The sequence below is a fragment of the Onychostruthus taczanowskii genome, unplaced genomic scaffold, assembly GCF_017590055.1.
Source record: "Onychostruthus taczanowskii isolate IOZ18803 unplaced genomic scaffold, ASM1759005v1 scaffold42, whole genome shotgun sequence".
NCBI lineage: Eukaryota > Metazoa > Chordata > Aves > Passeriformes > Passeridae > Onychostruthus > Onychostruthus taczanowskii.
Window position 1 is genome coordinate 1,246,499 of NW_024501682.1, and position 128,619 is coordinate 1,375,117.

The following is a 128,619-nucleotide window of genomic DNA, read 5'->3' on the forward strand; positions in this document are numbered from 1 at the left end:
ACTTATTCTGATTAAGGAAATCAGGAAAAGACAAAACCAATAATAACCAAAGGTGTGAGTGGTTAGCTTACATGACCAGGCACAATTTCTCCAAAAATCAATAGCACAGCATCATCTCATGCCAGCTAAGCATCTCATTACCCATCACCCAGCTGCAAAAATCTCTGAAATACCAGCCAGCAAACTGCAAGAGACCATTGGCACCAGCCATAGTTCACGAGGGAAAATACTGTACTTGAAATAGAAGGCAGTGAGGGGATGGTAGAAGGATGTTGTGGGATCCCTCTGAGCTTGCTGAGCACAACTGTGGCAGCTACAGGTGAGTATCATGGAGGAGAGAAGACCACCAGCTACTGACAGTCCATCATCCTCCTCTGCAAGGATCTGAGCCTCTAGTGGTTTCAGGAGGCAGACACAGACCCCCATACAGAAGGATGAGCCTAGTGGGATATTCCACAGGGAAAGCACCACTGCAGGAGGTAGCTGTAAATGGACTGACCTTGAGCAGACAGACCATTTATTGTCTTGCTGCAATCCCAGTATGACAGAATAAATGCTCTCCACAGTAAACTGGAGAGTGATGCTAGATTAATTCAGAAGAATTACTAGCTATAGAAGATGAGTTACTTTTCAAATTCAGTATCTCTCTGTTTTGGGGTTTTTGTTGGTGTTTGGGGTTTTCTGCTCGTGCATACTTCTGAGTGTACACACACCACCCATCTATGGCTCCTCCTCCCACAACCTGCATTCCTCAGCAAGGGGAACTTGAGCAATAAAATAAATAAAAATAACTTTGAGAAGTTAAAACATTTGCCTTCCTGGCCTTTCAGCTGGAGCTGGTGAAAAAGCTTTGCATACTCTGCACCACTTCTGCAAAGCCAAAGAACTGAAACTCCACTTTCCCCAGGGTGTACTCCCTTCCTGGCAGTGATTTGAAGACTAGAGAGAACAACAATAGGCCAACTACAGCTCCAAAGACAATTGCTTTCACCTGATTATTACCCTGGAGTTTTATCTAACCTTCCACACCTGACCCAAGGCCCCTTGGAAAGCCTCTGACCCAGCATAGTAAACTTAGTTTGGTCTTAGAGCCACAGCTGCTTTGCTTCACGCTGTTTGAAGCCCAGAAAGTGAAGGTCTCCCCCTAACACCCCTCAGCCCCAGGGCTGGTTCATGTTCAGCCCCCAGAGTGGACTGGCTGGCTGGGTGCTCCTCGTTTTAGCAGCCTTAAGCTGAGCAGGATTAGCTGCTGCAAAGGCACTCGGCACCCAGCCAGGGCTGTGTTTACATTAGAGAAAATGGACCTCACAGAGACAGTTTGCAAACACCACAAGACGAACTTTTGTAAACTCCCTTGGTTTAGTCATCTTTCCCCATCTGTCAGAGAAGTTTAAGTGAGATTGAAAAAACACAGGAAATTACTGTGTATTCCAAGTAGTTGTGACTGAGCGGCTTGGCTGTTATATGGGATGTGGAAGATTCGCATCTCCTAACATTTCCAGCAGGATCCTTTGAAACACTTTCCTGGCTATGGTATTTTAACAGGCTCTGCACACCCTGCCAGGAAAAGCCTCTGGGGTGCTTCGTGCAGCTGTAGAAAAGCTCATACCAGTACTGAGGAGCCCAAATGGTGACCTCCAGAAAGCGAGGGCAGCCCCTGTCTTAGAGGTTGCAAAGCAAGGGATGGACAATGTAAAAGGTCAGGTCCCTTTGGGAGGCCTCCATGTGAGAGTTGCATTCATTGAGTACAACACCAGATGAAATCCTTTACCTCACAGCAGTTTAAACCTTTCCCTGATGTGATTGACTCGTTTGGTTTTGGGGTTTTTTTGTGATAAAACTTAAGAAACTTCTTTTGTTGAGGTTCCTGGCATGAGTAAGCAGCCATTGCACTTGCTACACCTCTCGCTACGCCTTTAGCTCAAGAAGGCAATGAAAGGACACAAGTCAAATGCAGGCTAGAAATCACCTTCACCTCTTTCTTTGCTCCAGCCATAACTCTCTTATCACCAGATCACTCCATAGTGGCAATCTGAGCTACAGGCAGCTGGAGAAGTCATTTAGGTGAGGGGGGTCACAACTGGCACAAGGCTCCAGAGGGACCACAGAGCAGCCACCTGGTTCCTTTGTTTAAATCCCGCCTTAGCTCATGCTGTGGCTCTGGACCAGCTCCCTGCTTCCCCTGCACAAATCCGAAGGGTGGTGGCACACACCGTAGCACCCTGGCAGTGTGTCATGGTCAGCATGATGGTAGGACACAAAAGGACAGATGGTAGATGAGGGGTGTAAAAGGAGGATGGAGGGCATGCAGGAAGATGAAATGTGAAAAAAGTCCCTGCCACAATTTTGCTTAGGGGCGTAACACCTTCAGGACTGAAAGAAGCACTTCATTTCTGTGGCTCAGGCTGTGGCTGTTTTCCCTGCAGAACCAGCTGCTCTGCTGGCACTGCACATCACTGCCAGCTGAGGCTGTCTGAGTGCTGAGGATGCTTCAGTACCCATGTTAAGCTGTTTCAACAGATTAGCTAATACAGTAAAAATAGTAAAATTTTACCAAAAGTAGCGAGTATACAAGAAGCACAATGATATTATGCCACGCTTTGAAAAAGAAACATGATTTTTTAAACCCAAATGAACTTCGCATTTCCAAGTGAAATGTATTACCTAGATCCTGAAGATAAAATGACACTTCTTTTTTCCTAGCGACAGCAAAATTGATGTGACAACAGAAACATTTTTTTCTGTTGCTGTTTGGCATGTGCTGAAAGGCACAGTGGTACATTCCAGGAGCAAAGTGTCTTATGATAGAGAGAAAAACAATCTTCCTAGAGAGAAACGCTTCTGTCCACCTCTTCTGGGCAGGCAGGCCAGGATCAAGTTCAGGAGCATTCATTCAACAATTATGTGGGGGACATATGGATGAAAAGCACTCAAATAATCTTGTAAAGGAACTATTTCTTGAAAATTGTTGATACTAGCAAAATATCCTTAACACTGGATTGTGCAGTGGGGAAAAGGCCTATCAGGCTTACAGTCTTCACATGCCATAAATGAAACTGAATTTAAGTCCATTCAGTCTAGCCCAGGATGGAGATCCTATCAAGGTCTATTGCTTTTCTGGGGATGGGACAAGGGTGTTTCCACCTCCCTTTTCTGTGTGGAATACCTCTGTCTCTTGTAAGTGGACTCCTGACTCCAATACATCAGTTTCGGTATTTGCTATTATTTTGTGAGGCAAGTCCAGAGAAAAGCATAAAGCCCCACTTATCTGTAGGCCAATTTTCATTAGATGGCATTTCCTCCCTTACAGACCCTGACGACAATAAGATTGTCTAGAGCTGTAACAGGTTAATTTTCAGATTAACCTGTTAATCTTTAGTCTCTGGAACTAAAGAAGCCATTATAGAGGCCAGAGTAGACAAAGATCTGCTGATCCATCACTTCAGCTTGTGCAAATTGAACTGAGAAGCCTCTGCAATAGGTTATGTGTGCAGGCTTGTTCTGGAAGACCAAGGAGCCCTTTAGGGTCAAAAAGCTTTCAGCCTCCCCAGAAGTGTTAGCTGATTTGTGGTTTGGGCAGCATTTGGCCAGGTGTTTTCCTTGGCTGTATGTGCAAGCCTACAGAGAATCTGTTGCTTCTCAGTGCACCTTCAGACTGTCCTAAATGCTCCTGAAACCCTGGCAAGGCTGTGCTGCCTCACAGAGCCAGCCTGAAGTGCACAGTCAACTGCTGTGCAATCTCTAGAGCAGGGAGCAGTTTGATTAAACGGCGCTTTCTTTGGTGAGGGAGGGGAACATAGGGGAAAGGACTCAGTAGCCATTGGAGATGTAAAATTAAAATGAATTTTGGTCATTTTAATAAATATATATCAAGGAAATTTCACTTTACTACAACAACACATTAGTATACAAGCATCTAATATTTAAGCTTAAAACATCAAGCGTTTATCAAATATTGGAAAAGAGCAGACATTACTAGACTATCTGGATATAACACAAGAAAAATCAGTTTTTTTAAAAAATTGGTCCTTGTGGACAAATGTCTAAATGATGATCCTACTCATACACTGTATGAATGAGATCTATATTTAATAATATTATTATTAATAAAAAAGCTTCTGTCTTGGAGAAATCAGGTGGGACTTGTACTTTCTTTATTTGTTATTTTTCCCAATGATAATCCTTACAAACTTATTGGTTTACACTCACCTGACTTCATAAAGGTTATCATTGATTTATATCCTGCTGTGTTTGTGGTCACCTTGGCTGGGTAGATTTTTCCTGTGACCACTGGGCTTTCTGAAAAAGACCATACAGTCTGAAAATGTATTTTGCTACCCAAAATAACCATGGCTCAGGACTCCTCCAGCTGAACCCATGAAACCCAAAGCAGAAGGTCTCAGTCCCAGAGACCTGTCTGACTCCAGTGCCAAGCACGGGGCTGTTTCCCCTTGGGGACACTCATGCCCTGCACTGAGCTGGCTGCTCCCCCAGCACAGAGGTGATTTTCCCCCTTTGGGCAAGAAGCAAGTGGAGATGTCACTTGAGTGCAAGATGCTGTGGGAACAGGCAGCTATTTATGAGTCAGCTGTGGCCTGGATGTGGCTATTTTGCTGAGCACATCCTGCCAGTTGTTATGGGGAGTGTGGGAACTAATTAATTTGGTGAATCTAAGACTCACTCTTGGTCCAACCCCAACTAATGTCTTCTGGGCATTTTACACAGCACACATTTGCAATCAATCTACCTTGGGATAACTAATGTTGTTCTCAGCCACTGAAATCTCCAAAATGTTCTTTTTTAAAATTAAACCCCTTACATTCATTCAGATAAAACTGCGTTTATCGCCACATTATTAATAAACATTGTGCTTTTTGCCTTCTTGTCTTTTTTTAAATCAACGGCAAAAGTCATAGAAAACTCCCGCATGCTTTTGCAATCTAAAATATAGAAATTATGTGAAACAGAATAAAGTATAAAACATGCCACTGGGTCATGAACTTCATTATACGAAGAAGAAAAAAAAAGAGCCCCAGCAACAGACAGTTGCCATAGAAACACTCAAGCATCGAATGCTTGTTTACAAGAGACATCTCTCTATTGTTTCTTAAATCCCTTCCTAAGGATGGCAAATCAAAAAGCAATTGAGCATCAAAAAGGAAGAACAGAGATGTTTGAATAGGAAGTTGAACTCAGTACTTCAAAGGTTAAAGGTTTCTAATAATATTGATCCACCCTGTGGGTTTCTTTTTAATCTCTGTTTAGGTTAAATCCCTGCTGTATCAGATTCATACTTAATTTTCACACTGGCAAAAATTAAGACAAAAAGTAAGGCACCAAAAAAAAACCTGTCCTCTGTAACAACAAACCTCATTAGTTATTACAGCCGAGGTGAAAACATGCAGGTACTTGAGCTGCATGTTTGATTCTGATTAAGATTCCATAAACAGGTTATTTCTTTATGCTATGTCCTATTTTGTCAGTTGAACAAGATGCTGAATACAGGAATTCAAGAGTATCACTACAAAACGTAAGGATGGTTTATTCCCAATCCATGAAGACAGTCCTTTATCAGAATGAATACTGAGTTACAAGGAGCATATCCTCCTTGCTGGTAGCATCAATTTGTTTACCAGACTTCTAATTCCTTGGTAAACATAATGGAAGTTCTTCTTAATTAATGGCAGACTTCTTGGGGGTGGGGATATGTAAAACGATATGTTTTCCCCATCTGGCTGATTGGCATTTTCAGCAACGAAAGCTCCACCATAGCTGCATAGACTACAGTGCTCAGCAGTAATGCAACTGTGTTCTTTCTGAAGTCTCCACATTTATAAACAGCTCCTGATGCGGATGGCAGAGACACTTTATGCAATCTGCTCTACACGTCACGTTTGTGGCATGATTGTACCATTCGTAGAAAACTATAAAAAATTCGTTCAAAATAAAAATTTGGTAGAGAAGGAACATGCTGTGCATGCTTCAATAGAGCAAGAAAGATGCCTCATATTTTACTTCCTTTGTTGCAGCAGATTTTATTACTTGGTAAAGATTCCTTTTTCCTTAAGGATTTTTTCCAAGATTCACTTACGTTGCTCTTGTCATTACATCCAGTCTCAAAACAGTCATAAAATTTGCCTTTACATTCAAGAGCATGGGTGCCTCTTACAGGTTCACAGTTTAGGGTGATGCTTTCTCTCTCAGGTTCATTACCTCCATTCTTGTCATTAAATTTTGCCTTTTCCTGATTACTATGAGACCTGCCATTCGTGAAGAATATTTCATTAGCAGGTATCTGGTCATCATTTCTGTAAGAAGGTGCGCTGCCAACTTCATAATCCACCTGCTGGGAACAGCTTGGCAAAGAGATGGGAGGGGAGGAGGAGGAGGAAGAGGAGGAAGAAGGGGAATTACTTTCTGTACTAGCATTAACAGAGTAGGGTAGATTTAAATAGTGACTGCCACATTCTTGATAGAAGCAGCACATGTGGAGCTTCTCGTACTCCTCCTTTGCCATGCGAAGGCGTTTTCTGTATGGACAGTCCTGAGGCACAAACCACTCTTGTGGGGAGGTGCCACTGAAGGAGCAGGTGGAGAAGCACCAGTTGTTCTGCATGATGATCTCTCCATGGATTCTCTTCATGAGATTGTTGATGAGGACGGATCTGCGCAGGTAGACTTCAGGATCGTCAATGAATTTCAGCTTTTCCAAAGACATGTAGAGAATATGGGCCCGCTCCTCAAACACAGAGATTGTCTGAAAATGCAAAAAACACATTATATGGAACTGAAGGCAACCAGTTTTGTTCCAGACAAGGAGAAAGGAAATTAAGCAAAGTATTCCCTCTGTGTCACTACTTTCCTGTTCTTTTTCTGAGGCATCTAAAACTTTTTTTTATTTTGAACATCCTTGCAGCTGGGGACCTGCTTTTTCTTGGCCACAGCATTCCCCCATGTTTAGGGGGTAAGCAGCTGATCTTAGGAGGTAAGTAGCTGAGCATTACACCACAGAGGCAATTGCAGGGCAGAAATCCAAGGTGGGAGAGTGAAATCCAGGTGCACACATCTGGCTCTTTAATTACATTTGGGATTAGAACATAAACTTGTTGTGCAGTTTTGCTCCAGTGATAGCTAGGGGGGCCTTTTGTTGTAAATGGACCCAATTCCATCATCCCCTGTGGGGCTTCTGCAAAGCTCTGAAGCCAAGCAAGGGTCCTTCCTGCAGCGCCAAGGTTTGCAAGAGGCAGCCAGCAGCCATCACCTCACACAGCAAGTGTTGGAGCATTTAATCTGCTGCCAGTGGAAGAGGCCCTCCAGCGAGGAGGTCTCCATTTGCCAGGCTCTTACACTGCTCTTGTGCACAGAAGTGCATGCAGGGAGGGAGGCAGGAAGAAACCCATCTCAAAGCATCTCAGCATCTGGAGAGCAGCTGTTGGCCTGCATACTATGCCCTGTGCTCTACAGGACCGGTGGGAATGCAGATAGGCAGGGATAAGGTCAGGAAAAGAAGAGGATAGGGATTTGCAGAAATCCTGGCTCTACGCCCACAGATTTGTTCTCCCTTCCATGGTCCTTCCAGGACTCCCTTTCTCAGCACTGGCAGCGTGAGCAGGTTACTGCCCCTGGGAGGCCCCGAATCCTGCACTGTAATCGCTACCCTGGGAATCAAAATAAGAGAGGGGGCAATGCATGCTACTGTAAGCACTAGTAACTAATTTTCATTTTTAGTAAGAATTTGGTTGGCGTAGGAGGAGAGCAGCACAGCACAAAGAGAGACTGCTCTAAATCCCCCCATCTGTGGCTTGATCATTCTTCCCCTTTCCACATGGTTACAGCATTTTTGCAGAGTGGAAGTCGTAGCTATGAGGACTGAAAGAGCTTAAAGCACAGCTGCTTTTCACATCCATTCATCTCTCCTCAGCCCTCTAGCTCTTTCCACAGCCTGGTCATGTCTGCGAGGCTTAGAAGCAGCACAGTGTCTCATAAAAACAAAAATTGGCCATAATTTCATATGAGTTCACAGCTGAAGCTCTTTGTTAGAGAGAGTAATTTTCTATAATAAATGACTCATTTTAAATTATATTAAGACTATAGGTTCATTTGTGTCCTTTGTACCTGATGCAGCAACAGTCAGTGAAGCCATTAAAGTCTGGAGCAAACCAGTAAGCCTTGAACTGGGATTCTCCTGGAGATATGTACTGGAGGGATACCAGTAAGAACAAAGTAGTCAAAGGCTTTCTTCTACATGTTTGCCAGCAGCCCTCTGGAGAGAGGCTCCAGGCCCTACCATCATACCCTCTATGAGACAAATAATCTCAGAACATAACTACTGGGTGGCAGAGGTATAAACATGTAAGAAATTCAAGGAAACCTGGTGGGCATCTGGCTCTGCCAGAGCTCAGTGCTGCAAAGAAGAAAACGTATTTGGGCTCAACAGAAGAAATTGGTGACCCAGAGTTTCTGACAGGTTACACCTCTGCACACAGCACAAAACAGTGGCTAGGTCTAGCTTACCAATGCCTCTACAACTGCTTTTTATTGCTATGAGAAAAGACTAAATAACTATTCCTCCTCTCTCTCTTTGTAAGGAAATTAATCACTGATACAAAAATCCAACAATCTTGTAAAAAAAAAATCTGGCTGAAAACTGGGAGAGTGATGTGACATCTGTGAGACATTCACTAACCAGAGCATTTTTTTCAACACCCTTTGTGCTGTTTATTCACTGCTCTGGCAGCAGACCAGACATCTTCTGAAATTAACAACAGGACAATTTTTCACCTTTCTGGTCCAGGTACTTGTTTCCAGCCAACTCTACTTGTACCTGAAAATTCCTTCACCTACTCTAAGGTCTTTGGGAACTGAGCTCAGCATTAATGCTTGCTTCTCCTCTACAGAAATCCCTCCCCTATTGCCAAGATAACATGGGTAGCACTGGGCTTCCATGGGCCAGGTAGGAGTCAACAAGGCAAGGATGGTGTCTCAAGACATGAGCTATCCTTAAGTACTTCACCCCTTCATCCCAGGCATTCAGTTCCACACGGAACTGAGCCCTTAATGAAGAGGAGCATAAAATCTCGCAAAAAAAGTCAGATTTCAATTTATGTATTCACTGGCCTGGGAAACGTTTGCTCTAATCTCTCCCCTGGCAACCTTCACAAAAAAAAAAAATTATTTCATTTATTAATCTGTTCTTTGGGAGTTATTAGCTTTTTAATAAACACGATTAAATACTGAGGGAACCTGTATTTGCTTTCCAAGTCATTCTGGTTTTTTAGAGGATCTGCAACCAGTGTGGGGTATATGGAACCCCTTACTATTTCCCCCTCTGGAAAGAAAGTTTTATATGAGTGGGAAATCTTTTACTTATGTTCTTCCTTTCTGTTGTTTAAATGCTGTTACAGATCTGTTTCTGTAAGCATGGCATGAACTAGCTAACAATGAAATAATCTGAAAAGAAAAGTTATTCTCAGCATCTCCATTTGCAGTGGTTGTTAATGCAGAAATGCCTTTGCTTTTTTTGCAGTTGATGACAATACAACAATAAATGTGAAGAAGTGACAACTGTTTGTTTCTGAGCAAACAGCTGGATCATTCTCCTAATTTCAGCAGAGCATTTCAGCATTCTGGAAATGGGTCAATCGAGTGTTACTAAGCATCTGAAACTCAGAGTAAAAATAATGACTATTAGAAAACATACTTTATGTGTACAGCTGCTGAGTGGTGGATGAAAATCCTCTTCTTCCACATATTTCCTTTTAAAGTATGTGATCTTGGATGTTGTTACAGGATTTGAAATTCCCCTGTAATGTGATCCTGTGGGTAATAAATCAGATATGACAAATGACATGCGGTTTGCCGGAGGTTCTCCAAACAAAATACTTTTCATTTCCCTTCGCGCTACAGGAGAACGCCGCCGCATATTTTCGCATCTATTCGCGGCGATCAGAAATAAACCCTCTCCTGACGAGCGCCCGACCCGGGGGGCCGGTGTGAGCGGCGGCGCGGGGAGCCGGGGCCGCCGCAGGGCGCTCGGCCGCCGGACAACTTTGCCCCTCGGCCGCTCCGCCGCCAGGGCGGCTCCCAGAGGGCGCGGTAGGCGGCGAGGTCGGCGGCTCCCTCGGCGGCGATGGGGCGGCCCAGCCGCTGCATGGGCAGCACCAGGGTCATCGCGGGCGCCGGCACCTGGAAGCGAAGCAGCGCGGTGAGCGCCCGCCGCCCTCACCTGCCCCCCGCCCCGCCGCGTTCCGCCCCCCGCGGCCCCCAGCAGCCAGACCTCTGCGCACACGTATATTAAAAACATACGCATATCGATCTCACATAGACACACGTTTGGGGTTTTCCCCCCCCACTCCTTACGGCAAGAGAAAGAGCGGAGCCCTCTCCCACAAAGGGCGCGGGGTCCCCGGCACCGGGAGTTGCTGCGCGCTCCCCCCGGGTCGCCCCCGGCCCCGCTCCCGCCGCCCCCGCCCGCCGCCCCTTCCCGGCCCCTGCGGCGCTCACACACCGGCACGGATCCGCTCACAGGCTTCCCATTTCTTCCCGGCGGCGGTGGCACGGCGCGCTCGGCACCGGCGGGGTGCGAGTCTGCCTGTCTGGGTGCGTGTGTCTGCGGTGCGTGTGTGTGTGTGTGTGTGTGTGTCAGAGAGAGAGAGAGAGAGCGCGCCCAGCTGTCCGGGATCGCGTTCCTTTCTTCTTTCTTCCCTCCCAAACGATACAGACAGCCGAGACTTAGGTAGTTGTTTCCACTAGCCCCGATCGGACTGAACTGGATCTGCCTCCAGTCAAAACACTGCGAGACTAAGACAGAAAATTGGCTCCGGTTTCACGCCGTGAGTTGCGGTCCCACCGGAGCCAAGCACAACATCGGCGGAGCGGGCGGAATATTAAGCAGGAGCGGGGACTCCAGGGCCAGCGCCGGGCTGCGAGCTGCCTCCTGCCGCGCCAGCGGGCGGGAGGGGAGGGGAGCAGGGGGGGAAGGCGGCAAACTTTCTGCGAGGAGCGAGGGATGAGTTCATAGTCACCTACTTCTTGGCAGAGGAGCGCGGAACAATGCGCCCAGACACGGCCCGGCCCCTCCCTCTTCTTCCTCCTCCTCTCTCCAAGAAAGCGGGATGTAGTTTCCCCTCGGCGCAGCCCTCCCGGAGGAAGGCGACGGCCCGAGCAGGCGGCGGGAAGGAGGGGCTGCAGGTGGGCAGGTGGAATTTCAGCAATTGTTTGTGTTAGCAGCTGAGCGCTCTCGAACAAGAGGAAAAAATAAACCGCAGCAGAAGAGGGAGGAAAAATAAATCGTTCACATCTGCCAGTTGTTTTCTTAAATCCTAGCACAAGGCTGCTACTTTATTAAGAAACGGCTTCCAGCGTGTGCTGTTTGTATCTTGGATGCCTGCGTGCATGGATCTGCCATGCCTCCTCACCGGGGCAAAAACGGGAGCTGAAGGCACAGGCAGCTGAGGTCCCCAAGCAGTTTGCCTCAGTAAAGGCCACCAGCCTCGCTGCAGCCAGACTGACAGGTGCCTAAACCCCTTCCTCAGAGCCAATTTACTGCTAATGCACTGCATATAGCCCTCAGTCATTTTACTTGCCATCTTGCTTTTCTTGGACCAAGAAACAGCACAGGGAATGGCAAGCCACTGGACTGGCCCATTGAAAGTTATCCCTGACATGGACAATATATGTGATTTGTTTCCCACACCTTTTCTTACCAGCTGAGTAGCAACACATGGAAGGAGTGGTCAAAACAAGTGAGTCAGTCTGCTGATGTGACAGCAGGGCCAAGAAGTGACCCAAGAACTAGCTGAAAAGTAAGATATTTTGTATCTGAAAAGATTACGCCGTCATTAGAAAGCAGCAATGGACTCTTCTCATGAATCCAGATGGAGGAATCATTCACAGGGGCACATCAATCTTCTCACATTGGCAAGACGTCAACACTCAGTGTTTGTCCTGAGAGAATAAAGGTTGGAAGAAACTCACTGCTACTTCTGGAAGTCAGGATTCCTTTGCTCGTAATGAATTCAGCACCTCTTTGTGAATTTACTTTTTTAAATGAGAATCGGCGATTTCAAGTCTGCGTCTTACTGTGTTTCCTCACAAATAGGTCTTTCTGAGCTCAAGCAGAAACATGCAGGAAGGAAGGAAGGAAGTGTTGGGATGCCTTCTGCACAGTGCTGCTGATTTATCTTGAAAAACTGAGTTTTCTGGACAGCCACAAAAGTAAATGAACTGTTTCTGCTATTCATAACGTGCAAAATTAATAGAGGCAGGCCAGTTCACTTCCATAAACAGCTACTCTCCGTGTACATTCTCCATGCTTCCAAACTGTATAAAAACAAGGCATAAATAATATCGCTTCCCTGGGAGAAAGAAACACAACCACCAGAAAACCAAAGCCCCAAACAAAGCTTGTAGGTCTCAGTATGTAGTATAAAGATTTAGAGGTGGCTCTCAGCTGCAAAATAAGTCCTATTTTGCGGCAGAGGAGTTGCTTCAGCATGCAGAAGCTGAGAATCAGTCCTTTTGAAAGGCCTCGTGGCTCTGGGTGTGCTATTTGTTCCCTTTGGATGTTCAGAAGCACGGATTTCCAGCTGCTGAAAATGAGTGGGAAGAGAGCTGCAAGCACCCAGCACATGGGAAAAGTCGGCCTCCTTGAAGGTAGAGCAGAACTGTGAGCCAGTGTTTACTGAGGAAGCGCTACCTCTCTGCAAACAGGACCTCTGGCACAGCTCCCCAAGAGCCAGCCTACTGCTTTTCCCCATTAAGGGTGGCAAAATCCATTCCTGAGTATTTTGCCAGAAGTCACATAGCAAATCAGTGTCAGAGCCAGAAATAGAACCAGATCTCATCCTCCAGCTGTAAGCCCAACCCATTTCTATTACATTATCTTATGCAATGGAGGGATTTCATCCAAAATCCAGTTGGTTGCAATGAGACTTTGCAGAACAGCACACACATTGTTACACTTCCATTAGCGCCTCTGGAAAGAAAGGATGAAAGATGTACATTTGAACATACAATACATTTACTATATAAAATTACAGCAAAAGGTTGACACTTAGGGCTGGATTCAATTTTGAAAAATCCATTTGGGAGCCTTGTGTGGGCTTTAGTGGCATGGAAGCCAGGCACAGTTTTTTATTGAACCCAGTCCTCCATCCTTAGGCTACCAGAATTTTTCCATTTTGTCAGCCAAATGCATTCAGTGTGAGGACACCCCGAGGCATCTGCAGCAGCCTGAAGGTTAAAATGTCAAACTTTTTCCGTGTTCAGTTTCACACAGTAAGAGGACTATACATTGCCACGCTACTCCATTTGCTGGGGTTTTCACTCCCTATTCCTCCAGAGCCATTATGATGTTAATGAGAGAACTGTAATGATGCCATTCACATTACAAAAAGCCTGATGCGATGTCAGAGAAAGGGGCTTTTTATACAGTTCCAGAATGCCTCTAAAAACCCAAACTTAAATATAAAATGTCCATGACTATGAAGCTGCAAGTCTCACTGAGACCAATAAAAACAAGGGAATAGACTTAAGATGGCTATCCCTTGTTTAGCCCTGGGTTTGTACCCAGGTACTGCAGCAGGTTCAGTTTTTATCACATAGTGTGGAGCTTTCCATTGCATAACAACATGGCTTGAGGAGAGAATAGCATTTCTGAGCTGTGCTGTATCATTGGTAACATCTGGATTGCAGTGCTTAGAAAACAAAATTGCCATAGTTTTGGTAGCTGTTACCTTTCTGGCGTTTCAGAAAATTTTCAATGTAGAAGCAATAAGGAATCCCACTGCACACAGGCTGTGCAGACCCACTGTCTCAGGAAGCAACGACAGCTGGCAAAAGGAAGTGGAAAGGCACAAACACATACCCAGACTGATGTACCTCCCCTAAAAAAGACCCCGACTGTATCACCTGTAAACTAGTCCAGGCTAACCTTATTGTAAACTACCTGCTCTTTATGGTTGATGCAACAAACTTTGGTGTGGCCAACCTAGCTGAGGGAGGCAGGACATCCTGTGGACAAGAGCGTCATGGAAAAGGGCATAAAGGCTCCCCTGGGAGCAGCAGATAAAGGCATCAGGACGCCAGCATCACTGGCAAAGAGAGCAGAGCCATGCTGTAGAGACAATGGTAGAGTGACGACAGCTATGGCAGAACTGTGACACTCTCACATGGGAAAATAAAAGACTAGATGGAGGCAAATAAGGAGGACTAGCAGGAGGTGGCTTGGCTCTGACCACAGCAGCGGACAGGGAAGAGGATGTTGGGAGCTTGTGTTTAAATAGATCAAACTGGCTGATATGTCACAGGTTCAAGGAGGAGGAAGTTACAAACAGAGATAGGAGATAATGAGGGCCTTGACTAAAATGTTTATTCTTTGGACAGATATGTATGTAGCTGTAGTAATGTTATGAATGAAGCAGTGGAAATGCAAGGGACACCAAATCACAGCACTCTGGGGCAGCCCAGTAGTCACAGGAAATGAAAGCAAAGGATCAAAGACAATCCCTGCACTCAGGGCTTTGGAGGCAAGCTGAGCAGCAAGGCTGCAAGAAGTGGAAAAGCCTCTGGAGTTGGCCATGATGGCTTTAAACTGAAAACTGGACTTCCAAGAGACAGCCCATGGTTGGGAGATTTCTTCCTTCTCTTACTGGCATAAGATAGCTGAGGAGAACTGCATCATGCCAGTGCAGAGCAGTCCCTGCTCTGTGGAGAGGGAGAGTCATCAAAGAGGCAGCAGGGTGAAGAGGGGAGTGAGGACAGGTGCAGCAAGATGGTGTGGGCCCGAGGACATGATGATTGTCTGTTTCTTCAGCTGTACCTCTACCAGAAATGTGTATAACACCATCTGGAAGCAGGACCCAAGGGGGAAATGAAAGGGTTAAGGCTGGTTGCAATACCTAGACTGGTAGAACAACAGGTCTGTGTGCCAACAGGGTCAATTCAGCTTTTCATCCTTTGGAGGTATAGATAAACTACAGACCTGCCAAGTCTAGTGTTTTCCCCTGTATTTCTTGGCCCTTACTTCAGGGAATTTCAAGGAATCCACTGGGTTTTTTTTCCTTTTGCTTTCTTTTTCTAGAGGTGGACTTACTCTTTGGTGGAAAAGGAATTAACTTGAAATCAGAAATTGATTTCAGTGTCAAGATACAACCCTTTCATGGAAGTTTTTCAAAGGTATCTTCACTTAATTTCTACCCTAAGTTAGATTATGTAGCTCCAGATGCTTAAGTGTGTCTTTCTCCAGACAGCATTTAAAGCAAATATTTCTCTAATTTTTCCAATTCCCATATTCTAATTTTTTTTTCTTTACATACTTTTCAGTTGAATTGTTCCCAGAAAGACTTTATGGAGTTACTCTGTCAGAGTCCCATGGGTTTCAGTGAAAAAAAAAAATATTTAAAAGAAAATGTCCTTTTGGATTCTTAACACTTGTACTTTCTCCTGCTTTTGGTTTCTGTGAGGCAGAACAAGAGAAAGTTTCTGTTCTGACAGAAAAGATGTTTCCTCTCTTATTTCTTTGTAGGTGTATGTCACCTATCAGAACTCTTGGTAGCCAATATGCAATGATCTCTTAAATGCTGGTTCTAACAGTTAAAGTTTTCCCCGGAATGTATGCAAATATATGACAATGCAAGCAAAATTGCAATTTATTTTGCCACAGGGCTCTGGCAGATATGAGAAAAGGTGCCATCACATTTACTGCAGCCATCTCCCTGAGGCTGCTTTGCCTGCCTGGTCTGGGAGAACAATAAAGCCCCATGGTATTCATTTCAGTAAGCATAAATATTTTTTCCAGTGTTCTTAGCCAAAATGTCTCATATGCTCTCTGCCTCCACCCCGCTGGTGGCTGCGTGGCCTTGCTCGACATAAAAAAACTCTGTCCAGGATCCGCTTAGCTCAGTGGGGGTTTAGTTTTCAAAACACTCCAGTATCCTGAGGGCAAAAGGCGCAAACTGTAACCCACAGCATTTCAGATTTGTTAACCTTTGTGAGGGGTTTAACACTGAATAGGTGCTCCCAGTGTTATTATTGGGACTGAAGTCGGAGAGAAAAAGGAGTCCCGGTAGTCAGGCGGGGCTGAGAAAAAGCAAAGCCCTGCTGTTACATCAGGAGACTTCCCAAATCACCCGGCAGTTCCCATCACTTGCTCTGGAAGAGAGGTACCAATTAAAACCGCTTCCCCGCTTAACTTTCACTCCGGTGCACAGCGCATGCATGTCACTGGCACCGTAAATGAGATGGTTTATGGAGTTAATTATATTGCATTCCTCACTTTTTGTCTGCTCAAGAAAGTAAACACAACAAACACAAAAGTGTTTTGGAACAAAGAGCGAGTTGTCTCCCACTTTGCTCTGTGCTACTTTCCACGAAGAATGAGAGCTATTGTTATTCTTTTACAAGTTTCCTTCTAAGGGAAATAAACACCAAAGGTAGGATTCCAAGGAAATGACTCACAAATATTGGCAACAGGCTCTGAAAATTGGATCCAGTCTTTGCAAAAGCCTTTAGCAGAATACTAAACCCTCTTATTGCAAAATAAACTTTTCGCAGATGAGCTCCACATCAGCTCTGCGAGTGTGTGAGTGTGTGTGTGTGTGAGTGTGTGTGTGTGTTAGCACTCGTAGACAGGAACAGAACCCATTTCTCCCCTTCTTCCCTCTGGGGCACCGCTGCTGATGCCATTTTTAGCTGGAAGCTGGAAATCTTTAATAACCGACTGAGTCATCCTCGGGAGAGGGAGGGAAAGGGATGTGCCTCACCTTGCCGAACAGCAGGCTGCCCGCCGGCCGTCCCCACCCAGAGACCCCCGGCAGAGAGGGCCGGGCAGACGATCTCCTACAAGCCGATCTACAAGAACTGGCAGGAACATTTATCCTACAGCGGTAAAAATGAAGGGCAGAGCAGAGAAGGGATTTTTTTTTTCAATCCCCTGACGTTGAATCGAATTCAGCAGGGCAAGATCAGCCTCTAATAATCTGTTTTCAGTCACTGAGTTAGCCTTTCAGATGCGCAGAAGGTAACCATGCACCATGACTCATATTTTATTTCTTAATCAGGAATCCCAGGAACCAGGAATGCAGACACTGAAAAATCAGACAGCTGAGCAAAATCAGTGCGGCAGGATTACCATCTGCAAACAGAACAATCTACTTTGCATATTTATTTCTCAGCTGTTTAAAATTTTGAATCATAAATGCATATTCTGTATCACTTGTAATGCATACAGTCTAAATCGCTCGCACTTGCTCATGTTGGTTTGGGGGGTTTGTTTGTTTGTTTTGTTTTTGACGATTTAAATCTGGTTAGACAAGAGCAACAGAAATTGCAAACCTTACACAGAATTCCTTTGTTGCTGGGTTCTACTTAGACAAGCCTATTAAATGAAAGAAGCTGGTCCCCTCATTCATTTCCTTTGCAAATTCCTATTTAACCACTCCAAATCGAGATGAAACAAACTGTGATGCTGGTCCAGAGTCAGATTTTTTTTCTTTTTTTTTCAGAAAGTCCCTTTACAGTGTGCCTGAAAGCAACTGGCAGCCAAGTGCCTACTTAAGACTCTAAAGGTTGCATTAGTGGAAGTTTTGCGTCTGGTTCAAGGCATTGCCAGGTAGTTTCTAAAGCCTGTAATTCACTAAGTGTCCAACAGAAACAGCTTCCAACAGGACCTCTAAGTAAGGAACGATGTTTATATAGACTGTCTGAGACATTTGAATTGTGCTGAACTCCAGCCATCGCTCAGCCAGTTATAACCAGCTGTCAGGGTTGGGAAGGAAACCAGGATAAACCAGTGTGGTGTTGCCTTCCCGAATCTGCTGGCAGGGTGGCACAGCAGGCTGGGAGGTAGGAGCTGCTCAGACCCCACCTCATTGCAGTGTTGGTGGGTGAATTTTAATATTCATCATTCCAAGGCTGCTCATTTTAGTGACAGAAAGGAGGGATCAGCTGGGAAGTGGTGGCCGCTGCAGGGAAGGCAATGCAGAAGGATAAAGCCAAGCACATGATAGAAAACATTTAGAGACCCACAAGTCAAAAATCACTGTAATCACTTTGGCTGCCCCCTTTCTCAGCCTTTTATTGTGCTCAGCTTTTTCCACTTTCCGGAATCCTTCTGAAGCAGCCAGAGCAGCCACAGCCACAAGAGGCCAGCCAGGATCCAATCCTGCTCAGGCACCACTGCTTCTACCCCTCTATGTTCTGTTTTTATCTGGACTACAGAAAATATCTCTGATCGTCTGCCTGGGTTGAGGCACCTTCCAGGAATGACTCCCACATGTTTTGTAAAGATTAGGCACAAAAAGTTTAGTTACAGGATAAAAATCTCCCAGCCACAACAATGTGGCACAACTGCAGTGAGGAGCTGGAAAGAGAATGGAGAGAGCCCACCTTGCTATGGGACAAGGGGGTTTGATTTAAAAGCATATTTTAAAATGTTTTCATTCCATAGTAAGTACTTGCAATGCCCAGGAAACATCTTAGAAAAAGAGAAATGTCTAAGTAATGACAAGATTATAAAATTATGATATCTGTGCTGTTGAGTATCCATTTCTCATGCACAAAGTAGCTCATGAGGCAACCAGGCAGCACGTGTGACCTGTAATCAGCAGGAGATGCTTTTGGCAGGGATGGATTAGTCATTCACCCCTGTGCTCTGGTGACATCTCCTCTGGGAAAGGTTTTCTGGGGTAGCCTCACAAGCTGCAGTGCTAAGAGAACATACACAATTTTGATGCAGAACTTCATATTTGACTGAATTAATTTTTTTTCAGAATTTCAGCATTTGGGTAGATTCTTTCTTACATGACTTTGCCTATTTATTTCTCAGTCTCCTTGCCAGTCTTCCTGTTTTCAGACTTCAACTTTTACAACCCATAAGAGCAAGCAAAGAAAAAGATCAATTTAATCACAATATAACAGGCTTTTTTAAATTTTCAATTTACACTGCAGACCCAAAAATACTAGGTTTTTTTTTTAAAATCAAGCATTTTAAATTCATGTTTTGATTTTAAGTTTAATCTATTGATTTAATTGCTAAGGGAAAAGTAATCTCTAAATATTTATATCATATGAAATAATTATGCAACCACTGTCCTTGGACAGATAATATTCTGCTAAGATCTGCATTCAATTATTTAACTGGTGCTACAGAAAGTGATTATTCCTTTTACTTGAGCAGTAGCTTAAAAAAACTTGAAGTTGTTGAGAATTAATTTTCAACTAGAGAATTGTTTTGAGACGTGTGTCCTCGTGGAGGCTGGGAATTGCAGCTCTCTGATCCACACCAGTGGTTCTTTCTCCAGCACTCACAGTTGGTTTTATTTAACACTTCATATTTTAGAGCACTTTTACTGCCATGAGCAGAGTCTGTTTATAAGGACAGTGCAGTCCAGTGTGGATGACACTCCCAGGGACCAGGAAGGACCAGGTGTCCTGGCAGAGTCTCCAGTGCTGTGGGCAGGAAGTGCAGATCCAGGTGTGTGTGGAGAAGGGGAACACATGGGTGTGCTCCAGCTGGAGCAACCCAGATCCCTGCAGGATATTCCCCCTGCTCTACACAAGTGAAAGGGGTGGAGGAAACCAAGTGCTGGGCCCCACAGTGATGATGAGAATTTACTTTCCTCTGTCCCAGGCCAGGGTAGTCTCCAGTGTCCAGAAAGGGAGACAGCGTTATGCGTGGGAGGGACAGCATTTCCAGAGTAGGATCTGGTGCAATGGCAATTACCCAAAGCTGTTCCTGCTTGTCTGCTCCAAAACCTCCTCACAGCTCCTGCACAGCTGTGTCAACCCTCTTGTTTATCCACATGGTGTGTCCTGGACTATATCTAAGCTCCAGGGACTGGGAGATGCCTAAGCTAAGTCCTGTGAAGTTTTCTCACTGCTATGAGTAATGGTTAGGGACAGGCAATTGCTTTGGTTTACACAAACCTGTGCAGCAATACTCATAGTTTCAATTAAATGCACTACTCTCCAAATTTAACAAAAAACCAAAGAAAAAAAAAAAAGAAAAACCAAACAAAAAACCAAAACAAAAACAAAGGAAAAACCAAAAAAAAACCCCCACAGAAAAAAAACAAACCAAAACCAAACAAACCAACCCAAAAAAAAAAAAAAAAAAAACAAAAAAACAAAAAAACAAAAAAAAACCACAAAAAAAAAAAAAACCAGAAAAAAGATGATATGGAGAAGCAGTTGTGTATTCCTTTATATTTTCAAGGTTTTACAGTATATTGATACTCACTCCAGTGTCCATATCCACATTCACCTACATCTGCAGTAGCAAAGACACTGTATATCCAGTCCTTCTCAAGCATGGACTCTGGAGCAGAAGAGTGACTCTTTTTTTTTTTGCTAAAAGGAGAGAGATTTTTAAACTTCAATATCAGTTCATCCATCAAACCACCAAGAACAACAAAACAATTATCAGCTTCAGTTCAATTATTCAGTTGAATCATTTTTGTCATTGCAATGAAATTGCAGAATGAACTCTAAAATAAAATTTAGGTCTCATGTTAAATCTCTCAAGTATTTTTTGGCTCCAGCTTAGCTGCTGTTCCATGATAATGAATGAAAGATTCATTTCCCTCGCATGTCTACTTCTTCTTGACACATTCCTGCTCACCATCCCTCTCAGTTACACATGCTCTCTGCTTTTCACAAAAGGAGGAAAAGACTTTCCTCTCTCTGCTTCCAAGGGCCAGACGGTGCCAGCCCAGCTCCCACTGAGCAGCTCCTCAAGCTCACCTCGCTCCATGGATAGTTTCACTGAGCACAGTGGGACCGCTCAGCCCGAATGCAGCTGGCACAGCCTGGCCTCCAGAAGGAAGATCCACTTAGTCCAAAGACAAAAACAAGCTCGCAGCAATGGTGCAGGGCACAGCTCTGAGAGGCACCAGCCCAACTTGGGGACAGCCAGAAGAAGGTGCCAAGTTTCTGTTACATCCCAGGAGAAGTTTGCACAAGGTTACTGGAGGATTACAAAAACTCTAAGGGAGATTCTTTGGCAGTTCTGTGCTCAGGCAATTTATTATTATGAGCTTGGGAAATATATCCTAGCTGTCTTCTAATAGGAATGCATGGCAACCTCTGAAGGATTTATCATCTTAAAAGAGAAATTACAACAGCTAAAAATCTGGATGCTGAGAAATGTACCATTCAATTACAAAGCAAATTATATGGGTCTCCTGTGTGTGGTTCTGTTCTCAAAAATCATCAGCAGCTTCCTACTACTTTACAGCCATGTAATTCCTTTCCTTAGAGAAGCACACAGTAAATCAGAAATAAGAGGTCCTCAAGAAAAATATCTCGGCAGCAATTCCAGATCTGAGGGGCACAAAAGGAGATAAAACCCAGCAGAGCATAGCCAACAGTTGAGAAATAAGTCAGTAGAAGTTATTCTGGGAGCCAGTGGGTCGCAGTAAGTTAAACTGTGTACTATGTTTGTTGTCTGAAATTATTCCAAAAGCAAAATTATTCCAAGAAAGAAGGATAAATAGAATAATCCAAACCAAAAATCAAATATAAAAGGAAGAATAATATTTCACTGGATTCCAAGTCCATGTCATCTTGAAGGAATTAATTTCTCCTCCTTTTGCAATATCTGTGAGGTTAGTTTTGGCATATTTTGGCCCTTTGCACTGCACCTCATTGCCCAGGTTTTGCTGTCGATTTGTTTCTAAGGACTGAGACTGAAGGGGAAAGCATTGGGGGAATGCAGGGAATCTCAGACAGGGCACTAAAATTGAGTTACTCAGTTTACATACTGTGTATGCTTTTTAATAAAGTTGATTTCACTTCCAAAATCTAATCCCAGCAATACAGAGCACATACTGTGTTTCAAAGTATTCTTGGACAAAGGCAGTACTCTCTTTAATAGAAGCCCAAAGTTAAATATATAAATTTTAATGCAGATTTTGAAAAGGAGGTTCACTCTCAGGCCCACTATATTCTGTAGCAGGGCACTTGTTGGCCTAAGCATGATTCACCCAGTACCACGTGAGCCATTACACACACACAGGTGTAAATGTTACAGCTTGTAATAATTCCAGAGTTTCTGGAGATTCTTGGTATGTCAGGTCCTTCTCTGTCAGTGTGCTAGGAACTACACATCCACTGTGAGCTTTAAATGAAGAGTAAATGCATACTTAGAGAAGGTACAAATAAACCATTACCTCTGCTAGTTTAGCAAGAATTTAGCTTCAACAGGTAGCATTACAAAATCACTGCTGCTCTGGGGGGCTGTCCTGATGCAAGGCAGCACATTGTATCTGGAATTTTAAGTCCCATATTGAAAAATTTAAGCACCCACATAAAGCTTGACTTGCATATTTTTTTAATCTCTGAAGTGAACACTTTCATAGGCATTTTTAAGTCTGCTTCTTTTAAAGGGACTTCTCTGATGCAGTTGATAAAGTATCCCACACTAAATGTGGTTTAAAACAACAAAATGCAACCCCCTCTGAGCACACAGTAACTTATATTTGGGCTTCAGCTGGCTGACACAATTCTTTTTACTTGGACAACTTCAAAGGCAAACAATTCTAGTATATGTAAGGCATCAATTTTCCCTCATGCTTAGGCTGCCAAGGACTTTCCCAGTCATGCCCCTTTTCCCAACCTTTAGCTATCTTTAGAAATAAATAATCAGAAGAACTGATGGATATGGATATACCTATGTATGGAAAACAGCAAGTCTGGAGACCTTCTTCTCATCCAGCCTAACTGAAGGGCTTAAAAAATTTGTTTGGAATTATTCTGCAAACCATCAGTTTTTTTGAGACTAAAAACAGGCAAGAAATCCCCAACTTAATCCAGTGTAAGTCAATTCAAGTTAGTTAAGGATTTCTTTTCTTGCTTAGTGGTTATTTCCCTGTACTGATGTGAGGGTTACTACTAAAATACATGGGCCAGCTACTCCTCCTACAGGTCAACACACTGAGATCTCCATTGGTAAGAAAATGGTTCTGGTGCTTCAGAAGGTGGCATATTTTTTTTTTCAATGCCCCAGCCCAATTACCGGCACCAAATTATTTCTGGAGGCAAAGCAGCATTTTCTGCTACCCCTTGCAATAGAGAAGAAACCACGATTTCAACTGTTTGTATTCATTAAAGATCCTTTAGCACATTTCATAACAGTAGGTTCTTTAACCCCAAGGCTTTGGCCAAATTCCAACTCAATTACTGTCTACCTGAAAATTTTCCCATTAAAGTAGGATTGATGGATTTGTCTCCTCCCTTAAACTGGTGAGCAGCCATGGCTGCAAAGAGCTTTCTAGGCTTCATCTTCAAACTGGCTGATTTCAGGGTTAGGTTAGGAACATCAGTACACTCACATGACCCAGGACTACACACCAAAATTAGTACTTGTTAACATTTCAAAAGGACATTATTAATTAATTAATTAATGTGAAAAGCACAACTCCACACTGTATCAAGAAAAAAAAACCCAGAAAAGATCACATGCAATAAACTTGCTGAGAAATCCACTGGCAAATGGAGTTAGTGGATACAAGTGAAGGCTGAAGATCTAACTGCAGACCAACACGATGTGTTAACATTGTTTCAGATCCATCCCTCGGATAAACAACAACATTCCTAGTTTTAGTAGAAGGCAGAAATGCTTGTCATCCAGTGGCTACATGGGCTATAAATTAATTGAATCACTTTACAGCTTTTGTTCTTTGATGGCAACATATTCTGGGGATGCTTGATTTGGTTTGTCCAGAATGACAATGAACAGTTGAAGGCATGTCTGCCTACTGAGAAAGCTTTCAGTGAAATGTTCTGCATAATTACAGAGGGTAGGATATACACTCGGAGAATAATTCCTTGAAATATTTCTGGCAGTGAAAGGTTTGCCTAAGGGTGGATCACCCCACTCCATGGAAAAACCAAGAAGGGAGCAGTGCAGCAGGTCTGTGAGATGTGCAGTGGTTTGGATACCAGCATCCTTGGATCTTTACAGGTTGTCTGGAAACACCTGTTTCTGATTTACCTTCAGTAACTGCTCTCCTTCAGCTTCCTAGCAGGGCTGATGCTCCCACGTGGTCGCACACAGCCACCCTTCCTCCCAAAGGGCTCCCCGGGGTCCGAGCACCAGCAGCAGCAATCCTTCTGCTCTTGTGTCAGATGGCAAGGGTAACTGAGGACCTTGAAGGGGGTCCTGCTGTAGGACAAGTATTCTGGGAGTGGAAGATGGGGGAAAAAAAAGAGGGAATGTTGTTGGAGGCTTAGAAAAATCCCAAAAATAACATCAACTGTATTTAAAGGACAGAATTTTAAAATATGACATTGCTATACATTCTCTAATTGATTTTTTAAAAGGATGAATTATTATACTAGAAACAAGTAGCCCATCAAAATGGCTCTCTGGTGTTCCAAAAGTATTTAAATCTGCTTCTGCCTGCACCTATGGATTTAACTTTTAACAACTTTTACATGACTTTTTTTCAAAATAAGATGAGAAGTGCTTGGTTATATTCCAATAGGCAACAGTCAGCAGTGTAAAATGCCTCCATGCTAGAACAGCTTCCTCAGGTAGTGATTTCCATGTCATATTTAGCTGAGATAAGCAGGGATTGCGGGGAAGGACGGCTCAGCTCCAGCTGTGCGCTCCCACCCCCCTCCCTGTGCTGGCACTCATTTGGGTTCCAATTCACTCACACTGGGAAACTGATCTCACTGAAAACTAAAGAAGTCTTTTTAGGTTTTATCCTGATCCTTCAGTGACTCTTGCTGATAGTAAGCATAACTGAAAGACTGCAGAACTAAGGTATTCAGCAAATGTATTTGGCATGTTTAAGCATAAGCAGAAAAGCATTCTTCTGGATATAATACCATGGGCTGCAATTTCCATATAGTAATGCTTTACAAAGTACTTCATGCTATCTTTCAAAGATGTACATCAGTTTCACTGATTAATATACTAGTATGACAGGTCATTTACTGCCTGGATATATCAATGACGTGGAAGACAACAGGAATTTTAGCGATGAGAATAAGATTGGCAGTGCTGTGGGTGACAGTACTTTGTATTCGCTGGCAAGCCCCACGTGAAGAAGTTCAGTTAAAAACCCAGATGAGGAGACACAGAACGACTGCACCAGAGGTGACTGCTTGGCTGCACGGTGACAGATGGCGAAGGCTGAATGGTTAATGCCATTTCTCAGCCTACTGGCCTGGCTTGTGCTCCCAAGTGCTTTATACGGTCTCAGGAAACTGCAGCAAGCATGTGTGATGATTTGCCACTGAGGCTTACTAAGATCTAGCTACATATTCATGACCTTTAGCCTAGCTGACTGATTTGGAGCTTTATCAAACAGCTGATTATGTGGCTTTTCCTCTTCCTGCCTATTTTTTTTTAATATAAATATGAATGAATTCTGCATTCTGTATCTCCCTGATTTCCTAAGAATGCCAGACATTTTCTGCTGAAGGCATTAATTAGCAAAGGCTTGTGTGACTGATGTTTTAGTCTATCGGTACTTTAGGTCTCTGCAGATGAAAATGCAGTGGTATCATGGGAAATGTGTACTTAACTCTAAGAGCAAACGGAGGTACAACACTGGTCTCCTTTGGCATGTTTAGGCCTGTTCCTTTTCTAAACGGTTGTACCACTGCAACAAGAACTGATATCACAGGATATAACTTTAGATTTGATTACTATTGTCTCTTATACCCACATACTACACGTGTAAAGCTCAGTCGGCCTGGCATTCTGAATTTCTGTTTGCAGTTAATCTTTAATTGCAAACAGTGGGTCACAGTGGTTGGACTGTCTTCATCACAGTTCTTGAAACCAGGACTTTCTCAGACAGGAATGGAAGATGAAGTTTTCTTACTTCACACTAACAAAATTAAAAGCAGAATATAATTTTTGCATAATGCAATGAAATAATATGAAGAGCTATGAGGGGAAATTTTATTCTGCCTCTAAAATATACATATTAGTTCAACATGATCTTACACAATTTGACAAGAGGATTTTCATTATTAATAAGATGAAATGTAAGGCTTCTAATTAATTGGAAAACAAACCAGTGTAAACTACAGTCAGAACACACAAACCTATTAGGTTTTATATTTAATAGTAAATCATTTATCTAAAACCCAGCTGACTTGTTCCATGATGTTACTTGATGAGGTTTTATTTCATTTCTGCAATTTTTCTTCCATCTATCCTTACTATTCTTATACCAAAACAACAGTAAGTTTGGTTTTTGAATCCCTATGCTGAAATGCTACTCAATACAATTATCAGGTAACAAAATGCCTTAGCAAGAGTCTCATTCATTTGGAAGGGCTAATTTACAAGTAAAATGAAATGTCTAATATGAATAGAACCTAAATTAGAACTGCACTGTTGGACTGTAAAAATAAAAATACTAGAGAAAAAAAATTACAAATTCCATCTGGAAAAATGCTAAATAGCCCTTGCCCACAGGAACCTTCAGAACCAAGTAAGCAGTGACTTCCAAAGGGTTTTAAATACTATCATCTCATGTGGAATTTGCCACATGAACACAATTACTCAGATAAATCCTTTGACAGGAAAAGTAGTATCTGCCTAAAAATGATGTAACTTGGCTCTGTCTGAAGCAATTAGTGTTTCATAACAAACTAATTACCAACTATGAGCATTACACATAATTCTGAGCATTACAAGCAATTCTCAGTTACTTGTATGAAGCATGGGTGACTGCAAGGTACCACACAAGCAGCTGAAGCTGTGTAGTGACTCTTATTTCTGTGATCTTTGAGCAGAAAGCGGCCGTTCATAATTGGTGACCAACTATCAATCAACAGATTCTATTTCACTTATTCTGCCACGTTCTCACAGCTTCACAAATCCTCATTTGAAAGTGAATATTTTTCATATTATCACCTGTTAACAGATCTCATATAATCTAGAGGCAGACACTCCTGGGTTGCTATTTTTTTCGGACAGACAAGGATACTGAAGGTCTTGTGACACCTTCTAGAGAATATGGTCCTAAATGCTCCGTTCAAAGTTTCTCAAACACCAAATATGTACTGTCTGCACATGGAATGCCACGTTATTTCTAGCTGTACAACCTTTTGAAAATGCTAGCCTTAACAGCAGCAAGTACCATTTTATCTTACTTGCAGGAGTTCTAGGATTTGCATGGATGGTGATGCTCCAGAGAGTCAGGACTATACGGCAAAGAAATGTACCCTTCTCTCAATTTTCATCTGATAAAAGTCACTGGGCTATGCTCCTTTCAGCTGCAGAAATGGGAAGAAAAAATAAAAGCATTTTATACTGTGTTCCCACATTTAGGATAGGAAAAAACGCTTTAATTGTTCTAAAATTCTTTTTTCATGTATGCTATATATTCAGACACTTCCTAAAGCTGGTCTGCCATGAAAGCCCAGAAAGAATTTTCCTAATAGGTATCACAAAAATCATCCGAGGAGAGTACAGAAGATCTAAGTTGGGTCACAGTAAAATTATCATTTTTACTTGTGGCAAGTGTTCTTTCATGCTTAAATCAAACCTCAATTATTTCATCCTACTTATTCTTTAGAAAGCAGAAGTTTAGTATAAATATGTTAGATGAAATCTTTTCTGAGAAATGCATGTGGGACAAAGAAGCAAAGAACCACAGATGACCCCAGAAGGAAACTGTATAAAGTCAAACCAAATGATCACCTGAGTGTGTCTTTATTTGCCAGTATACACATCATATTTGTTAGAACATTGTCACACTGGTTAATTTAAAGTTCTCTAAGCAGAAGGTTCATGACATCAACAAAGACTGTGGGGACAGAAAGGGAATCAGGAAAACTTAGGGAATTTGTAAACAGAGCCAAAATGTGTGTGAGGGCTAGGATTACCTTGCCAAAATTAAAAAATATTTTTTCTTTTAATGCAGACAGTGGTTCCAAAGGTTGACCAAACATTACTATCTTCTGAACAGTGAAGTCTGTTTTTGTTTACAAGGTAATGAAATCCAAAGGAAAGTGACAACAAAAGGTTTTAAAAGTGATTTTTCCTTTTTCAAATACTTTCCAGCAATTAAATTCACATGCAAAAAGCTGATTTCACATACAGAAAATACTTTGAAATATCCAAAGTCCTCAAACTGACAAAAATACATTTCACAGAGATAAACAAAATACAAATCCACAGCTGCAAAGTTTCAGATATGCAAAATGACTATTTTAATGTTGTGACAGATCCAAGGTTTGAAAATATACTACAGCATGTTCCAATCAAACTAACATGGGACTGAAGTTACCTGTGCTGTACAGGCAAATACAACTAAAACCAGCTGGTGGCATTCTGGCTCTCCCCGGAATAGGACTGGGACGTGTAAGCTGAAAGTCCAGGGTTTTTTTACAGAAAGAGAACTGACAACATTAAACTGATCTTCCACACTGGAAACCCTCAAGATTAATATACAGTAGCACAAAAATGATAAAAGTAGTTTTTTGCTAGGTAATAAGAAAGAAACCAAAACAACAAGTATCTGACAACACTCAACCGGAGATAGTGCAGATACAGTGACACTTAATTATAAATCCCTCTGGGGACTCGGAGTCTGACACCCCACGTGCAGCTCTCCACATTCATCGCCAGAGCTCCTGCTCTCACCTGATGTGGACTGGAATGCCATGAAACGTATGTCTTCATCTGGATTATAATGACAGCTTCAAACAAAGTTCTCAGGCTTTAATAGGCTGCATAAACAGCTGCAAACAGTCATTTGCTCTAATTATGTTACTGTCAAAATGTAAAAAAAAAAGGGAATTTTTAAGGGGAATTTTAATTACTGCTTATTCAATTTAAAAAAGAAACAAAAAAGAAAAGCAGCTCAAGGAATACTGAAAATCTGTGTGAATTCAGTCACAGGCATTAGTTAAGGGCACCAAGGTTCTGTACAGAAATGAAAGTATGAAAACAAAAACAAATTCAAGAAAGGGAATAAACACTGATACTTCACCTCTAAAACATTTAGCAAAAATGCCTCTTTTTTTGTGCATATAATTAGGATCATGGTTGATAACACAACTGCAATGTACCCACTTTCTACAATCTTTGACTGATATATAAAAATAATTCTATGACTTCTGAGACAGACAGGACTTGCAAATACAACTTATTCCCGTTAAAACTGTGCTTGGTGTCTTAGATGTTTAAGGCTATACATGCATTGAAATTTAAGGAATTTCAGGTTGAAACAGTAGTTGAAAGCTGTGTTATATTACAGAAGTTGTACAAGGAAGGGACACTGGTAGGAAAGGTACATATGATGCAGCATCAGTCCATTCCTGTGAGACCAGCATACGCCAGATAATTATTGTACAACATCAGGACTTCAGACACAGAAAAGCCAAATCTAATCTCAAAGCAGCACACTTCAGATATAGGTAGAACATGGTAAACCAAGCTAATCTGACAGCACTTACTGACTGATATTTTTGTGTGTGATAGGATTTTTATTAAAATGCACCAAGAAACACAATCCAAACACTTTGCTACTGATACAACAATGCACATCCAGTCAGAAAAGAGGTATTTGGAATTGCCAGCTGGGAGTCACATTTACAGAAGCCTATTTTATATTTGTTAACAGATATCATTTTTGTCTTTAACTAATAGCAAGTTCAAACATTATTTGTCCAAAAATTAGAAACAGGCTTGGTTCTTTGGTTAACACCATGTGACTTACATCAGACACAGGAATCAATTAAGAATAAACAGCCATATGAGGAACTTTTTTGGATGGGGGGCAGGGTGGGGGAGAGGAAGGAAAGGGGAAAACTTCAAATTCAAAGAAATGCATTGTGTTAAACTGAACTGCCCTTTGAAACCTCCTGGACTAGGAATAATCAGTTTAAGACATCTCTTCGGTTGCAGTGACATTGCTTACACACCATAACTTCAGTTTGTCTACATATTAAGTTTCATACAAAAGAAGGAAGGCACCGAGTGCATCGGTGGCATACAGGCAGTATAAAAGTATGCAAGAAAATGCTACATACTGTATATTTCATACCTTTTAGAAATGTGGTGAATGTGTGCTATCTCTATGCAATACAATGCTTCACAAACCCAACTCCTTCTATCCAAATGAAAGAATGAATTAAAATGTGAAACACATTTTAATAATCTTGCTGGTAACAGCACAATTCAATATTTGTATTCACTAAGATCAGTTATTAGCTTATAGTCACCAGAAAAACAAGTTCAAAATCACTGAAGATCAAGGGAACTATAATCTAAGACTATATTTTGGGACAGAGCCAGCAGCCTTTACTCATGACAGATGTTCCTCTAAGAATGGAGAGGAGGCTCAGTTTTACCACTGTTATTCATGTTAATAGCGCCTTTCTCTGAGACATCCCCAGGAATGGATGGAAGTGCTTACAGGGAAAAGTCCTACACAGCATGAAAGACATCTGGTTAAACCAGGACCTGAGTAAAAGGCAGAAGGTTCAGGCCCTTAGTCATGATATTAGCACTTTTGATTGCCTTAACAGTGATATAGCTTGCTCATAGAGCATTTAATTTTACATTGTTAAATCATCTTATATAAAAATAGGTAAGAAAGCTCTGTAAGAAAGTATATATACTATATAAGGAGAAATGTCTCCTTAAAAAAGCAAATAAAGGGAAAAATTGAATAAAAGGTTTCTCTAATTACACTTTGTCATGAAAATCACATTAAAAACATTTATCATAAACGAAACAGTACTGAGCACTAATGAACCTTGTGGTTTACTGGAAAGGACAGCAAACTAGCTGTATAGTAAAAAAAGATCATTGCTCTATCTCCTTTTTTGTAAATATTCCGTAATACATTCAACTGCTTAGAAATTTTCTTAAAATGTCATAATAAGCCATTTACAAAACTGACAATCAAAACTGGTTCAAAGCCCTGCTCCTTGCTTGTACTATGGCCTAGAGATTACATCTCAAAGCTATGATAATGCTTCTAGCTAATTCTGCAAATTCATTCAAATTCACGCTTTGGAAATGAACCCAAAGTTAAAAAGCAATCCACTTTAGACCCTCAGCATGAAGTCAGTGTCCACAGGGTTTGCAAAACACAGAAAAAAATTATATCGATACAATGGGCAAGACACTTGTTCTCGATACAAGAGAGAAAAGGATGACATTAATTACATCCCTGAATGTCCATGAGGTATTCCTTCAGTGCTATGGTATTACTGTTTCTTCTCTCCTGAGCAGGGCCTTTATGCCAGCTCGACCAGTAGATGCTTCCAAGGAAATGCATTAATCCTTCTTGCTATAAGACAGCTTTGCCCTTTGTCTGGGAAGAGCTGTCTCCTGATCATTCCTACGGGAGCAGTACCACCCACTTTGCTGACTCCTGGCCCATTCCTCAGCATAAGGACCATGTATGTATATCGATCCAGCAAAAGCCTGAACAGCAAAACCTGACCCAGCATGTACCAGGCCCATCCATTACTTCAGTCACACCACATAGGAACTAAGCTTGCCAGCACTAATAATTGTGCCATATTCAGGTAGACATAATATAAGCAGATACTCCTGCATAAGATTTCTGCATGGTCTGCAGAAAGGAAGAAAGCCTGCTTGAATTTAAGGAGGGGCAGTGATAAGTTCTTAAGGCTAAACTAATCCATGTTACTGTAGGACAGTTGGCACTTGCCCTACTCACCCAAGGCAAATAAAAAACCATCTACCCTCTGTAAAATACACTGGTTTAGAAGCCACACAATGTCCACAGAGACCAGCACTGCTCTGAATGCATGAACTCCACAACTCACACGTCACAGTTTGTCTGAGCAGGGCCCTCCGAGGGCCACAGGGTTCCAAGAGAGGAATATGGGTCACTGTTGTTGCTACTGTAAAAAGCCGTCTCTTATTTTAATGCTCTTGCTCTCAGATGACTTCTCTTCAATTGGTGTTGGTGATTCACTGACAAGGAAATACTCCTGTGACTCTTCCCTCAAGGACTACCGTCAGAACAAAGTAGTCTGAAATCCAGTTGTGATGTACTACAAAATCTAGCAGTTGAGTTAGAGACAAAAAAACCAGAACATTCTTGATGGCTCCTTCTAACAATAAACATTGCTGAATATTCCAGTTAAAACGATCAAGATGTTTAGGGACTCCTTTAACATTTTTAATAATAAGTTTTAAAAATATTTCAAAAGCTGAGGAAAAGAAGAAACAAAAATAAGAGATAATGATTAAATAACAAGTTTGTGACAGTATCTGGATGTTTGGTTTTTTGCCTCCATTCATAATTGAAATCATATTTGTCTGTGTTGCAGGTGCCAGGCTGTACCACCCCTCTACCCTACCAATCCTATTGCTCTTCACACCTTCAGGGTCAGGGCTGCTCTCCTCTTGAGGCCCGTGGGATCCTCTCACTAACATTAATGGCAGGCAGGCATGCACATCAGTGGGAAAATTAAAAGGATGTTTACCTGTTATTGAAAATTCAGCTTCAGAAGGAAGTCAGTCTGCCTTACAAACAAGTGACAAACCAGGATTTGAAGGACTGCTATAAACAGGACAGCTTTTTTCCTCCAGAAAAGTGTTATAAGTAGAGGGCTCACTAGAACTCTAAGTTCAATGAAAGGGCATTCTGTTGTTACTTTCAAGCTGGAACAGCTCAGGCCAAAAGGCCTGCCCTCAAACCTCATTCCCTGATCTTACCCCAGACTTTCTGTTAGAATTGGGATGTGTAAGAGTGATCTGTACTCAATTCCTACATGAAAATGTCTCTCTTGAAGAAGGTTTCTTTTTCTGGTTCGCTATATTAAAACCGATGGTTTGCATTTCAGAAATCTTTGTGAGTTAGAGAGGTGACAGAAATTTTGCACCAGTACCTTAAAGTACAGAGTGTCCCTTATCTTTAAGGTCCAGTGACTGCCACAGGCAGCTTTTCATGGCCATGGGGAGTTTGCAGGAGTGAGCCATTGGGAAGAAGAGAGAATAAATCAGGAACACAAACACAAACTTTAGACAACAAAAGAACTTCTCCAAAGGTGTAAAAATGGGAAGGTGATGCTGACACTGCATCTGCCATCAGAATTCATTGCAGAAATTTACAGACAAAAATATTTCCAACAGTAAATGCCATAAAATCTTGTTTTCAGCTCAAGTATTTTCTAAATTGATAGCAATGTTTAGCTCCCAGAAAAGCACATATGTTCATTCCAAGGGCTCCCCAAATTTCCAAATCTAACTATTAATGAGTTTAGCAGACTTCCACTTCATTTAGAAATTTTGTTATATTTTTCCCATAGTAGAGCTTACACCTTGCCTTGCTTCTGCCTTTGCAGTCAGACCTCACCGTGCAGCTACAGCGTTGACATCTCACATCCTGAGCATGAGGCAGCAGCACAGGGACCAAGCTTTGCATCCTTCCAGTGCTCCCCTGGTTCCCTGTGCCCACTGCCCACAGGAGCAGCAGGATGGCTCTGCTCCCTTCCTGCTCCACAGAAATGTCCTGCAGGCGCTGCACAGCCTCTCTCCTTCGGTGCAGTGATTCCACGCTTGCCTGTCCTGCCCTTCACAGCCTTGCCCTTGACAGAAAGGAACTGACCAACTCTTTCACATTTATAATACTTTAGGATGACCTATGTGAAATGTTCTAAGCACTAAACCAAACGGGTTATATACAGAAAGGATGCAATACTTCCAAGAAGAGAATCTGTACGAATGTCATTGTTCTACAATTATTTAAGGCTACACTGACAGGAAACCGATTCAATTCAAGATCTGCAATTTCTACATGGTTTGCTGGCACACAGAAAAGTAATTAATTTGATACATTTTTTCAAGTACTTACTGTACTTTTGAACAAAGGCAAACAACAAAAAGCTATGAAGAAAATACAGCCAACTCTGGGGAAAATGTAAGTGCCTCCAATTTGTTACTGATACTTTTGTTCTTCGGCAATTCTGTTTCATGCTTAAGACCTAACTGAATGCACAAAACCACACTGTGTGAGCAAGCCCTTATGTAGGGTTTAAAAAACTCACAACAGATGAAGGCAGATTTCAAATACAAAGGTGTAGGTTTGCATAAGCAAAGAAAAACAAAATTACAAACAAATCACATCATAAGAATAGGTTCTAGGAAGAAAAAACTAACATGACAGCTATTGCTACTGCAATTAACTCACAAAATCCCAAGGTGAATCCAGTTACTGGTGTGAGTGGTTTTGCACAGCAAATCCATATTCTACTGTGTCAAAATTAAACATTCATTTCCATTCTTTAAACATTCAGTTTCTAGCCTCTGTACAGTATAAATCCAAATAAACCAATCCTTCTCTGAAGCACAGACTGGTCCCGAATACTTTAGGAAAAGTCCTAGAGAGAGATTCCTCTTCCCAAATGAGCCCAACACAGAGTACCATAAATCTCTGTTGTGTCTAAATCAAGATTTCAGTGCCATGGAAATCTAAATGGTGAAATGCAATGCTGAAGCAACGCAACCTACAAACAGAAACCCACATCATGACACTGTTTCGTTTAGTTTGGTTCTGTAAGAGGTTATTTGCTGCACCTTCCAAACTGACTTCTTCATTTGTTCAGTGATGATGTATGTTCTCCACTGGAATTACCTGACCCAGTTCTTGCTGTTCAATATTGTACATTTTAAATAACAAAACCTGTACAAAGAGACAACCATCAAGAGACAATTTTCAGTTTTAGGAAAGAGCATCTAAATATCCACAAACAGAATAGATAAAACCACTTCCACATCCAATGAAAAACTGCTTCACAACAGCTTCTACGTCATTGCTTCTATTATATGGAAAGCTGCCAAGGTTGTGAAAATTGGAGCATTTTCCTTATGCATATTAAATTAATGCTGATTTTGTATTAAATTCTACACTCAACATTACATTTCTTAAACTGGACTAACAAAACTGACCGAGAGAGACAACCTGCATTGTATTACTGCAAGACCATTCTTGTTTAAAAAAAGTTTTTGCATTATTTGTATTTAGTAAAAAAGCTTCTGTAAATGAAGCAGCAGTGCAATATCAGGAGGAAAAAAACCCAAAAACCAAAGGTCTGTAATAATGTTTAAGTCTTTAAATCAACAAAAACTGAAAGCCTGGCTCTGCAAATAAATCACTCTAATGACACCAAATAAACCAAGACATGGAATTACAAAATCCTTTAAAAAGGACTTAATGAAATTGTTAAATAGTGTGAGAATTTGAAAACCATGTGAAATATCTTTATTACAGCATACACACTATCCCCAGCCTCACTGTACTTGACTGTCTGTATACCCCAAAGCCAGGAATTGTTCAAAGGTATTATAAAGGAATTCAAGAGGAACACATCTGTCCTAATGAGAACACTTGAGACTAACACTAATTGTCTCAACAAAATCCAATACTTTACTCTTCTATCCACCAAGTGCTACAACAGTCAGTGAGGTGTCATATTAGTAAGACATTACCATCATTTATAAGAAAAAAGAAATTGCTTGTTTTCTTTACAGGAACAATTAAAATTAAACAAAACTTGTAATTACAAGCAAAAAGAATATTTAAATTGGAAAGCTTTTTAAAAATACATTAACTCAGTAATTTATAATTTTAGTAATATGAATTAGACTCAGCAGTCAATAAATTAGTGCGAGTCCAGCTAAAGGCTTTGGGACAAATAGGAACCTCAGAAGCACTGATATTTCCCCAGTTTTGGTGGATGCCAGGAGTGTTTATCTGGTGATACTGCAGCTCGCAACTGCATGATTAGAAAGCTGTATCCCAACCTGAACATAAGCAAAGCAAACTTCTATTTTGTGTGTGAACATTCGTGCAATTGCTGGCAAATCACTAGAAAAATAACTTACTGATATTCTCTTCTTCAAGAAGAAAGGTAAAAACCCCTGGTCTGCTCTCTACTTCCCACAAACAGCATATGGTAATGCCTAAAACAGCTCACAAGAGACCTGAATGGATACCTATTTCAAGCAAAGCCATAATATTTTGCATTCATTCAGAGTAGTTCAAATGCTGCTACTTCCTTCACAGTCTTTCAACCTAACTTCCAACTGCTGACATTTTAAAGAAACCTGTATCAATTTGTTTAATGAAAATATATTTTAGTAAAGTCGTGCTCTATGAGCTTCCTACATTGGAATACATGAATAGAGGAAGTGCTTTCAACAGAAAGTTACATAGTTTTACAGTACAACCTGTCTAAGGAGTTTTGGAAGGGACCAAACGAATGGTCTGGTCTCTTTGGATTAGGCAGAAGTACAGGCAAGAGGGAAAAACCCAATTTTTTGCCATATATAGAGCTTGTTCCTGTCACAAATTGAAGAAACATTAGTTTGATGTCAGAGTTCACCTGATGCCCAAATGCCAGTATTTTTCAAACCAACTGCATATCAAAAAATGAAAACTTACTTTACCAAGCTCCTGGAAAGAAACTCAGTGCAAAACAACAGTATATTTCTATTTGCTATATTATTAAGTGTTCTTTCACCAGTGGTTTTTCTTTTTTTTTGCTTTTGCTTTACAGACCATTAACTTTTTCTGAAAGTGCAAACTGTTGACCTTTAATCTGAATGCAGGCAGGTCAGAAGCTACAGTATTAAAGCAATACAAAAGGTACACAAGGAGGAGCTTACATTAATTTGGAGAACCTCGCACAAAGTGTTTCTGAATTGAAAACCACAAAACAAACCCAAACAAATACAGCATCAGGTGGATGGGGAAGGGACCATTATCGTATCTGTGTACAGCAAGGATCCTCTGACACCAAGGAAGTTCATGACACCAAGTGAAGATTCTGTATTAAATCCCACCATTTTGCAGGTTGTGCATCCTTTACGATGGAATGTTGACCGCAATTTCCATTTTTCACTCCTACAACGAATCTGCTGATTGCGACCAGGGATGACCATCTTCCTGGGAGAACAAGCTCCCTTAGAACCATGGCTGCACTTTCTGCTGTCCATTAGGATTCCAGTAAAGTATGCCATCTACAGACTTGCTGTCCTTTAGATTCCTTCATTTCAGTCCAGTGGTTGAGTTCGTCTTCTCCTGAGCTGTTGAGACCTAAGGAAATCCAGCCTATCATCTCCTTCCGCTTCATGCTGCGCTTATTGTACACGGACAGTATGAGCGTCACGTCCGAGAGCTGGAACAGCGCCACCTGGAAAACGAAGGTTTCCTTGTACACGGGGTTCGGCTGCCCTCGGCGGATTGAAGTTTTGCATTTGGACATCTCCTGCCCCATCGAGTTCAGCAGTGTTAACTTAACATATGTATCTACAAAAGAAGTCATATCGTGGAACGTCAGATACCTTGGAACCGAAGATTTGGAGAATGAGGTATTTACAGAGAACAAGGATATGGTGTATACCAGGATGGCTGAACACAGCTTAGTTTAGACACATGGAGAGATGGCAAGTAAACAAAATATTACAAACACACAAACAAATTAACTAGCTCCAGCACTACATACATGGGTGAAGTTAAAGGTATACCTCATAATCCTCTTCCCATTGACCGCCCCCCCCTTGTTTAATCTAAAAAAAACTTAAATTGCAATAACACTTAGCAAGCTCCAGCTAGCCACAACACTGTAAGCATACCATTGAAATTTCAAAGAATATGGATAAATGAAGTGGAATAAAGGCAATTAATGAAGTGGGAAAAAAATTATGTCAAAATGCAGTGATGATACCAAAACAGCCAGGATAAAATGCTTAAGAATAATCTCTGCATGGATGTGGTTCTCATTTTGGGCTTTTCAGTTTTATTTATTTTGAAAACCAAAATGTAGCAAAGTGCATTCAAAGATGGCAGTTTACACAATACAAAAACCCCTACTATTTCCTAGATTCATGAAGGAATACATTTACCACATGTTTAAAGAAAAGCAAGTTTTTGCATAATTCAAGATGATCAAAAAGTAGCTTGTATGGTGCTTTTAAGCATACATTTAAGAAGCTGATGCAAGTAATGTAGTAAGCACACATTATGTATATATATACGTAATGCATATGTATACCCAAATGCGTATATATGTATACGCATTTGGGTATAAACCCCTATTTTTAAATATCTGTTTTCATTGGACCAAAAGCACCAAACCATGCTCCTGCAGAAGGATGCACATTTCATGAAGTTAACTAATTATAGGAAATATAAAATTATATGAAACAATTTCATATTTAATTTTTATTCCTATCTTTTTATATTAATGGATAATATCAATTAAAGGTTGGAGTTTATGTTTAAAAAAACACATTGAGTATTTTCACTTTGCAGGTACACTGAAACCCCAACATCCATAATCAGAGATAAATGCAACTTTTGCATTAGAGAGTGGCACAAAAAATAAACATGTACTTTTATAAACTGGCATGGTAGGCAGCTGTGGATATTCTATTGCTGGCAGGTTTCTTTTGCATGAAAAAGACAACATCCAATTAGTTTCTACAGGAACTCACCTCGGATTATATAAACCTGTCCACCTATCAAGTGTTTTAGACAACAGAACAGTCCGTCTGACAACAGGGGGTGGAAAGCAGTAAAAGAAATAATGACCAGATGTCAATAGTTGGGTGAGAGAGGATCAAAGGTTAAAGTTTAAGAGGAAACACTATTCATGGGAGTGGAAGAACATGAAACCTTAGCACTATAGATCAGAAAAAGGACTGAACAAAAGGATTGTTAGGTAAAATTTAATGAAGTGTAAATTTTGTGCAGTTTTTGTGTAGTCTTTAATAAAAATTACATTGCTTACATAATGGTTTATCTTAGGACTAGTAGACACTGGATTCAAAGCCACACTTACCATAGCAAGAATCCTCCAAATGATTAAGTTATAGCAGATTGGATAAAAATCACTGTATCCTTATCAAACCTTATGCTTTTTCATGCAAACTCCAGCATATTTAGAAAAACTGCACATTAAAGTAATTAAACTTCATATATTAAAAGCAATAAAATGAAAATAATTGAACAAAAAAACCCAGCTGGTTTTGCCCTTAACTTTTCTATTTTACTGATATTTGATTAGAATACATCACTACTTCTTGAGTAGTGATGAACTTGGGCACAAGAATGACTCTGATGTAGTCTCTAAAAAGAGCTGAGGGACACATACCTGAAATTCAGCAATGGGTCTCTATTTAGGATGTAAAGACCTTGCTTATTAAAATCCACATATTTATGGATTTAATGTGTGTGTGTGTGCATGCATACACACACGCATTTAATATGCAAAAGCTCATACCCTGTTTCAAGTATACCTTAAGGAAAACTGAGAAGCATCTTTTTCTTGGGCAAAATATTAACTGTCACACAGAGAAACAAAGAAAACACACCCACTGTTACTGCCTGCAGGATTTGGCCCATTTGCCTGTACTCAATTGCTAAATGAGTTACTATGCAATATATATATGCAGTAGAGGAGCATGTACTAGCAAGAAGTAGAAATTTAGTATTCAGTTCATATTTGCTGCAGAAGCACTTCACAAAAATTCACAAGTTCCCAAGCCCTAGACTACAGAAATGTGGGAAAGAGTAATTGCTTCCATTTCTATCACAGTTCCTCAATACATGAATGAAAACTGAACTGTTCATATACTTCGCAGCACTTCTCAGTATTCTGGACTGATAGTCCAAACAACAAATGTGAACAGGATATTTCTTCATCATCATCATCATCATCATCATCATCATCATCATCATCCTCACCATCCCTACAGGCCCTAGTTTTAATTTTGTGGAAATGATGGCACAGATTGAAGTTGGCAGATGTCCATGATGTACTCAACAGGGAGTTGGGATATGGCAGTGGCACGGACCTGGGTCCAGGAATTGAAAAGGTGCCACCAATGCTGGGGGCAGGGGAGGGGGATGGCATGAAACAGCCCAGAGGGTAAATCTGGATTCCACAATATTCTGTGCATGGTTTTACCAGACCCAGAAAGTTCATTAGTTTCCAGTTTTCTACAAAAGAACTCCGAACCCACATCTGCCTAAACAGAACTGGACTATTGTTATTACAAATATCAAATCTTCCCCTATCCTTCACAGGGACAAAAGGTAGCACGGAAACTCTTCCCTCTGAAAAGGTTAGACAGAACATGGTATTACAGGGCTGTGTGACATGTTCTATGCTCCTTTCTTGCAATCTGAAACAAATTTTTGACCCCAGTGACACTCACAACTGTTAGCTACACAGCATGGGCCCACTGAGCACATTTTGGGAATTAACATACTGGGGAGTGAGCATCTCTGTTTTCAAAACAAGCACTGAACCCCTCTCACCTTGCATATTCTAAATATTAAATAAAAACTGGCCATCTCTGAGAAAGATAAGCATCTGATTTTGCTTTTAAGGGAACACATGACCTCTTCTCTCCCTTTAATTTCTTCCCACACCCCAGTGTCCTTGGACCTCTTTGGCTTTCCCCATCTGTTTTTACACTTTGTCTCCAAACAGGTGACTCTGGGGCAGCTACCCAATTATATAAAAGCATTAGAGATTCATCTATTGCCTTCCTTCTCTGGCCATGTTAACAAAGTCTGGCTCTGTCAGTGTGAAAAGTATAGAGAAAGCAAAGCAGAGTAAGATGAGCCAACTATGACTAAAATAAACATGGGTCAAGAAAATGAGAAAGAGGAGAGAGCATCAGTATCAACTCTGGCTTACTTCCTAAGCTCTGAAGACAAAGTGAGATGTGTAAACCACTTACAAAATGTTGGCAGCCTAACACATAATCCAGTAGCAGATAATCTGCTAGTGCCATACTAATCTGAGGCTTAAAACCAGAAAGAGTAGCTGAAACCTGAGCCTCCAGATAAAATCAAAAGGAACAGGTAGGTATTTCTTATTAGCACTTAAGTAAATCAGACATGCAATCTTAAAAACAATAAAAATAGTTAAAAAAAAAAGTTTGTTACTGAACTTTCTGAAGCTATATGAAAGAGCTAGAGATAGTAATAACATTCTCTCCCTGTGACATTCCAGCTGGCTCCACTTAAGAAGTATAGGAAGTTCACAGATATTTCAGAAGTATATTTTTGAACAAATGCTTGAAGACACAATTCAAGTCCTTTTTGATGGTGAACATTCCTCCCGTACAGTAAATATGCCAAAGGCCTCAAGTGGTTGCTCCTTGTCTTTACTGACAATCCCAAATTACATATATTACCACATATATGCAGGCACATAGGCAATTAAAGACTGCAGCATCAACCCCTCCAGGAACAGCAATAACTGTTCAGAATGTTTATATTAATATTAACTGGCATGTACTTTCTCTTTAAACACTGACTTTTTTATTCTTGGCCTGTGATGTGAGGCATTAGTAATTTAGCAATTAATCATTATGATAAAGGTAATTTATTAGTCAGTCATCATGAAAAATTAAAACAGGCTTGTCAACTTACAATTAATATTTTGAATTTTAGATTTTTGCTATTTCCCAACTGACGAGAAATATAAAACATGAAACAGATTAGTTGATGATTGCTCTATTTCATTTTGATTGGGTAAGACTAAGTGATAAGATTGAAGTCCTTGCTACCAAGAGCCCCACCAGTACAGAAGCATTAGGATGAAAAAAGATTTTCACTCACTGGGTGGTCTGTTCGCTGCCAAGTTTTTGAAGTGGCTGCCTTTTATCACTTCTGCTGATAATCTTCCAGTTGTAGCATTATAAAGGAGGCCAATGAGGATTTCTGGAGCTGAGCCATGTACCAGAGACTGACAAGAGGAGGTACTTTCACTGCAGGACACTTCTGACATGCTCATTTGAGAGTCACAACCCTGTAAAACAGATTAAAAGTTCTGTGTGTCTTATGGAATGATGTTACTGGGAAGTAAATTTTTAGAATAATGCACAGAAAATTCTGAAAGCAACTTAGTCACAATAACAAGTTCCATTAAATCACCCAATATGAAATGTACATTCTTAATATATGCTTAATTTGCACATGTTAGAGGTAACAATAAAGTGGTCTGAAATTAAAACAATTATTAGGTGCTTCATGATTAAGGAGAAATAACAGCAGAAGATGAAGAACAGCCTTTATGATCCCTATTTACTTCAATTTCTAAGGTAAGACCTGTAACATGATTTGTCAGCAACCTGGAAAACATTAAACCTTGGACCTTTTACTTTCCAAAAAATGGACAACAACAGTGGAACCTTGAAGATAATAAAATGCAGAAAATTCTTATACATCCTTTGTAAAGGTTATTCTCTAGCCTGAGAATTTATGAGTAGCAAAATAACAGAACACATGCAATTAGAAAAATGCACTCTGTCTAGCATAAATTAGCTTACAAGGAATTTAACTGGATCCAGGGACACAGAACTGCAATAGTACCTTTGTCTTGGGTGGGAAAGGAAGAATGCCATCCAAAGCTCAGGAAGCAATGCTTTAATTTCAACCCTGAAAGCTTCCAAAAATCTTTCATGCATTCTGAATACATCACATCTTTAATGGGAGTTTCTATTACTAATTTTTATCGTTTTAACTCCTCATTATTGGCATTAAAAAAGGCAAAAATGAACTTTCTTTACGCTGCCATGCTAACCACATCATAGTTGCTCCTATTCTCATTTGCACTAGCACACAAGAGTGGTACCAAAAAACCAGAAAACTGGATGGCAAGGAGCCAATGGAATGACAATGTACTTGGTAACTGAGGAGAGACTTTTGAATTATCAGCACATCCCTTTATGATTCTCTCAGAAAAAGTGTAAATTGGGTCCACAGATTTTTCAAATATGGTTTGACTCATTTGGGAACCTGGCATCACTCTTCCAAGGAGTCATGATGATATTGTGAAGCTGATTCTTCTAGATTCCAAACGTCTCTATCATTTCCAACAACAGCTGACATGGGCATAAGATCAGACCTAAAACCTAAATAGCACAAATCCTCATCAAGATAAATGTTAACTTTATAAGCAAGTAACTTCAGCTGACATATAAAGCCCACATGCATTATAGAATCTCAAATGATAGAAGACACGATACCTACAATAATATCCCTTTTATTGACATTTTAACTAGTTCTTTTCAAGAGAACATTTCCCGAAAGTCTAGCAGAAGTTCCAAATAGCAATCCAGCTCCTCATTAAGAAATATTAACTATTGTTAGCAAATGTATTCTTACTACTGAAGAAGGACCTCAACAAATTTCTCTGACTTTCCTCTCCCAAGCTGCAAATTCAGAATCTTAAGTCTTTGGTTATTTCTCCAAAAGCTTTTTATTCAGTGGTAAGAATAAATTTCAAACTGCTTGCAAATTGTTAATTGCTGAAAATTAATTACAAGTATATATTCATTCTCTGATCCTTGTCATTCATAGAACGGGAAACCTTTGATTCCTAACTTCAACAGAAGGAACAAAATGGAAAGTTTAAAAGAAAGATGACTTGATTCAGCAGTCAGAGTATACACTGCACACTTGGAAAACCTCAGCCTGTCACAACTGCAGCTATTACTTAAGCTTTCTGGTCTTTTACAATTGTAACACACTATACCCATGGTGCTGATTCACCTTATAATTTTTTGAGCCAGGAATTTTAGCACAGTCCACCTGACACTGTTCAAAGCTTAGTCTCAAATTTGATTGAAACCATGCTGCAAGCACACACACACAAAAAAAAAAAAAAAAAAAAAAAAGATATAACACAAAGATGGCAGCTCAGTAACATTGTCCCCAAATCCTCCAAGGCTTTTGATATGCTGAGAGAAGGTGATGATAGTGCCTTTTCCTAACTGGGATTTATTTGTACAGTTTACTGATGTCCTAAGAGGGACTTAGAAACCACTTTATGACAGAGTCAAACTCACTACAATGGGTATCAGAGTAAGGTTTAGCCTGTTAGAAACAGTGAATATTAAATGAGTAACTACTGAGTGGAAATGAGGCCTGAAGTACCAAGAAAGAGAAGACAAGTAGCTTCTGTGTGGTATAATAGAGAAGCAGGAAAACAACTAAAAAATTCAATGTGTGGCATTCCAAAGCTACATAAGCAGGGACTAGAAATACCACTCCTTTACAGCAGAATCCTGAGTAGACAGGAGAAGGACAAGATTGCCTTTTTCAAGGCCAAGCAAAAGGATCTCACTAGCTGAATGGTGGGGTGAAAAGACCAAGGTGATGCTTCGGAACTCTAAGTGGATGGAAATGTAACTAAATGAGTGTATTGCCTTTTTCAAGGCCAAGCAAAAGGATCTCACCAGCTGAATGGTGGGGTGAGAAGACCAAGGTGATGCTTCAGAACTCTTAAGTGGATGGAAATGTAACTAAATGAGTGTACCTTAGAAGTGTTGCACAGAAAGAACTGGTAGATGTAAACTACATGAAAATCTGGAGAGAGCATCTAACTTAAATATTCTGCTACAATATTTTCTGAACTAAAATATTTTTGCAGGTTTGAGAAAAACAAATGAACGTTGTTTAATCCTTATTTTATAATAAACTTACGTATCTCCTTTCTACAAAACTGTGGGGACACAGACATGACATTAAAATAAAGCAATTAAATTCACTAAAGGAAAAATATAAGCAGCACTTTGTTTTCCCTTTCACTCTAAAAGAACCTCAATTTCAATTCATTTTGTTTCATGCTGATGCAAATGGATTAAAAAAAATACTCTGCTTTTTAGTTACGAACTGGAAAATCCTAATACAAGAGAAAGTGAAATGTTAAGAAGGAAAACGAAGCAGATTAGAAGACAGAATGATGTTACCGAGTTAAAAAAAATAAACAACATTAACCAAAGTATACCTTCTGTGGCTATAACAAGGAAGAAAACAGAGGATTTAGGGACAGGTATGTAAAAGACCTGATGAAAAGGGGAGAGAAAGACTGCATTCTGTCTTTTAAAAGAAAACAAAAATTTTATGAGGAAGAGAAGAAACCAGAATCACAAGACTGCATTCTGTCAGTTTTCTTTTAAAAGAAAACAAAAATTTTATGAGGAAGAGAAGAAACCAGAATCAAGAATCGTAAGAGACAGCTGAGATCAGCTGGGCTTAGACCAACAACTAAAGAAAGACTTTCCCTTGCAGGGCGAAGTTAAAAGCAGAGATATTGAGTACTATTAGATGTCTTCTGAAAAGTATTTTCTCCAGCACACAGTTTATTGTTCACATTGTGGAAATCCAGTCATTGTTTTAAGGAAGATATTCCATGATAATAACATCTGTGGGTAAGTAACCAAACTTTGTGCTAAGTCATACGCTGCAGTAGAAATGGAAAGAACAGCTTTATTAAAGTTTCTGTTTAGAGGTTGTTTTTCTGTTTACACAGCTCAGAATTCTAGAAGAGCACTAACAAACTCATCAAGAAAAAAGCCAGACAAGAAGTTATGCTTTTACCTGCTCAAAATATAACCTTCAAAATCAAGTGCCAAATTGTAAAATATCAGCACTGAAATTGCTCATTGGTACAACATGAGTATAGATGGAGCTCCAAAGACAACATTACAGTGCAACCAGATGCTTTTCACCTCCATGCAGGTCTGCATTCAATCTGTCTATAAAGCTCTCCATAGCCCACTTTGGTACTGCTGCTTCCCTGTGGGAAACTCAAGATTCAGACCAAAAGTTACTATTTGTTACAAATAATGTCTGTGTAAGTTTATTTTCAAAAAGTTTCCCTCTCATCCTTTATATACACTGTGTGTAATTTAACAAGCAAGGAAAAGAAGGACTAAGGTTCCATAAAAGCAAAGGCTTTTCAAGGTCACTGAAGCACCAGAAGAGCCTAGTGAGAACTGTCACAAAACCTTGTATGTGAATTTTTAAGAACTTAGACGAACAGTCAAAGTGTTACTGATCTGCCTACAGTGCAAGAAACTGTCTCTTGAGGTTGTCTCCAGGATGTTAATACTAAATCCTGAACCCTTTTTGTCAATTTAGCTATAAATACATTATTAACAGTAAACACCGCAAAAAAAAAAAAAAAAGTGAAGTCTATTACAAATATTTGGTTCATGTATCTGTCTCACTGCAATATATAAAAAATGTTCAGCTTTTGAATTGTCTAACACAAAGCTATGTACAAAGGACCTAAACTTTCCCATATTAACCACAGGATAGTACTTTGTAATAAAGTTAGTCTGATTTTATTTGATCAACACTTACAAGAATTGCTGCTCTCCACTAGATTGTAAAAGTAGTATGTGTCATATTCTACAAAAACTTAATTACTAATTCTCCTAACTATTGTCCTTGATGACTTCTTTGCATATATTATCTGGGGAAGAGACATTACTTCCTAATAAATATATAATAAAAACCATTCCCATTAAGCAGGCTTTGTATTTCATATGTTCCCATTCTACAAAAGCTGGCAATCAAAAAAAGAACACTCTTTTTTCCCCTCATACCACATGAGGGGACATGAACACATAGAATGCATGATGTCAGACTTCAGCCCCTGAGAAGTATTTTCAATAGTGTTTTTCTCTCCCCTCTTACAACATAGAGAATTATCTATTTGCATCCATGGTAAAATACGTAAAATGTATTTATTTGTCTTCCTTCCCCATAATTCCATGGAAACACCATATTTGTTACTTACATATTCATTTCCTACTGTTATTTTTTTTATAGCCTGAATTTCTGCTTATAATTTCTGCTCTTAAGCCAACTGGAGTTAATGACAGGGAATAATGTGGCCATGCTCTCAAAGAAGTTAAAAGTTCATTTTCCTCAATGCACAGGTTACAATCATATCTCTGTAGGCTTACGAAATAAGAATCTGACTCTTTTGGCTTTTCAAAATATACACAGAAGAGATGAAACCTTGCTGACAATCCTTCAGCAACAAAAATCTGATTCACAGCATGTTACTTGTCAAAATGTCTCTCTCCAATTTTAAATGTTAATGTTATACCACTGATCTCTTAAAGAACTTTTTTGCACATTACTTTTTCTACTTCTAGATCAATACAACTGAGAGGTTAGGGAAGAAAATATGAATCCTAGCAAAGGGGGGCCCCCAATCCAGGTCTCCAACAGTTTTTAGATGAAAGCATTTATCTCTCTCAATCACCACCCTAGGGTTGAACCCTGAAGCTCACATTCCCTTCTGAGCTTGCAGAGGTGAGGAGAGCACCCAAGCCCCACAGGGGCTCCAGACCAGCTCTCAAGAGGAGAAAACCAAACCTAGGGGCTCCACATCCTTCATTAGTGGCTTCAGCACCAGATACTTTAAACATTTCAAAGCTAAAATGCTGTTGAAAAAAATATCAAGATCATTGCTGGGAAAGAGAACTTAAACCACCTGAGGAACTCAGCCCTGAAAATGAAGAGATGTAAAATAATTAGGAATCTCAAAGTTTAAAGCCAGCTGTGAAATTAGGAGAACTGTGAAATTAGGAGAACACACAGTTATCACTATTTTGCTTTAAATTTATAGCCTGAACTTGCAAACATTGAAACATATAGTTTTAAGCATATCACAAAGATTCAAGTTTAGGAAAGTATCATTATCTATGACAGGTAATTATTTGGGTTTTTGCTTAATAGCTTCCTTAAAGCATGTTCCAATTAAGTATAATGTGCATTTTTATTCATGTACTTAACACTTTACAGCATTACTAAGTCAATTTAAATCACAAACATGAAACTAAATAGTCTAATAATCTTTCCATTATGCAACTTGATCTTAGGGGGAAAAAAACCCATTTATTTTGGGTAAAATGGCATACATTAAATGTTCCAGGACTTCCTAGTCAAAAATTCCAATTTTAGCAAATAAATCCACTCAGTATCAATGGTATTCACATAAAATATGGATTGTTTTGATTATTAAATACTATAAATGCAGTTGAAAATCAAATTATGTGAAATGATAATATTCCCACTTCTCATCAAAAGCTTTTGCTCTGCCCCATTTTTACTCTCAAGAGAGAAAAACTTCTGATGCAGAATTCTAAAAACCACATCATTTTCACACAGATGGAACACTGAAAAACTGAGATCAAATTAAAATTCTTTGATTCACTACATTCAAAGTACTAAAACCTTAAAAATTCTATACACAGCTTTAATTTATCATAGACACTACAACAAACTTCCTAAGATACATTATGATAATACAGAAATTTTAATTTCAAAATAATTTAAAATAATTCATTTTTTTAAAAATGAAAACCTTTGTGGGATTTCTAGTAAGAATACTGTATTGACAAAGAAAGGCTTGGATTCAAATTTAAGATACTATAATTTAGCAGTAATATTAAAATAACAAAATTAAATATACATATGCTTAATAATCACAAATCAACACTCAACTTTTCTGAAAGTTCAACTTTGAACTTTCAAGATTTTGAACTAGTTCAAGAGATTTCTGTGTTGTTTTTCCTCTCTCATGAGAATTTGCTGTTAGTACTTTGTGCCAAATTTTTTTTCAATTACCAGCTCCGCAGAACAAAACATTAATTTTCTACTGAAAGGAAAACATTTTAAGTTTTCTGTAACTTCTATTAGTCTGTAGTGAAATAAAACCCTTGGCAGATGAGAAAAGGTCACCTGGTTGTTCCACAGACATAATGGGCTTGAAACTTGCAAAGGAGACCCAAGCAGCAGTTGGAGGAGGCAATTGGAAATGACCCTACAATGGAATTTATAGCATTTGCAAAAGTACTGTTTTTAAACTGCAGAAGTCTAGCAGCTTTTTATACAGCCAAGGGCCAGGGGAGGAAAAGAGGCAAGAGGCCTTTTGTTATCGAATTCTGTTTTCTGTGATAAGACAGGTACACAAAGAAACATTCAAGCACTAAAAGCTGTTAGGTATTTGTGTTAGCAATTTAGGTAACAACATCTGACACAAAATGCAGACATTTTACCTGCATTCCTGATGAAGCTATACTAACAGCTCCCACCCACATCCACTCACACATCCCCCTCTCTTTACTCCCAGTCAAATATATAAGAGCATGGAGATGTTACTGTAGGACAGCTTCCAACACCAGACTTCTTTAAATGACAATGCTCTGTCCAGCTGGATTGAGTCTATGCTCATTGGGGAGATCAATGGCAAATAATTTCATTTTTCTCTTGATTACACCCTTTCAGTCTGGGAAAAGAGAACGATTCAGCAATCAAACAGTAAGCGCAATTTATGAGTAGTCAATCTATGGATTAGTATTTGATTGCATAAAAATATATGCAATTATTTTTCACAATGAACAAACCCATATCATTAACTGTACATTTAGAATCTATTTGTCAGGTAAACTCTTTGTGATTAACAATTGCTAGTAGTGCTCTTTTGATTTGCTCAGGTCACATTTAATCTCATGATCAGAGGACCACCAGGTGTTTCCAGTCAGAAGGGATCTGCTTCAGTTCTTAGAGCTATCTGACACAAAAAAAATAAAAGAAAGCAAAAAGATAAACTGGATTCTCCTGAGGCCAGCTGACAGCTGATTAAGCCCAACAGAAAGACAGGAGTTGTGAAAGATTCAGCTCAAGGTCAAATGATATAAAGGGCAAACCTGACAAGAGGCTGACACACTACGACTAAAAGGATCCCTTGCTAAGGGCACCCTATGAACAGAAATGCTTATCTGATACCAAGTACATGCTGCTTGAATATACAAAAGAAGTGATTACCTGAAGATCCTCAAGTCTGAAATGAAGAATGATAATGAAGATGATTTATGTTATACTGTAAGGCCCAGCAGAGTAATACAAAGAATCATCCAGCAAATAAATAAAAAACTAATTCAAAAGTTCCACAACAACACGCATTATGAATTTGCAGACTAGGTGACTTTACCTGTTTGTGCAAAATGTCTAATTAGGACTTCCCTCAATGGAAATAAATTGAAGAAAAATGGTGCACATGCTTTTGCTGAAGGGTGGTCAAAACTGCAAATAGAACTAATTCTGTGTTTTGACCTTTCCTAGTTTTCTTGGTAGACAGTAACAAATGTGAGAAGATATTTCTATGTACATATATATGCGAACAAGAAGAGTCAAAATCATAAGAAAACAAAATATTTGGGAAATTCAGCATCTCTAAGGGAACCAGAAATTTCACTTGAGTTGATAAGTTAAAGAATGTACCTCCACTGAAAGAGTTGCTTGAGAAAGGTTTAAGCAGCAGCTCATAGTCATCAAGAGTGGAAATTTCATACAAGGGACAACCTTGTTAATCTTTACTTTTAACTTCTAAACTTTCACTTCTGGGAAATGTACAGTATAATTATTTTCCTTACAGCTCTTAGAAATCACAGTCCAGGTCGGGAGACCATACTTTTACAACAGAGAATGATAGAATCTTACTGTTTTAGCATTATGTATTGATAAGTTTTCTCTATTTTATTTTTTTAAAGATGATCAAAAAGAGACATAAAATCCTAGACAATATGTTTGCCACTGATGGACTGGCTTTTCTGACTAAGGGTATTGCTCAAGAGGATCACTACGAGTTAATCTAGAACAGTCATTCACAGCCTGCCATTTGACTGGAGGCACTTGAGAAGCTGAAAAGCATCATTGTACATTCAAAATAGTAATACCACACCTGAAACATAGCTTCCATAATTTGTAAATATCAAAGACTGTAGGGACCAAACTGAGTAAGTAACTTCTTCAAAGCAACTCATTAAAGGAAGGCAAAGCATGCCTGTTTTCAAATTGTTATTTTACTCTGTGTGACCAAGTGATGATTTTGACGTCTAGATGAAATTCTTTACATTGCTGACTTCAAAAAATTCTCTCAGTATCCTACATTCAGGGTTATGGTAATAGATCTGGCTACCCATGGAGGAACTTGATTCCCATCTGTATTAGCAAGGGAGTTGGAAGTCAATGTTTTTTACCCCCAGCCACAAACAACACTGAGAAGACAACGACTGCTGCTTGCCGGTACTACCATGCAATGTTACATGAGCAGCCAAGCACAGGGAGAATGCTTTGTTTGCCAAGTACTGCCAAGTTCTCCTGCAGCCTCACGAACATTATCGCCATCTTCCAATCACCTAATAACTTTCTTGAGAGAAATCGGCAGGAGTCATCTTTCTTATTGTATCAAAGGATCAATTCTGATTTTCTGTGTATTACTACCACTAACTCAGATGAATTGAGGAAGATATTCCTGAGATGAAATGTGCTCAGGGTTTAAATATAATTGTCCCTCACTTTGATGGACATAATTTATACAAGCTAGCCAAGAGCATTTATATTTAATCACATAGGAAAGTCTTAATTTTAGGTAGAATTCCAGTTAAAATACTAAGAACAAAATATTTTGTCTTTTTGTTTCTTCCCTAGACAAGTCTTAGTCATTTTTCTTATTAGCAGCCTAAAATATCATACTGGTATCTAATAAAGCTCTATTTACACATATGAATTTCAGTATTTAGCCTTCCAAAAACAATCCTGGATAGATCATGCCATAAGAACACAGTAGTAAGGTCACTAGTAGTGACTCTTCTACTTTGTTTGCACAAAACCTGACAGCTTGACTCTATAATGGACAAGAATACCCCCAAAAGAAATGCCACTCTGAAAGCATTTATTCCTGCAAAATTGATGAGCTGATAAACATAACAAGGAATACTCAAGACATGGCCACACATAAAGGCCAACATGAAATAAAGGCCTTAAGCACAGTGCATAAACCAGTGCACACTAAATGATGAACCACTCTCCTCATAGTGGGGAGTGTGTGTGTGTGTGTGCAAGAATGACCATTTTTATACACTGCATGCATAATAGCCATCACTCAAAAATACTAATTAAAATAATTATCCAGACACTCGGGACCTTTATAGTAAAGATGTATAAAATAATATTTTAAACACCTACGACTGCCTACACTGTTGATTCTTTGCTATGGGGATCACACTGGGAGTTCAAGATGTTAGAAATGGAGAATGCTACAGAAAGAAAGAAAAATAAATTGAATTCTTCCCAGTAAACACCTTGTAATTTGATGATACATAATGAATGATTACTAGATTTGCTTAGCAGCAAGAGGTATGTTTCGGTCACCCAAACAGTACTTCCCAAATCAATCACAAAATAAAAACCATGATTGATTGTTGTTACTCTACACCAAAAAGCAACCTATGGAATGGTGAATGGGATTACCCATGTTTCTTTGATCTTTTCCAAACAGATTTCACTCAATAAACTGCTTATATGTTTTTATAATCACATCATACTAGAGGCTGTTTTTCACTGTCAGGAAAATTTCTCTGGGTGAGAATGAAGAGTAACTAAAAACAGGTCCACAGGGATTTCCTGAAGAGGAGTAAACAGCTTTTCTAGACTCCAAGATGGGTGAAGAAAAATTTGTCTTCAGCTGTACTAAAAGGAAAAATTTCTCTGAAAGCATTGACAAATATCTTCCTACACAAACTATACTCTGACAAAACCACAACGTACATACACCTCTGCTATTAAACATTTGATGCAAGGACAATTTCTATTAAATCTTAAAGGGACACAGTCTCAGATAACAGTTGCATTCTCCCCAACTCATATTGCTTCATCCTCATTCTGCCTGAACTTGGGAGAAAACGTGTGATAAAATAAGGGGGCTGAGGAGGAATTCCCTGTTACGTGGGAGAACTGCAGCAACACAGGGCTGTTAAAGACAAATGGCAACGGGACAGGGGATAATAGCTGCTAATGCAAGACATTATGCACAATGTGGGAAGGAGAGAAACAGGGTGAAATCTTGGGTGAAAATAATATTTTGTGAATGTATTTGTAAATTTGAAGCCATGTGTGCTTTGAAACCTATTTAAGGAACATACTAGTATCATGTCTTCACCACGACATTCATTTGTTGACATTTTAACAATAACCAGAGACTTACAAGCCCTATTCATGTCAACCTGCCACTATGTTTGAAAGGCACTGGACTTGCTGATCTACCTTTAGCCAGTTTCCCTTGTGTACAGCTTTAAGGTATCACTGAAAAAATACAGAACTTCACAGGGTACAAACTGTTCTTATATAATGAGAAGGCATACGATTAGCTAATAAAATACATTAATATAATATCACGCACAGAAGGAAATAAAATACATTTCTGCAGAAGAGATTAGCATAGATATTCAATGGATTAGGAAGTTTCAGTGACAGAAGGTATATTTAGTATATAAAATCTACATAATGAGAAGCAGTTGAAAAAATAGGACACCTGTCATGTGTCCAAGAAATATCTTCATAAAAAAGCTGTCACATATAAACACTTCTCAGCAACAAAACCCTCTGCAATTGAACAAGGCAAATTCAATTCTGAATGTAGAATGTGCCTCAACATGGATCTTATAATTACTAATATCCTTGAGCAACTGGATATCTACAAATTCAAACAGCACTTACCTTTTCCTGTTAAATAACTCCTGCCTGACATTTATGATTAGTTGTACATACAGACTGTCAGTTTATTCTAGTAAAAGGACAGTTAAAAAGGAATACAATCAATGTGTATAAATATACCCAGAGGCAAACACCTGAGAAGGGTAGGAACTAATTAAGCTCAAGGCCAATGCTGGCAGAAGAACAAATGCTAATAACTTGGCCATGAAGAAATTCAGGTTGCAAACAAAACAACCTGATGTTTTCAGATGAAAATTCACAATTTTGTGATCAAGATGACCTGGGTGTTTTGAGTAACCAGGGCTTGACTCAAGAGCCCAAGGATGCCCCTCACTTCCAGTTATACATCCTAAAAACACAATGAATTTTAACACTCTTGCAAAACAAACAGATGTTAAATCCTGCAATAAACCTGCTCACTGAAAAAATTACTATATTGGCTATAAATGATAAGATAAAAACACCTATAAACTCAGAAATTAATGAATTCCCAAAGGCTTAAAAATTGTTTTGCATAGTTCCAGAAGACTATTGACTCTCTTTTAAACTATCACAACTCTGAAGGATTTCCAGCAACAGGTAGAGCTGCTTAAATCCTGTTACAACAACAAATTCTGAAAGGTCCCTTCACTTTCTACCAAAATTCCTTATTCTTGTTCCAGCCCCGAAAAAATGAGACGCGAAAAATGCTGACAGACCATGTCTTACCACAATAGAAAATAAGAAATAACTTTATAATCTTTCATGCCTCATGGGACTTGTTTTCATTCTGCCTATCACAAAACTTCAAGAAGATAATACTGAAGAATAACCAGTGCACATGTGGGATACGCCAATCAATTACACACACGGCACATTCACTGCCCTTTTCCACTGATTTTAGTAAATTTTATACACAAACCTAAAGAAAACACACACATTAAGCAAGTACTTCAGAATATTCAATGTTTTGGGTCATGGGGTACTTTTTCCAAGCTGTGAAACTAGCGAACTTTTCATTAAGAAAATCTGCTCTAGAGAGGTGAACCATTTAATCCTTGGACTAGACTGATTTGTGCTTCTTAAGGAACCATGAGGAATCTGCTCTATTGTCAGTTGATCCTCCACCAGATCCACAATTTAACCTCAGCTTTTACTAATAAGTATATTTGCAGTCATTAAATACAACAGCCTTTTATTTTGAGTCTTTTGCAATACTCATGTTCACCAGAAATGCCATTTTGATCAATCCAAACTTATTTTTCAAAGTGCAGAACAAATTAATTGCTTTGCTTCACCTAAAAAAATATTTTCCTTTCTTTCTCTTCCCCCCCCTTTTTCTTTTATCAAAAGTTAAAAAAAAAAAAAAAAAAGCCAAGCCACAAAATGCATACAATGACCAACTATGGATGTCATTGATAATCATAATTTTTTCTTCCTACAATATATTTGTAATATAGCACACATGCAACTCTCAAGCAAGGAACACTCAAGCAATCCTAGTCTAGGATGCCCAGACCACAATATGACAAACATTCTCTTTCTGGACAAAAGTATTCTTAAATTCTTACAAAAACAACAAAGAAGATGGTGATCACTGCCAGTTTAGTGATCTTCTGTGTCAATTGATAATGATACCTATGTTTATCCTTAAATACTGTTGCTTTGTTTTATTAGAAATATTATTTGGGGTACAAAAATAATTTTGTTCATCAGATTGGTAGGGGTTTTTTTTTCAGAAAATATCCTTTTCAGTTTCATCTACTTTTCACTTCAGACTGAACCAGAAATCAATTATTTCCAAGGTTCTAAAGTGAAGTTATTAAAAATTGCTTTATACTCTCAAAATTCTTCTTTCTTTTCTTTCTTTCTTGCAAGGAAAATACCTATTTTCAACCAAGACTTACTTGCAACAGATGGAGGACATTTGCTAGTATAGCTTCTTTTTTTTTTTTTTCCACTCTAGTGTGCTTTGGTTTTTTTTTAAATAGCAGTGCTGCAGGTGGTAAAGATAATACTATTATATACATATACATATCTATATGCAAGGAAACATACATTCACCACTATATTGCTATTTATGGACTGTAAATTTCTAAGTAATTAACAGGAAAAATAGGGCCAGCTTTTGCAGGTGGAAAGTGAACGTACTTACAGAAGCTCTAAGGAAATTTTCATTGTGCTAATGCAGTGCTATGATTGTTCAAAAAACTGAGTGGATGTGATGACTCTATAAATACACACACTATTCTTATTCAGAATTCAGGACACTGTATCTCACTGAATTCTTATTCTGCCTCATTTAATACTTACAGGCAGACTGTAAGAAGGTTCCAGTATCACTGGCACTGACATCTTCCCTTGAAGATTCAATTTTGTCAAGTAAAAAATCTTTTCTCCCACAATCCTCTCCTTTTTCATGCGCCGTACGCTGTACAGTCGAAAGCGAACTGCATAATTCCCAATCATCTCAGACTCGACGTGATTAAATTTGAATGTCTCTGTGAAGACAGGGCACGGTCCCCGCTGGATGCTGGTTTTTGCTCTCTGCTTCTTTATAGGGAGAAGAACTAGGTGTACTTGCCACGAGCTCCCACCTGTCCTGCTGTATGTTGGAATGTCTGTGACAGCTGTCACTGTCACCAAAAGCTTCTGTTCCTGTGAGTCATAGTCAAAAGTCACATCCAGTGTGCCATATTTAGCTACTGGCTCAGGATCAAAAGGTTTAGGAAGCTGTGAAGATGATCCTCGAGCTGACATATCCTGATGAAGAAGAGAAAAAAATCCAATTATTTATTTATTTATTGCATTCTATTTTTAAATCTGGCATGGAAATTATGGTTTACTCCAGACAATATGAAGGCACTATGATCTTTCTGTTCATTTCCTAAACAAGGTTATTAAGCACTGAAAGCTCAAGGAGATGGCTGGCTGGCAGTCAAGATGAAATCAAGACTTCACCTGACCAATAGCCACCAAAAGCCAGGAGCCAACCAGACTGAACTGAGATTGAATTAAGCTGCAATGATCTCTTCTTCTGTGCCTCACATGTTAAAAAGTATATACACTTGTTACAAGATAAAACCACCTTATTTCACGTATTTTACACATGTACTTTAAAGTTCACTTGTTAAATTGTTTGAAGAGACAGCTAATGATTGAGAGCACAGTGAGATGCCAACAAAGAATACAGGAATTACAAACCTTGCACACACAGCTCCTGTTGCAGTCCGCAAGAGTTATATGACTATGCCAAAAATTATCGCAGAAACATAGAAACCGAAAATTTTGGGTTGGAAGGGACCTTAAGGATCTTTTAGTTCCAACTCCTCTGCTATGGCCAAAGATGTTGCTATCATGGCTTTATTAATGAAATGTTACTGGAACTGTAGAAGATGCATCTGTTTTGAACTCATCTTCTGAACTCTCTGTAAATCATACCAGTCCTAAAATTGTATTTTAAACTTAAAATTCAGATGGTTTATTGTCACTTCAGATTTTGAATAAACTACTGATCCCCTATAAAGTTACAACAGCCAGTTGGATAGGGATACTGAAGCAGAAAATATTTACAAGTACAGGTCAACTCACTGCTCATCCAAGTATGTAAAACAAAGGTATTTAAGTGTGTCTTCACATTATTAAAAATAAGCAATGTTTACATGAACAAAGAGATGCCAAGACAAAGCCTTCTGGGCTAAGAGATATTCTTATTTTAACCTGGTCGCCAGATAGCTGTGGGAATGCATTCCTCTAAAGGCTTCACTCCTGAAGCTTTGAGTGGCTATAAAAAAACGTTGGCAGCATTCTCAGTTCTTACTGAATATGCTTACATTAACAACTGGAGTGACACAAAATGGAAAGGCCTTGCAGCTGGGCCTTCCAGACCTTGCACCAATACCCAGGTACACATCATCCACTTACCAACAGGGCTGCTTAGATAGAAACATCAGGGCTGAGCTCTAACACACACTTCAAAACTTCTGGCAGCAACAAAAGACAAATTTGTACCAAAAGAGCTTCTTCTGCACATGGCATCACTAATTAGACTTCACCCATAGATGTCAGTGCAGTAACTGGTTGTTAAAGGCATTTCAATTAAATACATGTCAAAAAAGATGGTTTCTTCACAGAAAAAAATACATATATATCATTACAATTTATAGCAGAAAAATAGGAACATTAAGTGGCCCAAATCACTATACAACATCAACAATTGAAAAGAAAACCTTTGTAATTTTTTTTTAATAAAACTTATTTTACATTATGGGATGTTCAGTTTGAAAAACCATTAACATAACTTTTATTTGAGTTGTCTGAAAAATAATGTGGAAGAATTTTGACTACATTCCTTACAGTGTGATGCAATTTTCTGACTTGTTTAAAATGGTTTAAAAAATAATTCACTCTTACTGGGAGCTGGTTTGAAAGCTAAGATGCCACAAAGATATCTACAGCAATCTTAACAATCTGAAATCCTACTGTCCTATTTTCTGACAAACTACTTTTTTTTAAAATGAAATGAGCAGGAATATTAGTGCCTGTATAACTGGCAGTGATCTTTAGATTAAAGAAGTGCTTCACCACGGTCAACTCTTTTAATTTACCTCTGGACTCAGAACTGCTGTGCTATCGCTCGGAACATCCTCTTCATATCCTTTGTTATGAAAGCTTTCTATTTCATGTCCCGTGCTTCCCTCACTTGGGCACTTATATGAACATCTTGGGCTGTTGCTACACTGGGAATATTCACATTTGCTGTCTCCGACTTCGGAAGGCGTACAGGAAAGATGAGGAGAGCCACTGTCATCCTGGTACGGAGGCGGCTGTAGTTCATCCAGCGGAGGTGTTCTTCTCATCCTCTGAATGCAGTTTGCTGAGAATAAGTGAAAATGCTTTGCTTACTTTCTGATTATTCATTGTTCAAATAGTTCTGTGGAAAATGTAAACCTAAATGCCTGGACAGAGAATTTAAAAATCTATGTATGTCTTTTTTTTTAAACTTTACATTTCAAAAAAAATTTGTTCAAAATGGAAATGAATGATCTCTCAGATGAAAGAAATTTAGATAAAAGCAAAGTTTTAAGTGTATAGTCAGAATAGATTGTGCAAACCACATGTAAATAAATATAGCACGGATATGACATGACAAAAATTCAAGGCTTGAATGTCAGGGATGCTTACCTTGCAAAAACCTTTGGATATCTTAATTCAGATTCTGTGCAGATGGAATGGAGGCCAATTATGGAAACAAAATGCACTCCCTAAAGCCATGATATCAAGCTGATTACCTCCCATGCAGTTGCCCACCAGGGAGATACTAAATTAAACTCTGAAGACAAGTAAGGTACTAAAAAAGACAACCTTTCACACAAATGAACTCCGCTCACCAGTGAATTTAAAAAGTGAAGCAGCATCTCAGATTCCTTATTACTTCTTAAGGACAACTAAAGGGTATGTATCCAGTGTCTGGAAGTTACACACTACCTCTAATCACTAAAGACAGTGGAAAAAGGATCATGAGCAATCTTGTGCTTGGGATGAACACTTGATGCTGACCATCTTTGCTTTTCACACTAGATAGATAGATCGATACAAATATGGTTATACATCTCAGAAATTAAACCTGATGCATTGGCTACAGACACAGAAAGTTAATTCAAAATAATTACATTTCAATTTTTTATTTCATATTTTACTATGCAGCATTACACAGTTGAATAGAATTGGGAAAAGACAGCAAGGTGTGCAGCAGCTGAAATGAAAGGAATGTCAAGGACAGGTGAAGAACTGTCTCATATTTTGTTGACATTTTCTGTAGCAGTTTCAATGAAGATTTCAATGCCCCTGACATAAAGAATTACCTTATACATAACAATTTCAAAACAAAAATGTTTTCTGGTGTCAAACATACCATTTCACTTACAGAAAAACCTACCAAACAAGAAAGTTAAAGAAAGTATTAATTGGGGAATGCAGGGCTCTTCTCTATTTCAACAGCTTTTGGAAGAACCATGGCAAAAAAGTAATTAAAACACTCCTAGAAGATGAAACCACTGTCAGGGACTCATCAGAACCCTCATCTCTGATAAACCCATCAGAGCCAGCCTGCCATTCAGAGTGATTCCAAAATACTGTTCCAGCACTCCTGCAAAACCTTTTCTGCTGTTAGTGAGCCAGTGCTACTAACTCTTTAAAATCCAGTCCCACAGGACTGGAAAACAAAACAGGCAGCAGGGAATCCTATACTTGAATTGTAGTCATCTGTCTGGCAGATAAACATAAAACCTCACCTATGAATATGAGACAACTCATACCCATGAAACTAGATAGACATAAAATCTAAACTGATACTTTAATCATAATAAAATGAGGAAGTGTATCATTTGACTGCCTATACCATGAAAACTGGACTTCCTTGTCATAATCTATATAATTAAATATTTTAGAAAAATCAGAAAAATAGCATGTATTTTCTTCTCATTGTTGCCAAAAGGCAACAAACAGCATTAAATGAGACAGTAACCACCTGGCAGCCCCAAGTTTCTTTCTGTTCACATGCCACCAAGTCTGATAAGAATTTTTAACACCCAGCTTTTCCATAGTCTGATGAAATGACAGTGTGTCCAGGTAGTTATCAACACCATTATTGCCTTACATGAGTAAATAAATGACTGTATGACTCACTTTTTTCACTTTGATGAACTCTATTATATGTCCCTGTGGGAAAACTGTACAGGCTGTGTGACAGAAAAGGTGCTTTTAATGTAGGCATGGAAGAAGTCAAGACAAAATTCTTATTAACCAGCTATGATTCAAAAATCTCAGAAAAAACTAAAACACTGGGGCAGATTTTAACTACATATTTTTCAAATTTCAGTTTAACAAACTTAAATAGCATGTAAATTCTTAAAACAAGTATCTGGGATTAAAAATCTAGAGACACCTCTGTCTAGAGAGTTATAAATTGGTTTTGAACAACAGCTTTCTCTACAAAAAAAGATACCAAAATTTTCAAATTAATTCTCAAGATGAAACTGTCTCATTTTAATTTCCCCCGCCCCACAGTAAATGATGCAATAAAATGAAATTTTTTTGTTACGGTTCTTTGAAAACCATGAAGATTTGAATTCCATCGAGACTGATGATATCAAAGCCAAATGATATCACAGACAGTAGTGAATACAGCAATACTAAATATCTGATCCTGGGTATTTTCCTTAAAAATTACTTAGAAGTAGGGACAATCTGTCTAAAAAAATTTGCATACGTATCAAAGTTTAAAGTACAAAACCACTGCTAGTGCTTGCTGGCTTATCACTAATTGTATTGGAGAAAAACATTTGGAGCTGAAAGGCAAAATGATCTGAAGTGTGCATATTTACACATGAAACCCCTGTGTGTTACACACCTTGTACCTTTTATTTAAGGTGTAAGTTTCAGACACAGCTATGCATACTTCTGTACCATGACAAAGCCAGAGAATACCTCCCAAAAGACCACTGAATGTGGCTAATAACATCTGCTAAAGAGTTACAAGCAAATGGGTACACTGAAAATCTAAAATTAATCATTGCATTGCTTCTATGCAAGTTACAAATCACATAGAAAAATACATTTTGCAAATTCATTTGTAAATTAAATAAATCATATTATATAACCACATCACCTTGGACTAGATAGGGTAAAAAAACAAGCTAGCATATGTCCCAAAAGTGGAAGTAAGACACAATCACAGAGAAATCAAATCATGTTTAGTCTAAGGCTCCGACCAGCCAGAAAATGGCATAACAGAGAAAAGACAAATAGAAAGAAAGAAGAATAGAAAGACAGAACCTTACATTCAGTTCTCTCCACCCAAAGTATGCGAAAATACTTGGCATTCTCATGATACGAGTGAAACTAAATTTGTTTACATGCCTCTATAGGACAGATTGCAAGTCAAAGGGGGATGATACATACCTTGCCATCAACCTCAAGAGACTCACAAGTTAAATCTGACACAGCAACCTAGGCCAAACTGAGCATTCCTGGAACATACAATTGGTAACTATGAGAAAATCCAGAAAATTTTCAGTCATTTTGCTGGGATGGAATCAAAGTTTAAAGATACAGGAGTTTACCATCAGAAACGCTTTCAGTTTTGAATTACTACTTGAAATTGCTTCTTCCAAAGCTGCTCATTTCTCCTCTCTGTTCTGGTCTCTCATGGACCACGCTAGGCTGCACATCTCGCCATGCAGCCGGTGATGTTCTTTTCCCATGTTTACAGCATTCAGACTTTCCTATCATAATTATTTTTCCCAGAGGTTCACAGCAGCAGCACCAACCCAGTCTCCCTCAGTCCATATTTCCTGAGTAATTCCAAGAACACCCATCTCTTAATGTGGAAAAAGAAACTACCCTTGTACCTTTAATTCCCCTGTCTCAAAAGCCATCACTAACTACACTTCTACAGCTTCGAGTTTCTCATGTACAGTACTTCTTTAAAAATTCACACTGTTGTGGGAGGCAACAGTATCACAACACCCCTATTGGAATCTGGCTTCCAGTTCCTTTAAAATAAATAATCACTTCATAAACCAGTAATTTTTGCAAGTCATATTTTGTAATTGTCATACTCAAATGGTACCTTTCCTTTCTCTAATATATCTCTGCTCACACTCTGCTACATAATTATTTATTTTTTTAATAAAACGTAAATTTCAAGTTTTCAAGCCTTCAAGGGGTTCTATGTAAATGTTAAGATAATTTAAATAAAACATAAAATGAAATACATGTTTAAAAATTAAAGAAACCTTTCTTATTCTGAATGATTAAATACCCTTAGAGATTTCTGATAGGCAGCACAGACAGTCCAAATGGAATTTTCATGTTTGAACTTTTCTACCATCCAAAAATATCATGTTGACTGAATTACCCCACATTACAGGGAGTATAAATACAAACACTGAATATTGAATGAAACCTCAGGCCTCTGCTTCCTTTAAAATTAAAAGCTTACATGTATTTTTGTGAGGACAAAACTCAAATTATTTCACAGAACAACAAATTACTTAGGCATTATTCTATTTCTTTTCCAAAAGAGTTATGGCATGAGTCATGCTTAATGAAAAAAGGGGAATATAGGAGCGGTATGCAATCATTGTGGACAACAGAAAAAAAATTCTTTGTTTTTGCATTTGCTTTCCTTTTGCATTTGCCACATTTTAGACTTCTATTCACAGCTGAACTATCTTCTACATTAGACAATTCACCGTAAACAAGAAAAAGTATAGTATTTGTTTGACTGGGGTTTTTTTCCCAGTAATAGATAACTCTGTTTCCTAGTATTTAGAAAATTCCATACACTATGAGCTTACTCCCAGACCTATGGAAATCAAAACAGCATTGTTGTCATTTACACCTGATGTTATGTGAAGCTTTTAACACTGCATTTTCCTCACCCTCTCAAGCTAATGCTACTGGTCATTCATGCAATGAAAAAGGTTCACTTTTGCTTTTTAAATAAAAGTAATTCAAAATGATAGAATTATCTTTATGTCCAGTCCTTAAAACTTCAATTTTCTCCCACAGGAAAGGTCTAAGACCAACTGAAACACACAAAGTAATTTTTTTTATTGTGTCTGTTTACATCTTGAGCCTGTAGAATTACAGCTGTGTTTTGTTTCCCTAAAAAAGAAATTTATTCCTTGCTCTCTGTACTTACTAAAGCACTTCTTATTTGTAAGAATTTATGGTCTGTTTTACAGAATAATACAGAAAAGCCCAGCACTAGTGAAAAAAAATCTCTTTCCAAAATTAGCGCAATTTATAACATTTTAACTACAAATACATTATTAAAAGCATTATCGTGAACTAGCTGTCAAAGACATTCTTTTGTTTCCTTCCCAAATATTTTGGTCGTCTTTCAATGAAAATTATACATTGCCATCTATTGAATTAATTTGTTTTCAATTTAAGTATCATTCTCTGGTTCCTTATACAGCATTGATATTAATTGGAATAGGAAGGAGTTCTGCTACCTGGTTCTGTATTTCTACTTTTCAGTTGTCCAGAATATATCTAAATAATGCTTAAATAGAATACATCTAAATAATGCTAAAATCTAAACGTTCAACGTTTTTAATCTTTTATTGACATGAATGTCAACATATCAAGCTCCAGAATACTTTTTTTTTTTTTTACTTTTAAAACCTCTTGTTTTCTGAGACCCTTTCCAGCTCTAAAGCTTTTTGAAAGCTGTGATCTTTAAGAAGTAAATTGTTTGCTTTCCCTTTCATAATTATATTTCCTTTGGTAAAGCATATATATGAAGTATGCCCATTCAGGTACAAAAATGTATTTTCCTTTCCATTTAGATGCTGGTTACACTTTTACTATTTTTATAAGCAAACAACTTTCCTTTACTTTTCAGATTACTATGTTGGCTAATTTAATAAATGAACAGGTATTCCTATGCACCTCTGCTCACTGTTTTTTCCAAGTTATCAAAATTGTTAGAAAAATATCACTTCCAAAAAGGTAATAAGCTAAATTAATTCACAGAATCTTCCTTTTATTTATTCTTCCCTCTTTTAAAATACGCTAGAAGTCCTGCTTGCTGAGGATGATTGACAACCAGCTTTGAAATCTTAGGAGTATCTTGGTGACAAGGAAATGCCTTTTATCATCTCTGTGAAAATTCTCCAAAATTCGGCTCTCTCACCAGCATTTATGCATGCTTTAGGGAAATCTAAAGCTTAACAGCTAAAAGCTTTGAAACTCCCTCCACTATAAAGCATCCCAGGCCCCTGAGAATCCCAATTTCTCACCAGTTTGTGCACAGCAGCACCTCCCTGATACCTCTAAACAGTAGCAGCAGGATGTGGGCTTAGGAAATATTTTCCTGCCATTCCTATACTTCTTTTGAGTACAGTTATCACCTTAAATTAAAGCCCAAATTCCAGTCCAGTTTAATTCTACTACAGCTGTGGTATTAAGTGTAGAAGTTGAGCAGCAATGAAGTGCTGAAAAGGTGAAAAAGATCCCACAGAGGTCTAAAATCAATTCCCAGTGAAGTATTGTAACACACAGCTAATATTCCTGTAATGTTCCTGCTCTCACTCTGTTCAGCCTCAAATGAGGAAACAAAGCATGATTAGAAAGCAAGATTAATATGTTGTGTGGATAATTTTCTTGAGCATTTTAATGTTTTTGCGTCTAATTGCAGGCACATTTGGTTTTATATCTGACAAAAATAAAAAAATACAAAGTTTTCTAAGTGACAAAAAACTCCCCTTTCAAGATCTTAATTCATTTACTGATACACACGAGATGCGTTCAGCAGTATATACAATACTGACAGAACTTAATTATGAGAATTCCATCACTCTTTTTTCCACACTTTTATTTTACATCAAATAAAACTCCTCTCTTATTGAGAACTCCTTCTGCAACTTAAAATGCAGTAACTTCATGGTTTCTTAAAAAACCTTTACCCAGGTAGCTGTATTTTGCAACTAAAAAAAAAAATTCCCTACCATTTAAGCTTCCTATTTATTACTAATAAATATAAACAGGTGAAAATTAACCATAAAAGATACTTTGCATCAAGAATTGCTTACAGAATAGGAACAGAAAGCTTAATTCCTCTGCCTTGTTTTCACAACATTTTTGACTGCAAAGGATTCTCTGTTGGAGTGAGTCCCTAGCAAAGCAGCACTACAAGGATTATGCATGAACCATTTCAGTAGGGCACGAGTTAAATTTTCTGCCCATCTACTTCAGCTAGCTATATGATCACAATTCGGCTATCTCATAGCTGTTAACACAGATATAAATGAAATATATATTAAGGTGGATTATGGTAGTATTATAATAGTAGAAGTTAACAGGTTTGGCATTTTACAGATGGAGAACTGAAGTATAGGCTGAAAATGAGATAACAAAGATTGCTGTGAATCTAGCTCAGAAGTGCTCCTCATCACAGAAAGCTTTCAGAGAACCGTGGAACAGAAAAACAGAAACCAAGTATTTTACAATTAGTACTCTAGCCACTTGTGTTGGGTTTTGAGGGTTTGGTTTTGTTTGTTTGTTTTTTAAATTTTTATTTATTTATACTTCAGGCTTTAAAATTATTATTAATCTAAAATTCACTTGAAATGGATACCACCACCAAAATGAAAATTTCCCATAAATATAACACCATCAAGATGAAAACCCCCCCATATATATACCCCCACAGAATTTTCCAATATCATCAGCTTTGCAGTAGAAGAGAAAGAACAGAAAATAAAAAATAAATCATGCGGGTGGGAAAAAAGGTACAGGGAATAAGGAAAAAAAAAGGCAAAAGGAGAAAGTAGTGCAATGATTCAGGAAAAAAAAAAAGTGGTTTGTTGTCAAATAAACAAAGAAAAGAAATAAAGGGAGAGAAGTTTAGTAGACCTGCATAGACAATGAGGAAGTGGAAAGACCGAAATAAAGAACAGAGAAGATTCAAGCAGCAATGAAAAATTATAAGCAGGTAAAATAACAAAGCAAAAATGACAGAGGAAGAAAGGTAGAGGAATGGGAAAATAAAACAACATATGACATGCAAAAAAGTAGTTCAGATCTGAGAAAAAAGCAATGTCAACAGAGTAAAGAGATAAAAGAGAAAACAGTGATGTCTGATGGGTGGAAATATCCATATTTGCAGGTGAAAATCTGCACGACCTAGAGAACACAGCTAGTTACAGTCTAGGAGAGGAAAGACATAAAATTAGCATTTATTTTTGCATTTATATTTTATATTTATTGTTACTTTTCCTTTAGGTGGGAACACAGTGGTAATTATTTATTCAGATCCTAGAATTACAAAAGACCTTGATTTCTCTTATCTATTCAAGCACTTTCTCTCCTTCTCTCCCTGACACACTGGCTCAGTGACTTGCTCTAGTAAAATGGACTGACTTCTCTGCAGCATATTAAAGTATATCTGGTAAAAGCATTCTAGAAAAATTAGATATTTTGTTTTGTTTTGAAACAGCTCTCATAACTTTACCAAACAAAAAAGCAGCTAGAACCCAGAAAAAAAATCTACTATGAGCTCAGTTTGCAGGAGTGCCTAATAGGTCAACTACAGAAGAAAATTGTCTGTGTAGGGTCAAGAACTCCCTTAAAATTTTTCAGATATTAGCATCAGTAGAACGTTTGCTTAGGAATGGTTCTGGTATCATTTACAGAGCCAACTCTACAGAAAAAGAAAGGAAAAATAGACACTGTGAAATCACAGGAAATGGATATGCTTCGAGACCAAGGTATTTTTCCTTCACACACCCAGTAAGAGGGCTAAGAATTCACAGAAAAAGGCACAGATTAACCAGCAGGGAGCATGCCAGTCTGTTCTGCTCCTCCAGTAAGGTCTCAAACAAGTTTCTCCAGGCATAAAGAAACACAATTATTCAAAACTAAATTTCTTGCACTTCTTTGCGGCGCTTCTGAGACCTCCCACTGTCACAGACGAGCTGTTTTCTAGGCTCACATGTAATGTACGATGTAGGTGTTGCTATGTTTCCATAGTTGTCATACAATTCACAAAATAGGTAACTTTCTGCATTTTGACAAGACTAAATGAATATTAGTCTGGCTGGTAAAGATATTTTCATTCAGCCACAGCACCAGCCATAAGTGCTAAGCAAGAGCTTATGAGGATGAGAAAAAAGTGGCCAAGCTGCATAAGGGCTCCAAAGACCTGGAGCACGATGCTTCAGCCCACAGCAAACAGCAGGAGAGGAACTGCTCTTCCATGTCATCCACCCAAACAAGCAGCACTGAACAATCCAGGAACAATCATTCTCAACACAGTGAACTTCCCAAAACACTATCTGGAAAATCATGTTGTCATGGTCTTACACTCACAATAATAAAGCTACTAGCCACTGGCACAGAGTGAAAATATGCCTATCCATCACAAGGTTTTCTGACAGACCTTTCTTATACTAGAAAAAATTTATATACCTAATTTTAAATTACTGTTTGGTGCTGCTTGCCAAATAAGAGACTTAAAGGTGGTGCAGAGCAGTTAATTAGTAATCAAAGACTGACAGCTACAGCTGCAAAATGTTTGTATGATAATTTCAAAATTGAAAATTATTTATTTCACTCTACATGAAATTAGTGCACGCTCATTAGAAAGTCAGTGATTATCCTGAAACTACAAGAACATTTTGGTAGCTGTGCTGCAGCAGCAGAAATATGCAACACATGTCTCCAGGCCAGTTACCATCACACCCTTCCTCGTAATTTGGTGTCAGTGAAGTTTTTAGATCTTAGCCTTACAGTTGAAAACATTCAGTGGAATGGTGTTTAACATGGTTCACAATTAGAACGTTGCTGCATCCTGCATTAAATACACATGACCTTCCAGTGTAGCACTTCCATTGTTACAAACAAACACACAAAAAAACCCATCAACCAGCCAAAAAAAAAAAAAAAAAAAAACCCCCAAAAAAACAAAACAAAAACAAAAAAAAAAAAAAAAAAACCCCCAAAAAAACAAAACAAAAACAAAAAAAAAAAAAAAAAAACCCAAAAAAACCAAACAAAAAAAAACCCCAAAACCCACCAGTACCAGCATGAAAAAAAACCCCAAACCCAATTTCAAAGAAATAAATAATACAAGCAGTAAAAGAGATCCAGAATACTTTGCTAACTGGTGCCATTCTACTATATTATCATTGAAAAATTTATTTCAGCAAAATGAAAATGTGAAGACATATACTTTTCCATTAAAAGCATATTAAAAATATACACACATAAATATAAACACACACATATATTTAAACACACATATATACATTTACACACACACCCCCACATGGTCATGTACCAGCAACCAGAACCATTTAAGGGTTATGAAATATTAAATATAATTAAGATTACAGTGAGGAAGTGATGTGCATGATGTTAGACATGCTGATGTTAGACAGCAAATATTGACCTTTGAAATTTAACAACTGAAAAGAGCCTTAATTTGCTTGTTATTCCAACTTTAATAATAAGTAAGATAGCTTAGATAGCAAAAAGAAAAAAATACCCAAACCACAACCCCACAGCATTTGCCATCACTTTGCATTAACATTTTGACCAGTCAACAATTCAGCAGTGATGAAATGTGCAGTTTGATTCAAAGTAAGACAAGGCTATTTAAATAACTCAAAATAAGAAATGGTTATTGAAACATTAGAATTTTGATAAGCGATCACAGCTGCACTAGAATTAGTTTCTATAGCAACAGAGGAAATAATGTGGAGAACTGCACTGCAATACAAGATGGATTCCTTACAAACACTGATGTTCAAATAGAAAACTTCAAAATTATTCACAGTGTTAAAATGTTTTTATTAAAATGATTTTTCATATATCCTATGTCTTGTACTTCATATATTGCCTATTTTTGTTCTCTGGTATTCCATTCTAGTCTATCCATTCAGGTTTTCACACTTTTTCCCAACACCTACCTTCCTATTTTAAAATTAATTAAAGTGACTTATTCTGAAAAATACTGGATCTTTAACCTCGAATTAATCTTCATTTTCAATTACTTGTTTGTTATCCCTACACAGAAGCACACATTACATTTATTTTTCAAGCAGAGCCCTTGTGAGACAGCAGAGAATGCCTTGCACATACTATTCATAAGATGCATCACAGCCATGAGAATTAACATCACTATGGAACTTCAGAAACTTACAGTCATGTGAGACTTGCAGGAGCTTTTATCAGTGTGCACTCTCATGTCCTAAGCATGATTAAGAAACCATTGCAAACCTATTAGTATTCATGGACTGAATACCCATAAGATGGTAAGATAAAGGCTTTCATCTGAGCCCATCTTTTAGATTTCAAGTGTTGCTCATTTCTAACACCAAGAGTTATTGTTTCATTGCATCATCCCCAATTCCAGCTATTTTTGGCAACTAATTAAAAGCATATGCCTGAACCTTTTATGTATTTTGCCCTTATAATGAGACCTATTACTCTGGCTTATTCCAGCTCTTTGAGTTCCAAAGTATCTTTCGAGTTACCATGGATACAAGTGATATGCTTTCTCCCACAACTGCTTTGTGTGCCTTATCGAACACCAGAAAACTGGCACAGTAGGAATCTAAGCCATCTATACAGGATGAATATCTGACCCCTTCAAGTGTTTGCCTTCCTCTTCCCACCCCCATCTCCCCTCCCAACCCCAAAAGAAAAAAAAAAAACAAAAAACCCATATACTACCATTTGTAATGAAGTAAACAATCAGGGTTTTTGGCTTTTTTTCTGTCTGAAATCCAGGACTTTTGCTCAAAAAAAAACAAAAGGAAAAAAAAGGTAAAGACATAAATTAATTTAATTTGACCAACACTGAAACAGGTGGATATGAAAATGGGAATACATGATCATTTTGAGTTCGCTGCTTATTTTGAGTTGACAGAGTTAAGTGTTTCTACATCAATACATCCACAGAAGATGTAAAACACGGCAAATCTCAATGAGCATTTCTGAAAGGAGTTGCAGAAACACTACATGCAACTCTGAGATTATGCATAAACTAGAATAAATAGAACTCCCCTAACTCCCTCTTTATACTAATATCTTATGGACATTTTCAAATGCAGATTGCTTTCCAACAATCTGGGAATAATTTGTACTTATTCAGTGTAGAAGAGGGCAGTTAAACAGATTTTTCCCATTATGTTTTTTGTATTCTGACCTCTTCTTAAAAACAAAAGACTCTCACTGAGACAGCAAAATTTACACAGTATTCAAAAACCAAGTGCTGATAGCATAATCTGAATTTGTGTGAAAAGTAAAGGGGAATAACCAGAAGGAAAAACAAATTATTGTAATACAAACTTGACTCAGACTCAGAACTGTCTCCCAACTTTCAATGCACTAAGTCATTTGAAAGACAACAACTGCATAAATGTGTGTCATGGTGGCAACTAAGAGCAAGAAAGACAGTGAAGACTGAGTAGACAAATGCTGCTCTTGCCTCTTTTCCTCAGTTATCGAAACTTCTCCAAGTATTACAACAAAACACTCAACAAAAAAAAAAACATACTTGGCTTCTTCACATCCACAGGCCCAACCCTGCTTTAAAATACAGAGAATTTGAAGTATAATTTCTGAGCCAGAGACACTGATGCATAAACCCCAGGCTCTTACCCTTGCTCGTACTATGAAACAACGGTATCATTTTGCAAGTTTTCCACAAGTCTTCCATAAAGTTCTTTACTTTATGAAGCAAAGAAACACTAAATAGTTCAATTTTTCTAACAGTGTCAATGTAGGTTAGACTTATATTTCCCTGTATTTCCTTTAACCTTAAATTTAACTTCTAACTGTCTCAAACTTCCTTTTGGGGACAAAAAAAATCCACGTAATGTTCTTACACTGAACTTTCAACTAGAATTAAATCTCTTTTTTTTTTTTTTGTTTTGGGTTTTTTTTTTTTTTTTTTTTTTTTTTTGGGTTGGACAACCTGATCTAGTGGTTGGAATCCTTCTTTTAAAAGAAAAAAGCTAGAAAAGCTAGAGAACAAGGATAAGGAACTCAAAAGTGACTGCTACATTTATGCTAAGTTGTATGTGCTACCACAATATTACAGTTCTGCAGTTTTATGTCAGTACCACTTACACACTTACAAAAAAAAAAAAAAAAGAGAATCTGGTACAGTGCAGATATTTACAGAATGGCTCAGTTCTCAAGCTATTTACACTCACTGTTACACATGCTATTATTTCTCCTCTGTATAATATTCTCCTGGATTATCTTCACTGGGCACAAAAACACACAAGAGATTCCCTCAGTCCTCTCTGAAAAGAGTTAAAGCGCAAAGTAGTCTTTTTTTTGAGAAATAACTACTATTGTTACTATCTCTCTAAAGTTCTCCCTTTTCAAAATATTGAAGTTCTCTGGAAATTGCCACAGTAGTTCCCTGAACTTCTGTGGCCAACAGATTGCCTTTAACACTTATGGCAACTACTGTTGCTATTTCAAAAGATTTTCTTCTTCTGGAGTGCCTTCTCTTGAGAGGAAAGAAATGGCACCAGGACAAGCAAATGATTGGGAATAGTGCTTCTTATTGCCAGTGAAGGGAATTTTGCTCTGAAAACAGTCAAGAGAGCAGCTATTCTCAAATAGCAGGATGATGAGTCTCTGAAGGAGAGCATTAGATGCCCGTCTCTTAACAGATGAACTATTCCTCAGTTAAGAGGGAAAATGATCACCAACACCAAGCATCTTTTCCAACTTTACCAGTGTTACCCAAGAATTAATTATCTGCTGGCCACATTTTTGTGTGGGTATAAAATTCATGAACTAAGAGTTGAGAAGAAAATAAAAAATATAACAGAGTAGTATAATCAATGTCATCAACAACAACAGCTTTTAAGTCATACATACGCTTGCAAATTTTCATGGGATTATTGCTCTATTAAGACGTAAGTAAATGAAAATTGTAAAGTCCAAGGAAAAGACATCATTATTCTCTCTCATTCTTATAACCTAAAAATAGTTCCATTCTGGCATTATGTATAGCATTTAACAAAGCCAAATACAAAGGATTCCAAGAAAAATAGTTTTGAGAAGGTAGGTAAAAATTAATGCAAATTTAGACCAGTTTTCTGGTTTGTATCAATCAGATGTTGTATTGATCACATCAGAAAATAATTGCAGTGGGATTTTTTAAAATTTTCATTTAATTCACCAAATTGCCACAAATGCTACAGATGCAACAGAAACACTTGGAAACATAATAAATCTTTACAAAATGTAACATAGATGACATCATACTTTTCACTCCGGAGTAGTGGGTTTTTTCTATTAAATGCACAGGAAGAACTTGGGCAAAATTCTAAAATACTATTTTTAAATCTTACTAGCACAGTGCTGAGGATTTAAGAGCAAAGTTCAGAAGTCATTATTTTTGCTACCTAACTACTGACTGAGCAGAACACAGGGATAATCAATCAAACAACTGATCAGATATAACCATGAAGAGAAAGCCACAGAAAGTTTGAGCAAAATCAAACAGCATTACAAATCATATCTTCCAAGAAGATGTGAAGAAATTAGCCTGATCCCTAGAGTAAATCTTGACCAATTTAAACCACAACATACAAAACCCCTCTTTTTTGGCCAAAGGCCACAGGGTTGGGCCTGGCCTTTTGGTTGTGAGTGTGTTTTCTGGTACAGATGTCAATGCTTTGCAGCAGCCAACAGCAATCGTGTCACCGTTCAAATCACACACGTCAGCTGTATTTGTTCAGGCTGAGCAGTTTCAAAGGAAAGAAAGTCACACCTGAAGTCAGCCTCTTGAAGACATGATCCTTTTGTAGTTTCATTCTCCAAGATTTGGATTTTTCAGATACACATGCTCTTATCAGCTCTATTTTTAACTTGCTGCTCATATAGGATACTTAAAATTCTGAACATGTTTACATTATCCATCCAGCAGGCTAATGGAACTGCATACCAGACAGTCATGCATAATTCAAATCAATATCCTCAGGCTTGCAACTCTTAAGTCAAAGCTGCCTTTAAATAAGCTGGGTGTGACTTTAACATGAATAAAATGTATCTAGTTTTTAACCTTTATAAGGCAAATTGATATATTTACAAAGGAATGTGATAAAACTTCTTTAAAAATTAAAACAATTAGGAAATCACAATAATTGAAAATATTTTACAAAATACTTTTAAGGACAAAAATTAAGAATGGTTCAACAAGACTGAAATCAAAGGTCAAAATGGAGAGCTAGGTCATTAGTATTTTTTTTCAAGCAAATTGTACAGATATATACACAAAAGCACATGCTGTTGAACTACTAAGTGGTTAGAAGGTGAATGCAGCAAGATTTCCTATTTACAGATTTAAAGATCAGCTTTAATTGAATTGGGCATAGGTGAGACCACAAAGAAAATCTTATACTCAGTTAACCATGTCTGCTAGCTTCTCTCAAAGGACCAGAATCAGAATTTTCATAATTATTTTCCCTTAAAGGTTTCCTATGTGCTTGCATGAGACCATGATTCCTTCATAGCAGATAATCTCCAGCTGCACTGAAATGACCAGAAGCATGGCAATGACATTAGCTAAGGATCCATTTCCAGCTTGTAAATACAGTGGAGGAAAGGTAATTGCAAAAAGCAATCCCACCCCAAAAAACCAAAAGCTTGACCCAAACTAAAAGGACACAAAGCAATAAAGTTACTTCAAGTTGTATAACATATCATGCTTACCCCTTCCCCAAGGAAAATATTCTAACAAATCCAAAAATTTAGGATAACTTCATAAGGCATGCGTTCCAAATAGCAAATAAGAACTCATTTTGCAAGAAAACAAATTACAGATCTTTGCCTCCACAGAAGCTACAGACACAATTTTATATTGTTTACTCAGATACAATATAGTCTCCAATAATATACTCAAAGTAGCTATGAAAATAGTTATCCTAACAATAAAATACATGTTATCAGATTAAAATGGTAATACTGTTCAACTTGTATAAGGACAAAATATTCATTAAACCATTCCAAGAGAATACTTACAAGATAGTTGTAGCATGTCTATGAAACTTATACATATGCATAAGGAAAATAATCTACATTACAAAACAGAAAAACAGTTCAGTTACAAAAAAAACCCCTAATGTATTTTTACTAAAGGGAAGGTTAAAATGTTATGTGCTCAGAATATAAACAAACAGTCCTAATGGTAACCTCTCCTTAACCTACAGAGAAAGACAAACTTTAGTTTCAGACTAGAGTTAAAAATCCTCTGGTTTTAACCTGTAAAAGTAAGAAAAATGCTCCATTTATCCACAGCTGCTATGAAGGAAGAACTGGTCAGCCATTCTTTTGTAATACTCTTATGTAAAGTTCAAGATCAGGTTGGATGGGGCTTTGGACAACCTGATCTAGTGGTTGGAATCCCTGCCATGGCAGGGGTTTGGAACTAGATGATCTTTACGGTCCCTTCCAACCCAAAACATTCTATTATTCCATTCTATGAAAGCTGTTCTAGTTTTTACTTCTCATATTTGCCTAAACCGCTCTATTGTGCTAATTAAGCAGCATGACTATTCTCAGGAGGTAAGTAGAGTACCGGGTAAAATTCCTTTTCCCAATGTACCTAATAATGTCTACACAGAGATTTCCAGTCTACTATTCAATCTTGTTTCTTAGTCATTCCTTCCATGATAGAGCCATGAGCCCTCAGAATCAGCAAAAACACTTGGTTCATCACGGAAATTATCTTTACAGCTGATATAGTACTATCTGTTGTGTTTATATCACAGAACAGTTCTAGATTTTACGAATGTAGAGCATCTATTTTAAATATAAACTATTCCAGTCACTTTTGCAGTCTGTGAACTTTTCCAGGTTAATGATCTTATAAATTCCAGATTCAAATAGATAAGAGAGGTATTAAAAGAGTAAGTTTACAATAAAATGAAAACTTTCTTGTTATCATTAATGCATGATTTACATCACTTCAGAGATATCATATTGCTAGGGGTGACTTTCTTCAAAGCCTTCACATCAATGCAAGGGTATTTCTTCAAAGAATTCAAGATGCTGGCAGGAGGAACCTAATTTGAGAGATTGCTTTGCTCACTTGCACACATCATGAGAAAAGGCCCGTTCCCATTGGAAGACAGTTTTTCCTCCTCTTTTAAGTTGGTGAGAATTTTTTCCTATGGAAAATCTTGTCATCATCCCTAACTCTAAGTTTTGTTACTAGGTTTCTTCTCTCAGCAGTAGATGATATTCATATTCAAATAGCATCTTTTTCTCCCCAGCATCTCTGCTGCTCATCACAGGGTAAACCCATGATTTCAGAATTACCCAAATTCATGCTATCAAGCATTTTCATGTGCTTCCTTTGGTTGAAAAGACTGTGCACGACTTTGATACTACCTATCTGGCTTTTAAACTCACAAGTCCTCAATGTAAATCCATTCTATTCCAAATAGAATGTGTGTTTCAACTCAGACACAGATCTCCTCTGCATTTCAATCCCTGTTTATGTCTTGCCTCCTTCATAAGATTCCTCAAGAAAATTCCATGAGTAATACTGAATTGCACATATACTTTCTACCCCCATCTGTGAATTCAGCCTATTCCAGGACTCAAGAATTTGTAAGCATTATGCATGTCTGCTATTGATACACGTAAAGAAGCTAACCTCAACATGATCATAGCCCAATTGCTTACAAGAAAAGGTCCTTTCTATCAGGAACTTCTCCCAAGACAAGGGTTATACTTTCTTGGGAAGGAAAATAAACATATGAATTCTGTAAAACTGAATAAAAGACAGAGCAAGAGTTAATCTTTAAATCACCTTAGTCTCTGCAACGATCAGTTGAGTATATTTTGTGGAAACACGCATCATAATTTCAAGCACTTAAGAGAACTGTCTTCCACTATTACAGAAGAACAATAGAGGTCTGTCATAATGCACTAGGAAGCTACTTTGGAACTCAGAAAAATCCCACTAAATCCCAAGCAAAAACCTGGCTAAAGAAAAAACACAAGAAAACCCAAACCCACAGCACCACAGACACTAAGTAGAAAGCACTGCAAATCAGGTTAGACACTATTCTGCATGTCCTTGAATTTAAAAAGTATCTTTTTTACAAAACTATCCTTAAATATTCCCTTGATATAGCAATGGATTCAACAGCCACACTCCCTAGAAGCTTCAAAATCACAAGATACTGTCATTCTCCAAATTCTAAGGGCTGGGAGCCAATGAAGATTTGTTTCAATTAACCACAGGAGGCAAACACACATGATCAGGAATCAGAACTTTGTATAATTAGTATTGCATCACCGCACTCTCCTGTACACTACAAGAAGATTCTCAATTACTCCTAGAATAAAAAATGTCAGGGGTAGATGCCCATATAATAGAAAAACAAGAATAAGGAAGCTAGACCAATTAAAGAAATACTGTAACTAAAAAATCCCCCAGAATCTCCAAAAAGTATATCAATAACATGAATTGATGGTACACAATTACTATCAGATAAGATACACGAGTATGAAAATCAGGAGTATTCACAGCTGCAACAAGATTCAGCCTTCAAAATACACTCTGAAGCATTTAGAAATGCTGCTCTTAAGGTGTCTTAAGACTTGTCTTAAATCTCTTCACTAAAGACCCTTTCAAAGTACCTTGGATGTACTATTTGAAACCCTAAGCCTATCTGAAGTTGCAGGACAAAAAGAGTATTTGCTTCCAATAGGTGTTACACCAGAGAAATCTCACAGGTAATCTCATAAAGACACCTAAGAAAAAAGTGTGCGGCCACCTTTTTCCTAAATACTCTTTTCACTGAACTTATTTATCTCTTTAAAGCCCATTAGAGCAAAAAGAAGAGAAATAACTATTTTATGACTGAGTATTCAACTGAGCTATCAGGCCTCCAGTGTGAACACCAGTACACAATTCTTTTCCATGGCAGACATATTTTTTTCCTGCAATTCTTAGTGTCTGAAGTTTTGAGAGAACTTTGTGGCTTTATTTTGCTGAAGACAATACAGCCATACAGAGGCCCTCACTCTATAGTTTCAAACAGTAAGTTTCCATTCACACTTGGCTTGAAAAGAGATCTACTTACATGCAATAACAGAATCTAAACTGCAAAACACTGTTATCATGGAATTCACTGAGTGATCCATTGCTCCTCTCTCAGCCTGTCCAAAGGCTTCCACCTCAGCTTGGTAAGCCTGAAGTAGGATCCTGCTTCACAAAATGTGTTTACTAATGAAAAATGGCCAGGCTGCTTAAACAGACTGGGGAGATTCACCTCTATACCACTACTGAGATGCTTGAGAAAGAGCTTTTAGTGTTTACACTGGAAAGATACTATGAGGAGATCTCTATATATACTTTAAGTAATTCAGTGAGGAGACTTTTCCTGAGACATGAAAACTAACAAGAGAGAAAAAAAAAGGCAAAAAGCTGCATAAAGAATTAGATCCAAGAGATTCCAGAAGAACAGTCGCCTTCACGTGCAAAGATTGACACAGAGGAACAAGGCAAACATATGTCCACAGACACATCAACATAAAGTGCCGAAAGCCTAGAGAAGAATAGAAGGGGAGAAGATAAACTACAAAAATAACCATATTCTACCTTCACAATATGGAAAAGATGGATAAAATCCAGTAGCATATGCCTGCTAGAGCAGCAGATTCTCATTTAAGAGAACTTATGTTTTCTCGCTGCCGTCTTTTAGTGCTTCCATATGTTTCAAAAAAACCTTGTGAAATGTAAGGCACTTGGGCCAATCTCAGAAATAACATGTCTTCAGCCAGGGGGCTTTACCAATTGAGAAGTTAGAAAAAGATTTTAAAACAGGCTGGAGATGGAACCTGTAGTTGTACTGAACTGGTAAACTACAGCTAAATAAAGTATTTCTAAGTATGCTAAATAAGCAAGAGAGCTTACTTTTTCCTTCATGATGTGACTTATTTTGCCTCAAAATGGGATCAATTCTCCTTGCTAGCTCCTAATCAGGAATTTTGCATAGCTGTTAAAGAGGTAATGCTTTAAGTACATCACAAATTAAGTATGAAAAAACCCAAACTGTTTTCTTCTCCTCTTCTACCCTTCTCAGGGGATTCAGAGTATCTTGATTTCAGAAACAAAGACCCATCAATGGTTTTTGACATCTGCCTGTAAAACTGTGATTTCAATATATTTCAAAATATAATCAATAGGATATACTGAAATGTAATTTCAATTAAAAAAATTTTTAAAACTTCAGTTTTTAGGAATTTAGGCGACACTTTCCTTAGAGAAAATATATTGCCTATGACACTTATGGAGATACTAAAACCAGAACAACTTGTCAGTATAATGCTTGACTTTTCAAAGTTGAGGAAGCAGCCACTACTGGACACAAAGAGGCCAATTCAATACAATACAGTATGTCTTTTTGAAATTCAAGTTATTAAGAAGGTATGGTCCATTTAAAATCTCAATATAGACACTAAAAAATATTTCTTTCATGAAATACAAAGATTGCCAATTTTAATGCCAATTTTAAATATAAAATTTTTACACTTCCTTATCCCTTAGTTTCCTATTTCAACTCATAAACTGTTTGTTAGCAGAAATATCTTATGGAGTTGTTTTTCCTTGCTTCCCCCCCCCTTATTTTTTATTCTTTATTTTCTGAAATAAATGTGCAAATATTACAGTCTATATTAATCCCCTCTCCCAAAATATTACAAATAGTTGGAGCACATAAAGACAATACTACATATTCAACACTGAAATGGTAGGAAATAATATAAGTAGGATACACATTATAAAAACCTAAAAGGAAGTTTTGTCAGGAAAACAGGAAAAAGAGGTCACTCCAGCAAGTATCCATACTTTACTGGATAATATTAGAAAATAGAAAAATAACATTATTGGCAAAATTAAGATTTCAAATTTCAAGCTGACCCTGGAACTTTGGACCTAAGCACAGAGACTGAGCCACACATCCTGTAGTCACACAGGTTTCTCTTTTCTTAGATTAAAAACTTTTGGTCTTTTGTGCAAGAGTTGAAAATTTCAGATGTAAACATCTGTACCATTTTGCTTTTAATGTTGACATTTCTCATCAACTTGATTTTGCATTGAATTAGGTTTTCCTTTAGTGATACTCTGGAATTAAGCCTGTCCATGAGGAGTTCACTGCAAAAGTTTTTTATTTACAATGGCTTACAGTCTATAGAGATACTTGCATCCAAGCACAGTAGTAATTTATTTTTCATTTTGTGTATCTATATGTAAAACATGTAAAAATCTAAATGCATCAAATGTGCAATACAAATATATCAATTATGTCAGATGCTGGCCAAAAGCAGGTATTTGTAAATGAAATTTAAAGTCCTGAATTGCAGAGAATTACCAAAAGTGCTACTAGAACATTCCATCATGAAAATACACAACAAAGCCTGCAGAGCATATAGCTTTCTTCATTTCAGTATTAAAAACATTACACAAAATGCCATGTGAGTTCGATACAAATATGCTGAAAAGAAAGATTAATATGGCCATCTAGAGGAGAGAAGAATGCTATGAAAACATACAACACAATTTTTCAGCCTTCAGAATATGATGCTTTTAGAGGCATGCAGCCAGAAAAAAAGACATAATAGTCTGTAATAAACTAATTACAGACTTTATAACAAGCAAACCTTAAAATAATACATTCAGACATTTTGGTGGTCTGAATGATGTAAACATATTAATATTAAACATGTTTTTAGCAAGACAAGCAAAACATACAGGGTGTATTAATAAAGACAAGATTATGTTCTTGTCTCTCTGTTAGATTTTGTGTATGCAGAGTCAAGTACACACACATCTAAACAAACGAATTTAAAAAGACAAGTTCAGAGTAAACAGTTATCAGTAAAACTGTTTATTGACTCCTTTAAAAACACACAGCTCACTACTGTGAAATAGAACATGTGAGAGAGATCAGCTGCTGAAGAGAAAATTCAGCAGAGAAATCCAAAATTTCCTGAAAACTACGTATCATTTTCATTACTCATACTACTCTATCTTTGATGGAATTCATAGAGTCATGGAATCATGGAATGATTTGTCTTGGAAGGGGCCTTACAGACTACCTCATTCCAACCTCTCTGCCCTGGACAGGGACACTTTCCACTAGAGCAGGTTGCTCAGAAATCCATCCAACCTGGCCTGGATCACTGCTAGAGATGCAGCATCCACAGCTTCTCTGGGCAATCTGTTCCAGTGCCTTGCTACCCTCACAGAAAAGAATTTTTTTCTTAATATCTAATCTAAATCTGCTCTCTCTGAGCAGATCTTCCAGACCTCCTTAAAACCACTCCCCCTTGTTCTTATTCTTAATGATCAGGGGCTGCCTTACTGGCAATGAGCAGGAGGAAAACAGAGGTGAGACAAAAATTAATTCTGTCCTCTCATCACTTCACTTTAACACTATCAAGTGTTATATGCTCAACATATGGACTGATCAGTGCCTTACGATGGAAGCACAGCCAAAATGTTAAAGACTTAGAAGTAGAAATGAAAAAGCACATATGAGAAAAAAGAAGCACACAAAGTCAAATGCACTGACAATTTTTTCTCATATTAAACCAAGTACATAGGAACACACTGCTTGTTCCACAGAAGAGTCAAGAAATGGTTTGATCATCTGTCTTTACACTTCTTATAAAAATAATTCAATACCCATAAAAGCCAAGTATTTTTTAAAAAATCAGCATTCTTATGGCATCAAGTCTTCTACAGATTTTTTGCAAGTTTAAGGAACAGTAAAGCTTTGCATTTTTAAAAATCACACTGAAACATCTGGAATGCTGATGCTTCCCTCTTGAAATCAGATTTTTAATGTCTTTTGTTAAGTGAACTGCTTCTCTGAACACAAATGAACAGCTTGGTAGTAACAATCTCTCCTTTATTTCTGATTGCAGGCCTTCTTCATGAAGTTTTCACCTCTCTCCATCAAAGTTCTATGTTGGGCAGCTTTCCCTCTGCAATGATCATCACATAAGGCATACACTGTCTCTTCCTCTATTCTAAAACATTTTTATCATTGTGCAAAGATTCTTTGAAGTAATTTACGAAGAACATAAAAAGTACTGACACTAATTATTCCAGCATGCCACCTTCAGGTCACTGAGAAGTGAAAAATGTTAAGTAGTTAATCTGCTACCATGTCCAAAACTTTTTTTTAACAGGATTGAACATAATTTTGTTGAGAATAATGGATTAATAAAATGAGACAAACTCCTGACTCTAATTTGCAAGCATTTTGCCAAACATACGGTGTAGAATGATTGCAGGCTGTCAAAAAAATAACACTGTTTATTCTCCATTCCTTGTAAAATGTGGGAAGGGAATGCTCTCATAAGTAGCAGCAAAAGCAAAATACTGACAAAGTTTTTGTGCAAGTAAAAGTATGTGGTTAAAAAAAAAAATCTAAGTTTTTAACTTAGAATGTTTTGATAGCTTTTTTTTAGAAGTTTTTTGCTTCCAAACACTGAATGCTCTTTCATTACAATAAATTTTAAAATGGCATTTATATCCAGCCTGCTTCCAGAATGGTGAGAGCACAGAAAAGGAATAGCACCTGGTGACAGATATATTTAGCAATAGAAGAATAGCAAAAAGTGAGGAGGAGGTAACAACTGTAACTTTCTGGATGCAATATTTGGACTTCCCAAAAAGGTTCTTTTGTCTTATATTGTAATCCTGATACGGATTTACAGATACCATTTTGTATCAGTAAATACAAATTCTGATGAATTAAAAGGATTGTAAGGAACACAATCATAAAAATTAAAAAAAAAAAAATGGATAAAGGCTAACACAACGCCTTTGAAGCTTAAATCCTATAGGGCCAAAGTAAAAAGCTCAGATGAACTCAGGGCTTTTCACTGAGAAGAAGAACTAGATTGGATAAAAAAATCAGAGCAATTACAAAATAAAAAGAGGAATGTCATATAACTATGGCTATTTCAACAACTAGCCTCAGTAGTCTGCAGAAAGAGAAATACCTTATTCTAGATATCTGAAAGAAGTCTTCCTATGTAATTCTTGTATAATTAATATCTGGTATTATTTGCTAATCATTTTTCCATCTCCTGTTAATATACATCATCATTCTTTCCCAACAGGGAGAAAAGCCATAAAAAAGCCTTTCATATTCCCTCCACCAACACTGTTGAGAGATCTCAGTCGATTTCAAAACCAAACATACTTTTACTATCCCTATTCCTTCTCCATCACAGTGCTCAAGGATCGGTTTTTACCACCTGATCTCACCTCTGCATCTCCTTCACTATTTGCTGGAACTCAGACTACCTGCCTTCCTACAATTTAACAGCAAAGGAAAGAAAGGAATTTTATGATGATCAACAGAGAATCCTTTTACTCTGCAACTTACTTGAAATATGGCTTCATGTCCTTCAGGTCTTAGCTCGGAATCATGAATGACCGTATACTAACTTCAAATTTCAACAGCAAACAGACTTTTACATAATTTAATTATATACAAAAAAATGTAGAAACTGTAAACTTTTTCAAGCCCTTCTGGATGGTATAGAACTTTTAAGGTGAAATATCTTTTAATTACATATATCCACTTTTTATTAGAAGACATCAAACACTAAGAAACTTTTACATTTTACCATACTAAAGGAAGACAAAAAATACCTTACTATAATATAGTACCTGTATCAGAATGAGTTTTACCTAACTCCAAGAAAAGTTCACTTTTCGTGCTTGAAACTGGCTATGGACACAGTTCTCACACAACTCTTTTCAAATACACAAAGCATATTGACAAAATATTGACAGCAGAATTCTCAGCCTCTACATCAAGCTGTCATCCCAACTTAAAATCAAGAAATATATAGCATGTAAGAAAACATCCATTGTTTAAATCCAACTTTTAGCACCATGGAAAAATACATTAATCTAATCTTTCTAATAATTTCTTTGTGTCATTTCAAGAGAAGAAAAGATACAGAACATTCCAGCAATGCACTCTGCAATGACCATATGCACTGTAGCCAATAACCAATTCCATTTACTTTGCTGTTAGAACAGCTTATCAATACAGAAATAACATGTCTTCTTTGTATTTATAATACCACAAATTCAGCAAGAGTTGCCATGTTTCCTTCCTAAATCAAAACAGCTTAAATTGCCCCAAAAATGAAATGAATAATGATAAAATTAAATGAAACTTAGCAAGATATTGTATCATTTGTAGCATCTCTGGAAGAATGTATACAAGTGTGTGCTTTTCTTTTTTTTTTTTTTTGAGCATGCACTAATATAAGAGGTGTCTGGATATTTCTTGCAGACATTGACTATTTGCTAGTCAAGCTGCTCTCATCTTGGACTTACTTATCCAGAACACATTTCTGAAATTTGGAATAAAAGGAAGGCTTTTAAATCACTCTTACCTTCATCTATTGAGGCTTCACTACTGTATCCATCATATTCTGCAGACAGGGGACTATATTTTTGTCTGGTTTCCCATATATAGTTTTTTTGCTGTCTGCCATCCACCACTGGCAGCCTGGAACTCTGGGTTCTAGACAAGGCCTCATGATATTTACCAAGTGCTTCATCTTCACTCTCAGATGATGAACCATGCTGGTCTTTACTCATATAAGAATTGTCTGTTTGAATAAAATAAAGCAAATCGACTACAGCTCAAAATAGAATACAAGAAAATAACCATAAGAGGTTATCATTGAAGATATTTAAGCCATTTCAATTAAAATTTCTGTAATATTTTAAAAATACCTTGTTGTAATTACAAGCATTGTGATGTTGTAATTGCTGAGAGCTGTTCTCACTTTCTAGAAGACCTGAAAGATCATTAAGCCCCAGAAAACCACACTAACACTTATTCAACAGAAAACAGATCAATTCATGTAAGGTGGCACATAGACATTCTTGAAGTAAAAGTAAATCCAACACTGCTGCAATATTACATTTGGATACCTTACGTACCAAGCAAGCAGCTCCTGATCCTACATTCCCAGCTGATATTTGCTGTGAGCATGTAGCATAGCATAGAAATGAAACTGATTTATAAAAAGAAGCCTAAAACAAAATCATCTTTAGGATAGTTATGCCAGTAGTGTTTAAACTCACAATAATAAATGGGAAAATGCTAGTGAAAGATGTTTGCATGCACAATTTTATTTCACTTACAATAAACAGCTCCTTGTTCAATAACTGAAATTAATGCAGATTTTTCCTGCAGACATCTGGCAACAGCAAAAATTACATGGGAAAAAAAAATCTATCTAGTTAATTCTTAGTTCTGTAGTGCCTACTCCTGTGGCCAATGTTTTCCAAATACATCTCAAGCATAACTTCCTCCCACAAATCAAAAATTAGCTGTGTTTTTATTTCTGTAAAGGGAAGATTTCTTCCTCCCTTCTTCCAAAGTTCAAATTTAACATGCCCTGCAGAGGTTCTGTAGATCTCAGACTCGAATAGGCAATGAGAGTTCATGTAAGCTCAGAAGTCAGCATTACCTCTACTCTGAGAGCAAACCTATGGTATATGATTTGCCAGTGCATTTCCATTACCAGCAGAGCTTTGAGATGCCCATAATGCTGTTTCTCAGCTCCTGAATCTGGGGGAATGTTGTCTAACATGCTATCCAGCCACACACAACCGCTTCTCCCCTCCCTGTTTTTATGCACTCAGCTCCAGATCTGCATTTCCACTCCCTAAGTGTCTGTCTTCATGCCCAGTCAGTCTCACTCCTCTGGCTGGGTATTCCTGCTAAAAGAGAGATTCAGCTTATTCAAAAGTCAGCCAGTTAAATTAACTCATTGTATGCCAGCCACCTAGATCTCTTTTACAGTCAAGTGTTTGACCCTTAGTACTACAGAGGTCCGTCCTTCCTACTTTTAGGAATCACTTCCCATAGAGGTCTTTTGCTCCCTGGTAATCATACAGAAAAACCTCTGCTGCAAGTTTAGGTATGAAATCTTTTGGAAAGTTAAATTCAAGTAGAATTCTATGCCAAGTTCCAGTCTCCCAGCCCCATACTCCAAGTTCTTGCTCCAAGCTCCCACTTTTGGTTTCTTACGGTGATTTCCTCTATTCTCTTTGGCTGTTCAATCCCAATGTCTTTACTTGCACCTAACCAACTACTCATGTAACCTTGGTCTTTCACCTTTAGTCTCTGCACCTTCATATGAAGTTATCAGCTCTCTGCATAGCTGTCACCCTTCCTAGTTTAAATCCCAATCTACCATGTGCATTGGGTCCTATTTGTTCGGGAAGTTTCTGTCCTCACATAGAATGTATTTATTCTCAATTCTTCTGTTCAAACTCTCAGAGCCCATCAGTAACCACAAGTATCAAAGGCAGGGTAAGACCTGCTCTGCTCTTCAATCCCTACAATGAAGCATATGAGTGCAAATGGGATGGTCAGTGAATTTAACAAGCAAAGTATAAGAAGTGTTTACCATGTCTTTTCAAAAAGCAAACTTTCCAAAAATTTACAGCTTTGTCAAACTTAGGTGTTTTTTCATAGAAGACCATGGGCATCTCTGACATGGGAGAAGTGCTCTCCCACATCTCAAGCACATATTCCAATACACAAAGGTGTCACAGCATCTTTGTAAAGCTGAGGTGAAATCTACTTCTTTTTTTTTTTTTTTTTTTTTTTTTTTTTTTTTTTTTTTTTTTTTTGCAAAAATATCCAGCATGTTTTTTGCATAACCTATTTTTTGGAAACAGTTAAAGATTTTAAACTGTAATTTAGGAAGAAACCAAAACAATAGGATCTCAGATGGAAAGAATGCCTAATTTCCTCAAAATTCTTCCAAACATGGCACACAATTTATAAAATTCGTAATAAGATCTTGAAATGGAAATTGCCAGAAAACCTTATCTGGATGTGGGGCTACCAGTTCTACACATAATGTGTACAACAACTTATTTTACTAATTATAGGAAACATGGTGCCTTAAAAGGCTTCTAAGGAGTAAATTGGATCTTTCAACTCTAGCAGATATGGTACTTCCCATTTATGGATGGCTATAAAGCAAGTTCAATTTCAGTGATCATTTACTGAAAATATCACACCAAGCAGGATCTGTTCTGGCTAATGCCTTCACTGCAAGAGGCTGCCCAGAAAAAGGAATCTCAAAGTGTTTTGCTGTAACACAGAGTAAAATTTGGTATTTCATATAGCCCTCCAGGAGTTGAAACCTGCCACACTGAAACTTCTACAGATTCCCACAACTGTAATTAAAGCAGAGCATACCAGGCCTAAAGTACAGTGCCAGACATGATTATTAGGTGCCTCCTTTAACATTACAAGAAATGTATTCACAAATATGAAATCAGGTTCATTAATCAGCCTGCATAAAGAATGGAATAGTATAAAACATGGCAGCAACATGTTTGTAAGAAGAGTTGAAAGTTATGTCTCTAATAATACACTGACTTTTGTAAGCATCCAGAAGTTCTCAGTGATAGCAGTTTTTTATTTTTTCCCCTGTTCCTATCATAAAAGAATGAGAATGCATACCATTATTAGAAGTCATGAAGCAAGACCTCTTCAGAGGACTTAAAAACCTCCTCAAAATTTAAACATAAGCTATCCATGCAAAGCCTTTTTTTTTTTTTTAATTACAAAGCAGATCAGTTTCAGTTTCTCAGAAAAAACGTAACTTCCGGTACATTAAGAAAAAAAAAAATCTCACAGTTTAATGCCTTTGCTTGCATCTTTTCATTCAATTTTTATACCTTATTTGGAAACTTGGCTAAGAGAATTTGTGTTCATAGCAAAACCTTTCCTTTATTTGGCTGACGTGGGTCATGAGCAATTTTTAACCTATTGAAAGCTATTAATTTGCTTATTATGGACCCTAAATGCCATTTTTGAGAGAATATACTTTACAAATCTATTATCATGCAAAGAAATAGATAAGATCATAGTTTACCATACAAACATGGAAAACACTCCTAATTCAAACTAAAAAAAACCAACCAAACAAAACCAAACCAAAACTCAACAAAGCAGATAACTGAAATTTCAGATAAGGAAAACACACACAACTGAAGGAAAAAAAAATGGGTTTCTATTAGAAAATCATTAATTTCTTTACAGAATTAGCACCTCTGGAAAAGCATGTGTTGCTTTCTAAAATTTTACTATGCAGCCTGCAAAAGTATGTAAAATTGCAAGGTTTTACTTTTTCCTTACAAACTGCAATTGCAATTATCTTACCACACCAAGACTGGATATTGAAGACGGCACACAAAGCATCCATAAAAACAACACACAGGTTTTCTTTTAAGACTACAACTTTAAGACAAGCCTCATTCACTTCTTTCTATACTTAAAATTGCATAATTGCCACTTCTTATTGAGTTTCTCATTTCTCATTGTGTCTTGAAATCATTATCTCACATATCCCAGAAATATTCTTAAGATCTACTGTAATGTAAATGCAAAAGAAGTTATTCATTTTATTGTCATAGCACATTTTATGCAATGCTTTTAAAAGAAACAAAATAAAAATAACTTTCACAGAACAAGTTTTAACTTTCAGCAGAAGCCACACAAGGCAGAGAAGGCAAGAAAAACTGTACAGAGAAAGAGTAAAGTTAGAACATAGAAAAGGCATTTATTAATCAGCTTCTTTAAGTAATACTTTGGAAAGTAATTAACTTCCAAGAAATATCAGCATAATTAGAAAAAGAAGCACTGAAACAAACCTGGCACTTTCACTGACAGGAAACACTATTATTAAAGGTTTAAGTTAGGTGAAAAAAAGCAGGAACTATCATAAGTTTCAGGAAAGGCTGAAGAATGCAGTTTGCTGACAGACTCCTCACCTTTTCCTGCTGTCTTCTTATTACACAGCTCTCTTTCTAATTTCTTTGAGTTTTTCCTTTTACCCTCATTCACAATTGCAGTTGACAAATTTCCTTCATCCTTTGAGATGGGTTTTTTTTTTCTGTCATAGAAGACTTCAGATTTCTTTTCTTTGATTTCATTAAGGCAACTAGGATGGTCATTGTGCATCTTCTTCAAGCTGGAATCTGATAATTTCTCCTTCTGTACTTCAACAAGCTTTGTTTCTAAATCTTGGGGAACATTCATACTGTGCACTTTATCAGAATCTTCAAAATCAGCTCCAGATGACTGTGGTTTGATTTTTTTATGCTTGCGATTCTTAGAATTATCTGATACTGCATATAAACAATTATCTTGCTCCTCAATAGATTGCTCCACTGTAAGTTTTTTGCTTTTCAGGTTACTATCCTTCAAGAATTTATCATTTACAAAACACTCATTTCCCCCTACTACTTCCCTTTTAAAAGGTCCTCCTACAGTCTTCAAATCCTGAGGTACTTCTGTATCACAGAGAGGATTATTATGATCTGTGCCTCTTAAATGACACTGATTTTTGTTCAAGACATGGTCAGATACTCCAACTTGACTTGTTCCTTTCTTTACAAAATCTAACGAATTAGAATTATGAGTCTCTTTGTATTCTGCAGCACCTCTTTTAGTTTTCATATTAATTTCCTGAGAATGAGTTAATGAGGGTGTGTGTTCCTCTCTGCCTTCCGCAGGTTTATCACTCTGCGTTTTGGAGCTCTCATCTTCTGCCCGCAGGCCATGGATCATGCTGGTTACTTGCTCTGTCACTGAGTCAGCTACAGAGTAGCCAACCTCACCAACAACGCTGGCCAGGTCATCCACGGCACTACTGAGCGTGTCCACCAGGGAAGACACAGAGGGAAGGCTCAGATTTTGCTGAAGGTTTCTAAAAAACGCCATTTGTCCAGCCTATTCAGCAACAGCTCTTAATACTGACAGGTCCTCTGTTTCACAAACTGATCATCTCTCTTTCTCCAGCTTCAATTTCAGAGCTATTTCTATCTCAAAAATCAATACATTTACCAGGAGAAGTTGCAGCTTTTCTCTTTTCATTCAATAATCATTGCAAATAATAAGAAAACAGCTAAATAAGTATCTTGAAGCCACAATCAACCGGCAAAACCATAGTCTTTCATCAACTGCAGCATCAACTAGCCATAATAAAATTCATTATTTTCAAAAACAAGACAACTGTGTGAGATGGACTTTTTTTTCCTATTCTAACCTGTGAAGAAGAAGTTGTGAGACATTTAAATTTTCATCAGTGTCACACTAAAACAAGTTTTTAACATAACACAACACACATCATAGAGACTTCTTCACCCCAAATATTTGTTGTCTTTTACATAAGGTAAGATACTTTGGAATATCAAGACTTGTTTTATAGCAAAAAAGAAAGTTAATATGACAGAAAATTTCTTTTTTTTTTTTTTTTGCTTCCTAGAAAATTGAAAATAAAAATTTAGCTCCATCTTTAAGAGAGGTAGAGGGGAAGAAGGCCTCTTCGATTTCACTTTCTGTTTTTTGGTGCCTGACTCTCTCAAGTCAGCTAACAAAGCCTGTTCAATTTTCACAGTACAAAAGTAGAAAGAGTTGTTTTACCAACCCTCAATATCTTTTTCAAGGTCTAATTTCTTTCATTACACATGATCATTAAAGACCTTATTGTATTAAAAAATATTCAATAAGGTGTTAGTCAGATATAAGATATCACTAAAATTAATCTTTAAAATTATTTTCCAGGTGAATAAAAACAAGACCTTTTCCAAAAGTGTGGTGAAGGATTTTAACAGGCTGAGTGAAAATCCAATAATCCCATTCAAAAATTTACCTAAAAAGATTTAATTATACAAAATTATGGAATGTTTAAAATAAGCTCGAGTATTCTCTGAGTGCAAGAGAAGCATCTCCCCATAAGTAAATGCAAACTCTTTGGTTACATAGCTGTTGAATTTCCGTGGCTTGTGGATACAAAGGTTTGCTCCTTTCAAGTACTGCAGTCGCGGGAAAAGCCAATGTTGTCGTGTTGCTACATCCTGGTAAAAATGTGCATTCTTATAATTAAGTTTAGTACACTGTATGTCAGATACTTACAAAGTTTATCTTGTGAATTCTTTCTTGTAGTGTATCCTGAATCGAGATCTGGGAAACCACTAACATTTTCAATACACATCTTCTTATTAATATATAGGAAAAGTAGCAGCATGAGAATAATGAACACCCCGACTGCAGACAGGAATCCAATTGCTTCCGGAGATACTAAAATAAACAGAAATAAACACATTTTAAAAAACTTTGTAAAGGCTTGTAAATTGTAATATTATCAGAATTGATCATTAATAAATAACTCAAAAGATGCAAATATATATACCAGATATAATTAAAAGCCCACTGTTTAAATCTGAGTTAATGCTTAATCACCTTTTCAAAAAACAGAAAAGCATCTGGTCCTAATCTGAGAAGAACTGATGCTGTGAGCAAGAGGTTCTGATGGAGGACTGGACAGTCCCTGCAGAAGAATGGGGAGATTATCAGAAGCTGCCAAAACCAATGATTTCTGATGGAACACCTGAGAGACAGCCCTGGAAAGGAGCTAAGAGCCCCCCATCTCCTGGAGGTTTGGCTGCCTCTGCTCAGGGCCAGCTTTGAGACAGCACTGTTGAGCCTTTGCCCTGTCCACCTCGTCATGTTCAGCACCTGGCTCCTCTTCCCTCAGGGACCAGCTGGCCCACCCAGCTCTCTGGCAAGCAGGACACTTAATGAGCAAAAAACAGAGCGAGAAAAACCATGTATGGCCATTTGTATATGAACCAAGAAAGATCTAATAGAAAGTGAAACAGAGATAAAGCACACTTAAAACCAGGTGAGGGGAAAAAAAGGCCAAAGTAGACTGACATGCCTTAGAGAATATGTAAAATAAAGAATATGTAATTGCTATTAAGCAGATAACTGCAAGGCAGTATTGGGGATCTTTGAAATGTGTAGAATCTTTGACATCCACCAGCATCTAACAACATCATTTACACAATTTAAGATTGTCAAGGAGCAGGTTTTAGAAATATGAAATCTGCAAATAGATGTCTGCTTCAATTTGCAGACTTGCAAATCTGCAAATTGAAGCAATGGGAAAGAGTATTTAAATGGCAGCTTGTTTATTTGTAAGGGAAGTGGGCAGGGAAAGGGATATAGAAGAGCAGCAACCCAAGAAGTTAGAAATGTGAGAAATAAGTAAAACTTATAAATGCAGTTCAAGACCAAGAGAGGGCAGATCTTTTGAAAGGAGTGCAGGCATCCACAGACTATAATGAAGCTGAGATCCTTCATTAATAAAGGCTGCCAGGGTCCCAGAGGGAAGGCCCTTAGGAAACCCAGTGGCCTCTCTACAAGCTCTGTATCTAAACAACTTGTAGCAAAAAGTTAAAATAGTGACAGGATTGCAAATTTGTTATGAAGTAGGGTAGGAGGTTAAAGTGAAGGGTTATAAAACTTCAATTCAATAAATAATATTTGTGTGCAATTTATAGGCAAAAATGTGGTAGAACTCAGTAACTACATGAAATAACAACCATGTAAAGCATTACAGAATTGTGATTTCTAGTGATATGTAACAGATTAATTAATCTGTTAACTGGTTTATTACTAGTGTACTGATAATTGAGAAACACTATGTCTCAAACCTGCATTCTAAATAGGAAGAGTAATATCTAAGAGTGGATTTTATGGCCACAACACATAGACAACACATATTTAAGAGCTGAACACAACTGCATTAATCTGGATGAAAACTGGGATTTCACATATCACTTTCTTCCTCCTGACTTTGCAAGACTACACTCATCTCCATAAATCCCATTCTTGGGGGTTGATTTTTTTTTCTATTTAGTAAAGATTTATGAAGCTTTATCAGATTTATAAATTATGTTTGCTAAGATCTTGGCACTTCATTTTAGAGCTATAGTGCTGCATGGTAACATCTTTCACTATTTAAAAAGGAGTGGAATTAAAGAACAGTTGGCAACAGACTCAGCATTCAGAGAATGCAGAGAACAAAAGGACAAGACACAGGAGTCCGAAATAACTACAAGAAGAGTTCCAATTGGAGATGAGGTGGGAAAAATCCAGAATGAGAGGAGTTTATCACTGGAACAGATTGCCTAGATCAGTTATAGAATCCAACTTCAATGTTATCCCTTCTTTGAGCAGGGAACTGAACTGTAAATTACTTTCCCAGGAGCCTTCCAAATGAAATCATTCTCTGATTCGACATATGCCCTTTGTAAATCTGGGCTCGTACATCTATGTAAAAGTAGACTGAGAAACACATGCAGTTCCACAACCTCCCCAGTTCGTTTTGCAGGATGACAGTGAACATTTGTGACTGTGGTGCTGTTCTTAAATTATTATACAGGTGTCTTTTAAATCTGACAAACAAAGAAAGATCCAAATAAATGTGCCTTCCACCATGAAAAATAAATTGGACAGATTTGCACTTCTGTTTTGAGCTGGAACATACAGACCTATCTAAAACTGGCAACAGTTTTTGCTTCACTTCTTACATCTGACCAGAAGAGATCAAGTAACATTTTGCCTAAACTGGCCCTGAAAATTTTCCCATGAAAAGGAACTTGCCAACAACTTCAACTGAGACATCCTGCTGCATCAAGAGGGGTAACAAGGTGAGAAAAGTGGGTTTCTATTCTGGAACAGAGGGGAAAGTCAGCTAATTTTTTAAAATTAATATTTTATTTATCATTAACTTTGGCATGTGTCAGGCATTCCTTTATTGTTTGTCAGGTGTCTATTTACCATTTTTCATTGAATCTTCCCACACGCAGGAATACCCTGAGATTTGACAAAAGCTACAGTTCATATATATTAATTTTTTACCTCAAAGCTTAACAGATGAAATCTCCCCAAGTTCTGCTGGCAGTAGGCATGCTCCCACCCCTTCCAAGGCTGCATATGGATAACTGAGAATATCTGAGGCTATTGAAACGACAGCCAGTTTTCTCTGAATTATTGATCCTGACCCAGATGAGACTGGGCCCAGAACAGAAAACCTTCATTTTCAATAAGTTGCAGCTATAACATCTATCAAACACAGAGACAGTGGCAGAAAAGGCAGCAAGAGGGAACTGTAATTCACCAGAACACAGGGACCAGCAGAAGTGAAAGAGAAGTAGAAGGTGGCACAGGTTAATGATGTTCAGGCAGGAAATCAGTGTGAGAAGGTGTGACACCAATTTGGGGTACATGGTACAAGTCAGAAAGCGAAAAGAAGGCAAAAAAGAAGACAGATCAGAAGGCAGATAAAGATCATGGGACCTTTGAATGAACTATGAGAATGATTCCTTTGTCATTGGAGCAGGCTGTCCTATGCAACTTCACCTGAATTCCATGTCCACACTGCTTCGAGCAGAAGATTTAACTGAACTCCCTGTCATGGAATGACTCTCAACAAAGGGCAGTGACAGTCTCCTTTTAACAGGATATATTAACTGTACAGCATCTTCAGGGAAAAATTGTCACATATGTCACACTTGAACTTTTCAAGCAGTAGTTTAAATTGCAATTTTTAAATTTTTAACATTTTTACTTATGCTTATGTTGCTCAGCAATCATGTGCCTTGGTCCATCAAAATACGTGCTTAAGAAAGTTAACCACAACCCAAAAGGAACTGAAAGCTGGATACTTTGGGAGTTTTTTTGCCTCCAGTACTTCCTGGATACTAAGTAGTTAAAAAAGGCACTGTCTGAAAGCCTTATAGTTCTCTATGGAAACACAGTATCTGATGACATTTTTCTGGATGAAAAAAGAAACATTGGCTGATACCTTACAAAAAGAATGAAACTTAAGCCACAGAAAAACTAATTAATTATTTATGTAATTCAGTGTGAACATAGGACTTGAAAATTATATTTCTGTATCAATTTGCACTCATATAAGGAGTCTTAGAATACTTGTTCACAGATTAGGTAAATTATCAAGCTGAAATCCTGTAAAATATTTCCATTATAAAGCCAGGGGGAAAAAAATGTACTTCAATTTTCCACATGAAATGTGCACAGATTCCCATCTTTGAATACAGGTTTTATGCATCATATTAATCCTTCAGTTAGTTTCTCACAGGTTAAGTGTCAAGCAAGTATACCTTACAGACAGAAAAAAAATTAAAATTCTTTTTTACATAAAAAATACATCTATGCCACATGCACCACCAGAATTATTTTGATTCAAAACATATTGCAATAAATTCTGAGTTGTCTGAGAATTAATTGTACCATGAAAATCATTTCAAAAACTCTTGGAGGTTCCCAGTGGTTTCTTCTACTATCAGACACCAGTAGGAAACTATTATATAAACACCAGCTATAACTATTTTCTCATAGTTATCCTTTAAATTCAAATGTCCTACTTCTGTAAACTTTATTATTTTTTGTTCTTAAGAACAACACCAATAAAATTCTGAATTTATGTTTGAAATTCATTACAATATAAGGCAGTTTTTGAAATACTAAAAGAACAAATGTCCTTCTACAAAGTTACCAAGACTAATTGAATTGCTGGCTATGGAAGTGGCATAGAAACTCATAGTCACTAGAGAAGTATTACCTTAACATCACTTTAATTCTATTTTGTTGTTATCATCACTAGAATCAGAAGTATTAGAACACAGAAACTTACCATCTCTTAAATATCATCTTAAATATCAAATTAGCACCTCTTTGTCAAATAATAACTTATTTATGACATAATTTTTCATTTAAAAAAGCTGTTTCAAACTTGTCAGAAAATGATGTCATTTCAAATACACATCACCAGAACAACAAAAATCCTCAGGCATTTTAAAAAGATGAAACATTTTTAATATGAAATTTAAAAGCATTTATTTTTTTATTATGTATCTAGTCCCAAACTTTATTTAATATTAAGTCAATTATTTTTGGAGCTTTCACACTCTACGCCATACCACTGACTTAGTAATGTACAAAGCCACACAGTTATCTTAGTGACGTTTCAATTATTCATTTACAAATGCAATACTATCTCTTCTGTATACAAATTAAGTAACTAGGGGGTATGACCTGAAAAATGTCAATTACCTTTAGGATCCTAGCACAAAAAAACATTTGAAATTTAATATGTAAGCTTGTTTTTATTTATAACTTGAGTTTTGGGGGGTTTTTTACAACTTGATCTAAGATACTTTAGCCTTTTAAATTCTTTTAAATATACAGGACTGTTGTTTTGTACTTAGTCCTCAAGAAGAATGATTTACTATTATTCATTCCTTACAGCGTTACATCTTGACATTCCATGAAAATAATCTGCACTGTCCAGCTCAAAATATTTTCATCCAAATGCCATTCACTGCTGCTTGTCACTTCTTTCCAACTTTGCCACTAGCACAAGAAATTAACATATTTTTAGAAAGCTGAGCAGGTTACTGAACAAAACAACAAGATTTGTGCCTTGGTTGCCTTTTCTCCATGCCCGAATTATTTATCTCCAAACAGGATGTATTTATTTCTCACAGACAACTCATGTCATAACAGAAAAAAGCCAAACAAATCCCTCTACACCTGAGTCTGCTCACAAGTGAAATACTTTCGTCTGATTACTCAACAGGATTAGGGACTGTACTTTCATACGTGTCAATCGACATGTAAATTTCTTTTGCTAATTACATAGGATTGTCTCTTCTTTACAAGTAAGTAACTGAACTTGAAGGCTACCTCAGATTTCATGCTCTTTCCAAACAGCATTTCTTTAACAATGGAAACTCAAAACACACATTTCACAGCAATTTGTGATCCCGTACATAATTAGTATCTTTCTGTTTGCTGGAGTAGTTGAAGAAGCAACAAGTGAATAAAACTTTTTGTAGCTAAACAAAATGCTACACATACAGGGGGTAATAGTTTATCCACTGTTGCCTTAGAATTCTGACTAAAAACATTAAATTCTTGACTAACTGCACTGTTTCAAAAACATGAACTATATATGGCAGCATCACTATTAGAATGCTTTCCCATATAAAAAACAAAAGCAACTGTACCACAAAAATTGACTAGCTGATGTTGCTGCTAAAAATCAGTGATAGACAATGAACTCTAAACATTTTATTGAACACATCAAAAGACAAAATTCTAAACATATATCCTAAGATTCCTGTTTTGTTCCTTCCTCTATCTCCCATATAAAACACTGGACTATGAAATTCTCTTCTTAAAAATTACCTATTTCTTCTACGTTTTGCCAAAACAAACATGAGGAAGTCTTTCAGCGCAACTTAAAACACACAATTACATCTCATATATCAATATGTTTAATTTCTTAGTTATGTTTAGGAAGCATTAAAACTGAAGTTTTTCTGCATAAAGATGCTGCCCCCTCCAATTCCAAACTGCTTTTTGCCTTTCCTGATGCATCACAGTCTTCTTACCTTGGCCCACTACTGATGGCTACATCTCTCAGCATGCTTTGCTAAATACATTTTATTCTGCCAGTCTTATGATGTTCCCTCCTCTGCATTTGTTGCTCCTGCCGCCTGCACGTTGTTGGACAGCAAGTTTACATGCTCTCCAGTACAAATTACAAGCCCCTGCAACATGAGCCACCTGTACTTCAACACTTCAAGTATCGACGTCCAGGACACAACCCTGAGTGACAGCAATTTCAAATGAGCACAAATTTGAAACAACGACTCCATTCAATTTCAAGGCAAAACTGAAAAGAGTGCTGCAGTTCCTAAATAAGAAAATTATAAACAATTCCAGCAACATCAGCCTCTCCGAAGTCATTTAAGACTGACAGAACGAAACGGGGATGAAAGTGGTTCTATATGGAATAACAATGCCCTTTAAATGGACCTTTCAAAAAAATACTGAGGAACACCCAAAATTTATATCACCTGAGGTGATACATGATGCCACTTTTGGGTTAATTTTAAAAAAAATGTCACAATAAGCAAAAAATAAATGTCTTTGTTTACACAAAAAGTCTACTGGAATTAGTGTATCATGAAAGCAATACTGGTCTAACTCCACTGTCACTCCTACTCCAGTGGAAATTTATCAGAAATAATAACAATATATTTAACATTCTGTTTCTGTAGCTTCACCCTGGCTGTGGGATATTATGCACTGCTGCAGAGACAAAGCAGAACTCATTTTTCCCTTTGTCTCCTTAATATCTAATTACAAGGACTAACAAGAAAAACACATTTTAACATCTAGATTCCAGGAATTCTTGCACACAGGAAGAAATTCTAGAATGTATTTTAATTAACAAAATCAGTTTATTTGATTTTATTACAACCAATTAAATTACTTGACTAAATAATTACATCAAATAGAGTTCATTTACTTCATAAAATACAATTCTAGAATGAATACCCTGAGCTGGAAGGGGCCCACAAGGATCAAAGTCCAATTCTCAGCCCTGCACACACCATCGCAAAGAAGTTCATTGTCCAAATGCTCTTGGAGCTGTGCCAGGCTTCGTGCTGTCACCACTGCCCTGGGGAACCTCCTCTGGGTGAAGAGCCTTGTCCTGATACCCAGCCTAAGCCTGCCCTGACACAGCTTCAGGCCATTCCCTCGGGTCCTGTCACTGGGCACCACAGAGAGAGATCAGCGCCTGCCCCTCCTCTTCCCCTCACCAAGAAGTTTTAACTGCAGTGAGATCTCCCCTCATTCTCCTCCAGACCAAGTGACCTCAGCCACTTCTAACTCGCAGGTTGTGATAAAACCAGCTTGGTTCATTACAATAACTAATCACATCCATAACTGCACAAAAATGCTTGTGGCAGCTCTGCCTCTACAGATTGTCTTTTCCAGGATTTTTCTCCCTTTCTTTGAAAATACCATGCTGAAACTGTCTTTTGCTGATAAATTTAATTACAGGGAAAAGAGGACGCTTGGCTCCAAAATACCACTGATCTAAGAAAGAATGTAGGAGTAACTGAAGCCACAATCTGAGATGGAGATTTAAACTTTTGACAGAAATCTTTTAAATCCTAAATCCTTATGTGCTGGAAAGGTTGTCAGCCTGCCATCCCTGCTGATTTACCAGTCCCTCAATGCCTTTTCTCTCTTACATAGAATTCATCTCTGATTAAATAATATCTCACAACAGAAATCTCTGAAAAGAAACAGCAAAGGAAGCATCACATTTGCCACTTAGAATAGACACTGATCATGGAATCATCTTGATTACCTCCAAATCCCAATAATCTGTTGCAATTACATAGCATATTACATGACTATTATCCATGCAGTTGGTAAGAGAACAGCAGTGATTATAATTATTAATGGTATTCTCAAATAATCCTCCCAAAGCAAAAGTATTAAAGGCCCACAGGGGTCTAGAGACTTGTAGTTTGAAAGTTCATACTCATCACAAAGTAGGTCTCCGCTATGGGGAAAGAAAAATAATCTATGCAATAAAAATATTTTAAAAACTCATTTTTCCCTATCAGACACTACAATTAACAACAAAGCATGAGACAATCCATGTAATCCAAAAGTAATTAACCAGGATATACAGCAAAGTAAAAATGATTATATGAACATAAGAACTTGAGTGAAGAAATGCCACAGTTTGGATATAGCAAAATTCTTATACACAAAACTTGCCACAGAAGAAAAGATATTGCCATAGCCAGAATTAAGTGACCCCAGTAGCTGCTGCTTTCCAGAAGACTCCAAACACAGGAAAACACACCAAATAATATTCTGCTTCCTCTATGGACATCAGTAAGATCAAAGAAAAGTATTTACTCTGTATTGAATTTTCTCTAATCCAAAACATGTACATACAGATTACTTTTCCAACAGAGTTCAAATTCAGAATATATATTCTGTTAGTGTTAATTTTAACATTATTACTTTTTTTTAACATGTACCAATATGTCTAAATATCTCCCAAGCATATGAGGTTTAGTATCCATGGGATAAAAAAAATTTTCAAGCCTTGAAAAAAGAAGTATTAATCAGTATTTTCTTCATATATTATAAAAGTAGCTTTAATTGTTTATAGTTTCTAAATGATGAGGTTTTATTCCTCTTTGTAAAAAGAGAAAGTGCACTTTATTTTGTACTGTCCAAATCTGAACCTCTAAATGAGTATAGAAATAACATATTTACATTTTACATTAATACGAGGATATCTAATAGAAAGAAATTTGCTACCATCTGTGACATCACCCTTCTCTTGATGAAGAACAAGTAGCTCTACCAGCTGGATGACAGCAGCAAGAAAGGGGAAAATTATTTTATTTCTTTTTCAGAGCCAGCTACTTAGTGTAGACTAAGTACACAAATTACTTAGTAATTACTTAGTATTACTTAGTCCTGAGTGCTTAGTGTAGACTTACACAAATAGTGTAAGATAACTTGAGTATCAAATGCAGTTGACTTTCAACTTAATAATGTTTTTACTGTAAAATGAAACTAATGAATAAATGTTACTTTTTGCCATTTGGAATAAGTGCAGTTGGCAGCTTAACATTCAGACACATGCAAAAGGATAAGGACAGTTGACCAGAACATTAAAGAGGAATAGTTCTACTTAAAACATACTTCTGACAAAGCAAAAATTCACACCTTCTTATCTTTTCAAAATTATTATTACAAGTGACATTTTTCATTGTCAGATGAAGACATTGTCTTTTTGCAACTTCTCTTTTGCATATTAAAGAGAGTACTTCTGTTCCATTCTTAGTCACAAAGTCAGTTTGCTGAATAATTTCCTTTGTTTGCAAGATTGTCACAACAATAGAAAGAACATCTTGCAAAAGAAAAAAAGGGCTTAAAAATAATTTTTAAACTTCTGTGCAACTCAGCCCTTACTTGGATACTCAATCTACATTTCCATTAATTAAATACAAAACACACTGCTGAGTTAGAAATATCACTTTGCACTACTTCAAAAATAAACAGGTGAAAAATGTTGGGTGAGAGAAACCTAAAAATAATACAGCCAGATATTTTCTCCTTTAATGTCACTTCCATGTCACACAATGAATACATAGCAGAATATATTAAAGACGAGTTTCTTCAGTTACAGCTCAATATCGTAAACACTCATCACAATTCTCTCTTGTTTGTAGAAAGAGAACTTTAAACAGCCTTAATTAAAATATTACTAATCTAACAACAGCTAATTCAAAGTTAGACTTGCAGTTGCACTATACAGGTAAAAAAGATATATTGTTCTCAAGCCTAATCTCAAGTTCCCTGAATTCTTTTATGTCCACAGCAAATAACCAAAGGAACAACTTATAGAAATATCCTGACTCTCTCAAAAACAGACAGCTGGATACTAGGACAATATCCAGCAAAACCACAAACTGTTAACTGAGTCATTTCAGAGAAACTCTGTCACCTTCTGATGTCAAAAACTAAGCAGGACTCTTCTTTCCACAGCCAAGTCTTCAATTTGTATTGTCAGACACTAAAATGTGTAAACACAAACTTGCATTAAATAATAGAAGTAAACAAGATGTTAATTTATAATAAAAGCAAGAATCTACTTTTCCATTTTTCTAATTTCCAGATTTCTGTAATGTGTAAACATAAAACCACACAAACACTTCAACTACTTAACTATGTTAAACATAGGAGACACATATTTCGGTGATTCCCTAATAGCCGATCATACATCTTTAAAATTCTTTTTACAAGCTGTGAAGTGACTTGTTCAGTACTTTGTAGCTATTAGATGTTACATAACAGCCACAAAATACTCCCATTTTCAGGACACACATTCCCTATATTTATGAATTTAGAGGAAGCCTCTTTAAAAATACATAAGAATTAGTTTTTAAGGCTTTCCAGAAAAGCTTATTAGTCTCCTTACTCCTGATCAGCTCTTTGCAGATTCTTCTCAAAAATGTATAAATCTGCTAAAAAGAAACCATGTAAAAAACCCTATAAAAGTACTGCAATCCTTCTTGTGCAGCCTAGAGGGAGACCCACCACAGTGTCTCTTGGGCAACTACAAAACTATAATAACATTAATGTGACACAGGAGGAGGCCTGTGCCCGACAATTGCTACATCTTTGGGTAGCAAATCTGAGTCCTGTATCAATACCATACTGGGATCATATTTACACCAGAACTGACATAATCTCAGATATTCAATGAACATTATAACTGGTATTTGCAAACTTCTGAGTCTATCATTTAAACTGATACAATCTGAGAAATACAAAAACTGAAAAACAGGAAAATTGATGTTTCAAGTTATTTTCATTTTTACTGCGGAATAATCTTAGAGCAGACATTTCCTTTTTAAGGCTTAGATTTTGCTTTAACAGCTATGCCTTCAACTACAGCTAAGAAGTTTTCATTATGTTATTTGAGCTAAATGGTGTAGTCACAGCTTTGAAGACCTTTCTGGTTCCTCTACGCATTTCATCATCTGATACACCAAGGTTCCTATTTTCATAGAAAAAAAATGAAAGGGCACGCAAGAAAAATACAATTTAGGAATGTGTTACTTTGCTGGCTAGAAAGAAAAATTAACCACCAGCAATAGGTGTTCTTCAAGCCATATAATCCCCATACAAATTGTAATTACATTCCATCACTTGAAACTGGAAAGTTTTCCCATGTATTATTCATAGAAGACACATGCTTGCTTGCATGCTTACTTTTCCTTTTTCCCAATTCAGTGCAGGAAAAAAAAAGATGGAACATCACTGTTTATCCTCTTAGTTGCTTCTCAAAAGCCATGTACTTGGAAGCACTTAACAAAGATGGACAGACAAGCAAAGCACAAACGTACACTACAAAACTCCAGTTACTTATTGCAGGCTATTTACTACTAATGTTTCTTTCAGAGGTTCCATATAGGCATTCCAACTCCAGCCATAGGCCAGTCACAGTTCCCCACCATCCGCTGGCAGAAAGTACAAGAGGCTTTCAGGCAAATAGCAAATGGAGAACCATTTTGTCAAACACCACCATCTCTCAAAGCCTCACAGACAGTAGTTGATGAAAATGAGGGAGTGGATGAATGCCAGGAGTGCTGGAATGTACTCTCCTGATGCCACAGTCACACAGACACCAGAGAATAAGGAGAAGGGCACACTGCAACCTTACCCAGCACCAGACAAGACTGCAGGGAATTACCCATGTGTCAGTGTGAACGCTTAACCTGTCCATTCAACTTCTACTGTGAGCTCACAGACCAAAAAACAGCTTAGCTTTCAGGGCACAGCCAAGAGATGGGAAACTCCATCCTGTATAAGCTTGACATGAGCACTCAGTGACATTAAGGACAAAGCTGGAAGGTCTGATTTGACCAGCTCGAGACAGCTGATAGCCAGGAACTCTCAGCTTGGAAATGCCTTCCTATTCTGAGGATGTCAGCAGAAATCTTGAGTCTGCAATCTCAACCTGCCAAGCAAGCAGAGCTGGACAACTGGCAAATAAAGTGATCCTTAGGAGCCCAGCCTTGGTCATACAACAAAAACATCATGAATGTGCATCAGAGGATGTAAAGTCTTAAATAAAGTAACCAAAAGTCCACGTGACTGGAAGATTTGCAGTACAATGGCAAGCACCTTCTGCTTTAAAGGTACACATCGAGTAGAGAGCGAAGACAGACAAGAATGCACCAAATCGTGCACCACAAGGAGACATTTGTCAGTAACATAGGGACACACAAGGTTAGAATATACATGGAAATTCATATGACCTAAAAAGGAACCGAACACAATGCAAGTATAAATGGCACTAAAAGGATATTTCTCTTTTAATCACACTTACCCCTAGGCTAATTTATAACCACCAATGCTAAACCACAAGTTCCATGCTATTTTTATTTAATTTATTGTATCAATGGCTAACAGAGCTTAGAATTCAATGCTCAAACATAACACAGAATCTTAAAAAAAACAAACAACACATCTTTTCAATTTAACTTCCCAGCAATTAACATTAAAACCATACAGCACTGTCTCCAAGAACACAGAAAATTTGTTTTTCTTAAAATCAGTACAGCATTCTAAAATAAACAAGGATTAGCAAGATTAACAGCTCTTGAAAGTTTATCAGAAGGCTTTCTGAAATTCCAATGAGTTTCCCAATTCAGAAAGATAAACAGGAGCTATTACAGAAGGAATACATAGCACTGTGCATACCACTTTATCTGTCAATGGGAAAAAGTGAGACAGCAATAAAAAGAAAAAATTCTGCTCCCCTCCAAAATGAGTAAGAATTTTATAAAAGCAAGATCTAAATGATTCACAGTTTAGAGAAGCGGAGAAATGTTCTTAATTACAGTACTGTAACACATACACACTCAAAAATTCTTTCAACAGATATTTGGAAAAGATTACTTGTCACCAGAAAGCTATTCTGACCTTAACTGGTAAGCTTAATTCTGATTAATTTAAGCATTGTCAAATAAATGTTTCAATAAACCCAAACAATTTTACCAAAATGTCTCAGTGAATGCAATGGAAACTGAGAGGACAAACAAAACTTCTTCCCACAGAGTACAATGTGGTTTGACAATACTATTGAGGCAGTCTAACACTCAAAAGAGTTGTCAAAAGAGTCTTGCAACTTTATTCCTCTCCCACCACGTTTTCTTACTCCTTCCCTTTGAAAGCACTGAGACTCTTCTGACCTAACCGAGACCCAATTCAAGGAACTCACCCTTGAAGAAACCTTTTTTTTTTCTTGAATTAGCTTTCAGATGAGAAGACATAAATTCAACAGCACTGCTGCAGGAAGGAGCACAGGGCTGCCAAAAGGGACAGAAAACAGAACTGTATCTAGCCTTTACATCAGCTGAGCTGTTCTGTTGAGCTCCAACTTCAGTCACTGCCGCTCAGCTTTAAGGTGTAACATCCCTCCCTGGAGCACAGCTCTGCTCTGTGCTCTCTCAGTTGCTGGTCTCACTATTGCTGCAGCTGTTTGCAAAGAAGTTTGAGTCATTAGGATCTTACCTGAAATAAGAGGCAGAGATTGCCAGTTCATTACATCACTTTTTTAAAACATCCTCAAAACTTTCTATTACTAATGAAAATCATATAGTCCTACAAATATCTGGACAAAGTGAAGATCAAAGTTTGCATGGTTACCCATCACAGCAAAACAACATTAACAAATTCCACATAACACAGTGAATTTTGGAAAAGCACATTTTTCCCTCTTGTGAAAAATCAAATTTTATTTTATAATTTCACTATTTTTTCCTATTCACATTGTCAGCATCAAAAGATTCTGCAACACAAAGATGCAGTACTAAGATCCACAAAAAGTCAGGGCATAACAGTGGGCAGCAGATTTCTCACCAGGAATATTCACAAGCTAAGGAGTTCACTTGCACAAATAGTTGCTCACCTTTTCTGATGCAGATCAGTTCATGTACACCACAAGTTCGTTCTCCACCTGTGTGGAAATACACCATTAGAAAACAGTAACAAATAAAACGTATTTCATTTCTTTATAAGGCTTATAAACAGTGAAAAAGAAAGCTCCAAAACTCCATCAATTAATAAAAATGCAGAAGACTGGCTTAACAAATTTTGAAATTATACATTAAATACTTTGGAAAAAACAATAAATGTACCCTTGGCTTAATATCAGTAATGGTGGTAGAGTTTGAAGAGTTTTACACTGAATTTATACAGATAAAATTACAAAAGCAAGCACCTTAACTGAAGCCACACTAATGTTTCCCAAGTATAGGTATAATTTCCTGTTTGGAGAAAACTACCCTACAAAAGAATTTTGAAAAAATCAAAAAAATTTCCAATACAATAGAATGCCAAAATAACATTATGATTACCCTCCACAGTAATAAAAAACCAAATTTTAAAAATCCCCAAAAACCAACCCTAATAACAAATACTTGGAATACATAATTTCTCCTTTAGATATTTTTTAAATTAAAAAACTAGCTGTATAGACCTTGAGATATTTCTTCAAGAATAATAAAATTGTTGCTAGAAATACTACACTTTTGTTTACCTTTTAATAAAGACGATTTTAATTGGAATTACAGCTCATAAACAAAACACCAACACATAATATCTAAACTAAAAATATTTTGGAGTGATATGCCCCATGATCAAACCTTAAAATTCCAAACGACATCAAGCTATGGCTTCTCTTAAGTACACCCCAACCCACTCAGCCTTCTTCCATTGACAACAAAAGCATACATGGATATGAATACAGAACTGAGGGGAACTGCCTGAGATTTAATACCCAGTTCTCTGCAATCTCATGAAAATACAAAACAGAATTTCAAAACCTCACAAAACATCTATTTCATATCCATTAATCACTCCTTGGCTCCAGACACTTCAAAACACAGTAAAACAATCTTTAGGTAACAACATTCTCCCCCTCTCAAAAATATGGAAATACATTATATAGCACTTATTACTCTCCTCCATTCCATAATAAATTAATTATGACATACAATACAGCATGTAATGATATCAACCAATACTTCAAACTCTTAATTGGTAACAGTAGCAGACAGTCTTGTAAAGCTTTAAGAAAATACCCGTATTTCTACTTAAATCTACACTTTAAAGTAATAACTGTAGGAAATCCATATATTGGAGTGAGAAAGGATAAAAGGGATCAAATAAATAGAATAAAATGTAACTCTTCTAAAATAAAATTAAATGTCTGTGAAAGTAAAAAGAATCCGCATTTTATGTCAACATACTCAGAAATATGAAATACAAGCTTCAAATGTACTCTGGAGTGGGAAATTAAGTATCAGTGAGTCTGACGATCCCAGGCGTTTTGTAGAGTCATCACCCTTACAAAATCCCGTTGTGATAGCAATATAATTCCCTCTTTTGAGTGCATTCTAGAAGCTAGGCATCATCCTTTTCATTCAGAAAGGATTTTGAAAGGAAAACATAAGAAAAACTAAATTAAAAATATAATCCGCTTTTATAATAACAAGGCATTACAGAACAAACAAACAAAACCCAAAACCAGACAAGGGAGGAGATTACAATCTTCTTTAAAGTCATTGCAATCATTTTTAGGGAACAAAAGATAAACCAGAAGAGTGACTGCAAGTCTTCTCCCTAGAATTTTCCCCTGTTAGTTTTAAATTCAGCAGCGAAGAAAAAAATAAAAATTATGGCAAAAAATAAAAGAATTTTTAATTACACAGATGCCAGACAGTTAAAAATAAGGATTCACCTTAAACTCACTGAGGGAAGAGAGCAGCAACAGATTTTAATTATATTCACTGCTCTCAGTGAAATCAACCAGTTTGAAATTGTATCACAAAATACTAATTCTAGATTCAGATTCTGCATTGCTATCTATTGTTTTATAAAGCAAGAGTTTTTTTACTCAAACACTTAACTTCTAATTTAAGATGGTTTTCCACCAAATAAAGACTTTACATTAATCAACATGTTGTTTTTTATTGACCACAAGGTTATAAAATAAATTCATACCACTTAACAGGCATACAGTCTTTTTATTTTTTTCCTTTTCATTTTCCTAGAAAATGCTAGAATGTTATTTCTTTTTTTAATAGGTGATTCATTTATTACTTTTTTTTCAAACTGTTTTTGGATGGAAATCAACCATTAAATAAAAATACATCAAATGATATAAAGTTTAAATAAATCATATTTTATATTTTAAATTAAAGTATTAAAGACATGGAATTTTATCCTAAATTGACTTGGACTGATTCCTCTTTTTCCCTGTGGTCCTCAAAACTGTGGAACTAATACATAATTCACACCTGCTTTTATTCATGGATTAACGAAAAAACCCAAGTTTTTCTGTCTTTACAACTCCCAAGAACTCTCTCAGCTTTCAATAAACCAGTTACTGAAAGAAAACAAACTGAAAATATGGAAACATTTTGCATGACAGCAAGATGCCAAGCATTTAATTTAGCATTTCTGAAAATAATGGGTTTGTTTGGGTTGGCCCACAAACCCCAAAGGTTCAGTGGCATGACACACTTAAATTTTATTCTTTAAATATTACTTTTAGGTAATTTATCATAGTATAGTGTTAGTTCGCCATAATGTTATGGTTAATTAAAATTGCTTGATTTAGACACAAATTATTATTAGTTCAATTCCATCTTGACTAGGAATATAATCTCTTATTTAAGATTTTAAGGTTTTGAGTGAGTTTGCATATAAAACTACACAATTCTCTGTCCAAAATGTAATTTGAGAAGAGAAACAAACCCACTTGGGTACACAGAGCTTTTCATAATGTCAGACAATGGAAGTAAAATGAAAAATAATGAAAGATCAAATAATTTTAGAACTGCATATTCAACAAAACATTTTCATTTTCTTGAGCAAGAAGAACCACCTAGTGGCCCTAAAAATCTAAATCATTCAAACATTTAAAACAAAAAGAATGGTCAGATATTTTCCAGAGGCAGCTGAAACACCCAATGAAGTTTAATTTTCTCAATTAAAGACAAAGGTTTTGTAAGCCAAGTCTCTATTTGCTAAGATGATTATGGCAGCAACAAGATGAAAATATGTAGATCAAAGATACTGAATTTTGCATTAACTTAAAATTTTATGTCTTTCTAAATTAGCACAATTCAAGATTCAAAGTTCTACTGTGCTCAGAGTTTAGCTGGAACTTCACCACTAGATGCTGATAATAATTGTCAAGAAAATTTAGGCCAGGCATTACCATAGAGTGATGCATGTTGGGAACGAATGACATCTGGTGTTCTCAAAGACTTCAGACCAGGACCAGCGTTAGAGAAAGCTCCTCTGAGCCTCAACCAGCCACGTTCTGCAATGACCACAATTCCAAAACCTCTGGGGTACCAGTGGTTCTCAGGGGGAAGGTGTCACCCCTGTCACTGGGAGCACTTCTCCCTTACAGCCAGCCAGGACTCCCCTTGACATAGCTCACAGGCACTGCCCACACGCTTTCACTGGGCAGCTCAAGAACCCACCTCCATCTCTCAGATCCCCTTGCACAATGAAAGGCTGCAAGAGCGCCTGTCAGATTTCCCCAGGCTACACAAATGTATTTCCTAAGCCTCTCCTCATGTGCCAGGTACTCTGTGTTCCCTCCCAGCTTAGTGGCACTCTGCTGAGGTCTCCCAGCTTGTCAGCCTCTCATGCTGGATTAACACAGCTGGATACATGGCTGGTCCATGTTCAGTTTGCTGCTCACCCGGATCCTCGGGGTCTCTTCTTCAGAGGTGCTCCCAGCCAGCCTGCCTGCAGGTGGTAGTGCAAGACTTGGACTTCACCTGTCCTTGTGGAAGTTTCTGAGGATCCTTCAGCCCACTCTGAGCTTGCTGAGCGCTTGCCAGCCCTGCCCTCCAGCTTATTAACTACTCCTTCCCTGGCATCATCCATAAACTCAGCCAGGGTACATGCCATCCCACCAACAAACATGGTGCACAGTCCCAGCCCCAGTACCAAAACTGTGATGCAACTTGGGCTGCTGCATATAAAACTCATTATTCTTCAGTTCAGCAAAAAAAATCCATGAACGCTGCATTGTATCACAAAAGCCTTTTGTCAGCAGGTGTAATTTTTCGGATGCACTTTTTACATGATAAATTACTTTCCTGCTGAGAATTCTTTTTTAATTAGCATTTTCATAAGTTTGGATCACATTCAACAAAAGCTTACTTAACATTTTATTCAACAATAGACAACTACTTTTCCCTTGGTAAACCCAAGACATTCCAGCCCAGAACGACAACACTGAGCCGGTTGAGCAGCAGGAACAGGGTGCTACAGTGTAGAAACATAAAACAGGATGTAAGTGAAAAAGCCCAAAACAATGTTAATGTTACCATGCCTAAGCAAGTGGAAATTCTAATGCTTCTGCTAGGAATGCAAGAGACCCAGGAAAAGCATTTTAATGTTAAGAGTTTCATACAACACGCTACAAATTTATTAAAATGACAACTCTAATGAAAGACTTCTGGATTCCATATACCAACAAATCTACTTGAAAAGTTGCCTCATGCCATAAGCTGAATTCAGGGAAGAATCTGGCCTTGGATGAACAGACAGCCAACTGTAATGGAAAATAAACAAAGCTGAAGACTTTTGCACAAGAGTAACCCTACAGGTGCCATCAGTGTTTTTCTTGAAAAGGTTACATACAATCATTAGCCCATCCTCACTCACGGTGTAAAATCACCTCTGCATTCCTTTAGCATCCTTTTTCACAAGTTTAGTCTACAAATAATACTGCATACATAAAAATAGAAATGTTTAAAGTTCAATGCTGAGAACTAGTCAAAAAGCAAACTAAAAAGCAAACAACATCTGAATTCATAAGGAGAGAGACAGCAAGGTAAAAAAAAAAATCTATTATGTATACTTATTTATATGTTTACATCTTTTACATTTTGTGCAGTTTTGCTTTCCTCTTGTTTCCAAAACCTTAAAGAATAAAATAGAGCCACAGAAGACACAGAGAAAGAAAAGAAAAAAAAAAAAAAAAACCAAAAAAAAAAAACAAACCCACACCCAACCAAAAAAGGTCAATAAAAATAGTTAAAAAACAAATGGTTTCCATATGAGGAATGACTTAGTACACCAAGATTCTTGGACCTGAAAAAAAACCCACAACAGATGGTGGACATAAACAGGTGAATATAGAACAACATTACTCTCTGTCTAATCCACTAATAAGAGAAATAACTATCAGACTAAATTAGCAGCAGACATGTTCAAGACCAGAAGAGTAAAACTCAGAAATCTATGTTCTGATTTTATGATACAAACTCCTACTGTAACGAATATCTTCTTTGCTGGCACCATTTTAAAAGACCCCTATCTAAAAATTTCTTAGCCTAAGGATAGGTTATCTACTTGTCCTAAGAATATTTTGGGGTTTGTTTTCCAACTATAAAAGTAATGGCAAACATCAAAATATTTTTTTTCATGGGAAATACTTTCTTTTTAAATTGTATTTGCAATCAACAGAACCAATGAATTAGCAATCAGTGACAATTGATGAAGAACAGCATAGCCATTTCTGTTTCTCAAACAAATTTTGCATCCAGTCCTACCCACACTGAAATAAATGGAAGCATCTATATGGACTGAAAGCAGCTAAACAGAGATGGATTTTCTAAACTAAGACATAAAGTCGAGAGGTTATTTGGGACCTTCTCCCCTCATCATGAAAATAGTATTATCTCTGCTTCCTTTCTACCCAAAATGACCACAAAATTCTCTTTCCATACTCCTCTGACAACTGAAATATAATTAGCACTATAAAAATATTAGTAAGTTCTTTATTTCACTTTGTTCTCAGCCAAGTACTTCTTCAGGTAAGTTTTACTGGTGGAAATGAAGAAATCCAGTAAACAAAGCTAGCAATAGAAACATCCAGTATAAATGGTTCAAATCTGACCTAAAACCTATAATTTCTTTTTACTAAAAATAGAAAGAAAACCAGAAAACAACTTCACTGAAAATGACAAAAAGATTAAACATACATTGACAAGCAATGTAAAACACTATCAAATGTTCAGGAAATAAAAAAGAAGATGTCAGCAACAAAAGCTGAAAACAAAAAGAGAAAACATGAAAAATTAGTATGACTTCTAGCAAATTCCTACCATTTTTACTTAACACCACTAATCTAAAGCAAAGCTTCACAGAAGAACGTAAACTGAGAAACATTTCTTCTTTTAGAATGACTCTATGATCTATTGAGAAAAATATAGTCATAGAAATAGTTTCAAATATTTCAGATAATGCAGTAAGTTTGTGATACAAAAGGAAATTACCAAGAAGAATTTGTATTGCAAAAGATTCCACTTGGTAGGAAAACTGCTTATTTTAGCCTACAGAACAAAAGTACCCATAAGATGTGTCAGTCATCCTGAATTTATCCCTCTTCACATCAAAGATTATTCTCCTCTGCAGAACAGTACCTATTAGTTCACAAACTCAACCCTCATTTGCTGTCTTAGAATCAACTTTCAAAATCCTCGCAAAATTTCCCCTTCTTATTCTACAAACTGGTTTACACAGAAATCAGGAAACATCTCCCATCTCCAAGAGTGAAACGCACAAAAATTAGGAGGTTCAGTGATTAATTGCTGACTTGAAATCCACTCTAACCGTTACATGCAACATGGACCCTTGGCCTCATGCAGTTCGGAAGCTGACAATATGCAGGAAAAAGTTTGGGAGTATCAGCTGAGAATCCCTTCCATCAGTCACTACAAAAGCTGGAAGAGGTATAACTGAATTAGGCTGAAGAGAAAATAAGACCTAATTGTTAAAACAGTTGAAAGTTCTCTGGGAGACAGCAAAACTCTCTCCTTTCTAAGAGGTTCCTTGTATTTGTATGGCTACATAGGCAAACATTTTTAATCAGGTAGTGACTCCGTGTTTACTTTCCTGCATGACCATCTTGAAAGCCAAGAATTCCAATTTGCAGAAGTGCTAGGCATTAAAAATTAAGACAATTCCAGAAAAATTTCACTCTGAACACATCAACTGTTCTTATATTAAGTATGATAGCTTCATCTCAGCCCACGGGGTACTTGTCAAAAAGAAGTCTGTAAAACATTAGAAATTAGGTGGGTTTTTTTTAAAAACGGTTGCCCCCTTTGTTATCTAAAAGATAAGAGACCTGTCAGCTTTCTTTATTCCAATAGATTCAATACTACAGAGAGTATGGTGTAAGACAATCCAACCAGGAAACTGGTGATTTTGCCTATGTCAAAGGTTTCACTGTCATCAGCAAATAATGCAAGCAATCATCCTTACAATGACAATACCAGGGAACACTCACTGAATAGCTTCCACCACAGTCACTGGATAAGCATAAGGCAGCATTAAACCAATTCTGTGTGGCTGATCCAATATGATACCTTGACATGTGATCCACCACACAGCTGACAAATGTGTTTAAAAGTGGGCCTAAGTATAAAATATGTCTTCTCATATTTAGACTTCATTAAATACTGATGATGCTGCCCAACCTCTGCCCTGGCCACATCAACTTGGATTCAGAAGCACTACTGTCATTTCAGGACAGCACTAACTTGAGGATCTCCATGTCACCTTACACCCTTCTAGTGCACCTGCAGTGACACCTGCACAACCCAGGTAATCGGGAAGTCAAGATAAAACTGTTCCCCAGGCTGGATTCAACCTACAAGCTACACATGATACTCCTACTTAAGCTCTGTAAGCAGCTCATTGCTCTGTTGTTTCCTTTTCTAGATTCTGGAAGTTTGCAACTAGGCATAGTTTTCATGTGACCTATATGAAGCAGTGTTCTAAATACTCTCTTTTTTTGTATCCATAAACAAAAAGTAGGTTCATTCCACAATTTCTTTGTTTCCCAAGGAAATGAGGGTTATATAATTAAACAGTTCACTTCCTGCCTCATCCTTATATTGTTTACAAATTCTCTGGCTAATTTAAGACAAAATAGTCAGAGAGTTTTAAGAACCTAATGTAATCTTTCATAAAAATCAGCAAATACAACAGAAACACAAGCCCCACCGCACCCAAGGACAGCCCACCAGCTAATAAACCCCTGCACAGCACAAACAGGTGCAGCTGCCTGCTCCAAACCAAGCAGCTGCAAGGTGCGGGGAAAAGAAGGAGACAATCTTCTCAGAAACCTCAGAGAGATCAGGACACTTCACAGACATTCAGGATCAAAACTATCAAAAAGGTACATACTTGGTAAAGACCTTGAGCTCTACATCAGGAAAGAGAAGTGCTAAACTGATAGGAGCACAGGGGGAAAATAGGGGAAGCCATGTTCATTAGTCTCATTGCTCTATCAGTAACTTACTAGACGACAACACCCACACCACATTGCAATTCTTTCTCCTCTCCTAGATTCCTTTTATCTGTACAGCTCATTATTGTCTTTAATCCTACTTCTCATTTGTTAGCACTAAACTCCTCACAATGGAAACCATATGAAAAGAGTTTAAATCAAAAAGATTTAGCTCAGTCTGAGAAAGTTCACCTACAGATATTTTCCCCTCCTTGAAAATGTAAACTTGTATAGCCAGAGCCAGATTACAGCATGTTCAAGTGTGGCCCAAAAATCTGGTAAAAGTAGATTCATGAGGATATACAAGATGTACAATTCTGCCTTGGGTTAGAAAACATTCCACCTGTGACCTCTAACATTTCTTTGCCCCACGCCACTCCATGCAATGCAGTGTGGTTTCCATTGCTGGTTCCTCACACAGACCTCAATTCAACAGATTTCTCTTAAGGCAGGCACCAAAGCTTTGCTATTTCTCAAAAGAGGAGAAGCAGCATAGAGCAATCAAACTAATGCTGCCAGGAGGAACATTACCACAGTGGTGCTGAAGGATTCTCAGAAGTCACTGCTCAACTTTCTTCCCCACTCCAAGCAAACTGCCACAAGACCCCAGGCTTGGGCAGCAGTAGATGGGAGGATTTTAATCTCCGACTGACCACCAGTCTGGTTTTACTACTCCGTCCCATTTGGCCTCACTCTCTTCCATACTTAACAGCTCCCCATTCTGATCTTTATCTTAATCCTATGCCCTTTATCTTAATCTCCCCTATGAAGAAGTGGAAATATTAAACAATAAATAACCCTGCATCATAAAACAGAGCTCCTAGTAAATACTAAATGTGTTTTGGAGGACAACTATACAGAAACTAAGAACTGCAAATACAACTCTTTAAACTTATTTGAGCCAGAATTTTTCCAATAGAATTGCTGTCTGTTGTTTCCTCACAAATCTGAGATTACCTGACCTATGCAAACTCTAACTGGATGTAATTATAAAGACATACAAATGGAACATGTTTTAACATTACATGAACTTTCCAAAGAAAAAGATGTAACAGTTCCTGCAATCACTAGACTGGGGCTGTGAACTTGATCACATGAAGAATACTCAAATTTTAAATGTCTTTCAGTGACCATAACAAACCACTGGCATTGACCAAACGGGTCCCTGGCCATGGCACTCCGGTTCTCTGTAACACTTCATACAAAATGCCTCACTTTTACAAAAACTTTGGGGTTTCGTGTTAGAACCACTGGAAGCTGGTATGCTGAAAAAGTGACACTGGAAATGGTACTTTAAAAGATTTTTAATAACAGACAAAAGCAGCTAACAAATTCTATACTAATTTGAGCTCTTTTAATTTTGTGCACTCTTCACATCTATGTCCTGCTTTGAAGGAGTTTTGAACTATTTTATATTTATTCTTCAAAGAGAAGTTTTCAATCTTGCTTATTTTCTTTGCCTCTACCAAAAACAAACAAAAAAATTTAAAAATCTGGCCAAATGCAGTGTCCTTAAAACTGAGCAAAGTATTTTCTCTGTTTACTTAAATTCATTTACAAATTTATTTTGACACAAGGTAAATTCTGTATTTTGACAGTTTAGACTAGAAATCCCATGGTTTGATTCCGCCTTCAAGAGCTAATATTCAACCCAAACTCATCTTTTTGAACTGCTGGCCAGAACACAGTACTGCTAAAAATTACAGTCAAGGGAAGGTACTGTTGCACTACAGGAGGGAGAGATCATCAAGGTATGCAATAAAAATTGTAACACCTACCAACAACCCTACAGCAATCAGCCAGTCAGCTGAAAACAGAGAGGAGGAGGCGTGCCTGCTACAGGCTACAGCAGAAAAATACTTTGTATTTGCTGTCTTCAGGAAGAGCCCTAAATCAAAACCTAGCAGACCCCTTTCATGACTGGAATGTTTTTTAATCCCACCTCACATTTAAAAGTAAACTATGCACCCAATTTTCTCAAGAGCTTAAGTCCCATTTTGGATATTTCAAATAAGCATCTACAGGACAGTTGAGCTATTTCTGAAGTCTGGCCATAATAAGAAGTGTTGCATTTTTTTCAAAGGCTAGATTGCTTTATTCATCCATGGCTATTTGCTTTAAAGAAATAATACCCTAAATCCTCTGAAAATATTACACACGAATTTCACATATTGTGAATATTTTCAGATCTAACAGATCCTCACAGATTTCTGGGATAATGCTGCCTAAAATGAAAACAGAGACAGATTTTGAAGGATTTTTTTTTTTTTTTTGAGCTCAAGTTATGTAAAACGTCCAGCACCAGCAGAATTTTTTTGCTATCTTCTTGATAATATTAAGAGGACTTTTCAGCAGAAAAGAACCCAGCCAACACAAAGCTGGCCAGCTCAGACTCCTGGTGTGCACAGCTTCCAAGACAGGGTGAACATGCAGCTTTGCTTGATCAGTGCAACTTCTCCTTACAGAGGCCTGAATCCAGGGAAACTGACAGCAGAGAAGCATCCCACATGCGAAAGAAACCAGAACAGTTTGTTTCCCCCACATACCCACTGTTTTCCTAAATGCTTTAAGCTATAACAACAGATGCTTTCAGAAAGAAACACCTCGGCCAAAGAAGCTGTATACTTTAGGTCCTTGTCTGGCTAGAAATAAAGTTCTGTTTGTTTTTCTGGGTTTTTTTAAGGATTTTTAAAGAGGTGTAAAATTACTCTCAGAGTCGAGAGGAGAGGTTTCAAAGCAATGTTCAGAAGCCCTGCCTTTGAAGATGAGCATCTCCAAACAAACCCAACAAGTGTCGAGTACATCTCGCTCCTTTGTTGTTGTTTCTAAGTGATGACTAGAAAGATCTGCGGACAGCAGCTCCAGTGCAGCCTGTTAGCGCCCAGCAACCGGCGGAGAGCAGGGAGCATCCCTCGCCTGGGGACTCAGTTTTCAGAGACTCCGGGGCCCGGAGAGAGTGACAACGAGTTTTAGAGCAGTTGGCAAAGTCCCTGCGGGGAGGGTGGACAGGGCTGCGCACCTCCGGCACCGACCTTCCCGGCTCGGGTGCGGGGGCCCGGGCAGTCCGGGGCGCGGCGGCGGGCAGGGGCGGCAGCGCCCGGCCCGGGGGGCTGCGCCGCCCGCCCCCGCCGGAGCAAGGGCGGCTCACGGCACGGAGGGATGGATGGCTCCGTCCTCCTCGGGTCCCCTCCGCGACGCCCACGGGCGCACGCCCGGCATCCCCAGGGCAGGCGGCGGCAGAGGAAGAGGAGGAGAAGGATGCCGGCCACGGTGCCAGGGATTTATTTACCCCGCCCGGCTCCTGGGCACGGAGACGGGAGGAGGGAGCACCACACTCACCTCTCCCCCATCATCAAAGAGCCCTTGACCCGTAGCCCCTGCAGCCGGGCCGAGGGGCACAGGGAGCAGAGGAGGCGCCCCTCCGTCGCCCTCCTCGGCTGGGGTCCCGCTCGGCTTCGGTGCGCCCCCACCTCCCGCCGCGGTGGGAGCCCTCCCTCCCCCCGGAGCCGCCCCTCTCCCCGTGCCCGGGGGAGGAGAGGGAGAGGAGGGGGCTGGGGGAGGGGAGCGGTTCGGGGCGAGAGAGAGGAGCCCGTTATTGGCCTACTTACCATCAATCGCCATGATCCCCGGCGGGGTGGGCCGTACCAAGCGGAGGGAGCGCACGCAGGAGAGGCGCTGCCGGGCGCCGCGGCTGCCAGGCGGGAGCGGCGGGAGGGGCGGGGCGGGAGGTGAGAATACCCTGAGTTGGAAGCGATCCAAAAGGGTCATTGAGTCCAAGTCCTGGCTCTGCACAAGACACACCAAGACTCACACCATGTGCCTGAGAGCATTGTCCAAAAGCTCTCTGAGCTCTGCCAGGCTGGTGCTGTGACCACTGCCCTGGGGAGCTGTTCCAGTGCCCAGACACCCTCTGGGTGAAGAACCTTGTCCTGATACCCACCCTAAGCCTGCCCTGACACAGCTTCAGGCCGTTCGCTCGGGTCCTGTCACTGGGCACCACAGAGTAGAGATCAGCGCCTGCCCCTCCTCTTCCCCTCACCAAGAAGTTTTAACTGCAGTGAGATCTCCCCTCATTCTCCTCCAGGCTGAACAGACCAACTGACCTCAGCCACTTCTAACTCGCAGTTTATAATAAAATCAGCTTGGTTCATTACAATAATCACATCCATAACTGCACAAAACTGCTTGTGGCAGCTCTAGTACTGCCTCTACAGATTGTCTTTTCCAGGATTTTTCTCCCTTTCTTTTAAAATACCATGCTGAAACTGTCTTTTGGAAGTAAATTTAAAGGAATTAAATTAAATTTATTCCACTCTCATGAGAACACACCTAGAATACCACATCCAGCTCTGGGGCCACCAGTATAAGAAGGCTGTGGTCCTGTTGGAGCAGGTCAAGAGGTGTTGGAGCCCTTGTTGCTACTCCTTCCTCTGTCTCACCCGCCACAGGTTCTTCCTCTCCCTTCCATGCCTTTTCCTCAGCTCTTCTGCACTTGTACCAGCCTCTCTTTCCCTGGAGTTCTGCAATTGTTTTCCCAGCCAGGAAATTCTTCTTCTACACTCTCTTCCTCGCCTCCTAGAAGTGGCAAAAGGATCATCACAGTGAGCAAAGAGGACTGCACTTTGCAAGGCCCTGCAACATTTACCACAAGGATCCAGAAGGATATCTGGGGCAAATAATGTGTGGCTCCTGAAAGCTTGTATTATGGATTTTATACTGTAATCTTGTACAGGATATAGGATGTACATAAAATTCTGTTACTGTGACAGAAAGTCCTGGTAGCATTTGAAGCTATAAAGAAACACATTGCTACGTGCAAACAGGTTTTTCATACATAGGTAGACTGGCCAAACATCAGAAAATTTTCACAAGATGGTAAGGAGGAATACCTTTTGTAACAGTATCATCTTTCTGCCAAATGTTTAGTCACCATTCAAATCCTGGAAACATTAATCCCCTTCAGTCTCACAGCCTTCAGAAATCTTTTGTCATATAGAAAAATCAATGTGTTTTCTCAAATTTGTTCTCCACCTCAGGAGAAAAACAGAAAAAAAAAAAACCAAAACTTTAAAGTGAGGCATTTAAAAGCACAGTCAGCCTGAGCAAAATGGCTGTCTTGAAAAACACAAGTCCCAAATGACAGACATATGTCCAGACCAGAACCAACAGTAAAAAAGATCTTCAAAGAGAAAATGTCAGCAGAGCTTAATGGCAAATATATTTCTCTGTACCAGCACTGACATTTACCTCAAATACCCTAATGATTTGCTGTTCTTCCTCTTCCTTCCATGCTTTTTCCTCAGCTCTCCTGGTCCTAGAAAGAGTTCCAGCCCCCCTTTCCTTACAGTTTGTGTTGATGGCCATCATTCTGATGATATTACTGTATTGATTACAGGGATGAAGCTTCCCATGGGATCAAGTACATAGAGTTATTATTCTTCTCTGCTCTGTTTTTTATTTCTCCCCCTGCTTTTGGCAGCATCCGCAGTAGGAAGGAACTACCAATCAGATGTCATCAAATCTTTCCAGGGCACAGACATCCACCCATACAGAATCCAGCACAGAATTTTTGAGATGTTTAAAAAGTCATCCAAAATTTTTGGAGAGCCTCATATGACGATTCCATGATTCATGTATGCAATTACCATAATGGGATGCAGAAGTTCATGTCATTAGACAGACTCTTTTTGAGGGTGATATATGAACCTATGTTTGTGAATTAGTGACACTATGATTGTAACTCTTGGTCCAGGGGTTTGGTTTTCAAAACATAAAAGAAACACATAACTTACCCAAAAGTAATGGAGGCTCAGTTTGGAAAAACAGTTTCAGGATAAACATGATTCCACATCAACAAAGAGATGGTGTGAAATGTATGTGTAAGGAACCAAAACACGACTTTTCAGAGCTATGCTGAATCAAATCTGTTCTATTTGTGCTTAAGTTTCACAAGTACATGTTTAAAATTTCTTGCTTTATTGAAACAGCAGATACTCCTGCCCACCACCATAGCAGTCTCATTTTTTTAATGTCACCAGGAGGGACAAATCTTGAACATACTTCCAAAATTCAACTATTTAATTTTTTTCCTATGGTGTAGTTGAGACTGTGTAAGCCATAGCTTCATCCGTTCCCTGCACAAAAGGAGCACAGCTGGTCAGTTTGGGCGTGTTAGAAATTGTCTACTGAATCCAGTGGGCAATTCATTCTGCTGGAAGCATTTACATGTGATCCCACAAGTATGCCCTTTGCAGAACAGCACAGCTGCACACAAACATGACTACAGCTCAACTCCAGACCTTAAGTAAAGTTGATAAATCCTTAATGTACAAACAATTTACAGGTTATCAAGAGTTCCCTGTCAAATGGAAGAACCTATTGACAAGAGATTTGCTGACAGCAATGAAGCTGTCTGGCAGATGCAGGATAAATTTAATCCCATAAACCCTAAACTTTTCAACTTGTAAACTACCTACACAGGAGAAACTTCTCCCACTGCACTGATGTGAAGCCACTTTGGCAATTAAAATCAAAAGCTGCTGGGAACTTTGGCATGAGTGCCCTAGGAGGAGAAATACGTTAAAGATCCATTTAAGGCCTGATCTTTGCCAGACCTTTTTGGATTTTCTCTTCCATCTTAGCCTTAATAATCTTAGTATTAAACCAGATATAATTTAAGAGTATGTGCTTTGTGAAAACTTAGAATGTATGTAAACCATGGCATGTGTGAATGAAAAGACTAACTGAAGTGTCAGAAAACACAGACTATCAGTAACCAGAAAGGTCGAAGCCCTAGATTAGTAATCTGCTAATTAAGATGCCAGACAGATAAGGTATCTATAATTGTCATGATGTGAACAAAGTGAGTTCACGATTGAACAAACAGTGGAAGAAAATGTCCATGTAAATTTTTCAGTGGAATGTTGCCTTTTCATTCAGCTGTAGGTACTCTGCACTATCACAGTGATTTCACTGAAATGCCATTGGGGAAGGAGGTGAAATATCCAAGGTCTTGCACTTCAGACAAAAACTTTCAATCTCAAGACTTTTTACTTCATATTATATTTTAAAATAATAATTACATTAAAATGAAGTACCTTGATCTTATCTACATAAAATCTTTCTGTAAGAAAACTCAGTCTTTTGCTGAAAGTTCACTTAATGGGGCTTTCCAAAACTGTGTGCATACAGCTACACCTCCCTGTGCATTTCTCGCTGGCTGTATTTCAATTTGTAAAGAAAACAGATTTTTAAAGAAGGGATCAAAACTCCCACAAAACTGAAATTCTGGTTTTTTGACCAGGAACCTTAAAAAAGTCCCAGCAAGAAGCACAATGATATGCAGCTCCAGGGTGTTCTGTCCTGCAGATTATTTATAGGAATGCAAAAAACCTGGTGCAGCAATGTTGAAGTGAAGAGACTAATAGACAAAATCTCTAACCCATAATGTTAGAAGTGAAAACACGACCTCTGAAACATCTTCAAGAAAGGTCTCCAAAGATATTATTACTCCAGCAGATGAAAAGATGGCTAAGAATAATAATACAGTGCTGTGTCCTAATTGATTTGGAATATCAGCTTACAACTTCCCGTAAGGATTTTTGGCAGCAATTTTGTGAGCACTGCCAATCAGATTTGCAATCAGATTAGTTTTGCATGCACAGTGTTCTTTATTAGGACATTAAATACCTGACCTTTCAATATTAAGATTGGCATTATCAAGTTTTTTGGCACTAGTTAAATAACCTGTGACACTTATTTAGCTTCTCATAGTTTTTGAAAGCTATAAAAGACAACTGGAGCCCTCTACCCTCTGGAATTGCAGAGCTACATGTGATAAGAGTGATACACCAGATACACTCAAGTCTCCACTCCTTGGAAAAGAAACATAAACCTGACTCTTGAAGCAAATTATTTGGCCAAATAATACTCAATGTGTAACTTCATATACAAGAATAAATTATTGAGAAACTGAAAAACTGTTTCCAGCAGCATCTTTTTTCTGCCAAATTTGGAACTCCACAAGGTTGGATTTCCAACTGGGATACAGTTGGAAAAGGTCCTATGAGCTAAATCCAAATGGAAATATTTTTGTTCAGATTCACATTGTTAATCCATGGGTAATGCATCTGCTACAGAAATAAAAATTGAAATAAACAAAAATGTGACTTTTGATGCCTATTCATTCTAGTGGATGTTCAGTTAGCCATAAGCAACATGCAAACTTTAGAGCTGGATGAATAAAATAATGACTCTTACTGTGCACTCATAAAAATCTTAGCTGGCTCAAGCAACCGAAGTTAACATTATTCAACTGTGTTGTCTTGCACTGCCCCAAAACAAAAACCTCATGAAGTTACAGCTAGGACTACTAAATGCCAAAGAAACGTGGCAATCATTGAGCACATGTGCTCACACAAACTACAGGAAAGGCAAACTAAATGTGTGCAAGAAAAAGTCATATGCCAAATGTATGCACAATCTATTCAGACATGCCAGCTTTTCCATGAGAAGCTGAACTAATGAAGTGGGTGTCCTGGAGATGTAGCTCTGTACCACTTATCTCCACCCCTCCCCAGTGGGACATCTCTTGGTTATTCCCATGTTATCCCCTGCTATTCCCAGTGTTAACAGGGTATGCTAATTATTCCAGAGTTTTGCACAGGCTGTTTCAAAGGTTGAGAAGCTGTCAAATGAAAGGTACAAATGATGAATTGTCATAATTGCTCAGTTCTCCTGACCTTTTCTTCAATGAGGGTACTAATTTCATTCTCTTTCCTCTACACAGAAGTTAGTTTCCCTGAAACTGGAAGGAACATAAACAGTTCTGGGATCTTGGTGAACATGACCAACTGTTCCTAAGCTGAGGCTTCCCTCAGCTTTCCTAGGTAGAAGCATTTGAGAAAGAGAACATGTTCACATAAGCCTAATCTGCTTGGGAAATAACATTAGGAATCTCAAAGCCCAGCAAATGTCCTTCACAACTCCAGCAAAATATGAAAAATGAACCATTCAGCTACACTTAAAAAACAAAGCATGCATTTTAATGCAAATTTCCAACAAAAAATCCCTGTGTTCTTGCAAAGACAGGTATAGCATACAAATATCCCAACACACAAATGGATGGGGAGTACTGTGCTTTCTTACTGAAGAACTATGTGAACATCTAATTAGAGAAGCCATAGTATAAAATAGTGATATTAAAACAGGCATACATACATAGTATGAACAGCTGGGCATTCTGAAAGCCACACCTAATTTTTTGATGGAAAAAATCGTCTTCATCAAAAAGCGATCAAAGGTAATACCGTGGAACAAAATCAAAGTCAATCGCCGTTATTCATACTTAAAATATTAAAAGGGGATTGAAAGATATGATCCAGTTCTCCTGAAGGGCTATTTTTAGAAAGAACAAGGTCCTGGATGCTAACAGCCTATTGGCCTGGTTCATGCCAGCATAAAATGAATGACCTTGCTGTCACAACCTCATCTGATAGAGAGGCTGCAAATGGTGTGAACAGAGACTGAGCTGCCACAAGCTGTAAAACCACAGCACACATAGAGGCAGAGTTAAAGCTATCATAGTGTTGGTTATTAAGACATTTAAATCTCAGATTGCTTGAACAGTACAGGAGTTTTCCTGTCAGAGTGTTCTTAAAGCTGGTTGCTCACCAACTGGCACTGTGAATCCAAGAGTGGGAGAGATTCTCTTCCCTGTGGCCCAGGCAGCTCATAAAAGTGCTGTATGCATAGGTGGTGGTGTCAGCACAGGGAGTTAATCACACTCCCAAGGCAGGGGAAGTGATAAGAGATTCACAAGGTGGTTTACAGCATTAGTTACCCACAGCATGTATGCCAGTCCTGGTTTATCGACTAGTCCTGGCCAAACCTACCCACAGTTGCTGTTCTTGGCTAACCTTGACAAAGTCACTCCTGTTGCCATGAAACAGCTTCCTTCGCTCTCACTCTTCATCTCCCTCTAACTGCCTTTAGTGCACTCTCTGCTTCCGTGCTTTGCTGCTGTGCCCTCCCACCTGTAACCTGGTTCGCTCAAGCCGCCACCCCTGGATCGCACGGAGTACTTTTGTGTTGCTGCTCTGCGGGTACAGGAGGCGAAACTGATCTCTGTAGAGGAGGGCGACGGTGTCTAGCAACAAAAGAAAGTGCTTGACAAACACTGTCCCCTTAGCAACGATAAGGCTGTAGCTGCAGCCAGACCTCTTAGGGTCTCTCTGGAACGAATGGTACCCTTAACCATTCCTGCTGGGAGGCTTGTGCTAAGTATATAATCTGCATTTAATTTCCCTCTAACTGCAGCAACTTGTTTTTTACATGCTCCTTCACAGCTGAGAGCTCAAGCCTGTGGAGTACTTGTTACATCCTTTCCCACTGAACTTAGTCCCCAGGAACAGCATTGTGAAAATATTTTGAAAAGAAATAAGGATTCAAAAGGCTGCATCCATCTAATTTCATGTTTCTTTTTACTGATAAAAGCTTTAGTCTGCCTTTTAATTATTTAAAATATTTCCAAGTCATACAGCGACATATGATCTACTCTGATTTTTGGACTTAGCAGAGCTGTTCTTAATGCTGTTTCTGAGCATACGTTCTGTTCTTACGTTTAAAATAACTACCAGAATATGTCATTCATTCTGATGGCACCACAAATATTCTATTGATGCGTTAATGACATTTCTGAATTGAAAGAAAAATTTTTACTTAAAGTGCATGAAACCTGCAGAATTGTAAAAGTCACTGTTAAATGCAAGAACCTATTTAAATGCATATTTTATTTACACTTCTATTGTCCTATTAAAAGGCTTCCTTCCATCAAAAAAATCAAATTATACATAAACTGGATGTATAATGCTGATTTTTTAAAGGTTGCTCTTTTATACAACTACATCGAGATTGAGAATTCTGCAGAAGAGCTGTAGAATCACAGAGTTAAAGTATTATGTATATTAATTACTCAGGCTTAATCTACATTTTTAAGGTAATTAATAAAAAGCTACTGAATTAGTTCATTAAAACCATTTTATATTTGCTAGATTAAGCATGTGCTTTCAAAAATTGCCCAAATTCCAGTCTGGAATTTAGCTGTAATTTAGCAGGAATTTTCACAAAGATTTCTGAAATACAAATACTTATAAATGGGGAGCTTCACAGAGGCAGAAATTATTTAAGAAAAAAGAAAACTTGGCAACAAACTAAACTGAAGTGAGTTTGCCACTCAAGTATGTAAAACAAACTGTTTTAAAGCTGATCAACCTGCTTTCTCCTTCTCTAAGACCCAGCTTCTTCCATTAGAAGAAATAAAGTGATACATATTCCAGTCTGACCTCCTTAATTCCCTTAATTATCTTACTGATACCCCATGGTAATAAAGGATTTGAAAACTGAAAACTTACATTTAAATGAGGAGGTTGTCCTTGGAGAAACATCTTCTATCCTAGAAGAGTAGATAAGTAAACATAATTCCTCCAGGGCATGAAGGCACTAGAGCAGGATTGGTTTGGTAGGGGAAGGATGGGTTGTGTTTGTGGAGTAGGGAACCATATGAAGGGTCAGTAAGGTATTAGTCATATGGCTTTAAAACCTCTATTTCTGTTTGGTGTGAGTTTGACTTAGTCATAAACTTACTTCAGCTATCTAAATGTTTTTCCCAAAAAGATGTATCTTATTTTTCTGCTTTTCAAAAAAGCTTGATGAAGACATATTAAAATAAAACTGTTTCATTTCAGATGTGTTAAATTACCATCTAACATTCACGTCTTTTCTAAGAGACGTAGATACACAAGTATCTTTGGGAAAAAATGTAATGTTATGTGAAAAATATTCACAAACCCACCATGAAATTTCAAAAATATTTATCCTAAATCCCAAGTTACTGAGCTGGATTTATCATTATAATATTTTTAAAACTGTGAGGCAACAGCTGTCTAGAATTGTGCTTTCTAACTTTCTGCCTTCTTTGTCCCTTTCCAATATTAAACTTATTTTTCATTATTTCCAGCTACATGTTACCCGTGTCTGGAACCCCTCCCCTGCTGATCCCAATCTACACAATTACTTTGCCTTGGCAGTCCTTGTTGGCTCCCAAAAATGTTTTCAGTCCAAGTGAAAGCTGTACTCTCTACCACCATTTACCTTGCCAGTTTTCCCAAAGTCATTGGTCCTTGTTGCTGGCTATCATCTGTGTGCTCCTTTCCCTCTCCTCTACATGAATTTTTGCCCTTGGTAGGTCATTTTTTGGCTCTGTGTTTCATTTGAACCTGCTCCCAATATTCTTTCAGCTGAAGCCTATGTGACTCTCCAAAAGAGAAAAGTACTCCACTGGAATTATATCACTATATTTTAGGACAGGATCTGGCCCTCCTTGAAGATATTTAATGAGATTAATCACTTGTTGCATAATAGAACATTTTAGTCAAAGAGAAGTCAATTTCCTTTGGTTGCATCTTCATTGTATCAATCTACACAATAATATTGCAAAGTAAGGAAACAAAGTTTCCCTTATTTGAAAGAGAAATGTCATTGATTTAGAAGCTGTAACGCACTGCTCAATAAAACAGGACCAGAGACCATCCCATGTCTCTGGGGTCAGCTGGCACAGGCTGGATGCATGGTTCTGGGTTCTTTCTTTTGTCTTATGAACTGCTTCTGTGGTCCTATGACATCATCACTGCATCCATGATTTTTTTTCCTACTCAGGTGTCTCAAACAATGCAAGAGCTACATACAGTCCACCGGAGTGTGCATTCATGGCATTTATTGAAATGTGGGTAGGTGTTGCTTGCCATTGGGCAGGTTATGATGGTGCAACAGGAAGTTAAGGGTGATGGTATGACAAGTTATGATGGTATGTACAAGTTATGATGGTACAAGAGGAAGTTAATTTGTTGGAGAACTGTACAGGTTACAGGGACATGGTACAGGTTTTTCTATACCACCCAGTGGCAATTTTGGTGTAACAAAGGTCTTGCAAGCATTTTATGAGGCTAAGGATCAGTATTTCCTGAAGCAGGGCCCTGTGCTTGTTGGGTGGGCTAGGTATACTATGGTCACTTTGCCCAGCCACGAATATCCAGTGGATAGGTATTTCTTATACTAGCTAAATGATGCAAAGTCACACATTAAAAGTTGTATTTCAGGATATACGTAACACAATGATACTGATACCAGGCAGTTCAGAACATGGAAGATGGCACCATTGTAAAACAATTTTCTTTCTTTTCATTCTCTTTGTGGAAAAGTTGCTTCCATAATCCATTAGGGAATTTATTTTCAATCAGATGTCACATTCAGCAATGTTTTTTCTGGTGGCTGTGTTCCCTTGGGTTAGTATTTTTTTTTGTAAAAAGTGTGCTGGTATTTCTGTTACATGTCTCTAGCCTAAAATATGGTTTGAAGCAAGTACTTACTCATTTCGCTGTTAAAGCTGATAAGATTCACAATTCATGAACTGTGAATTAATAAACAAACTGAATTAATGAACTTACACAAATTCACAGACTTACATTAAATGAACTACTGTGCAGACTGTAAGAGGCAATGGCATATGGGGCATGACGCTGCGTGGAAGCACCGTGCCACTAACTCTAACTTAACACTGCTATCAGGCACTGACAAACAGAAATTCAGAGTATTCCATCTAGCACACCAGTGCCATCATTTAATCCATCCAAATGGCTGCTCCTACTGGACCTTTTCCTTGGCACAGAGCACGGTTCTCTCAGGTGAGGAAAATGTGCTCAAGACTAGACAGACAGCATTCACATGGAAGTTTTTTGCTGCCATGACAGCACAGCAAATCGTTTGGATTTTACATTCTGACAACGTGGTAAGCTACAAACCACAAATTATTCTTGGTTGACAAAAAGAATAGTATGTATCTAGGGTGCCTGATGATTATTGAACTATAAAAGCAGTGAGGGATTTTTGTCTTCTCACCCTCCCTCACTTATAAAGCATGCCCATTAGGATTATTTCCTCCCATTGTCACCAGCTTTATAAACTTACCCTGCTTCATTTTGTCAGCATACTAAAACTTCAGCTCTCTGGAGGCAATGCTGTTGCACCAAATGAGAATTAGGAAACTAATTGTCTTTTGCAATAGTGACACAATAGAGGACAAACGGCCACAACTTAATCACGACATAGCCTCCTGCGACTTGTAATTAGTTTTTCCTTGGAATGAGAGGAACATGTTGTCCTGTTTCAAAAATAACAGTGTGCTTGGTTGTGAGCCAGTGTCAGTGATAAATACATTTCTGATTACAGTCAGCAGCTTAATTTACAAGCATCTGATTAGAAGAAAGAAGAAAAACAAAACCACGAAAAAACATCCTTTCAGAAAATATGGTGATAAAAACAAGACAACTGTGATCTAGTGCACTGAGCACAAGGTTGGAGTCATAAGACTTGGTGTTCCCACTGCTGCCATTAATCTGCTGTCTGACCATGAGCAAGATATTGGATGTCTCCATCTCAGTTTCTTTGAGCTGGTAATTAGCTATCTGTGGGCACACCTTAGAGATCAAGGTTTCAACAATGATCATGAATAAAACATCCTGTTTAGATAGAAAAAGGGTCCAAAATTTTGGGGATAAGTTTCTACTTTCAACAGTTGAAAGTCCTTAACTGCATTATACCCTGTGTGCAGGTATTTATACTGGGGAATTTCAGCAGAATTATATGCCCACATGATATGATTGAGGTCACAGGAGTAGAGATAAACCAGCTTTATGCAGAATAAGATCCATGCTGTACATGTCCCACTCACAGGCTTTGCCACAAACTATACTGGTCTTCTAAAATTCTGCATTTCTTCCAAGCCAGCATATTACAGCTGTACCAGATGAGCCAGATCAGAAAAATGGATATAATTTATCTTCCAAGTTAATGATTAGACATTTATATTTAAAGATAATATACTGCTCTGTGTCCCAAATGAGCAGCAATATGTGAGTGCTGAACAGACAGTATGCAATTACGTGCTGATGTTCAGTAGGCAGAGAATAGTCCTGAATGACTCCAGTGATAAATGCCCCTTTGTATTAAAAAATACACTGAGCTGTAACATCAAACCTAACTGCTAATCCTCTAAAACCTTGTGCTTCTGGGAAGGAAATAAACATTTGCCATTGCTGCCTGTGAATGACCATACAGCCATTTTACTAACAACTCCAATGGGGTGAGCCTTTCAGCATGGCATAATTTTAGTTGCTGCATTTTATCATCTAGTTTTCAATTGACTGTACAGTTGTCAAATTTAAAACCTTTGCCCAACATTTTCCATTTTTAGCCTCAGCTTGGAAAGTTTAGACAAAACTTTTGCTGTTTGTGAGAGCATGCTTAGGGTAAAAGATAATTTCAATTAAGTTTACTTATTGATGCTTACATTTCTGTTGTTCATTGGCTGTATTACTTTCTTGAGTAACAAATCAAAGTCTAAATCCAACCCACTTTTGTGGTCCCCTGGAAGTCACAGCAAAACACTTTTCTTTGGTGTTCCTTATGCAGCTGATAAGGGAAAATTAAAAATAAAGCTCATGGTTTGTTTTACAATTGTTTGCTGGAAGTTTTTCATGAGTTATCTTTGAAAATTTTCTTGATTCTAAAACAAATTTTTTAAAAGTTATTGGAAAAGATTTTTTTTAATGCTTTGCATACTAAAGAGACAAGAAGAGAGAGAGAGAAAAAGCCACACTTCACTTTCATATGTGCATAAATTAAGATCATAAAGCAAAATAATTCAAAGGATCTGACTTTCAAGCTTTCAGATGCGTTATCCCATCTGGCTTACATTTTGCCCAGAGAAAGAGATTCTGCTCTCTGGGGACAGGGAAAGAACAGCACTCAGGAAGCATGTTCAGTAGAGTCTAACCAGGCTGTGACCTGTGAAGCTGTGCTTCTACACTGATCCATGGTGACAGTACAAAAGAGCGCGTGGGAAGCAAAAGGAGGCGTATGGTTTGTGAATCCATGCCAGGGCCATTCCACTGGCAAAATCCCCTCCTGGAGAAGGGAAGCTGTTGCAGGA

At 38.0% G+C, this 128,619-nt stretch overlaps 2 protein-coding genes across 2 annotated transcripts; both read right to left on the bottom strand.

Moving 5' to 3' along the window:
• Positions 1–3,834: 3,834 nt before the first annotated feature.
• On the bottom strand, positions 3,835–11,086 carry SERTAD4 (SERTA domain containing 4). Its single transcript, XM_041413554.1, has 4 exons — positions 10,508–11,086; positions 10,046–10,185; positions 9,701–9,932; positions 3,835–6,757 (listed from the first exon to the last, which is right to left on the bottom strand). Exons 2-4 carry the CDS (start codon positions 10,168–10,170, stop codon positions 6,005–6,007), a joined length of 1,110 nt encoding a protein of 369 aa, XP_041269488.1. The 5' UTR covers positions 10,171–10,185; positions 10,508–11,086; the 3' UTR covers positions 3,835–6,004.
• A 25,871-nt stretch (positions 11,087–36,957) lies between these two features.
• On the bottom strand, positions 36,958–116,206 carry SYT14 (synaptotagmin 14). Its single transcript, XM_041413594.1, has 9 exons — positions 116,183–116,206; positions 104,151–104,198; positions 89,879–90,043; positions 83,316–83,534; positions 57,929–58,197; positions 55,635–56,084; positions 41,601–41,790; positions 38,459–38,515; positions 36,958–37,271 (listed from the first exon to the last, which is right to left on the bottom strand). The coding sequence occupies exons 1-9, from the start codon at positions 116,193–116,195 to the stop codon at positions 36,958–36,960; spliced, it is 1,725 nt and encodes a 574-aa protein (XP_041269528.1). The 5' UTR covers positions 116,196–116,206.
• Between the last annotated feature and the right edge of the window lie 12,413 nt (positions 116,207–128,619).

Excerpts from the sequence above, each read along its gene's own strand:
- SERTAD4 (XM_041413554.1), bottom strand. The coding sequence starts at position 10,170 with ATGACCCTGGTGCTGCCCATGCAGCGGCTGGGCCGCCCCATCGCCGCC. Across the intron at positions 9,933-10,045 it reads AGCGGCCGAGGGGCAAAGTT|ATGCGAAAATATGCGGCGGC; the intron begins GTCCGGCGGCCG and ends CGCCGCGAATAG. Across the intron at positions 6,758-9,700 it reads TCAGCAGCTGTACACATAAA|ACAATCTCTGTGTTTGAGGA; the intron begins GTATGTTTTCTA and ends TTGCATTTTCAG.
- SYT14 (XM_041413594.1), bottom strand. Across the intron at positions 58,198-83,315 it reads TGAAGCCTCAATAGATGAAG|CAAACTGCATTCAGAGGATG; the intron begins GTAAGAGTGATT and ends ACTTATTCTCAG. Across the intron at positions 41,791-55,634 it reads AACCTTCTTACAGTCTGCCT|GGTTGTGACTCTCAAATGAG; the intron begins GTAAGTATTAAA and ends TCTGTTTTACAG.